The sequence below is a fragment of the Brassica napus genome, unplaced genomic scaffold (genome assembly GCF_020379485.1).
Source record: "Brassica napus cultivar Da-Ae unplaced genomic scaffold, Da-Ae ScsIHWf_1616;HRSCAF=2230, whole genome shotgun sequence".
Lineage (NCBI taxonomy): Eukaryota > Viridiplantae > Streptophyta > Magnoliopsida > Brassicales > Brassicaceae > Brassica > Brassica napus.
The window spans coordinates 10459-145782 of NW_026015033.1; the positions used below are offsets into that span (position 1 = coordinate 10459).

The 135324-nt window shown below is 34.7% G+C and overlaps 23 protein-coding genes, 1 non-coding gene and 4 pseudogenes across 28 annotated transcripts; 14 read left to right on the forward strand and 14 right to left on the reverse strand.

Annotated features, from left to right (window-relative positions):
• Nucleotides 1–2112: 2112 nt before the first annotated feature.
• Nucleotides 2113–5114, reverse strand: LOC125598038 (heavy metal-associated isoprenylated plant protein 7-like). The gene is made up of 5 exons (XM_048772410.1): nt 4944–5114; nt 4555–4843; nt 3764–3966; nt 3340–3430; nt 2113–2727 (listed from the first exon to the last, which is right to left on the reverse strand). Exons 1-5 carry the CDS (start codon nt 4950–4952, stop codon nt 2156–2158), a joined length of 1164 nt encoding a protein of 387 aa, XP_048628367.1. The 5' UTR covers nt 4953–5114; the 3' UTR covers nt 2113–2155.
• A 5351-nt stretch (nt 5115–10465) lies between these two features.
• On the forward strand, nt 10466–13266 carry LOC125575619 (F-box/LRR-repeat protein At5g63520-like). The gene is made up of 10 exons (XM_048772409.1): nt 10466–10695; nt 10797–10901; nt 10980–11072; nt 11319–11432; nt 11592–11693; nt 11791–11830; nt 11968–12123; nt 12224–12411; nt 12480–12601; nt 12813–13266. Exons 1-10 carry the CDS (start codon nt 10498–10500, stop codon nt 13210–13212), a joined length of 1518 nt encoding a protein of 505 aa, XP_048628366.1. The 5' UTR covers nt 10466–10497; the 3' UTR covers nt 13213–13266.
• Nucleotides 13267–23730: 10464 nt separating this feature from the next.
• Nucleotides 23731–24321, reverse strand: LOC125598051 (extensin-1-like). The gene has a single exon (XM_048772421.1). The coding sequence runs from the start codon at nt 24319–24321 to the stop codon at nt 23731–23733; it is 591 nt and encodes a 196-aa protein (XP_048628378.1).
• A 3060-nt stretch (nt 24322–27381) lies between these two features.
• On the reverse strand, nt 27382–29622 carry LOC125598039 (egg cell-secreted protein 1.4-like). The gene has a single exon (XM_048772411.1). The coding sequence runs from the start codon at nt 29240–29242 to the stop codon at nt 28910–28912; it is 333 nt and encodes a 110-aa protein (XP_048628368.1). The 5' UTR covers nt 29243–29622; the 3' UTR covers nt 27382–28909.
• Nucleotides 29623–29816: 194 nt separating this feature from the next.
• On the reverse strand, nt 29817–31782 carry LOC106405292 (gamma carbonic anhydrase-like 1, mitochondrial). The gene is made up of 2 exons (XM_013845864.3): nt 31339–31782; nt 29817–30387 (listed from the first exon to the last, which is right to left on the reverse strand). Exons 1-2 carry the CDS (start codon nt 31718–31720, stop codon nt 30011–30013), a joined length of 759 nt encoding a protein of 252 aa, XP_013701318.2. The 5' UTR covers nt 31721–31782; the 3' UTR covers nt 29817–30010.
• Nucleotides 31783–32396: 614 nt separating this feature from the next.
• On the forward strand, nt 32397–36182 carry LOC106405303 (CBS domain-containing protein CBSCBSPB1). Its single transcript, XM_013845873.3, has 15 exons — nt 32397–32620; nt 32779–32921; nt 33570–33741; nt 33815–33947; nt 34023–34193; nt 34277–34355; nt 34447–34560; nt 34650–34716; nt 34807–34912; nt 34984–35042; nt 35126–35235; nt 35320–35435; nt 35511–35596; nt 35685–35774; nt 35866–36182. The coding sequence occupies exons 2-15, from the start codon at nt 32782–32784 to the stop codon at nt 36049–36051; spliced, it is 1629 nt and encodes a 542-aa protein (XP_013701327.2). The 5' UTR covers nt 32397–32620; nt 32779–32781; the 3' UTR covers nt 36052–36182.
• A 4718-nt stretch (nt 36183–40900) lies between these two features.
• LOC125598047 (cytochrome P450 94B1-like) lies at nt 40901–42664 on the forward strand. Its single transcript, XM_048772417.1, has one exon. The coding sequence runs from the start codon at nt 40983–40985 to the stop codon at nt 42519–42521; it is 1539 nt and encodes a 512-aa protein (XP_048628374.1). The 5' UTR covers nt 40901–40982; the 3' UTR covers nt 42522–42664.
• A 2654-nt stretch (nt 42665–45318) lies between these two features.
• On the forward strand, nt 45319–46635 carry LOC125598048 (heat stress transcription factor A-4a-like). Its single transcript, XM_048772418.1, has 3 exons — nt 45319–45769; nt 45898–46157; nt 46226–46635. Exons 1-3 carry the CDS (start codon nt 45745–45747, stop codon nt 46451–46453), a joined length of 513 nt encoding a protein of 170 aa, XP_048628375.1. The 5' UTR covers nt 45319–45744; the 3' UTR covers nt 46454–46635.
• A 3812-nt stretch (nt 46636–50447) lies between these two features.
• Nucleotides 50448–51785, reverse strand: LOC125598049 (gibberellin-regulated protein 1-like). The gene is made up of 3 exons (XM_048772419.1): nt 50968–51785; nt 50813–50855; nt 50448–50724 (listed from the first exon to the last, which is right to left on the reverse strand). The coding sequence occupies exons 1-3, from the start codon at nt 51040–51042 to the stop codon at nt 50543–50545; spliced, it is 300 nt and encodes a 99-aa protein (XP_048628376.1). The 5' UTR covers nt 51043–51785; the 3' UTR covers nt 50448–50542.
• Nucleotides 51786–52355: 570 nt separating this feature from the next.
• Nucleotides 52356–54101, forward strand: LOC125598050 (heat stress transcription factor A-4a-like). Its single transcript, XM_048772420.1, has 3 exons — nt 52356–53245; nt 53332–53580; nt 53671–54101. Exons 1-3 carry the CDS (start codon nt 53191–53193, stop codon nt 53886–53888), a joined length of 522 nt encoding a protein of 173 aa, XP_048628377.1. The 5' UTR covers nt 52356–53190; the 3' UTR covers nt 53889–54101.
• Nucleotides 54102–57202: 3101 nt separating this feature from the next.
• On the forward strand, nt 57203–59877 carry LOC125598036 (4-coumarate--CoA ligase-like 9). Its single transcript, XM_048772407.1, has 6 exons — nt 57203–58351; nt 58706–58895; nt 58964–59109; nt 59198–59265; nt 59356–59458; nt 59553–59877. The coding sequence occupies exons 1-6, from the start codon at nt 57305–57307 to the stop codon at nt 59676–59678; spliced, it is 1680 nt and encodes a 559-aa protein (XP_048628364.1). The 5' UTR covers nt 57203–57304; the 3' UTR covers nt 59679–59877.
• A 256-nt stretch (nt 59878–60133) lies between these two features.
• Nucleotides 60134–62831, forward strand: LOC106405332 (cyclin-dependent kinase G1). 3 transcript variants are annotated; one of them, XM_048772406.1, is made up of 4 exons: nt 60134–60305; nt 60578–62076; nt 62155–62243; nt 62349–62725. In XM_048772406.1, the coding sequence occupies exons 2-4, from the start codon at nt 60919–60921 to the stop codon at nt 62557–62559; spliced, it is 1458 nt and encodes a 485-aa protein (XP_048628363.1). In that variant the 5' UTR covers nt 60134–60305; nt 60578–60918; the 3' UTR covers nt 62560–62725. The 3 variants fall into 3 exon arrangements, 2 of the variants coding, with proteins under 2 accessions (XP_048628363.1, XP_022562093.2); XR_007332166.1 differs by adding an exon at nt 62777–62831 and having other exon boundaries at nt 60154–62076; nt 62349–62677; XM_022706372.2 differs by having other exon boundaries at nt 60154–62076.
• Nucleotides 62832–73115: 10284 nt separating this feature from the next.
• On the forward strand, nt 73116–73994 carry LOC125598052 (annotated as a pseudogene).
• A 1085-nt stretch (nt 73995–75079) lies between these two features.
• On the reverse strand, nt 75080–75898 carry LOC125598056 (annotated as a pseudogene).
• Nucleotides 75899–77294: 1396 nt separating this feature from the next.
• LOC125598053 lies at nt 77295–78957 on the reverse strand (annotated as a pseudogene).
• Nucleotides 78958–79005: 48 nt separating this feature from the next.
• On the forward strand, nt 79006–80229 carry LOC125598044 (annotated as a pseudogene).
• Nucleotides 80230–80655: 426 nt separating this feature from the next.
• On the reverse strand, nt 80656–81954 carry LOC125598046 (30S ribosomal protein S21, chloroplastic-like). The gene has a single exon (XM_048772416.1). It carries the CDS (start codon nt 81644–81646, stop codon nt 81143–81145), a length of 504 nt encoding a protein of 167 aa, XP_048628373.1. The 5' UTR covers nt 81647–81954; the 3' UTR covers nt 80656–81142.
• A 188-nt stretch (nt 81955–82142) lies between these two features.
• Nucleotides 82143–84566, reverse strand: LOC125598045. Its single transcript, XM_048772415.1, has 9 exons — nt 84426–84566; nt 84308–84333; nt 83730–83799; nt 83445–83654; nt 83246–83371; nt 83103–83160; nt 82926–82999; nt 82577–82665; nt 82143–82486 (listed from the first exon to the last, which is right to left on the reverse strand). Exons 1-9 carry the CDS (start codon nt 84501–84503, stop codon nt 82417–82419), a joined length of 801 nt encoding a protein of 266 aa, XP_048628372.1. The 5' UTR covers nt 84504–84566; the 3' UTR covers nt 82143–82416.
• A 783-nt stretch (nt 84567–85349) lies between these two features.
• On the forward strand, nt 85350–86425 carry LOC106425928. The gene is made up of 3 exons (XM_013866644.3): nt 85350–85564; nt 85642–85842; nt 85941–86425. Exons 1-3 carry the CDS (start codon nt 85382–85384, stop codon nt 85962–85964), a joined length of 408 nt encoding a protein of 135 aa, XP_013722098.2. The 5' UTR covers nt 85350–85381; the 3' UTR covers nt 85965–86425.
• A 4810-nt stretch (nt 86426–91235) lies between these two features.
• LOC125598054 (GDSL esterase/lipase At5g63170-like) lies at nt 91236–93712 on the forward strand. The gene is made up of 7 exons (XM_048772422.1): nt 91236–91344; nt 91572–91706; nt 92229–92435; nt 92653–92783; nt 92870–93106; nt 93180–93426; nt 93549–93712. Exons 1-7 carry the CDS (start codon nt 91236–91238, stop codon nt 93710–93712), a joined length of 1230 nt encoding a protein of 409 aa, XP_048628379.1.
• A 3282-nt stretch (nt 93713–96994) lies between these two features.
• LOC125598037 (BTB/POZ and TAZ domain-containing protein 1-like) lies at nt 96995–99490 on the forward strand. The gene is made up of 5 exons (XM_048772408.1): nt 96995–97225; nt 97310–97455; nt 97783–98086; nt 98502–98839; nt 99144–99490. The coding sequence occupies exons 1-5, from the start codon at nt 97010–97012 to the stop codon at nt 99328–99330; spliced, it is 1191 nt and encodes a 396-aa protein (XP_048628365.1). The 5' UTR covers nt 96995–97009; the 3' UTR covers nt 99331–99490.
• A 667-nt stretch (nt 99491–100157) lies between these two features.
• LOC106415550 lies at nt 100158–106284 on the forward strand. The gene is made up of 3 exons (XM_048772426.1): nt 100158–103385; nt 103474–104093; nt 104222–106284. Exons 1-2 carry the CDS (start codon nt 103041–103043, stop codon nt 103777–103779), a joined length of 651 nt encoding a protein of 216 aa, XP_048628383.1. The 5' UTR covers nt 100158–103040; the 3' UTR covers nt 103780–104093; nt 104222–106284.
• TRNAT-UGU lies at nt 101046–101117 on the reverse strand. Its single transcript has one exon. It is a non-coding gene; the product is annotated as a tRNA-Thr (tRNA).
• Nucleotides 106285–109776: 3492 nt separating the features above from the next.
• LOC106425949 lies at nt 109777–110999 on the forward strand. Of its 2 annotated transcripts, none has more exons than XM_013866663.3 (4): nt 109777–109902; nt 110226–110284; nt 110382–110658; nt 110734–110999. In XM_013866663.3, the coding sequence occupies exons 2-4, from the start codon at nt 110271–110273 to the stop codon at nt 110890–110892; spliced, it is 450 nt and encodes a 149-aa protein (XP_013722117.2). In that variant the 5' UTR covers nt 109777–109902; nt 110226–110270; the 3' UTR covers nt 110893–110999. The 2 variants fall into 2 exon arrangements, with proteins under 2 accessions (XP_013722117.2, XP_013722123.2); XM_013866669.3 differs by having other exon boundaries at nt 109819–109902; nt 110040–110284.
• Nucleotides 111000–113337: 2338 nt separating this feature from the next.
• On the reverse strand, nt 113338–114690 carry LOC125598041. Its single transcript, XM_048772413.1, has 3 exons — nt 114505–114690; nt 114353–114419; nt 113338–114256 (listed from the first exon to the last, which is right to left on the reverse strand). Exons 1-3 carry the CDS (start codon nt 114580–114582, stop codon nt 113562–113564), a joined length of 840 nt encoding a protein of 279 aa, XP_048628370.1. The 5' UTR covers nt 114583–114690; the 3' UTR covers nt 113338–113561.
• Nucleotides 114691–115508: 818 nt separating this feature from the next.
• Nucleotides 115509–118708, reverse strand: LOC125598040 (nucleobase-ascorbate transporter 6-like). The gene is made up of 12 exons (XM_048772412.1): nt 118455–118708; nt 117927–118024; nt 117675–117851; nt 117496–117596; nt 117345–117420; nt 117215–117274; nt 116966–117150; nt 116719–116815; nt 116538–116624; nt 116403–116461; nt 116240–116331; nt 115509–116169 (listed from the first exon to the last, which is right to left on the reverse strand). The coding sequence occupies exons 1-12, from the start codon at nt 118561–118563 to the stop codon at nt 115712–115714; spliced, it is 1599 nt and encodes a 532-aa protein (XP_048628369.1). The 5' UTR covers nt 118564–118708; the 3' UTR covers nt 115509–115711.
• Nucleotides 118709–128523: 9815 nt separating this feature from the next.
• Nucleotides 128524–130327, reverse strand: LOC125574922 (rac-like GTP-binding protein ARAC10). 2 transcript variants are annotated; one of them, XM_048772425.1, is made up of 8 exons: nt 130031–130327; nt 129636–129723; nt 129442–129551; nt 129301–129364; nt 129163–129227; nt 129035–129100; nt 128851–128963; nt 128524–128767 (listed from the first exon to the last, which is right to left on the reverse strand). In XM_048772425.1, the coding sequence occupies exons 1-8, from the start codon at nt 130133–130135 to the stop codon at nt 128734–128736; spliced, it is 645 nt and encodes a 214-aa protein (XP_048628382.1). In that variant the 5' UTR covers nt 130136–130327; the 3' UTR covers nt 128524–128733. The 2 variants fall into 2 exon arrangements, with proteins under 2 accessions (XP_048628382.1, XP_048628381.1); XM_048772424.1 differs by having other exon boundaries at nt 128524–128770; nt 130031–130324.
• A 460-nt stretch (nt 130328–130787) lies between these two features.
• On the reverse strand, nt 130788–132345 carry LOC125598055. Its single transcript, XM_048772423.1, has 4 exons — nt 131991–132345; nt 131815–131945; nt 131469–131737; nt 130788–131421 (listed from the first exon to the last, which is right to left on the reverse strand). Exons 1-4 carry the CDS (start codon nt 132343–132345, stop codon nt 130788–130790), a joined length of 1389 nt encoding a protein of 462 aa, XP_048628380.1.
• Between the last annotated feature and the right edge of the window lie 2979 nt (nt 132346–135324).

Consider the following 135324-nt stretch of genomic DNA (forward strand, 5'->3'; position numbering starts at 1 on the left):
TGTCTACCAAAGTAAGGAGCAACGTACTATATTTTTTTTTAATCTTGTGTGTTTCGAAGAGGAATCGAGTACATTTAATAAGAAAATAAAAACGGTGCGTCCAATAAAAGAAGCGACAAAAGTTGGAGTACGAAAGCACAGGTTTAGAGGAAGTGGTGGCGGTCACGTGGGCTCATACATAAAACTGTACGTCCTCAGAGAGATGGCACGGACCCATCACGTTAGGTCGACTTGTTAACACCGTCACATCATGGCTCGTTGTAGTATTATACCCTCACGATTCACGCGCTACACGGGTGAGAGAGAGAGAGAGACACAGAGAGAGAGAGAGAGATAGAGAGAGAGAGGTTTCTGGAGTCTACTACTTTGGCTGGAATAGAATGTTCTTTGTTCTTTTGCTTACCATGCGAAGACATCACGAGCTGTGTTCACTGTTTGCTTACTATTGAGTTCCGGACCAGAAAAATGATTTGGTTATTTGTTTGGCTGGAATGAAATTAGCTCTATATGAAAAAATTCTCGTATTATATTTGGTGTAGCACTGTAGCAGTATATATGTTGTCCATATTCAAATAAAACTAAACTTGATTGTCCACATTGTATAAAAATAATACTATTTTTCAGGGAATTAATTTTTCTGTTTATTGCTTTAAAATCTCAAAATGAAAAGCATAGGATTCTTGTTAATTTTATTTTATATGATTGATTGATACTACGAGTCACCGTTTAGTTTCTAGCAACACATGATGGACACAAATGATTTCAGAATAAATAATCATAAACTTTTAGGAAAAATAAAGAGTTAATCATAACACAATTCCTTTATCAAAAAATAATAATCATAACACAATTGACAAACGCCGATGGCATGAATAAACTAAGGAAGCATGCATTAAATGGACGAACCTATTTTGAGGGCTGTTCAATATGGTAAAACCGAACCGTACCGAACCGAACCGAACCGAAATAGACAATATGGTTTAGTTTTGGTATATACCATATAAACCGAATGGATATAATTTTATAAAAACCGTAGGATTTGGATATGGTTTGGTATATAACCGATTAAACCGAATAAACCGAACAAAACCGATTAAAAGTAGAAACATGTAAATATGTATCTATTTTATAACAATACATGAAAATCTATTTGTTATATAAGTTAAATTTGTGTTAATAACTATTACCATAATGTTATAGTAATAAAGAACATTATATAATTTGTAAAACACTTGAACTATAATTAAATAACAATACATCGCAATTCAGACATCTTTTTTTCTAAGTCCTTTTTTTTTAATCTTTTTGCTTTATTTTAGTATTCACTAAATTAATATGAAGATGGTAAATTTGATGGAAAATAATTAATGGAAAATTTTCACAACTTTATTCTTATCTATAAACAAACAAACTTTCCTGTTCAATCGAAAAAGCATGACTTTAATGAACACTAAATATGGAAGAGTGGAAAAAGTTTTTTTTCATGTTTCTGTTTTGTTTCATATTTTTATTTTCAAAATTTCAGGTTCTGATTTTAATTATAGATTTGATGATTTTATTTGATGGTAGAAGCATTTTTACGTTTTTGTTCATTTATTTGAACATGTAATATATTTTTTAAAAATGACTGCGTTGACAATATGACTCTAAAATTTATTTTATATGATCTCAAACTAAATAATTATGTTTTTTGGTATAAAACCGAATAAACCGAAAACCGACGGTATATAAACCGAACCGAACCGAAGTAAATATGGATTTAGAATGGTAATTATATTTTACTAACCGAAATACCGAAAACCGAAAAAAACCGAACCGAAACCGAACCGATATCCGGATTGAACACTCCTACATGCGAGATAAAGTGTTTCACCTAAGTGACCTAACTATTACTAATATTCACCGATAATTTCTTTTTACTCTTTTTTTTTGTAAAACGGGGTTTATATATACTTTAAACAATGTGGTAATTTGAACCAGAAAAAAAAAACACAATGTGGTAACAAAAGGGGCATATTTGAAATCTAAAATCTACATGTAGTTTTGAAAAAGGATAGGGCGCAATTGCCCTCTCTTGAGCAATGTGTGGGACTATATCGATATGAACTCTAGAAAATATTTCCCACATATTCTTTTAGCGTTTGCAGTTTCTTTGTTACATTATGGAACATGCGTTTGGATTCTCGTCGCTGAATATCTGAGGGGGATATGCATTAGGAGGATATGCATGAGGAGGATATGCATTAGGAGGATATGCATGGGGAGGATATGCTTGAGGAGGATATGCATGGGGTGGATAGGAATGAGGATAGGCATAAGGCGGCATTGCCACACGCGGCGGCTGATAATGATAGTAGAAATATGGATTCTCTATCTTCTTCACCTCCACAACTTTTGCCTCTTCCTCCCCACCACCGCCATTCTCCCCCGCTTCACCTTTGCTGCCGTCACCTTCTTTCTTCTCTTCATCAGTCTTTGCTTTCTCGTCCTTCCCTTCCTCGCCTTTGGACTCTCCACCGCCATTTTCTCCTTTTCTTTCTTCATTCTTCTCTGCTTCCGCGGCGGCAGCAGCTTCCTCAGGTGGCGGCGGAGGTGGTGGGTCAATTTTCATAACTGCAGCATGTTTTCCAGTACGCTTGTAAACGTATTCTACGAGCTTTTGCGGTTCGAACACTCCTTTCACCGTCACTTGAGAAGCTTTCAAATCGGATTCAGCAGATTCCACTCCTAAAAGTTATTTGTTTCAAACAAAAATGAATAATTAAAAAAGCTACTAAAGTAGGGCTATATACATTTTGACCCTACTACATATAATTTATTAAAAAACGATAACATAACATATGCTTTTTAAAAGTTAGAATGACTATAAATAAATAAATAATACATGTGCATGTGTTTTAAAGTCGAAGCAATATCATCTTTTTTTTTTTTTTTGAACAACTAGCAATATCATCTAGATTTGAAATTGTATGGACCAAATTTGATACGACTAAAGAACTAACGAAAGCTCTGGTAATCAGAAAAAGAACTAACGAAAGACGATATAAAGTTGGTGACAAGTGGATGATTATGCAAGATATTGAAACGTTTTATCTACCGAAGATAGTCAGGACAGACGAGAAAAAGGGCTAAAATCCCCCCCAAAACATATATTTTCATTTTAATTGTTACCTATCACTTTTCAGTAAATTTCCTTTAAGTTTGAAGTGTTGCTTTCACAGATAAAGCTATTGTAAAAAAAACAGATAAAAGCTATTAAATATTGGACTTATTGTATAAAAAGTCCAATATCTTAACCAATATTAGATTATTTAAACAATTTAGTAGAAAAAAACTAACCTTTCATTCTCATGATCCGTTTCTTGATCTCCGTCGCACAAGCTTCGCAATGCATGTGAACCTTGAGGACCACCGTAACTACTACGGGAGGCTGATACAAAAAGATCGTCGGAAATTTAAATAAAACGACTATGTAATCCAGATTCCATATATGTAAATTAAATTATAATAATAAAATCAGAAAAAATCTAGTTCTACAACCATCAATAAAAAGATAAAAATATACTAATCTACCAGTACACCCCCACGTGAATTCACTGGAAAGAGAGAATAATCTTATTTTAACTGAATGATATATTAATTAATCGTTACTCTGAATAAATAGTTATAAACATCCCCAAAAAAGCAACCCTTAAAATTACCTTTATTTATTTTTTTAAAAAATTCATTACTAGACAAAAAAAATTACAATAAAGAAAGTTACCTCCACTTTCTTCTCTTCCACTTTGGGCTTCTCCTCCTCTGCTTTCTTCTCCGGCGGCTGAGATGGCGGAGGAATAGGAGAAAGAAGCACCACTTCACGGTGGGTCTTCCTTTGAACTCTGGCTAAGATTTTCAATGGGTCAGCTTTTTCTCCCTTCACCACCACTTTACCCGCTTTACAGTCAGTCATCACATCTTCCACTCCTAAATCAATTAAACCAAAAATCCAAGATTCAAATCATATTTGTATATAGTCATATATATATATATATATATCATTATATTGCCATGTTTACCAAAAAACAGAATGTTATACTTTGATTGTTTCTTTTATTTATTTGTAATGGTAATACTTAAAAGCATAACCCAAACTTTGTGTGGTCCTACATACAAAATATATGACGAATATTAAAAAAAGACGAATATTAATTATACTTATACACCAAATTAACCAAAAACTGTAATTGGCAGAAACAATATATAGTTACAGTAATTTACTTATCTGATGCTTGTTTTTCTAATATGTAATTTGGTGGAAAAAAATCAAACGGCAATTTTTTGTTTAGAGTGTTTGTTTTATATATTTTTAAATGAACCACAAGATTAATCATCTTAAACAAATAAAATTGTGTTGTAAAAGCAGATGGCAAACGTTTGGATTTTGAGAAATTAGTCTATGAATAAAACGAAAATGTATTATTTCTTTTTAGAAGATTATTACATGTAGATGAAAATGCAGAACTGATATAAAGAAGTATGTACTTTTAGATATAGTATATTCTTAATACATACCTTCGAAGCCTTTGAGGCAACGGCGGACTTTTCTAGCACAGCCTTCACAGTGCATGTAAACTTTAAGGACAATCTCTTGCGGCGGTGGAGGTGGCGCTGGAGCCTCCGGTGCCGCCAGAGGAGAATCCTCTTTGGCATCTTTAGTAGCTTCTCCTTCTTGAGTTTTCTTTTCAGAATCTTCTCCCTTTTTCTCATCAGCCTCCACTTTCTTTCCTTCTTCTTTTTTCTCCTCTTCTGGTTTCTTCTCCTCCATTTTCTTCTCCTCTGGTGCTTCTTGCTTCTTCTCTTCCTGGAACCAAATAAATTATTAAAGTCTTAGTTAGAACAAAATTATTATTATTATTATGAGATTTGAAAAGATGATATAAGAGTTTGGGATTTTCTTGAACCTCTCCCATTTTTGTTTTTGGTTAAGTTTTGAGTGTTTCAATGTTCACAAAAAATTGTAATGCCCAAAGTGAAGCTTATAAATCTCTCTCACGCTCTCTCTCTCTCTCTAAAGAACCACTTGGGTGTTGGTAAGAAGGTGGAACTGTGGACCTCAAGATCTGAAAAGAAATGTAAATTATTTTGTTTTATTCCCTTTTAAACATGACTTATACGTGAATCTGTTTGAAGTTAATTGGTTATTATTTTAGTTCGTAATTTTATATTTCATTCAATAGTTTATCAGTCGAAATACACCTAATAGTCACGCAATATGTGTTTATCTATATGTAGCTGAAACTGTCGATGAAAAAAGTAAAGAAGTTTTTTTTTTTGAAACTGGCTTCAAAAAGAAAAGAAGTTAAAACTGTCAAAACGCAGTTCTAGTTCTTGAGATTGACAGTTAATGGACTCGCTCATGTATTTTTAAAAGTTATATCTTCAAATTTTAAATACAGAATTTTAATTAATGGTTTAAATATTTTATATAGCAATGGTTTTCATTTTTGAAATCTTTCCAAATCGAGCGTTGCCCTTGTGGAAACCAAATTAATTTCAAAATTATTTATTTTTACAAGCATTACAGATTTTATCTTGGTTGATATATAATTACATCAACAATATGTTTTTAAATATAAATTTCCTTGCTATTTTCAATAGAATTAAAATTATAATTACTTCTAAACAATGGATCAAAATACTCTCAGTCATAAATATTTTTAATCAAATTATTCTCAGTCGTAAATATTTTTAATCAAAATCTTCTAAGTCATAAATATTTTAACTTTCATATGAAAATTATATCTTCGTAAGTTGTTTGTTTTGTTACGGATTAGAAATAAGTAAATAACCCATGTATATATACAAGATAAACTTCTATACTGATATCTACCTAGTGAAAAGAAAAATAATTAATTCTTACAATCTCTAGAGAACTTCTTTACTCTCGAATTTTATACTGAATATATACATGAATATATGTTTAGAAAATATATACATAAATATATACACACACAATTGAGTAACGGAATAAAATGCATGTAACATGAGATGTTCATGGTGAAGTGAACAAACACGGCATTCGTGATAACAACTAATACCTGTGGGCGTTCTTGCTAAACATAAAGTTCCAGTGAACTTTTATTTTAAAAATCAATCTACAGAAGGGAGCACAATGGTGACATAGTGGCACATGTTAACCTTTAATCAATACAGCACACGCACATATATGTGATATTTATTATTAAAACCATAATTAATCACCAACTTTTTGAAAAACTGAATATTCTTGTCATATTGACTAACTGAAATCATTATGAAAGTACTCTACTCGGCGTTCATAAATAAACTTAGTAGAAATTTGAAGTAGCCAACGTGAGCTAGTGTTCCTTTTGTGTGGAAAAAACAATATTTTGTTACTGTTGAATATGGTTAATCACTTATATAGATAAGATATGGTATTATGAAACTAATAATTCTACTTATTAGTGGTCTCTGTCTCATTGGTGGTCTCTGTCTTCCAGAGTCGAGCTCTTGACTGTGGCAGCGCGTAAGTCTCTCTCTTTCCTGCAATAAAGGCGTCATCTTTTTGGAGTTGTAGCTTCTGTGAAAGCGGTATGGTCTGTAGAGTGTGGATAGGAGGTAGTTTGGCACTCGGTTCTCTTACTAGTTCGAAGGTTGCTCTTTTCCGGAGGAGGTGTGCCCGATATGTCTCACTGATCCTCTTGTTCGGTGGGTTAAATGGGTGTATACGGTCTTGGGTTTGGAGGGTTGGAGGCAGCAATCTCCAGTTCACCGTCCCGCACGACGGCACCGCCTATCTGTGGACTCCTCCTCGTGCTGCCGGTGGGGCGATGTTGAATGGGTTTGCAGCATCGTGATGTATTTCTTTGTGGTTGTGTTGATGATTGAGTCTCTTGGAAGCTGTAGGTCTTTACCCGTTGTTTCAAGGTTTGAGCCGCCTTTCTCTCTGGGAGCTCGCGGCAACTGAGAGCTTAGTCCCCTCACACTTCTCCTTTGGGTCATCGTCTCTACGTTACCTCCGGTTCATCTCTTAGGCTATTCTTCTTTGTAATAGAAAGTGCATTTTCATTATAGATGCTTTGTTTAGTTTTAATTTCTGCAATTCCGTTTCTAGTCTTCTTCGTATTTCTGTAAAAAAAGAAAATTTGGTATAATAATCTTAACATTTTACCAAAAAAAAAAAAAAAAAAATAATTCTACTTATCGTTCTTGGAGTAAATAGTTAAAATCCAGACTATAGTCTACGAATATAGTTTCCATAAGACAATTTATCTCTGTATTCTAAATTAATCTTGAACTATGCTTTCAAACTGATTTCTTACCTCAACTTATAAGTTCAATTGTCTTTCCTCTCCCAGATAGTGATTGAATAGAATTGATTTCTTACCTCGACTAAAAAGTTTATATGATGTTTTCCTTTTTTTGAAACAAGAAGATAGTGGTCTTTCTCAAAATAAAAAGAAAACATCAAGAAGAAGATAATGGTTGTGTTGTTTGTTGAAACCGAAAAGAAATTAAATCCTTGACAACATAGTCTTTTTATTATTTTATTCTGTGGCAAAATCTTGGTAACTTAGTCTAATTAAGTAATTTGTTGAATTTAGGGTAAGTATAAATGAACCACTTAGGGTGAACTTCCGTTACATCAAAGTAAGCGATGGCTGTTTATTGGTTATCTTTGTCAAAGTTAAAATCAAATGTGTTTTCTTTTTGGTCCATTTATACTGAATGCAGCGTTTTAGAAATTTTGTTTTCCGAGACTAAAAGCATGGGTTATTTAGCGAAATATAAGAAACTTTAAGAACCTTTTGTTAATCATGCTGTAAGTACAATGTCTTAGAAAGAAATACTTATACAGTGTATAGATATCAGCTGCATCCTCTACTTATATAACATTCAGATGAATCACCTGGATAAAAATGGTAGGGTAACAGACGAACAGGCAGATAATAAAAATACGTCGCTGGTTCCACCAGCATATATATATGTTTACCATCATCTACATGTTTCTCAAAATTCGATTTTCTCACTACAGTAGTATTATATAACCAAATATTTTTTGTTGACAAGCTCCAGTTACGAGTTTTAGATGAGTTTGTAAAATTTGTACATATAAATTTAGTTTGTTTTCGTGGAAACTGATTAGTATTAAGTATTAACATTATCACCTCAATTTTCCCATGCATTGAATCCTGACGTGGCGCCAGGTAAGACTTCACACGTTGGTGCAGGAACTTTGGTACGCACTGTGGGACAAAGTTTCGCATTACCGAGGCTTACACATGTGGACTTTGCGGACTTGGATTCTTCTCTTTTTTTTTTTTGACTTAAAAAGAGTATATATCATTCTTAGTTTCTTACGTTTATTTTCCCTTGTTTATTTTGATACTTCAATGATAGTATCGAGCGCGTAAAATAAAATACGTTACAAAACATAGCAAACATAATTTTACAGAACAAAACATGCTAAAATAATGCTAGAAACAAATAAATTGTTTCAGGTGCTAACTTTGTTGGTGTAAAAGGGTGAGAAATCAAGTGATGAAATTAATAACTTACAATATAGAAAAAACTTATAATATAGCTGATCTAGTATAATTACGATTGCCTGTTTGATTCGTTATGTTTTTGGGCACTTAATAAGTACTAGAAACTGAAGCTCATCAGCACTGTTATACCAAAAGAGGCTCTGAATTTCCTTATAACATTTCCTATGTACAACTAATTTATTTTGAAATAATCTTAACTATACACATGCCAGTATAAAAGGTCAATGATTTTCATTTTAGTTTTAAATCAGTTGACGAAAAAAATACCCCAATTGTTATGAGTATAACCGGTATGCTCATATTTTTAATAATCCAGTTTGGTGAAATATGAGATTTTGTCGCTCTTTTATGGCAGTGATATAAATGATGGATATGGTATAATTAAATGCTTTCAGCAGAGAAAACGAATCCAAGAGCTGACGCAGAGTCAGCAATAGTAATGACGTAACGGCCGTTTTTGTTGGCTCTTGTTTTCTTTATTAATCCACATCATTCTTGAGTTGTGCCCACCTCAAACTCAACGGTGGAAGTTGTTGGCCTTGAAAAACTTTCAGTAGTGTTTTTTTTTCGATTAATTCTTTCAGAAGTTTAGTCAAAAGAGCGTGACAATAATTACCTAACTAAATACATGATTACAAAAGTTAACTGTGGTATATAATAAGAAAAGTTCATTCATCTAACGTTAGATTATTTATTTCCAAAGTGGTAATGAATTAATAATACTATTTTCTTGGCATTCTTTAGTAGAAATGGGTGAAAATGTACAATTACATGGTGATTGTGATGCAATGACACTTACGTTATAGTAGAGAATACCACATAACAAACGTTGAACATAATGTCATTTAGATCATTGGTTTATAGATATAATATTCTCCTCATTCATGTGTTTGATATAATCTTCTTTGATATGACCTCCTACCAATGTTTCATGGCCATGGTAGTTTTTCCACGTATTACGTGGTATTAGTACGATACCATCGATCTAAACAAACATTTTTAACCATATGTTAAAGTGTATATATATGTAGATCTTTGAGTGTGTGCAGCGTAAAACAAACATTTTTAACCATATGTTAAAGTGTATATGTGTAGATCTTTGAGTGTGTGCAGCGTAAAACAAACATTAGTAGAATAAACTTCACACGGAATTTTTATACATCTGCATAAGTTAAGTCACCGGATTTGAAGTTGGATTGGTTAAATACAATGAACCATCCAACATGCACACTCACGAGGCTGGTCGCTTTTCGTAACGCCTTTTAGAGAAAAAAACAATAGACATCCTAACAAAAACCAATAACACTTTAATGAAACAAATGTTGAGATTGGAAACAAGATTCTTCGTTTAAAAACTTAAAGATATATTGAACAGAACCAAAGATACTTTGTGTCTGCATCCAAAACAAGTACAATGTGACATATTAAAGATAAGATTTTCTTATCTCAATGTTTTGTGGGTTTTATTCTTTATTTTGTCTTGTCAGTGATATCCGAATATGTTTCCATTAGCTATTCAGTTTATCAACTCTAAATTGAAAGTTGAAAGTATGTAAATTTGTTTCACTGCACTTTGATAAGTGAAGGGAACTATTCAATTAGTTGTTTAGATTGATTTTTATGTTAAACAATATTTTATCATATAAAATGTCGCAACTAAAATTATATCCACAAAGCATCATAAGGTTTTTAAAAACAAATCATTATACTCTTTTTTTTTGTGATCGCATATAGTTTTGAAAATTAAATAAGCTTTTTACAAAAAATTATATCATATCAAATGCATTAGGAACAAATAAAATTAAGATATTGGGCCTGATATCAAAGAAAATAACGCTGGGCCTATTTATAAAAAGCCCAATGTCATTTGTAAAAGAAAAAAAAGCCCAAACACATTCGCCGGAGAAGAACCAAATACATTATCATCTCACGGCGGAAGAAGAAGATGGAGAAATCGAAGAAGACAGATATGGCGTTCATCGCCTCCATGAACGACGATCTTCTCCAGAACATTCTCCAACGATTACCCGCGAAACCGTTTGCTTTCGCCTCCTGCGTTAACCGATCGTGGAACATCGTCTGCAATCGCATCCTCTCTCGCCCCAAAATGGTTTCTGCTTTCTCCAGAAACCCTCATCAATTCGTAAGCTCAGAAACCCTAATTTCATGTAAAGTTTTGATTTTGACATGTGGGCAATTATAAAAGAGGAACCTTTAGTGTAATTGTGTGTGTTTTTATTGCAGGAAGCTGTAGAAGAAGCAATTGATAAGGCTTTGTCTGATCCAATTCGACCAGATTTTGTAATTGCGAATATTACATGTGGGAACATGGAAGATACTTTGAGTCTGGTATATATGCTCGTTAATGCTCTTCCCCCATCTTTGTTTTTTATTGATTTTAATATTAGGTGATGATGTGTAATGTAGATAACTAAAAGAGTGGGAACAAGGGCTCCTGTTATTGTATCCATAGTTGCTGGAGTATTGGGAAAAGAAGTGTGTAACGACAAGGCTGGAGAGGTTTTGATTGTTTTTTTCATTTCCTCAAGAATAATTGAGTTTTGTTTTTGTTTTTCTAAGACTATCTCCAATAGGACTCTATTTTTTCCTCTATAATTTACACTAAAATAGAGTAACTCTATTAAAGTGTAACTTTTGCTCCAATGGTGTTATTCTATAATAGAGTTACTCTATTTTAGTGTAAATTATAAAGGAAAAAATAGAGTCCCCTTGGAGATGCTCTAAGCTTATATATCATGTTTACAGGTCAAACAGAATGATCAGGGCATGCACATTTGTCCAAGTTTTGCTATACTGTTGACCATTGGCTACTTGCCAGGAATCAAAGTTGACGTTATTCCTGTAATTCAATCAAAAGAGGTATTTATCTAACAAACAACCATCTGTGTACTCAACATTATAATTTGCTTTTTTTTTAATTGAATAGATTTGCTTCATTTGCTTATAGAAAAAGAAAACTACTGTGTATCATAATGCTTTTCTTTATAAATAGAGTGGGTATTGTGGATATCTTTGCAGGAGACTGAAGCTATGATTGGAGACAAATTTGTGATGGATATTAGGAACTTCGTGTCAGAGGTTTCAGATCATGCTGCACCAGCCTGTCTCATGCTCTTTGGGGTGAACTATACTTTGGGTTTTACTTGTGATATACGTGTGGATTGTATTCAATTCTATGCTTATGTGTGTGTTTGTGTCTTCATGCTGTATTTTGTAGGAGGATACTCATGCCACAGAACCTATCATTCGAAAATTGGGTATGAGTACTGCCTTGTGGTACATTTTTTTTCAATTTTTTAAAGCCAAAAGTATTTACTTATTTGAGACTGAAGTGCAGAGCACTATTGAAACATTTCATTTTTAATTAGTGTAATGTAATTTTTATGCATTGCAGACTATGCCATGCCTGCAGAAACCATTATTGTGGGTGATCAAAAGGGAGAGTTTTTACATAAACGTGCTAATGAATTAAGAACTGTTGAGTTGCATAAAGACGAGAGCAGAGTTCTTGCAGGTCTAATCTTCGCAAGAGATAGACACAGACCCATTGGTAAGTGTCTGTGCTTTTAATATCATCTACACCATGAGACGTTTGTTGATTACTTTACCCAAGTGTTTCTCAACTCAAGTTGTTGACGTATATGAAGCAGAAGCTGGACGAGTTCAGTTTCACACTGCAATATCAAGAGGATTGTCACCGGTTGATTTGAGGTACAAGGTGGCTAATGCCATTAGTACTCTCCCTAAATGGCCTGCTACACTTATGACAGCAAAAAGAATTGGAGAAGCGGAGGTTCTTGATGGAGAACAAATTCTAGATGACATAGAAGCAAATCTGGTACTCTTCTGAAAACTTTTCTTTATCCATTCTCTAGACTTTTGTAACTAAACTGATATGATATTCAGTTAGGAAACCCGCTCTGGGAGGCTGATCCATACATTGGAGTGATAAAAAGAAGAAAATACTCAGTTGGTTTGGATCAGAAGCCAAAGATCATGGCCTCACTTGTGTTTCATCAAGTTACTGGGTAAGTTTCACAAGTTTTATTACACGAAGTGTTCTAAAAATTGGTTTAGTCGGCAAATCGGGTATGAACGAAATGATTTTTTGAAATCATATTTTTTTTAAAATCGGTTTAGACTCTTAACCACTGCCTAGTGATGTTTGAACATTGAATCTGTTCCTTTTGACCCATTTAAGTTTTTTTTTTTTTTTTAAATACGTTTTGGTTTATGCAGAGCCGATGAGCAGTATCTTACAGTCAATGGCGCTGGAATCAAAACGGGTGACCATTTCCAAGTTTACATCCCTGATCTCAAAGTGGCTGAAGCATCACTAACTGCTGTTTCTTCTCAGCTTAGAAACATCATGTCCAAACCAAACAAACACGAAGTTGTTGGAGGGTTTGTTTTCGCCGGTAGTGGACGTGGCGACTCCTTCTTTGGCCGTCCAAACGCGGACACCTCACCGTTCTTGGAGAACTTCCCGGAGCTACGTTTTGGTGGTGTATTCTGCGACGGTGAAATCGGAAGAAGCTTGTCCGTGGATGAGGGAGAGGAGAAGCAAGTAACTATCAGTCAGAGATGTCTTCACGTTGTTAGTTCTGTTTATCTTATTGTCTCTTATGCATGTTCTTAATCCTAACACATCTGTTTGTTTTATGTTTTGAAGAAAAACTTTTATTTCAAATTATATTAGGTAAAATTTTAATACAAACTATCAATCACATTTGTATATTTTACAAATCAGTGTTCTCTCATTGTTGGTGGTGGCGGTGGAGTAACATAACTAAATGGGGGAGTGTCAGGAGTCACGCCTGGAGGGAATGTTATTGTATATAGAGTCATACTTGTATATTGAGTCCGGTACAGTACATATTGAGTCATACCGAGATTGATTCCGGTTTAGTCCTGTATATAAACTCACCTCTCTGTACATTTTCTTAATTAATGAGAATGAGGTTTATTTACTAATATGGTATCAGAGCAACAGAATCTCATTCCCTAACAAACTCTTCCGCGATTCGATTTCACCGGCGTCTCATCGGCGCTTCACCGGCGTTTCATCGGCGCTTCATCGGCGTTTTCTTCGCCACCGTACTCTGATCTTTCCGTTTCTTGCAACACTCACCGTTCTCCCGTGCAATTTCAGCTCTCGATCTTCACAATCAGCTGCGATTGATATCAATGGGAAAGCGGAACTGCAAGTCACGCTATCGTCGTTCTTCTCCAGATCCTCCTGGATCTAGATCTGGATCTCCATTAACTCCCGGTGCTGGTTCACATGCGCCGCGCGATAGTCAAGGAGCTCCTTCTCGTGTCAGTCCGATGCGATCTTCACCTTCTTCGTCCTCAGATCGTTTTGAGGTATCGAACTCTCCCGATAACATTCATTCGCCTTATCATCTACTTAACTCCGATCATCCTGGCTTAGTACTAGCTGCGGAACAGTTAGATGGTAACAACTACGGTGTTTGGCTTATCGCTATGACGACTAGTCTTGAAGCTAAGAACAAGCTAGGTTTCGTTGATGGATCCATAGTCAAACCTCCTGAGGCTGATCCCTATTATAGAATCTGGTGTCGTTGCAATAGTATGATCAAATCTTGGCTTCTGAATAGCGTTACTAAGCAGCTCTACACTAGCATCTTGTATTTCAAGAATGCTTCTGATATCTGGACTGATCTCCATACGCGCTATCACAAGTCCAATCTTCCTCGTTTGTACAAGCTTCGTCATCAAATTCAGGCTTTTCGTCAAGGCAGTCTATCTCTATCTTCATATCACACAAGGACTCAGTCAATGTGGGAAGAGCTGTCTAACATTCAGACCACTAATCACACAGTTGAAGAGCTATTAGCTGAGCGTGAGACTAATCGCATAATAGACTTCTTGATGGGTTTGAATGACAACTATGAGAGCATCAGAAGCAGGATTCTCATGAAAAAGACTCTACCTTCTTTTTCAGAGATATATAATCTACTTGATCAAGAAGACAGTCAGAAGGAAGCTTGCATTCAGTTAGCTGCTGGTGCTAATACTGCTACAGCTTTTCAAGTCTCTCAGTCTCCTGCCTCGACACACGTCAACTCTGCAATCTCTAATCCGTCTACTGGTTACCAAAGGAAAGATCGTCCCTATTGCTCATTTTGTCACCGTCCTGGACATGTTGTTGACCGGTGCTACAAAAAGCATGGTTATCCTAACAGCATGAAACCATCTCCTAAGGTTGACAGCATTGAGAGGTTTTCTCCTGCGGTTTCAGCAAATATTGCAGTTAATGACAGTGTTCAGTTGGTTGAGACTACGTCCGAGGATCTATCACCACAGCAGATTCAGCAGCTGGTTTCCTTCCTAAGCACCAAGCTTCAGCCTCCTGCGTCTCATCCCATTCCAGAAGTTCACTCTGTCTCAGCTTCCATCCCTTCATCTTCTTCAACCACTTGTCCTATATCCGGTAATTTTCATCCCTCCATTCTTTGTTCTTTCACCGGATTAGATAGGCCTTATGTCTGTTCCACAAACCAAAACATTACAGCTCTTAACGCATGGGTCATTGACTCTGGCGCTACTAATCACATCTGTCACCAAAAATCCTCTTTCTTATCATTTAAATCCCTCCCTGATACTTCTGTTTCGCTTCCTAATGGAGTAATGGTTGACATTGTCGGAATAGGTTCCATAGAGTTGGGTAGTGATCTTCGTCTATCTGATGTCTTGTATATTCCCCAATTTAAGTTCAATCTCCTTAGTGTAAGCTGCCTCACCAAACGTCTTCACTGTCGGCTTTGGTTTGATGAATCTTCTTGTGGTATTCAGGATCCTACACGGGAATTAATGATTGGAATGGGTAGAGAAGTTGCAAACCTTTACTTCCTGGATATAGAGTCTTTATCTTCTCCAGGTATATCGTCTCCAATAATTGTTGCTTCTGTTTCTAGTTTAGATACGTGGCATAAACGTCTAGGGCACCCCTCTATGTCCAAGTTACAAGCTATGCAAAACATTTTAGATTTCCCTAAGCATAGTAAACCTGATATTCATTGTAAAGTTTGCCATTTATCAAAACAGAAACATCTTCCTTTTACATCTAAAACAATTTAAGTGGGAATCCTTTTGATCTTCTTCATATAGATACTTGGGGGCCTTTTTCAGTTCCAACTCATGATGGGTTTAGGTATTTTCTAACCATAGTCGATGACTGTTCTCGGGCAACTTGGGTTTACTTACTTAAGTCTAAGTCTGATGTGCTCACCGTGTTTCCTAACTTCATAGCTATGGTCGAGAATCAATTCAATAGGCGGGTTAAGGCAGTTAGGTCCGACAATGCACCTGAGCTCAAATTCACCTCCTTTTATAATTCCAAAGGGATTATTTCTTATCATTCATGTCCCGAAACCCCACAACAAAATTCTGTAGTGGAACGAAAACATCAGCACATCTTAAATGTTGCTCGATCTCTTCTTTTTCAATCTCACATTCCCCTCTCTTATTGGGGTGACTGCATTCTCACTGCAGTTCACCTCATTAACCGTCTTCCTGCCCCTATTCTTAATGACAAAAGTCCTTTTGAAAAACTCACTAATAAAATCCCTGATTACACTCAGCTTAAATCTTTTGGTTGCTTATGCTACATTTCGACTTCCCCTAAGAACAGACATAAGTTTGATCCCCGAGCTAAAGCATGTGTCCTCATCGGATATCCTGCTGGTGTCAAGGGTTATAAACTCCTTGACATCGCAAACAACTCTATTCACATCTCACGTCATGTTGTTTTTCATGAAGAGCTCTTTCCATTAGTAGGTTCTGATCTCTCTTCTGATTCTTCAAGTTTTTTCCCTGATCAGATTCCTAAGACTCCTGTAACATCACTTCCTGATGATGAGACTTCTTCTCATTCATCTTCTGTAGAGAATCTGCCCACTGCAGTTCCTACTGATGTCACTGAACCTTCTGTTCAAACATCTAACAGGAGATCTAAACAGCCTGCTTACCTAAAAGATTACTATTGTAATGCAATAGGATCTTCAACCCTTCATGAAATATCTCAATTCTTATCGTATGGCAAGGTTTCTCCATTATACTTATCTTTTTTAGTTGCCATCGATAAAATCAAAGAACCCAAAACCTATTCTGAGGCAAAGAAACTTCTGGTTTGGGATGATCCAATGGACGTTGAGATTGATGCTTTGGAAGGAACTGGCACGTGGGAAATCTGCACTCTTCCTCCGGACAAAACTCCTATTGGTTGCAAGTGGGTTTTCAAAGTAAAATTCAATGCTGATGGTACAGTTGAGCGGTATAAAGCACGTTTGGTTGCCAAGGGTTTTACTCAGCAGGAAGGAGTAGATTATCATGAAACCTTCTCCCCTGTGGTCAAGCTTACTACTGTAAAGCTTATTCTTGCCCTCTCAGCCATTCATAATTTCTCCTTGCACCAATTAGACATCTCTAACGCCTTCTTGAATGGGGATCTTGATGAGGAGATTTATATGCAATTACCTCCGGGATATGCATCACGAAAGGGGGACTCATTGCCTCCTAATGCTGTTTGTAAGCTTCACAAATCTCTCTATGGACTCAAACAAGCATCAAGGCAATGGTTCCTCAAGTTCTCAACTACTCTTACCTCTTTGGGTTTCATTCAAACCTACTCTGATCATACGTGCTTTCTCAAGCATGCATCCTCTTTGTTCCTATGTGTTATTGTATATGTGGATGACATTATTATCTGCAGCAACAATGACACGGCAGTTGATCAGCTCAAGACTCAGCTCAAGTCTTTTTTTAAGCTTCGTGATCTTGGTCTCATGAAATATTTCCTTGGTCTTGAGATTGCTCGATCTACTGAGGGTATTCATATATGTCAGCGTAAGTATGCTCTTGATCTTCTTGATGATACGGGCTTACTTGGCTGCAAGCCTTCTTCAATTCCTATGGACCCTGCTGTGAAACTTTCAACCGAAACAGGAGGTGATTTTGTTGATGCTGGTGCTTATCGTCGACTAATTGGTCGCCTTATGTATCTTCAAATCACCAGACCTGATATCACTTTCGCTGTCAACAAGCTCAGTCAATTCTCTTCTGCTCCTCGAAAAAGTCATCATCAGGCTCTGCTTAAAGTTTTGCATTATGTTAAAGGAACAATTGGCCAAGGGCTGTTCTATTCTTCTCACGCTGAAATGCAGATGCAGGCTTTTGCAGATTCGGATTGGGGTTCATGTCAAGATTCTCGTCGCTCAACATCTGGTTTCTGTATCTTCCTTGGTTCTTCATTGATCGCTTGGAAATCAAAGAAACAACAGGTTGTTGCGAAGAGCTCTGCTGAAGCTGAGTATCGCAGTCTCTCGGTTGTCTCGGATGATCTACTTTGGTTTACTAACTTCTTCAATGAGTTACGTTTGCCTCTGTTGAAGCCATCTCTATTATTCTGCGACAACACTGCTGCGATTCATATTGCTCACAATACCGTCTTTCACGAGCGTACTAAGAATGTGGAGATGGATTGTTATAGTGTGCGAGAACGCTTGGTGGCTGGTATCTACAAGCTTCTTCATGTTCGAACTGATCTACAATTGGCAGATCCTTTCACTAAGCCTCTTTATCCAGCACCTTTCCAGAGACTAATGGGCAAGATGGGTCTTCTTAATATCTTCGTCCCATCTTAAGGGGGACTGTTATTGTATATAGAGTCATACTTGTATATTGAGTCCGGTACAGTACATATTGAGTCATACCGAGATTGATTCCGGTTTAGTCCTGTATATAAACTCACCTCTCTGTACATTTTCTTAATTAATGAGAATGAGGTTTATTTACTAATAGGGAACTTAGTTTCTTCATTGGACGGTGGTGGTGGCGGAGGAGTAACATAACTAAATGGAGGAGTGTCTGGAGTCACGCCTGGAGGGAATTTAGTTTCTTCATTGGCCGGTGGTGGTGGCGGAGGAGTAACATAACTAAATGGAGGAGTGTCTGGAGTCACACCTGGAGGGAACTTATCTGGCACTTCTCTCGCATAACCTTCACAAACAACACACACAACCATATCAATAACGTAACAAAATAAATTACCAATAACTCAACTCATTAGAAAGATGATGTTTCAATGATTTCAATATGGTTTGAAAACAATGATGATTTATATATGTTTTCTTGAAAATGTATTAAAAAATATTATCATGCACGAGGTGTGTAAACTTCTGGTTATTAAGAGAAAGGGAAGGAGAGATAGATGCATACAAGATGCAACGACTGTGAGGGCGAGTAAGAAGACGAGCTTCATTTTTTTTTTTTTTTGTTTAGTTTACAAAGTGATTTAGATTGTAAGTGATGATAACAGAGCTGAGGTTCTCTTCTTTATACATACATATACTGGGGAGCGTTACCTTTGTTCTACGTTGAATACATAAAGATAATTAATTTTGATAAATTACTAATTTGTCAAGTTTTGTTTAGATGCTTAGTAAGCATTGCTTACCAATTAAACATTAACTAGATTTTTTAACCGCGCTACGCGCGGATAAGATATTATATGTATTTATCAATTCTAAAAAATAATGTATAATATTGTATTATATTATTTAAAGAATAGAAAATAAGACTACATAACATAAATATATTTTTTATATTTTCTTTGTGGAAATCATTATGTTGTTTGATTGTTGTACTTAATTCACATATTTGCATAGATATTTGTGATAGATGAATAACTATATTTTTATTATCAGTAAATAATATATATTTATTATATAATATAAGAAAAATAGAATTATTTACTTTTTAACAAACTTGTCTCATGTTGGGGACTCGGTTATAGACATATCATATTCGAATGAAACATTTTTACACTTATCAATCTTCTTAACAATCAAGAAACAAATCTGAATATCAAAACAATATCTCATACGATCTCTTTGTGGAATAACTGCTCTGAAAAAATTGAATTTATGCATAAAAAAGGACTGGAAATGGATGTGCATATGTGTTATCTAAGTCAGCTTTACAAAAAACTATTTATAGTTCATATATCATTTATGTCCATCCTATTTTTTTGTCCATCATTTCTTAAACATCTTGAAATAAGTAATGCTAATTAATAATAAATTTTTTGCTCACAAAATAAAAATCAAATTTGTCTAATTATCGCTTAATTTGTCTAACTGATATATGTATTTCTCAATTCTAAAAAAATAATGTATAATATTGTATTACATTATTTAAAAAATATAAAATATGACTACATAACATAAATATATGATGACAAAAAAAAACATAAATATATTTTTTAAATTTTCTATGTGGAAATCATTATGTTGTTTGATTGTTGTACTTGATTCACATATTTGCATAGATATTTGTGATCGATGAATAACTATATTTTTATTATCAGTAAATAATATATATTGATTATATAATATAAGAAAAATAAAATTATTTACTTTTTAAACAAACTTGTCTCATGTTGGAGACTCGGTTATAGACATATCATATACGAAGGAGACATTTTTGCAGTTATCAATCTTCTTAACATTGAAAAAACAAAACTACATATCAAAACAATATCTCATACGATTTATTTGTGGAATAACTACTCTGAAGAAATTGAATTTAGGCATCAAAAAGAACTGAAAATGGATGTGCAGATATGTTATCTAAGTCTGCTTCACAAAGTACTATTCATAGTTCATATATCATTAATGTCCATTCTACTTTTTGTCCACCATTTCTTAAACATCTTGAAATAACTGATGCTAATTAATAATAAACTTTTTGCTGAAAAAAAATCAAATTTATCTAATTATCGCTTAAATATTTTATTAATATGGTCTAAGAAGCTTTTAAGTGATATCATAGTTTAATTTATTAGTTTTTTTGTTAATTTTTAGAGGTTTTTGTATTTAAGATTTTTTTCCATATTAAGCTTCTATTTCTTTCACGGAATTGATATATATATATATATATCATAAAAATTACCATCAAATCAGTTTTACTTATTTATTATTTTGTTTTAACGAAAATACACTTTTTAAATAATTTAATTTAAAATAAAATTATATATTAATTTGCTGTATTTTAACAATTTCATTGATTTAATTAATTTGCTTTGGTGGATAACTTAAAAAGTTTTCATATGAATCAGGGAAAGCAAGCTTATGTTGTTATATTATATTTATTTTGTGTATATAGAATCTATATATAATGCTAGTGTAATAAAGAAAGAACATTATTTTTTTGTAACTTCAAAAAGATACATTATTACAATTTAAAATGAATCAAAATTGAATAAAATGGTAATTAAATATTTGTAAATCTAATTGTTTAGTTGGATTCTCATGAAAAAAAAATCGATTGGTTAAACAAATGTTTCAAAATTTGTTGTGGTATTGTTTTGTCTATAAATTATAAAATTTATTGAATTAATATATTTAATTATTGCATCCTTAAATAACATTTTATTAAGACATTAGAAAAATATGTTTTGAGTTGTTTTGTCAAATTGTACAAAAATCTATGCTTTTTCATATTTGTAACTTCAAAAAGATACATTATGACAATTTAAAATTAATCAAAATTGAATAAAATGGTAATTAAATATTTGTAAATCTAATTATTATTTTTATCTTGTTTAGTTGGATTCTCATGAAAAAAAATCGATAGGTTAAACAAATGTTTCAAAATTTGTTGTGTTATTGTTTTGTCTATAAATTACAAAATTTATTGAATTAATATATTTAATTATTGCACCCTTAAATAATATTTTATTAAGACATTAGAGAAGTATGTTATGAGTTGTTTTGTCAAAATTTTACAAAAATCTATGCTTTTTCATATTTGTCACGAAAATTTATATGTTAAACTTACTTTTACAAAATCTTAACTTTATCACGAAAACAAAAATCTATGCTTTTTCATATTTGTCAACGTTCTCACACTTTCTAAGAATATATTAGCTTAGTCACTTACTTTTTTTTTTTTACAAAACAAAGTATCGGAGTCTTGAAAGTTGAATTCATATTATTGTAAATGTACATAAGAGTTTGTGATTATATACTTAGTGGTTTTTGTATATGTGTTCAAGAAAGTTTCAATGGCTTAGTGGTAACTGTCCTATATATATATCATACTATCCCGGGTTCGATTCTCACCTTCGCATTGTTTTTTTATTTTTTACGAAAAATAAATGAGATGACATGGCAATTTCGGGTTCTCTGATTGGTTGATTTTTCTATCCTATGTGGACACCCTCTCCATGGCTTATATCTCCCTTTTAGTATAGTATAGATTACTGTATCTTTTTATTGCCTTTTCAAATCCGATTCATGCGGATTCTTCCGCCAACTACATTGTTATCATTTGAATAAATAAAATAAACATTTATTTTACCTCTTACTCTATTAATTTAGATTCATATTTTTTATCTACTATAGACAAGTTTTAGTAAGACCATTTGATTAATTACTTAATATGGCATAATGATTATTTTTAGTCAAACAAATCTGTTGAGAAAATATAGATTTAATTTTTATTTTTAACTATAAGAAAATCTGTTGAGAAAAAATCTAACCAAGTCTTATTAAAAGTTTTAAATATTTTTATAAAATAATGCAATAATTACTTTTATAATTAATAATGCAATATTATTATACATTAATATTATCTAAAATTTTATTATAAAACAAAAAATTAAAAATTGTTTGTTATTTTTATAAATTTCATAATATCTATTCTATTAATTTAGAGTCCTACTTTTTTATATAATATAGACAAGTCTTAGTATGACCATTTAATTAATTACTTAGGTCTATATTATTCAATCAACAATTGTTAGAAAATCATTTAGAGAAGCATTTACTAAATGCTAATGCTCTCCAAATGCTCTATGGCCAATGCTATCATATGAAGTTTTTAGAAGAGCATTTGCATTTATAATTTATAAAATTAAGGAAAATATGCCTTAATATGACATAATGATTATTTTTAGTCTAACAAATCTGTTGAGGAAATTTAGATTTAAATTTTATTTTTAATTATAATAAAATATGTTGAGAAAGAATCTAACCAAATCTTATTGAAAATTTAAATTTTTTTAAATAAAGTAATAAGTTCATAATAAAAATATAATTTTATTATACATTAATATTATTTAAAATTTTAATTATAAACAAAAAAATAAAAATTGTTTGCTATTTTTTATAAATTTCATTATATATTATATTAAAATAGAAGTGTTGTATGAATTAATTAAAACAAAACTATATAAAAGTGCTAAATTCCTATTTTATTTTTAAAGTGCTTTCATTTAAATAAATATGTGGATAGGAGGCTGAGGCTGATGATCCCTACATTGGAGTGATAAAAAGAAGATAATACTCGGTTGGTTTGGATCAGAAGCCAAAGATCATGGCCTCAGTTGTATTTCATCAAGTTACTGGGTAAATATTCACATGTTTCATTACATGAAGTGTTCTAAAAATCGGTTTAGTCCGCAAATTTTTTAAAATATAAAAAATTCAGTTTAGACGCCCGCCTAAAATTATTGAACAATGATCAGTTCCTTTCAACCCATTTAAGTTTATTTATTTGTATTGGTTTTGATCAGAGCCAATGAACAGTATCTAACAGTCAAAGGCGCTGGAATCAAAACGGGTGACCATTTCCAAGTTTACATCCCTGACCTCACAGTGGCTGAAGCATCACTGAGTGATGTATCTTCTCAGCTTAGAAACATCATGTCCAAACTGAATAAACAGGAAGTTATTGGAGGTTTTCTTTTCGCTGGTAGGTACGTAGTGACTCCCTTTTTGGTTGTCCTAACGCAGATAGCTCGCCGTTCTTGGAGAACTTCCCGAGTTACGTTTTGGTGGTGTATTCTGCCACGGTGAGATCGGAAGAAGCTTGTTAGTGGAGGAGGGTGAGGAGAAGGAAGAAAATAGCAGTGAAAGATGTCTTCACGTTGTTAGTTCTGTGTATCTTGTTGTCTCGTATGCATGCATGTTCTTAATCCAAACGCATTTGTTTCTTTTATGTTTTCAAGAGAACAAGACACATGAAATTTTTTATTTCAAATTATATAGGTAAAGTTTAAGACAAATTGTCAATCACATTTATATATTTGACGAATCAGTATTCTTGCATTGGTGGCGGTGGAGGAGTCTTATGGGGGGAACATGATTTCTTCTGTGGAGATCTCTCTTGCTTCATCCATCGGTAGTGGCGGTGTAGGAGTCTTATAACAGGGTGGGGGGAACATGATTTCTTCTGTGGACAGCTCTCTTGCTTCATCCATCGGTGGTGGCGGTGGAGGAGTCTTATAACAAGGTGGGGGGAACATGATTTCTTCCGTGGACAGCTCTCTTGCTTCATCCACCGGTGGTGGCGGCGGAGTAGTCTTATAACAAGGTGGGGGGAACATGATTTCTTCCGTGGACAGCTCTCTTGCTTCATCCAGAGGTGATGGAGGTGGAGTAGTCTTATAACAAGGTGGGGGGAACATGATTTCTTCCGTAGACAGCTCTCTTGCTTCATCCACTGGTGGTGGCGGTGGAGTAGTCTTATAACAAGGTGGAGGGAACATGATTTCTTCCGTGGACAGCTCTCTTGCTTCATCCAATGGTGATGGCAGTGGAGGAGTATTATAGCAAGGTGGGGGGATCATAATTTCTTCCGTGGACAGCTCTCTTGCTTCATCCATCGGTGGTGGTGGCGGAGGAGTCTTATAACAAGATTGGGGGAACTTATTCGGCATCTTTCTCGCACAACCTTCACAACCAACACACACAACAGTTTCAATAAAGAAACAAAATAAATTACCAATAACTCAACTCATCAGAAAATGATGTTTCATTATAGTTTGAAAATAATGATCATTTATATATGTTTTCTTGTAAATGTATAGAAAATAGTATCATGCACGAGGTATGTGTAAACTTTTGGTTATTAAAAAAAGGAAAGAGAGAGATGCATACAAGATGCAATGACTCCGAGAGCGACAGAGAAGATAAGCTTCATATTTTCTTTCTCGTTTACAAGTGATTTAGATTGTTAAGTGACGATGACAAAGGCTAAGGTTCTCTTCTTTTTATATAGATGTACATGGAGAGGGTTACGTGCATTGTTCTAAATTGAATAAAGATCATTAGTGTTTTAGTGAAATGCTAAGTTATTGAATAAAGATAATCAATGTTTGAGTGAATTGCTAATTTGCTACATTTTACTTAGATGCTTATCAATTCATTCACATTAATTATTGTTAACTTTTGAATAAATTTAATAAACATTTTTTTGGTAAAAAAATATAATAAACATTTATTATGCCTTTTTATTATTAAAAAGGAGCTCTGGCTAAAACAATTTCTTAGCAATAAAAAGGAGCTCTGGCTAAAACCCTTATCATCTATGACTATATATTTGTTTTTTTAATCTTTGGTTTAGTTTATATATACATTTAATTTTGTTCAAACTATATAGTATATACTTCCATTTTTAACATAATTTCAAATCAGCCTTTTATCTTACCTTTTAGCTTTATTTATTTTTAAATCATCAAACTTTACAAATCATGATGTAACTTTATTTTTAAAATTTAAAGATTACATCAAAATTATACTAATTTTTGCCAGTCATAATTAGTGTTTTCTTTTGTCAGCAGTTTTTTTTATTATCAAAAGTTACAAAAAACTATATATATATATATATATATATATGTTTTAAAACATCATATATATATATATTAAAAATTCCTACATCTTTATTATTTAGGCTGTAGAGTATGTAAAATGAAAAATCATCCATAATATTAAATCAGTTCAAAATTATAGGTAAAACTAATTACTATTTAGATATTAACTTTTATTATAAGTTTTAAAATCTATAGATAATTTTTTTGGAGTAATTTATAAACTATTATTTTTAAATAACATAAACTGTATTTACATATTATATTAAATAATAGTAAATTTTGATCATTTTTATTTTTATTATAATTAAATATTTTAATTAATTATGACTTGGTATGGTTTATAAATTTAAATTTGTTCAGATCATACAGTATAGTTGTATAAATTTCCATTTAATGTAATTTCAAATTCGACTTTATTTCAGAAACTTATAATATCTATATTATTAAAGTTAAAGTACACATTGAGATTGTTTGGCAATATGGATAGTAGTTAAAAAAATAGTAATGTTTGGAAACATGGATAGCAGTAAGTTAGAAAAAAAATAATGGGCTTATACTACTAAAAATATTGGAATTTCATTCCATTATATTAAAAAGTAATGTGTCTATGTTACTTGATATATATATTCAAATCAAAATAATAATTTAAAATTGATTTATATCAAAAATTCATTCAAATTTTGATTTTACTAGCATATTTTCCAATAACTATTATAAAAATGTTTTCAATATATATAAAAAAAATACATTACAAAGCCCAATTTCAAACACTAACTTAAATTATGGTTTTTATATTTCACATTAAATTTTAAAATATAATATATGTGATTATTTATATGAATGTACGTATAAAATATTATTAATTATAAGAAAACTTATTTGATGGTACATATAAAATAAGATTAATTATATGATAACACATATTTTGTAACCTATGATGACACATATAGAATATATATATATAATAGTGATTAGGGATGAGCGTTCGGGTTCGTTTTCGGGTCTTTTTGGGATTTCGTGTTCAGTTCAGATATTTGAGGATTTGGTTCGGATTTGGATAACCAATTTAAATAGGTTTGGTTTAAATATTTGGATAGAGAATTAATAATTATTTAAGTATTTTTGGAGTATTGAGTATTTTTTAAATATTTAAGATATTTACGTTTGATTATTTGTATATATTTTCAAGAATTTATGTGAACTTAAAAGTATCATATATATCATGGATATTTTTATATTTATTAAATCTAAAAATAATTAATATATATAAGTATATAAATCTATTTTGGATACCCAAAATACTTCGATTCGGATCGGATTAGGTTTCAGTTCTTCAAATACCAAAATTTTGAATAATTCAGATATTTAATCAATTCCGGTTCGAATTTAGTACTACTTATTCGGATTGAAATCGGTTTGATTATTCGAATTCGAGTTTTTTGCTCAATCCTAAATAGTGACATAAAAATCAAATAGCATCATATTTTCAAAAAAAATACATCCGCACGGGCGTGCGGGTAGTTCATATTAAGGCATCAAGAATTGTACGAACTCAGTCGCAGTATAAAACGTAAGTCCTTACAGGAAACTTGTTTACGTTGATATTAATTTTGATAGTTACGTTAACGAAGCATCTTTCGATCACATACACTTGTGTGTTTTTTCCCCCACACTTGTGTTCTAACTGGAAGAAAGATAACGATGAGCTTATTTTCAACGTGTCTCATGTGACGCAGCTTCATTTTTTTTTTAACTTGACTTACCTTCTGTTAGTCTTACTGATGAAAGCCTCCACACCGAGACTCTGTCTAACACGTAGATTTTTCTTAGATCACATTCTTCAGTTTTAATCTGTCTCGATTCCTATCTTTGTGTGTTACTGTCACCATAATCCCAATCAAAGTTAAAACTTATGAACGATAATTACTAAGAGATTTGAAATTATTGAGGATATTCATGGTCAAAAGATAGACATAAGTTCGTATTTCGCCAAAAAAAAACAATTAAACATAAAACTTCTTATAGCTAGAGAATACTCTACTACAAATCTAAGGTTTCAATTGTGTGCTGAGAAGTTAGGAATGATGCTAGCACAGTTGTCCTTGAGAAGAGGTGGAAAGAATGGATTCAATGGAAACATATGGGGCCAACAATTTGCGTCTAAGGTTGAGAATGCCTTGCAACATGCGGCTTCAACATTTTCAAATTTTCCTGAGAAAATTGATTTAGAGATTTCAAGTACACATCCTTCAACACTGAAGAGAGACGACCAACATTTTATCAGATCAACAGGTGAACCAGGGGCAAAAAATCCAGGAATCGTCAGTGGCTTCTGGAGTTGAGCTTCACTTTGAGTGACAGAAATAGTAGCACAAAGGATTATGGCTATGATCATAGAGACAATAAATTTTCTTCCCATCTTTCTTTCTATAGTTAGATATTTTTCTTTTTGGTTTGTACTTTAGATGTTTAGATGGTTTTGAATATCGGAAGAAACCTAGAATTTATAGATCAGGAAGTAAGAATTTGTTTAATAAGTAGAAGTGTAACATATAAATAATAAATTTGGTTTCAAACTGTAACTCACGATCCAGGTTCAAATGTATTAAATATTCCCACATTAATTTGAGTTTTAACTGTAAGTCATCAAGTGTGTTCTTGTTGACTTTTGAAACGGGAGATGTGAAAGTTATGAAAAAATTGACCCACTTACATTCTATAACTTCAAATTTGGTTCGTTTATGATACCAACTTGAAAACCCTTATTCCGGTACATTGGTTTTAGCTCGATTCAGTTTTTGAAAGAAATATATTAATATGAGATATATTCATAAAACCCACATTTTGTGAAATATGTTTCCATTTTTGCTTATATATTTCATGGGAATCGAGTTGGTCAGCGACAACAACTTTCTCCTCAAGAAAAGTTACTCTTAAGTTCAACAATGCAATATCTTTTTATGTGATCAGTCACTAAAAACGACAACAGTTCTGTCTTGGTCTTTATGAGTCCTAAATTATGTGATCAGTCACTAAAACATTTATGTACGTTGAGCTTAAAATACTATACACAACCTCTTGGATTCATTTAATCAAATCCTTTCATTATATGCCTAAAAGGATACAACCAAAGACCACATGAGTCTGTCCGTATGACTGTATGACCTTTGATTATAGGATTCAGGCCGTGACAAGAGGGGTTATGTAAGAACAATTACACTAGTTTTTTTTTTAATACTCATCGACATTTACGTGACATGTTTACATGTACCAGAACATAGTTTACCTGGTGATTGATGTGTTAGTTTACATTCTGTTTTCTACGAAATCCAATTTAAAGAGACCAACACAACACTTTCTTGAATTATTATTAAGAATTTAGCTTTTATATTTATATAGTTAACCCACGTTTTGGTTCAAGAGACAAGTACATAGATATGTTAGCAAAAAAAAATGACAAGTAAATAGATACATAAATCGTTCAGTCTTCATATGTAATATTTTTTATATATTCGTGACCAAGAGAAAAAAATAGAGTTACTAATTTAGCACAATCTTCAATGGATTCTACGAAAACAATTATTTTATTTTATTTGACATTCATAAGACTTGGAACATGAATACAAAGTTTTCTAAAGCTAAACGATGTTCTACTTCACTCTAGAACAATGTGTGCACAATTGTCTTTGATAAGAGGTGGAAAGAACGGGTTCAATGGAAACATATGAGGCCAACAGTTAGCATCAATGGTTGAAAATGCTTTGCAACATGCGACTCCAACATTGCCAAATTTTCCGGAGAATACTGATCTGTAGAGCTCGAGTACGCACCCATTGACGTTAAATATAGATGACCAACATTTCTCTATGTTGATAGGAGACTGAGGTGGTTGTTCATGAGCTACTACAACTGGTGGAGTCATCAAACCTGCAACACTTAAGACTACAACTAGGACTAAGGAGGCAATAGCTCTTGATTTGCTTTCCATTTCTCTAATCAGTCTTATCTCTTTCTTTTTCTTTCTTCTTTTCACTTTGATGTTTGTGTGGTTTGGCTGTGTGAAGAAACTTCGTATTTATAGAATGAGAAATGGTTTATTAACGTACGTAACTGATTAGACACAACATGCAACGGAACTGATTTAAAGATTTCTCAAGTAACCCATGTTGAGTAACATATTTACGTAATTTTTGTTTGACAAACTTCATTTTCTGTCCAAGATATGGTAAAACGTTTCAAGTAGTTATTTCCATATTTCATTTGTTTGATAAAAAGTGTCATTTTGACATTTTTTTTATTGTTAGACAAAATATCACTTTAAAATTTTAATACGATTTTATGTCTATTTTAACACTGATATCAATTCTAAAAAAGCCATTGGTTAAACATATCTAACTATTAATAACATAACTGAACTTCAGTTATTTTCTTAATTTGTGTGAAAAAATTGAATATATTTCTTCACAATGTTCTTTGCCATGTCCAACCCAAATTACGAGAAAACCATTTAATTTCATTCATTTGTTTTGTTTATTTATGTTGCAAATCTTAGCTTGTCCATAGACAACAAAACAAGAAGTTCTCGCCATTATCAATCACTCAGGCAATATCCAGCCAACATCAGTTTACAAAGAAACAAAAAAAAAAATAGAGAGAAACATTTGAATGTTTTTGATGTTCTTCAGCTACTTATTGCAATCAATAGGGAAAGGCATAAGCACAAGAAACCCACAAAAGAAAGCTTCTAGAGAGACTTCTAAACAGCGATACCAAGGGACTTCTTGAACTTCTCTACCTCTAAGTAGACAGTGGAGTAAGGCAAGAACTCAGAGAAGTAATCTCCGCTCAAATGGTTGATGGCTACAGCGAGTTTCGAAATCTCCAAGGTTTCTTCGTTAGTTAACGTTCTTATAAACCTTGCTGGATTGCCTCCCCATAGCTCACCTGATGGGATCCTTCTTCCCGGTGGCACAACCGAACCAGCTTCCAGTATTGACCGGGTCTCGACCAATGAACCTTCCATTAGTATCGAGTGTTGCCCTATGATGCACTCTGGTTCGATGGTACATGATCTTAGAAGACTGTATGCACCCACGGTGACGTACCTGTCTATCAACGTCTCTGCTGGTAATCCTGAAAAATTACCGCAACCCCAAAATCAAATTATGAATCATAATTATCAAAAACCAGAACTTCAGAATAAAGGTAAAGACTTTATAGTGTATAACGGTGACACAGAACCAAAACATGCTCTACCCCTTGACAAGTAGACCTTTAGAGACCTAAAACATGATTGAATAGTGTGTGATGAAGTCCAAATACATTTCCACATTGCAGAGAGCCTAACCAAAACAGACTGGTCTGCTTTCACTTAGAGCAAAAAAAAACAAAAATAGACGGTAACCGTAGGATCAAAATATGAATCATCACCATGTCAAAAAGTCAGATCTTCAGGAAAAGACTATAGTGTAAAGGGTGATACACAACCACAACATGCTCTGGCCCTTGACAAGAAGTAGACCTATAGTGACAATAGATACTGCTAGTGTGTCCTCAAGTCCAAATACATTCCTACATAGCAGAGAGCCTAATAAAAAAAAACTAGTCCCTCTATAACACTGACCCATTGCCTCAAAACTTGGAGCAAACAGCCAAGCTCTTGACTTTAATCATCATATAATTCTATTCTAGTCAGAAAGCCAAATCCTTTGCATAATCCTCTCAAAAAGTCATAACCTTTACTTCAACATTGTCCCCAAATAACTACTAGGTATGCTACACAAGATGATCCATCATGTACCTACCGTGTGTTTAGCTACTCTATTCAACTCTCAATACTAAGCTCAAGCATATATAGTCAGTAAAGATTCTTCATTTCCTATCACATATACACACAAGATGATCCATCATGTATCTACCGTGTGTTTAGCTACTCTATTGAACTCTCGAACCTAAGCTCAAGCATATGTAGTCAGTAAAGATTCTTCATTTCCTATCACAAACACAGCCTCAAAGAAGCTAAACACAGAAACGAGACCCTTCAAGCAAAAGACAATGTGTAAGTAACTCAAAGAGAACAACAACCTGTTGGTGAAGACCACGCGGCGTGGACAACACACCGTTCCTGAACATTCGCGCAAAACCCCAAAGTGATCTTGTTGAGATCGCCTCGCAAAACGGCGCCGTTCCACACGGAAGAGCCGTCCCAGACCGTGACCTGACCGGCTAATACCACGTTGGGCGCCACGTAGGCGTCGACGGCTACCTTGGGAAGCCACTGTCCCAGAGGGATGATCTGCCTCTGTCCTCTGTAGTCCCATTTCGCACGATCCGGCGACGGTGATACAGTCAGTTTTGGCTTCGGCGCCTCCGTGTTCGTCGCGAGCGCCGCGGAAGTGGCGAAGAAGCGACGGATCGGGTTGGGAGTTAGAGCTCTTCGAGAGAATCGAGCTATTGAAGTCGCCATTGCTGTGGATTTTGGAATCAACGAGAGAGAGAGAGAGAGAGAGAGAGAGAGAGAGAGAGAGAGAGAGATTCAGGTGAAACTAAACGAGATATAAATTGGGCTTTGATGGGCCTGATTAGAGTAAGCCTAGTTACAAATATGATTTTACTGGCCCTAATTACTGTAAGCCCAATAAAAGAAACGGCGTCGTTTGTTTCAGATGAGGAAGTCTCTGGTTGGTTGCGTTGATCGTTATGAGTGACTAAACTAATTTGACAATTCAACGATGAGGAGCGAGGAAACTAATAAAAACTATGAACATTATATGAAACGGGTAAGTTTATTATTATACATATATGAGACTCTTCAAAACCATGAGGTTGAACATTATTCAGTCTCCTGATTGAAATGGTCTGATGCAAGGAAAAACAGCTATAAATTTCTGTCGTAGACGAAATCTCAAGGAATTGATAAAAAGAGTAAAGACAATCCCAACTACAAAATAAAAATTAAATGAAATCCAGAATGTAATCAACTCGTGCGTAATAATATGACCATAGATACACAAATGACCATAACACCCTTTCCGAAACGGGAAACAAATCACTGCTTCACGCGTCATTAGGTCGCAAATCTCGAGGATAGAATCGTAAATTACCAAAGATAAAAAGTTTCCCAAAATAAAAGGAGAAAGAAAGAGAAGACCCAAACTCGCAAAAAAGGCATCGGAATCAAAGAATCCGATTGCACGTTTTAACAGAACATTTCTTTCCCTTTCTCTCATCACTTTCCCGGGAAAGAATCTCTGTTCCGTCGTCAATCCTTCTCTCGAACAAACGAGAAAGAGAACTAATCTTAACCCCCAACTTCGTGAGCTTCACTTTTCCAACCCGTGATTTGTTGACCCGACCAATTCGGCTGGTAATAGCGTGTTGATTCCACGTGTTTGTTCTTTTCATTTGTTTGCTTTGATTAGTGTCGATCTCACAAGACGGTTAACATCTAACTAAATCGATTTTCATAAGATCGTTGACGATTCTTAAAAGGTTTGGTTTCTTCTATATTCTCCACCACTGTAGAAAATGGCTAACCAAGACCGGTCATCGAGACGGAGCTTAACCGTCACGACTTCGTCATTGCACGGGAAGAACAAATCCATGGACATCAGCGAACGAGGCCTCGACACTGGCCGGAGATCTCTTAATATTTCACGTTCCACTTTGTAAGTCTCTTCCTTCAGTCTCAATCTTATATATAAACCGTAGTAATCAAGAAGCCTTTAGCTCCTCAGGGCCGGTCCGGAGCGTAGACAAGTGAAACATTGGTCTATAGCCCGAACATAACCAGAGGTCAGGCCGGCCCTGAGATTTTGGGGGCCGTGGCCGTGTCTATGTAAGATTGGGGCTTATTTGTATGTAATTTTTTTCAAAAACTTTGGAAGTCTGTTGCGAATATTTCATCTAGCATAACTCAGGACCGGTCTTGCCAGAAGTCATTAGCTCAATTGGAAAGGACCCTGACCATTGTGTCAGAGGTTTCCAGTTCCGTAGGAAGAAACTAATATTTGGTTTCGGACCTCGGGGATTAGGGGTTCGGTAACCTCCTGGTAATTCAAAAAAAAAAATTGCATACATGAAAGTCCATCCAAATTTGTTAAAAAAAATTATCTTTTACTAAATTGCATACAGTCTCTAAAATCTCAGAATTGGCCCGTCTCCTTAGGATTCTTTAGTTTATGTGTTGGCGTTGTAATGTTGATTTATCAGGCATGATTTGGGTTCCTTTGGTAACAAGTAAAGTAAACTAGTCCTAGTTGTTGTTGTTGTTTCTTTTCATTGAAGCTAATGTGATCATTTTGATATGGCTGCAGGGGTTTAACAGGAGGGGAGAGAACTGTCAAACGTTTAAGGCTATCGAAAGCTCTTACAGTACCTGCAACTACAACTATTTACGAAGCCTGTAAAAGAATGGCGTCTCGCAAAGTTGACGCCTTGTTGTTGACTGACTCTAACGAAATGCTCTGTGGGATTCTCACTGACAAGGTAAAGGTTTGAAAACACTACTATACTTGTTGATCCTATGCATCGTTTTTTATTGGGGGTTTTTTTCTTTCAGGACATAGCTACAAGAGTGATCTCACAGGAGATTAATGTCGAGGAAACACCTGTTTCCAAGGTTATGACTAGGAACCCAATGTTTGTTCTTTCGGAAACACTTGCTGTTGAGGCTCTTCAAAAGATGGTCTTAGGTTTGTAGCTGTTTGCCTTTTGAAGTTAAGATGTTTCCTGGCGTTATAGATTCTTGATTTTGCTTAACCGTACAGGTAAATTCAGACATCTGCCTGTTGTTGAAAACGGCGAAGTCATTGCTTTGTTAGATATAGCAAAGTGTCTGTACGATGCGATTGCTCGTATGGAGAGGGCAGCTGAGAAAGGTAAAGCAATAGCTGCTGCCGTTGAAGGTGTTGAAAGAAGTTGGGGAACAAACACTTCAGGTGGGCGAAGGAACTGAACCTTTACTACTCACATCTCATTTTCTCTTTAGATGTTGATTTTTTTTTTTTTTTTTTTCATGTAGTTCCTAACAACTTCATTGAGACGCTACGAGACCGGATGTTTAGACCTTCTTTGTCAACGCTTATACCAGATGATTCAAAGTAGGTAATCTCTTCCTTTTTTTTCTAATTAGATTTCTTATTACAACGTTCTTGAGTGTGTTTAAGTTTTGACAATGGTGTGCTTGTTCAGGGTTTTGAAAGTCTCACCAGACGATACAGTGTTGACTGTAGCAAAGAAGATGGTTGAGTTTCAGTTAAGCTGTGCAGTTGTGATGGTCGAGGACAAGCTTCGAGGGATTTTTACGTGAGTTCTCCCACCTTCCCTTCAGATACTAACTAGATTATGAAGTGACTGAACTCTCTTGTCTTTCCTTTGTTTCTCATTTTATATAGTTCTAAGGATATACTGATGCGAGTTGTGGCTGAGAATCTTCCTCCATCTGAGACTACAGTGGAACAGGTAGGATTAAGATATTTAGTCTCCTTTTTCAAGCTTATCTATTATTCAAGTTTCGAGGTTAATCGTTTGTTCTTATTGGTGAATGCATAGGTTATGACTGAGAATCCAGAATCTACGTCAGTTGACACACCAATCGTTGAAGCTCTGCACATCATGCACGAGGGGAAGTTCTTACACCTTCCTGTTACAGAAAAAGGTAAAGTTTCTGTTACATTTTGGATCACAAGTCTTATGAAGACACTTACAAATATGTTTTCATGATTGCAGAAGGAGATGTAGTTGCAGTTGTTGATGTAATTCATGTAACTCACGCTGCTGTCGCCACAGTAAGTCTTATTTCTTAAAACTTCTCAGGGTTCTCTTGTTTCTAGAGACGTCTTTTTAATAGTGTGTTTTGATGTGTGATCAGGCTGGAACTACTGCGGGAATAGGTAATGAGGAGACGAACACGATGATGCAGAAGTTTTGGGATTCGGCAATGGAGTTATCTCCTAATGAGGAAGATGAGGACACGAGAAGGTCATTTACACTCACTCGCTTTAACCGCTAAAAGTGTTTTTATTTCGAATTGAGCTGACTTTTGTTGGGAACAATTGGTTTCAGTGAGAGCTCCTTGAAAGTTGCTTCTGAAGCTGAGACAGGGAGATCACTCCCTTTGGCAAATACATTTTCTTTCAAGATCGAAGACAAGAACCACAGAATGCACAGATTCATTAGTGGTAAGCAAGCAAGCAAGCAAGTAAACAGTTTTGCTATTGTGTGAATACTCACATGGATTGGTTCTTAAATTGCAGACACTCGTAGTTTGACAGAAGTAGTAACCGCTATCCTTCAGAGAGTAGGGAGTGATATCGATCCAGACAACTTACCTCAAATTTTGGTATGTATATAAACTTATTCCAGAAGACAATGATGCAATTCTGTTTTTGTCTCCGTTGAAGTGTTATGATGATGGTTATAATCTGCAGTATGAAGACGAAGACCATGATAAAGTGTTGTTGGCTTCAGATAGTGATCTTCAAGCAGCCATAGACCATGCCAAATCAATTGGCTGGAAGGTAAAGTAGTTACAAATGAAGATATTAAAAAATGAGACCCTTGTGAGTTTTTTTGCAATCTGAATTGATTGGGTCATTATATAAATTGCAGAGTCTGAGATTATATTTGGATGATTCAAAAGGAGGTAAAGGAAGAAGAAGAGCAAAAGTATCAGGAGAATCAATGGAGTTTGTACATACAGACGCTTGGGCTGCTGCTTACAGTGGAGTTGCAGCTGGTGCAGCATTAGTAGCTGGTCTTGGTTTTATGGCTTATCTCAAGAGAGCCGGACAGTGACTTCTCAATATAGGACAATCAAAGTCCTCTTACAGATCGATACAAACAAAAAAGTGTGATGCAATACAGTATAGACAGAGGTTATGAAGATTTTGTCTGGAATATTTATATACAAATTCATGTTTGAGATTTTTTTCTGAGCTTTCATTTTTTTGATAGAGCACTATCTCATCAAATGAGGAACTGAAGAACAAAAGCTTAGAATCTTTTGTCTAAACTGATCACACAATTGCAAGAAAAAAAAACACTCAAATAGAAAAAGGGCTTTGCCATGTTGAGACATCAGCTATAAGTTCTCCAAACTTGTTGATAAGTTCTTTGACATGAACATTCTTGTTTGTAATCTCCTGCATTCACGAACGTTGAACACTTTAAACCACACTAGATGACTGAAACTATTAACCATATTTTCATGGTTCTGAAGCAAGTACTAGAACACTTGTAAAGCTGCAAATTGTGAATCATATCTTCTTGTCCTACTCAATCTTTGAAATGTTATCAGTTTTATAAATAATCTACTGAATCCTATATTTTTGAAATCGGAAATCTAAAATTGAGCTGGAACCAAATGAACCAAAACTCAATGAATACAAAAATTTCTAAAATACAAGTTATATATTTTAAAATATTAGTTGTATTAAATTTATAGACAACCAGATATATGTTTATGTTGCTGGACAAAAAAAGAAGATAACCAGATATTTAAAAACTGTTTATAAATCGAATTGTTTGAAAAATCGAATTATCCAAATATTTATCTAAAATATTAAAAATTATCTGAAATATATTATATGATATTTTATGTTAATAGCATGAATTATCTGATATTTAAACTGAAAAACTTGAATTATCTGAAGTGGTTTACTTAAATTGTCCAAAAAATAGCTGGACCAATTTTTTTTTGGATATTTACCACACAAACCAGCAAAACATACTAATCAGATCTCTCTCGTTAAAGAAGCAAAAGGGAGATTCTAGTTCTAAAAAGAGGTAACAACCGCACTCCACTTATGCTTAAACTTCTCCTCTGTTAAAGAGTATTGTTCATTCGCTCCTATTAGCTACAAAAATGGTTAGTTCATCTAAAACTTTCTCTTAATCCTAGGTCTGCAAATAAGGCTCTGGACGACAGCAGCTCAGCTAAAAGACCTGCTAATGTATCTAGACAAGGTTAGATCATCACTATCTGATTCCAGTTTTGAAGAATTCACAGCTCACTTTATTATTATGTTTTATTTTTTTCCTCACAGAAGGGTCAAGCAGTGGTACAGGAGAAAAAGACTTTCAGTCTTTGATTGTGGAGAAGCTCCGTGCCCTTCTCAAGGAGAAAGGCCTTCCAACAAAAGGAAGAAAGGCAAGTCAAAAAACATTTTTCACTATATAATATCTTAAAGAATATAGTTTTCCACTATATGATGTTGCTTCCGGTATGTTTAGCTTCTCTCTTGTTTCGCTGATCGGTTGAGAAACTTGACTGGTCTCTCGCAGGATGAGCTCATTGCGCGTCTGAAGGATGCCAACTGAAGATTGAGCAAACGCTCTTGTTAATGAATATATATATATATATATATCTTCAGAGGTTTTCTGTTAGGCAAAAAAAGTGATGAAAATTATTGTTGTTCTCTGGTTTTGGCTTTGAGACTGTAGTGGTATAAACCAAATGTGTAATGGTTGATAGTTTAATTCCCATAAAATAATTAATACTACATTACATATATAAGTATTGTATGAATTTTGTATGTAATTTGGACTACGAACATAATATAATATCGAGCAAAGGAGAATAAGGCAAAACAAGATTTGACCCGCAACTGAGAAGTATATAATTTCTCCAAAAAAATTTAAGAATAACGTCTACTTCTAGCATCATCATAAGCAAAAGGTTTGATTAGTTTAAAAAATCGTGTAACTCAAAAGCTATGAATATCTTTAGACGGTGAAAATGACAAAATGAAATTGTGAGATCGAAGTATACAGAGATAACACGTTCAATATTCTTATAATGGCACTTCTTTTTGGTATTTGTCCTTCATAAAGACAAATAATAGTCTGTCAAATCAAAGGAAGAAGAGAGTGATCTTGAGCGATACATCTGATCAATTTTTTTAATAAGTGGAGACTTGTCGTAATGGTTATGAAATTATTGGATCCAATCCTCTAGCTGGCGCCGTTTTTATGTCACTATGTGAGCAGGTGGCTCACATCAATCTCCCATATTTTGCATATGAGTTAATTATTAATGTAGTTTTTTTTCATATTTCATATACAAATTTACCAATAGTTTTGATGCATCGCTCTTTTTAACCTATGCATGCACTTGTGACTCGATCTTATTATATAATACAAAAGTTCTTTGTATTTTCATGCCATATACTTTAAAATATTAATTGTGTCAAAGAACATATATATATTCCTATTCAATAAAATGTTTCAATTTTGATCTGCCAAAACAAAAAAAAAGTTTCAGCTTTAATTTGGAAAAAAAAATACTATGTTTTGCTGCTTTTTCTTGCTTTATGGTTAGAGTTAATTTCTATCATTACGAATTATGTTCATGAAATAATAGTAAATATTGTGTTTTAAATGAATAATAAAATACGTATATCAAAACCTTAAGATGAATTTTAGATGAAAGAGAGTGTTGACGAAAAACAGTGAAGGAGAGAGTAAGATTTTATTAACACGCGGATGATTTTGGGAAACACGAGCTTGAAAAGAAGTCAGTGGAACTAGTCTAGTTCTGACTTTTTCTTGATGAGGTAAAACTCAACTTTCAACACGAGAACCACGTGCACAATAATGATGCTAATCAGTTCGATAACTAGTAGTCGGTAGTCATACAAAAAGTGTATATTTATTGTTTTTCTTCTGAGTTCAATAATATCTTGCAATTATTCGCTTTTTAATATTTCGGCTGAGGAATTTCATCTATGTGCTTGATCTTATCCGACACATCCATGTTTATATTGGCGTATACTCGAACAGTGAAACCTACAATCTTGTCCAAATTATTTCGTTGTACGTAAATGTAAAATCCAAATTTAAGAACTATTAGTTAAAGAGATAATTCGAAAACTTATCAAGATTGTGTTCAATTCTGGATCCGAATTTAAAAGAACCTCTTCTCATTAAACAAACTACACACTGCACAGACCAGTTCCACTATGTACTAAACAAATGTTTCTTGCATAGAATATAGCTATATATTTGATATTTCCTTCATTCAACAAATCTACAGGATCTCCTAAGAATCAAAGTTCACTATTTGACAAAGCTGACAGATCATTCATTTATATCATCACGTACTGGACTTAATTAATGATTACTAGGGGGTTTGAATTAAACTAGCTTATGAAGCTAACGAGATTCTAAAAGAATAGTATCTATAGTGCTAATCCAGTGTGGCGAATTGATTTTATATCATTATTCATTTTATAATTACAGGTTGCTTGTAAATACGTGCAACCAATAACCTTACCACCGAAAATAAATTATTCTATTGGCATCAAATATATACTAGACTATAACTTGAGATTTGAGAGACACTGCTAAGAGCATCTCTAATATAAAATTTCATTTTTTTCTCCAAAATTAAGTAAAAGTAAATACTGAATAAAAATACTACAATTCTATTCTATTTTTCAGAATGATGAACAAACAAAAAATGGATTACTCCATTTATGAAGCAAACTTCATTATGAAATAAGATATTGAATTGAGTTAGAACATTTATTACTCAAAATTCATTTTTACTCAATTTTAAAAGAAAAAATAGAGTGAGAATGAAAAAGTCCTAAGTGTTTCACAGAATCAAAAACCACTAAATTCAACGATGTAACATATATTTATCATTTTTTCATTAAGTTATAAATTTAGAAAGCTGAAAAAACAAATTAAACGTTTTGTAGTTTCAGTGTCTGAGGCGTGTCTACTTTTTCTGATGAAAATTCGGCTGGAGATTTGGCCACCAGTGCTAATGGTACTGGCTTGTCCTTGTCCTTCACATCTATGTATTATTTATTTCTTTTTGGGTCAATGAGTGATTGTATTGCTGCGTCGACGTCTAATATAAATGTGGTTCAATATTTTCTTTATCAGCTTAATTATGCGTTTGACAACAAAATAAACGACCATGCACATTTTCCAGTTTTGTTGTATTCTTTTGGAAGTGGCATATATAAGATAAAGAAAATCAGCGTAAAAATGGTAAAGAAAAATAATCTAGCGGGTTCTACTTCTGCTTATTATACAACTTGTTTATGTCGATCGATACGAGGGTTAGGGACGGATCCACTTTGTGAGGCGTTGTGTACTTGCACTCAATCAATTTTTTTAAAGATATACTAATTCACTGTTGTAAAGCATATTTTATCAGCTCAATTAGTAACTTTTGCATCATGAATCACGTGTTTGTGTCAGTTCAAGTGCATATATCTTGCACCATGTCTTTTTTCTATTGTTGTCGATATTTAATGATTTATTCTGTTGGATATGTGATTAGTTATATGATTTGTTTCCTTTATTTCGTTTTCTCTTTTTATGTAAGTGATTTGATAAATATTTGATGAAAAAACGTTTTTATATGTCAATTTATTTATATGATTAGTTAATAGTTTATTATTTATTCTGAGTTATTTTATTCTGTCTCAGTAAAATGTGTTCGTAAGGATTGATCAGACTATACCAGATAAACCTAATTTAAAAGGTCACAAATATATGTATGGCTAAAACAGATCTAAATCTATAAAGACAGAATATAAAAATGTAATAATCATTTTTATTATGTCGTTTTCTGGACTAATATGGTCGGAGCCACAACTTGTATGATTAATCCTTACCATATATATATAGTTCCTATACATATCAGGAACACACATCAAAAAAAAAAACATAATACAAATTACCAGAAGAAGAAACAAAGAACTCCAAATATGGAAATTCTCACCGCAGTTCTCGTCCTATTTCTAATATTAGGGTTTATACTAATCTGCTCCTTTTCAACAAAAGCCCTAAGACCACAAACCGAGTCCTCCACAAGGCTAAAGTCGTATCCACTCATTGGCTCGATCCTCTCCTTCAAAAAGAATCGCCACCGTCTCCTCCAATGGTACACCGACCTCCTCCGCCTCTCTCCATCTCAAACCATCACCGTAGAACTGCTCCTCAACCGCCGAACCATTGTCACGGCCAACCCCGAAAACGTTGAGCATATTCTCAAAACAAACTTTTGTAACTTCCCTAAAGGAAAACCTTTCACCGACCTCCTCGGAGACCTACTTGGTGGTGGAATCTTTAACTCTGACGGTGAGTTATGGAGCTCCCAGCGAAAACTCGCGAGCCACGAGTTTACAATGCGTTCCCTAAGGGAGTTCACTTTCGAGATCCTCCGTGAAGAAGTCGAGACCCGCCTTGTTCCCGTGCTTTCCTCCGCTGCCGCGGAGTGCGACGGAGGAAGGACGGTGGACTTTCAGGAGATCTTGAAACGTTTTGCTTTCGACGTAGTTTGCAAAGTTTCATTAGGTTGGGATCCGGATTGTCTTGATTTGACCCGACCCGTTCCGGTTCTTGTCGAGGCTTTTGATGTAGCGGCGGCGATCAGCGCTCGCCGTGCGACGGAGCCGGTTTACGCCGTGTGGAAGCTGAAGCGTTTGTTGAACGTAGGGAGCGAAAGGAAGCTCAGAGAAGCGATCAAGACCGTACACATGTCCGTCTCCGAGATCATCAGGGCCAAGAAGAAAAGTCTCAAAATTAATGGTAACGTATCTGACAAGCTAGACCTCTTGTCTAGGTTTCTCGCGGCCGGACATGACGAGGAATCAGTGAGAGATTCAGTGATCAGCTTTATCATGGCGGGAAGGGATACTACCTCGGCGGCGATGACGTGGCTTTTCTGGCTGTTGAGTGAGAACCCTACCATGGAGAAGAAGATTCTTGAAGAAGTAACAAACAAGGGACCGATAGGGTTAGGAGTTGAGGATTTGAGAGAAATGAGTTACATGAAAGCTTGTCTCTGCGAAGCAATGAGACTATATCCACCAGTGGCTTGGGACTCAAAGCATGCAGCAAACGACGACGTTTTACCGGACGGGACACACGTGAAAAAAGGAGATAAAGTTACTTATTTCCCTTACGGTATGGGAAGGATGGAGAACGTGTGGGGTCAAGATTGGGACGAGTTTAAACCGAACCGGTGGTTTGAGGAAGAACTAAATTACGGTACAAAACCGGTGTTGAAAAGTGTGAGCTCGTTCAAGTTTCCAGTATTCCAAGCCGGACCAAGGGTTTGTATAGGCAAAGAAATGGCGTTTATGCAGATGAAATACGTGGTTGGTTCGGTTTTGAGTCGGTTTGAGATCATAACGGTTTGCAAAAACCGGCCGGTATTTGTTCCTCTTCTAACGGCTCATATGGCTGGTGGGCTAAAGGTGAAGATCAAGAGGAGAGAAAGCATTAGTGATGTCCCGATTTAATTAATCAAGTCATCATGTCCTTATAGAATATACGACGAATATGTAAAATGTGTGGTTTATACATTAAATCAAATTAATATATGTGTGTGTGATTCACAGTTTTACACAGCTCTTGCTTGTGAATAGATTTGTTTATAAATCAACATTGTCGTCTTATCAAAGTGGATATATACTTTATATTAATCAGTTATACATAAACAATTTGTGGGTGTATTTTTTCTATCATCTAGATTTTTATAGAAATTGAAATGTATAATTTGTTAAAGTATATATATGAATGAATTATAATAAGAAGATATTTTAAATTGATAAGACTCCAGCAAATAGTAGGACATAATGGGGCAGATTACAGCAACGATTGGTTCATACAGCGAAGAGATGGAACTGAAGCACATCACAATATTGTCCTTTGTCCAATAAAACACGTACACACAAATCTCAATACTGTCATCTTTAGGCTACATTCAAATCCATGTTATTAAATTATTGGCTTCAATGGTCATCTTTTTTCTGCAAGTGACAAGTGGGAGAAATAAACTAATTTGATAGCAAATGCTCTTTTCAGAGTTCGTAATTTTGAAATTTTATTTTCTCTGTTGTTATTTCTGTTTGAATTTCTTAAGTTATTTCAGCTTTAGTTTTCCAAGTAATTGTATTTGAGTTCTTGATTTGTCTTTCCCTTGTAGATAAGAATTATATTTAATAGTTCCATTTTATAAACAGTGAATGCGATATTGCAACAGACGAGATATGAAACGATTTGGATTGGTTAGCCAAAAGAAGATAGAAATTAATTGGATTGAAAATTAGATACATAACAATGTAGGTCCTATACAAGTTTTGTTAAAATAATCAAGGTACACAAGTCTTTGTTTGTCCGAAATTAATTTATTTAAATGTGCTAAGTGACAACTGTAAATGTGATTTTTCAATTTTAGGTTCAAAAGATGAAATACTTTTGAAAGCAACAAAAAGATTTTAGTAAACTATTATAAAAATAGGGTATTGTATAAAGAGTAGTGGCGTGGGAAGATAAATGATAAAGTGAAAACATTCTTATTTTTTCGGAATCTAATTTATAGAGAGAGAAAAGAGAGAAAAGAGAGATCTTGTTTGGGGTTCGGCGCGCGGCCGGCGCGTGAGCGTCTGTGCCGGCGCCGGAGCCTCTGTTTGTCCTTCGTAGTGTTCTCCCTTCGCTCTTCTTCGCCAACCTGTCAACGACTGCCTTGTCCGAGCTCTGGATTCGACCTCACCGCTTACGGTGGTTTCGGTCTTGGAGTAACGACGCTCTCGTCGGGAGGGTCCTGGTGGAGGAAATTCCTATTAAGCATTTGAGCAAAGACTTCCATGGCAAGGACAAATAGATAAGGCGAGAGAGGATCCCCTTGCCTTAACCCTCGAGCGCCTTTGAAATAACCACCAAGCTCACCATTTACCGCGACCGAGAACCTCGTGGTAGTGATACATTGTGCGATGAGGCTGACAAAGGATTCAGGGAAACCCAAGACACGAAGGATGAGTAGGATGAAGCTCCAATTTAATGAATCAAAAGCTTTCTTTAGGTCGACTTTGAGCAAGGATCGCTTGGTGATGTTCTTCCAGTTATACCCATTCACCAACTCCGTAGCCATAAGAACATTCTCGACTAGTAGCCTTCCTGGGATAAACGCTGACTGAGTGTTGGAGATCACCGCAGGGAGCACTTTCTTCAGTCTGTTTGCAAGCAGTTTTGAGATGACTTTGTAAGTGGTATTGCAGCAAGAGATGGGCCGGAAGTCGGAGATCAAAACTGCATTCTGCTTCTTCGGGATGAGGGTAATAATAGTAGAGTTCCATTGCTGCAAGAGCCTTCCTGAGACAAAGAATTCCTGAACCGCCTTGATCATATCGTCTCCAACAGTCTTCCAGTGCGCGGTGAAAAACTCTGCAGGGTAGCCATCTGGTCCTGGCGCTTTGTTCTTTGGAAGGGAGAAGAAAGTGCCCTGAATATCCAATGCAGTGACGGGCGCTTGGAGGGAAGTCACAATATTCTCTGAGCAGCAAAACTGAAGAAGACTAGAGAGGTCAGCTGTAGTGGATGGAGTTAAAGAAGGGGTTCCTCCAAGCAACGTCTCATAATAGGCAACAACATGGCTCATGATATCCTCTCTGGTACTTAAAACATTTGCTTGATCATCGTTGAGGAATATAATTTGGTTTTGAGATGTCCTTGTTCTTAGTTGCCGATGGTAGAAGGTGGTATTGGAGTCTCCTTTATCAATCCAAGTAACACGAGATTTCTGGAAGAAGAAAGACTCCTCAGCCTTAGCAAGAACAGACCATTTTTCAAAAGCTAACCTCTCATCAATACCCGCCTGAGGAGTCGGGGAAGAGAGTAGAATCCTCTGACATTCAGTAAGAGTCGCAAAAGCTTCCACTACTCTCTTCTCTATCCCTGAGTAATTTTCCTTGCTAAACGATCTAATGATACTCTTCAATTCCTTTAGCTTCCTGGAGACCTTGAACATCATTGTTCCCTCAAAATTCAGAGAGTTCCAGCACTCGGAGATAATGATTCCAAACTCTGGATTATCATTTAGCATAGTAAAGAACTTAAAAGGGAGCTTCTTTTTTGGAACAGTGGTATCAAGATAGACGCAACACGGGCTGTGATCAGATATTCCAGGGTCTCCAAAGACACCAAGTGAATTTGGAAACTGACGGAGCCACTCATCATTGACGAGGATTCTATCAAGTTTCTTAGATATCACCGAAGCTCCTTGGTTGTTTGACAACTTGCCATCTAGAAATCAAGCTTATTCAGAAATAGGAACAAGAAAGTGGAAAACATAAACACGCACGAGAGGGGAGTATCAATCTCTGACTCAATTCAAAATCATTAATACTAGAGAACTTGAACCTGAAAAGTAAACCGAAATGCTCAAAAACGTAAGGATAGGATTGAGAAAAATACCTGAACCGGCCAGACAACACTAAACAAGAGGGTGATCATCCCCAACACTAAAACCGAACCGGACCGGACCGAGTAAAATTTGCACTGAACCGAGCAAATTAAGATTTAAAAATTCTCTAGTGGTTAACCTTAAACCGAGGAACAAAAGTTGATTTGATCCGGCCCATGGCATCGTAGCCCAACAGTAAAATCCCAAGATAAATGAACCTTCACATGTGGTGGGTGATAGACTGATCGATAGGTTAACGCAAGAAGATCATCATCAACGTCATGGACTCCTCATCATCATCACAAGGTGAGATCTCAGATCTTTACGATGTGTACACTGCTTCAAACGTTTCTCTCTTTCTGTTATTTCGACTTTTAGTTTTGGATGAATATCATATAATTTATTTGTGCGATTTTGAATTTTTTTTTTCCTAGGGCTTCCAGTGGCTGGGAGGGTTAAAGAGTACTACCGTTATCCAGCCATGGAAGCTTTTCACAAAGGATGTGTCCGCCGTTATTTTGCGGACGTGTTGTATGAGATGGTGGATGATCCTTCGACGGATTCTATCGTGTCGTGGAGCCAAGACGGTAAGAGTTTCATCTTTTGGGATCAGGACAAGTTTTGCAGCGATGTTCTTCCCAAGTTTGGGCTTAGCACGTCTCCAACGTTCTTTGTTCGCCTTACAAACATCTATGTAAGTAACTTACTTTTGTTGAGTCCTTCTGTTTGGATCTTTATTTCCCTTTGTTCCTTGTGTTGTAGTGTTTTCGTAAGGTTGAGGAGTCTGAGCACTGCGAATACGCACACGATTACTTTGTGAGAGGCAAACCTGAGCTTACGGTGGAGATTGAGAGGCAGTTCAAGGAAAGGGGTGCTCCGATTAAGCTTGCCATCAAGCCACATGAACCGGCTTACAAGGAGAGTAGGGAGAGAATTAGGGCTTTCATGCTGGCCAAGAAAGCCGCCAGGAGTCTATCTCTTAAGGAATAGACCAACCAACCATCTGTCGTTACTTAAACTTTGTTACAACGAGTTCGCCCTAGAAGCTCCCAGGCCCGCGTCCCTAGGCGCCTCCGTTTGATGGCCCTCCTCCGATCCAAATCCGGCGCTCAGTCTTCCTCCTCCTGAAGAAGCTCGGTCTCCTCTTCTATGGCTTCAAAGGGTAAAGCTCCTCCTCCGCTGCGGTCACGACCTCCACCAGATCCACCACCATTCACGATTTCTCCGATACCGTTTGAATCTCTCACTCTCACAGAGCCACCAGAGCCGCCAGACCCTCCAGATGCGACCTTCACCTTCGTTCTTCAAGTCTTAGATCTGGAATCAGGGGCGTCCTTGAGCCGAGCGTAGTGAAACCTAGGCCTAGGGCCCCCATTTTGTTTAATTATATTTGAAGCATTATTGTACATAAGATATAGTATTTCATACCTGAAAATCCAAAAAGATAATAATAAAAACTCATAACTGTTATTGGACTCACTATTTAGTTAATAATTAGTCTTTTCTTTTGTTCCTACCTCTTGTGTGACTTAAATTTTTTCTATTTCTTCAAATTTATCATTCATTATGAGGGCCCCCATTTTATTTTTTGCTTATGGCCTCCGCTAGTTAAGGACCGCCCCTGTCTGGAATCCCCTGCCTCAACCATGGTGTTGGGTACCACGAGTGGTGTTGCTCCTGGTGTATCCACGAGTAGAGAACTCTCTTCCACTTCCACCGTACGTTCAACTCTTCCTTTATGTACCTCCTTCTCCGACCTCTCTCTCCAGTCGTCTTGTGTAGAGGTTTCAATCTTCTCAGCCTTTGAACTTGTGAGCTTGGGTCATGTTTCATGTTCTGATTTGGAAAATTTAGTGTTGTTCATGGCCATCCAAGTTCAAGGATTAGAATATCAACTAGAGCTTTATTTGTCAAACTCAACCATAAGGGCCTTGTTGGTTTCTCTGCAAGATATTCGTGTGGACATGAGTGTATTGGTACTGTTGCTAGCTGTTCTCAAGCCTCCCTCTCTCCAGTACGCAGCATTGCGAAGTCTTGAGGACTGGACTTTGGATGTTGATATATTGGTAGTGGTTTGTTTTGTGGATACAGCCGTGCTCAATGTTTACATCTCAGATGCATTCCACCGTCTAGCTTCAGAGTTCAGGGTTCACCTAGCCCAAAACTTACTTTCAGTGTCAGTTTACGGGGTTCACCTAGCCCATAGATGGTCTCAATCGCAAGGAAAAGCCAAGGAAGCAAACAAAGTACCTTTTCTCCATCAAGATTGGGTCAGACAAGCACCAAGGAGCCATCCCGACGCGGCCTGGAACAAAGACAAATCGACATCAGGATTGGGATGGGTCTTCTCGGGTTCAGGTCAGGAAACTCCAACACATGGATCTACGGTCGAAAGCTTCATCAGCTCATCCCTTATTGCAGAGGCCATCACGATTCGATCGACACTTAGCATGGCGCTAACCTTGGAGTTCTCTACACTCAAGGTTCTCTCCGACAGTTTAACGCTCGCAAGAGCTATCTCCGGCAACATCCAGTCAAAAGAAATCATCGGAATTGTGAAAGGCATCCGAGCGATCTCCTCTGGTTTTGCAACAATTTTTTCTATCATGTTTCTAAATCGGACAACTTTGTTGCCGATGGTTTAGCAAAAAGGCTCTCCAAACCTTTTTCTCTTTGTAACGAACATCATGATTTGGGCCATCGTTTTGGGCTCATCTCTTCTTCTTAGTTTTCTAATGAATTATTCAGTGACAAAAAAAAAAAAAAAAAAAAACCAACCAACCATCTCTCTCTATGTCTATTATCTTATTATTAATAAAATACTCTAGAATGGGGAGATTCGGCCTCCCTATCCTGTGACAAAGAAGACATTAGCTCATAAATAAAGGAGAGCTCTTGCCTCACACCAATATATCTTCAGCTAATGGCAGCTATGGCTACATTGTGTCACTTAATTAGCAGTGATGATGTTATTCCTTCCTATAAATATAAATATATATCAAAGCTTTGTAGGTAAAACACGTGTACAGATTATAAATATGGAAACTACATAAACATACACAGAGAGTTTTTAATGACTGGACAGATGGCCAGACAGTTAGAAACAAATAAACAAGAGTCTGAACCTGCATGGTTATCTCCCTGGCAGTCCCATCGTCTCTAGCATTTCTCCAGTGGCAGTGCCTGTTTGGTCAAAACCTCCAGCTCTCGCCCTGAAGTGTAACATTGGTGCTACGTGGTCTGCAACATCACCGGTCAGTGGGGCAGGTTGGATCATTAGAGATTCTGTAGGTAAGGTGCTGGAGCATCCCTCTTCTTATCACCTATGTCATGAAGTAGTCAATAACGTTTACTCACTGTCTAAGAGCGGTTTGTTTCTAGTTTCTGATAACTGTAACGTTGCAGCCTCTGCAATAGCGGACAGTGTTACAAAGGACCAACGTCTGCAATCATATGTTGCTTTTGGTGGGCCTCATTGGCTGTCTGCTGTTCTGTTGCAGGAGGCAACTTAAGGCTACTCTGTTGCTGATTAATATTAGCAGGATAAGGCTCGGTTCTGAGTTTTGGAAGCCTGCTCTATGTTTCTTATCTCTCCCAACGGTTTGGGTTTTTCTTTTGGGGCCTACTGGCTTCCACTTTGTTTTTGGCTTTATTTCACTTATTATCACATCCCTTTGGATGCAACACTTCTGATTTTTTCAATGACAAAAACAAAAAAAAACTAACGAGGGTTAATCACTAATCTTCTAAAAGTTAAAGAAATATCGATAAAACATAGACTTATATGTTTTGATGATATTTTTTTCTTTTTCTTACAACTATGTTTATCTATATTATTATTTGAATAGTGAATTTGGTTAATTCATTAGTTTAATTAATATTATTATTAAAAAAATTATTTTATTATATATATTTTTTTATCATGATATTTAAAATAATTAATAAATATTAACCTATTCTACTGATATAATATAGAGAAATTTTCTAGGATGGTCATTTTTAAATTATTTTCACAAAAATAGAACTCAAAGAGGAAAATGACCAAAAATAGTTTTATTAAAGGGTAAAAATACATCTACATCCTATGGTTAACTAATCTAGACTTAGTTCTAGAGTTAAGGGGTGAGGTTTTGACGATAGAATTTCAAATTTAAAAAAAAAAAAAAAATTTAAAATAAAAAGTGCAATTTTGGTTTTTTTTTCCTTGAGTGCTACTTTTGTGACAAAAACTTTAAAATGACTATTTGAGAGAATTGCCCTATAATATATACGATTATTTATAAAATAAATATTTTAAAAATATAATTATCATGATATTTAGAAAATTTAATTAAGGATATTAACAGTTGGTATTAACAATATCTATCGATAATATCATAATTACGTTTATCTTATATTTTATTTTTGATTTAAGCACTAATATTATAGCCAGTTTCTTTGATTCTTAGAAATATTGATCCAAATACAAATTATTATAAAATGTATATATAAGTATACAAATATATTTTAATTAATTGACTTCTTCGGTTTATTCGGTTGGATTGGTTAATATACTAAACCATATTCATATACTGCAGTTTATTTATAATAACATCCATTCGGTTTATTCGGTACTACCAAATCCTAGCTATTTTCTTTATTTTGGTTTGGTTTGGTTTTAAATGGTCTGGCTTTACCGGATTGAATACCCTAGGCTATTGATATTTTCTTGATGTTTTATGGGTTGTGATTGTTTATATTCCTTTTATTGCCGTTGGATTTTTTTAATTCCAAATACAATAAGTGTTTAATTTAAATCCAATTTTTTTAATTTGATTATTAATATAGAATATTTTTGATCCAATCTACATTCCATAAATAAAATTGTGAAACAACATAACATAATTTAATACATTGATTATCAATATCAATATCAATTTTTTATAACTTATAATATTAGTTTTAAATTGGTATCTAATTAAATAGTTTTTAAATAAAATAAACATTAGAGTTAAAATTGTTTTATATATATATATATATTAGAACCACACATAATATGATGTAATGCCGACAATTACTGACAAACAAAACGAAATAGTCTTAAGGGCACTTGTGGCGACCACCGTGGGTGGTGAGGCCGGCGTAGCACTTGCACTTGTCGTAGTTTCCGTGCGTGCCTGGTGGCACACAGTTGCACGTGGTGCAGCAAGTCCCGCACGCTCTGTGGCAAAGGTTCGGTCTACTTGAGAGCCTGCACCGTGCTATACACGCAGTTCCACAATCTACAAAAATAACCGTTAGTCTTAATATAAAAGTTACATGTATACTATGTATGTAAGTATGTATGAACATATAAGCTATAATAATTACCAATCATAGGGCCGTAAGGCCCATTCTTTCTGTCTGAGACTTCCTGAGTGAATATACGGAAAAAAGATAAATATAAAAAGTATGTTTGGTCAAATAAATAGATATATATATATATATGTTGTGTTACTTGTGTATTTTCTATGAGAAATATGTACCACGTCTGCCTCGACGAGTTGGAGAACAAGAAGAGATATGAGAAGAGAAGCAATAAAAGCTTTTGAAATTGCCATAACTCTCTTAAGGAGATAATTATAATATGATCAGAGATAACTCAAGGAAGATAACATGTGTTTTGAGTTGTGTCTAATGAGAACTTGGAGGCCTTCAATTTATAGAACGAGAATCCATTAGAATAAAAAGGAATGAAGTTAGAAGAATATAATATGAAGAAAAATTGAATAAATTTCATTCCATTTATTCATAATCAAAATTGTAATGAAATAATCTTCTTTGAATTTTGTTGACTTTTATGTGGAATTGATTGAATGAGCATTACATATTATTTCATTTCAAAATATCATTTAAGTATATCTATTTATCAAGATATTTAAGGTTTTTAATTAAATATATAAATTAATAGATATTAACATATTGTACTGATAATATCATAATTAAGTTAATCTTATATTTAGTTTATGACTTTAATGGTTAATATTATAGTCATGTGTTCTTATTCTTAATTATAATCATGATATTTGGGATTATTAATTAAAAATTATATTCTAAAAATAGATATTAACAAATTCTAATGATTTTTATTATCATAATTAGGTTTACTTTATGATTTTAATTGCTAATATTATAGTAAGTTTTTCTGGTTCTCATTAAAAATACTGAAATAAATACAGATTATTACAATATTAAATGTAAAGCATCATTAAAATATATGTCGTAGACTATAAATTGTATTAAATAACCATATTTCGACAGTAAATTAATTTGTATTTATACATGAAAAACTAAAATTATTTTAATCCATAAAATCATGAATATTCAGAATAATACATTTAAAACAAAATAGTAAATAATATATAAACGAAAAATTAAAATTAACTAAAAATATTTAAAAGAATATGGAAACATGAAAAACTAGGATAAAATAATAAATAACATAAAAATAAATTGACAAGTAATAAACATAATATAAGTATAATCTAGAAAATACAAAGGCAAATTTTTTCAATTTACTTTTATTTTATTTTTTCTCACGGTTTTAAAAATCAAAATTGTTGATAATATATGATGTTTATTCGCTTTTGTTATTTGTTGATGTTTTATGAGTTTAACTGTTTATAATTATTTCAATGTCACTAAAGTTTTTTTCGATTCACCAGTACAACAAGTGTTTAATTAAAAATCAAATTATAAAAAGATTTGAATCCAAAATTTACATCGTAAAAATAAAATGTTAAATAAAAAACTTAATTTAATATATTGATAACCAATAATATTAAATTTATAATTTGTATAAAATAAATATTAAAATGAAAATTTGTTAGATATATATATTAGTCCGCATAAGGTACGAGACATCAACTAGTTTATTAATATAAAACAATAGTACATAAAATTACAAACAAAGAATACATAATTACATAGATAAAATGACATGACAACACCGCAAAGAAAGTAATATCTGAAGATTTTTTTTTGAAGAGTATTAGCTTGTTCTCTGAGCCTTAACCAGAATATCAAAATTCTGTTCGTTTTTTTTATACATATGCTAACTCTCGGTCTCATGTGAATATCATATTTGGCTAACATCCAAAGATGATACTCCAAATCTTACATCGCAAAATAATTCCTAATTAAACACCAATTCACTTTATTTTATAATATTGACCAGCTGATAATTTGGATCCATAAAGAATCCAATATACTTATTTTTTTAGTAAGAAATATAAATTGAAATTGCCAATTTTCAACGATTATACAAACATTGCCAAAAGAAATGCATCTCTATTTCCGAATCATTATCTCCTCCATAGCAGTTTCCATGGTTCATTCAGTGATGCAGATTTGCTCATAATCGTATACCACACACATTGTATCCAACTATTAGCATAAACATGTTTTTCTTTCAGTGTTGCAAGTCTTTTTTGGCCATTAAACTTTCCACATCAAATTCACTAACCAAATAGAACAAGTCGCCTTCAATCTTTCAGATGGATTATCCTCTATTAATAGAATGAAGATGAAAACCCTATTGAGATAGCGTCTCACAAGTGTTGGAATAGAATTTGCCAAAACTTCCATAGGACTCCATTGTGTCTGGCCATCGATCATGGACGAATTGATAAACTATGCAGAGTGAATAATAATCTAATTCCTATAGAAATTGCTTTGTGTGATTTGAATTTTTTTTTATAAGGTTTCCGATGGCTGGGAAGATTAACCTAAGGGAATTATCATCATCATCATCACCACCGAAAGGTGAGATCTTAGATCTTTACGATTTATACTATAGAATTGGTTGGTTTGTGTGATTTTTGATTTTTTTTTTAATATTTTTCTTCTAGCTGGGAGGGTTAAAGAGTACTACCGTTATCCGGCCTTGGAAGCTTTTAACAAAGGACGTGTCCGACGTTATTTTGCGGACGTGTTGTATGAGATGGTGAATGATCCTTCAACGGATTCGATCGTGTCGTGGAGCCAAGACGGTAAGAGTTTCATCTTCTGGGATCAGGACAAGTTTTGCAATGATGTTCTTCCCAAGTATGGGCTTAGCACGTCTCCAACGTTCATTGGTCGCCTTCACAAGATCTATATAAGTAAATTTCGTATTCTGAATATGTATTTTGGACTCCTTATTTTGTTTGAAAGAAATTTAAATGTTTTGGATCTTTTATTTTTGTAGCGTTTCCGTAAAGTTGAGGAGTCTGAGCACTGCGAATACGCGAACGATTACTTTGTGAGAGGCAAACCTGAGCTTACGGTGGAGATTGAGAAGCAGTTCAAGGAACGGTGTGCTCCGGTTAAGCTTGACATCAAACCACCAGAACCGGGTTACAAGGAGAAAATGGAGAGGATGAGGGCTCTCATGCTGGCCCAGAAAGCCGCCAGGAGACTCTCTTAAGTCTTAAGGAATAGACCAAACACCAATCTCTTATGTCTTTATCTTATTATTAATAAAAAAAATACTCTGATGCTTGCTTGTTTGTGTCTTCCTGTTTTAAACATCTATCTTTATGTTTTTTCGTGTTTTTCTTTTCTAGAATGTGCAGATTCGGCCTCCCAATCTTGTGATCATTACTCTGTTGATTATAATCTGATATTTTGTTTATCTTTATTTCCTTGCAAACGCTTTTCTTCGTTCACTAATCTGGTGACATTTAGCTCTTGCCTTGCACATAAAGATCTTCATCTTTGGTAGCTATTGACTACTTTGTTACACTTATCAGCGATGTTTTTATTACTTCCCATAGCATAAAGTATTTGATCATTCATGGAAACAGGCCTTATGTAGGGGACACAGAAAGTTTATAATGCATAAGAGAGAGATGCTTCCTCTAATGGATGATTCTTCGGTTTCGGAATCTGAACTCATTCGTGTGACTCGGAAAAGCTTCAGGGTAAGTCTTAAGGCCATCCTGAGTCACGGAGAGTGCGGAGAGATCGTGACCTGGTGGCTTATCCCGTCCCTGAGTGTATGTGCCGTCATGGGAAACACATATCTATATGTTTCTTCTAGCTCATGTTTGTTGCTCCTCAAGGCAAATATTTGAAACAAAACTCAGGACTTAAGGGTTCTTGTAGCTCAGGTTCCTTGCTCCTGAAGGCAACACCTGCCAGAGACATGTCCAGCTGCAACCAGACACGTGTACTGTGAAAAATGAACATTCATTCGTCACCGTTTGTAAAGATAATAAGAGAGTTAGTTAGAACTTACTAGTCATGACAAAGATGATATTGTTCTTCTATAACCAATTCTAAAGCGACAAGTGTAACCTGGTTTCATGGCATAAAGATTGTTTTTGTGTTTCTTTTTAGTTTCTTTTAGACAAACAGAAAATACAACTAGAAACTTAAAATCGTTATTTCACATAAATTTTTATTTTATAATAAAAGATTGTTATTCTATTTAAACTTTTTAAAAAAATCTTATATATACTAGAGATTTTTTCCGCACTTCGCGCGGATTATGTCTTATAAATTTATTTTATTTATAATATTATTTGTTAATTTTTTTCTTTTATATTAACTTCTTGTTTTTCCAATGTTAGTTTTTCTTAATTTAAATTTATATGTTAATAATTTTTCATTTTTTTTGTTGTAGATGGAGAATTATATTTTTTATTGATGGTTTTTTGTATGTGATAGTGACATAAACTTTTTGAAATTTTAAAATAATATTATATATAGTACGATTAACACATTAAAGAACAGAAACATATTCAGACACATTTTACACAGGTTTTATATGCATAATTTTAAACATTATATATGTATATATTATAAGTTTGAAACATGTAAATGCTTTCTAAAGCTAAATACTTGTTCTGAGTTTACATAACTTATCGAAAGTTTTATCTCTTTTTAAATTCAAATCACAGAAAAAATATAAAAAAGTCAGTATAGATAGGTTTTTTGGGCTTTTAAATCAACACTGAAAAATTACATGAATCAGATAACAACAGTTTTGTAAACAACTGGATAAAATTTGACCGAGCCAAAGATTTTCACACAATATGTTCTTTCTTCTTCAAATTGCGAAGAGCCTATAGGCACAAGAAAAAAATCATAATTTTTGTTTTCACTTATATAACATTTTTTCTCCTTTACACACGGAGTTTATTACACTGCTATAAACAATGTAGAACTCTATTCATATAAGATTCACATCTATGCATTTTGACAAAGAAGAATTTCAGCCATCTTTAGTTTCGGAATGTACCAACTTCAGTCATATACACTATATTTTCTCTATGATTCAAAACTTATAATTTTAATATATGTGCAGATTTCCATGTGAAAAGGCACGCACGCCATCTATCATTCAACCTATTACTTTTTCCAAAGTAAACACTATAATCCTCGTTTGGTTAGCTCCACAAACTAATCTCTTTGGATCAGTTTATCAAAAAATATGGATACTAATGTCAGAAAAGAATATAAACACTATCAACAATACATATTGGCACAAGAATATTTGGTTCAAGGAACATATTCCACGTAATGCGTTTATATCATGCACGGCTGGCTTTGCGGAGAAGACTGCCAACCAAGGATCGCTTGAGGCGTTGGAGATTAAATGTCTCAGGAACGTGCGCCCTTTGTAATTGGGAAATAGAGACTCACCATCATCTCTTCTTTGAGTGCTCTTTCTCTCGCTTGATATGGCAGCCTTTTGCTGCTGAAGTTTGGATTTCTCCTCCGGCTGATCTACACTCTGTTGCAGCCTAGATCAATCAACCTCGTGTCAACGTAGATGCACATGCTACTCCAGTCATCAAGCTCTACTTTCAGTCATGTCTCCTCACCTTCATCAGTCATCCTTGCCTCTTTCGACCGTATGATGCGTGACCGTCTCCTCTCTTACCCGGTAAGTTCTTCTTTCTCATCTTCTCTACTTCTTTTTATATTTCTTGTATAAGACTTCCTTAAGGCTTTTTTTACCTTGAGTTGTTGTTGGTTGTTTTTGTTTCCTTGCTGTAATAAGTTGTTTAAAAACAACAGTGTAACCTTTTAGAAAATAATAATCTTAACATCTTACCAAAAAAAAAAACAACAAATATTGACTTATTTATGTGAATATATATTTTATTTTAAATCATTATAGTGGACGAATAAAACACCATAATTTGTACAACAAATTTTCTTAGATTCACCTCATCATACTCACCATTTTACCATTTTAATTACATAATTTTACATGAGCTTCTTCATCCTTCCCGGTTATTTTCTCTTTATTTATAACTACAATATAATGTTATAAATTATATATATTATAAATTAATAATTTATTTACCCTTAAAGTCTAACTATTAAAATATAACATAATTCAATATAGATATATGATTCTATTAATAAATTAGCTGTTACAAATTTGAAATTTCTAGAAATATCAAAAGTTGTATGTTAGTTAATTATTTTCTAAATGATATTTATTTTTAATTCTTTTTAGATGAGAATATTTTGGATGAGGTGGATAGTCTCAAAAGCCTTGAATTTAGTCCCTTTTATATAGTAGGATTTTTATATAAGTTAGTTTTTTTTACTAGGTAGTAAATGTGTAAAATGGCAGTAAGAGACGTGTAAACTGACTAAACTCATTTCCAGACAGACATAAAGACTGTTGTACGTTTCTTTGTCTTTCTTCTAGAAAAAAAACAATAACACACCTAAAAAACTTTGATTGGTTTAAATCGTTACCACGTAATATATTAAATTTAATCGACGTGATCATTAATTGAAAAAACATCGCTTCTGTCAAAACACTATCCGCCAAACAAAAAAGACCATCCCATCATCATCTCTAACCGCCGCCAAACAATGGAGAAGACGAAGAAGAGCAACCACAGCCGTACGATCGACCTTCTCTCCGGCTACGATCAACGGACAGGAATCTACCACAGCCTTCGCTCCTCTCTCTCCTTACCTCCCATCGACCAACCTCTCTCCACATCCGAGTACGTCCTCTCCCTCCTCCGCACCTCCTCGCCGCCCGCCACCGCCGGAAAAGACGTCGAGTCCCTTACTTACCTCGTCGACGCGAGCTCCGGCGAGAGTCTCACTTACGGAGAGCTTCTCCGTAAGGTTCGCTCCCTCGCTGCGACTCTCCGGGAGCGGTTTACCTCCGGAGACGTCGCGTTCATCCTCTCCTCGGCTTCGCTGCACGTCCCGGTGCTTTACTTGGCTTTAATGTCGATCGGAGTTGTGATCTCTCCGGCGAATCCGATCGGATCTGAGCTGGAGGTGAGTCACCAAGTCGAAGTCAGCAAACCGGTGATCGCCTTCGCCACGTCGGAGACCGTTAATAAACTCCGTTTATCTTCTTTCCCTCTCGGAGTCGTTTTAATTGACTCTCCCGAGTTTCTCTCCTGGTTAACTAAACCGGAATTGGATAATCCGGTTCCGGTTCGGGTTAACCAAACCGACACTGCAGCGATTCTCTTCTCGTCCGGGACCACGGGGAAAGTCAAAGGAGTTCTCCTCACACACCGCAACGTAATCGCGTCAACGGCTGTCTCTCACCAACGAGCGGTCAACGATCCCGTTGACTACGACCGCGTTGGACTCTTCCCTCTGCCGTTATTCCACGTGTTCGGCTTCGCGATGATGATCAGAGCCATCTCGCTCGGAGAGAAGCTTGTGCTTCTTGGGAGGTTTGAGCTCGAGGCGATGATGAAGGCCGTGGAGAAGTATAAGGTCACTGGTATGCCTGTATCTCCGCCGTTGATTGTGGCGTTGGTGAAGTCGGAGCTGACGAGGAAGTACGATCTTAGTTCGTTGCGTTCGTTAGGATGCGGCGGTGCTCCGCTTGGGAGAGATATCGCCGAGAGGTTTAAGCTTAAATTCCCAGGCGTTGACATTGTTCAGGTGATGCCGTGATGATAAGACTATAGAGGTTTTGACTTTACATATAAGAATCTTGAACCGGATCCCTCCAGTTCAAGATTCTTGGAATCTAGTTTGTCTATAATGATGGTTTGCTTTTTCAATAAACAGATAAATAATAAATTCAGAAAAGATGCTTGTAGATACTCAATTTAAAAGTGAGTAAACAGAATTGCATACTCGATTTCATAGATACATATAGAATTATGTGGAAAGCCGTATTAAAATCGATAGGTGGTGATTAGGTGTTTTATAGAGGATTAATGTTTAGGCGGGCATCTAAACCGATTTTTTTGAACGGTTAGACTGATTTTTAAAACACTGTTGTTTCGACAGGGCTACGGCTTGACGGAGAGTACTGGGCCAGCAGCGGCGACGTCTGGACCAGAAGAGATGGTTAGATACGGATCGGTTGGTCGTATCTCTGAGAATATGGAAGCGAAAATCGTCGATCCGTCCACCGGAGAAGCTTTACCACCGGGGAAGAACGGTGAGCTTTGGCTCCGAGGACCAGTCATCATGAAAGGTATGTAATGGAATAGTTGAGAGCTTTAACATTCTCTTTGTATGTGCTGAGCTTGTTGTGGTGATCAGGTTATGTGGAGAATGAGAAAGCAACTGCTGAGACATTAGATCAAGAAGGGTGGTTAAAGACTGGTGATCTTTGTTACATTGATCCTGAAGGGTTTTTATATATTGTTGATCGGCTAAAAGAACTTATTAAATATAAGGCTTACCAGGTAAATAATATTAATGAATTTTTCTCAAGAAAAGAATATAATCAGTTCTTTGGAGTTTTTATATAAATCAATAATCATGTCATTATAGGTCCCACCGGTAGAACTGGAGCAGATTCTTCAGTCCAACCCGGACGTGGTTGATGCTGCAGTTGTTCCGTGAGTATACTAACCAAACATATGTTCACTGCACTCAACAGTTTATATTACTTGTTTGTTTCTGACACGGACATTAATAAAATTCTCAAGGTTCCCGGACGAGGATGCCGGAGAGATTCCAATGGCTTTCATAGTGAGAAAACCAGGAAGCAATCTCAACGAAGCACAAGTCATTGACTTTGTAGCTAAACAAGTAATGTTGTTTTAATTCTCTGTGTGGTTTTGGTGAAGACATAACAATTTAGTTTAGTCTTAAGATTTGTTGATGTTATGTTTTGCTTATGTAGGTTGCTCCGTATAAGAAAGTAAGAAGAGTTGCTTTCATAAACGCAATCCCCAAAAACCCTGCTGGCAAGATCCTGCGTCGGGAGCTAACTAAAATCGCCGTAAATGGCAACGCCTCTAAGCTTTGAGATAACCGGCCGGTTTAGATATGATTCCATCGGTTCTCAGTGAAATATGGAAGAAATTCTCCATTTACCGCTTCAATTTTATCCCATACATATCTGTAATCTCTTGCATTTTATTTCTTGGTCTGTTGAATAAGCAAGTAGAACAGTGAGCGGTTTGTATTCTCGTTAATATGATTTAAATCAAGTATAGATCAACCAATAAAAGCGTAGTTAGCGTGTACACCTACCAAAATCCAACGGCTCTACACCGCCTTTGACTAACTAATGCGATCTAACGGTCATAAACTAATATTTACACCACTCGCACACAACTCATAAATTAAAGAAAAAGGCATTGAATCCAACGGTTATAAACCGTCTTGGATTAACTGATTTGAAGTAACGGTACACCATCACACACAGGATCAATAAAAAAAAGGAAATTATTGGATGCCGCCGACCATATCATCGGGGGGTATAAACAAACAAAAGGAAAGTTAATAGAAACGCGACGTTTGAATTGAAAACGCGTCGAAGAATTATTTAGAGAGAGAGAGAGAGAGAGAGAGAGAGAGGGCTTCACGAGGTAGCTCGTAGATCGCGTCGGCTCGTAGATCGATCGTCCTCCGTTCTCTTACCTTCCGTCCGGTAAGACCTTCCGGAACTTGTGTGTATCGGAGGAGATCAAAGGGAAACAAATAATCGCGTTTCCCCTGGGAAATTGAATTTCTAGGGTTTCGTTTTTTTCTTTGATTCTTTGATTTTTGAGTCTTTTCTTGAATTGGTTGATTGATTGATCGATCGAATCTGCTTATCGTGATTTGATTGATTCTCCCTAGGGTTTCGTTGATTTCTCTCTCTGTTATCTCTTTGATTTTTCTTGTATACGATTCTTATTGAGAAGAATACGATGGCGGCAGGGGGAGGAGTTGATGTCTCTAGAAGTTCTCTTTCCGTCAAAAAAGACTACGACTTTTACAGGAACGGTGATGGTGAGAGGCGTCATCACGCCAAACGTCCTAACGAGCAAGATCTCAGGAGGACTGATGTTCGTAGTAGCCGATCACGGTTCGCTTCTGAGAAAGGGGAGGAGGTGCAGAGACCCCCTGAGAAAAGGAGGAAGTTTTCACCGATCTTGTGGGGGGTAGAGGATGAAGTGGCTAAAGCTCCGTCTAGGGAGAAGACAAGGACTACAAATAAGCAGGGTGTTGATGTAACTCTTACTAGGAAGACTTCTCCGAAGGAGCAGGTCAACGTTGTGATGTCACCAGAAGCTGTTGAAGCTCAGGGGCCTGGGGTACTTAATCAGGATGTTGATGTAACTTTTGCTAGGAAGACTTCTCCGGAGGGTCAGGTCAATGTTGTGATGTCACAAGAACCGGTTGATGAATTGGAGGAGGGTCAGTTGGAGGAAGAACAGGAGGTGAAGCAGGAGGCATCACCTGTTAAGAAATCTAGATGGGAGACGGGTTTAACTTCCCACAAAGAGGAGTTACCGTCTCATGCGGATGATGTAGTTCCCAAGACTAGTAGATGGAACAGGAGCAGTTTGAGTCCGGAGTGCGGTGAGTTAGTTGTGTCTGAAGAACGGCAATGCAATTCATCTGGATCTGGCAGTGGACGTCAGAGCGTAGAGAAGCTTAGCGGTAATGAATATTCTGATAATGAGTATTTTAGTTCTGATCATGATGAGTTGGAAGCTGAAGAACCAGCTTCTCCAGCTCAGGGAGGGATGAACATGCTACTCGGTAGCAGGTCTGTGAATGGGTTTCAGAAGCTAAACAAGATTAACGAAGGTACATACGGTATTGTTTATAGAGCGAGGGATGAGAAAACAAAAGAGATCGTGGCACTCAAAAAGATCAAGATGAAGGAAGACAAGTACGAAGAAGAGTACGGATTCCCTTTGACGTCTCTGAGGGAAATCAACATACTTTTGTCATGCAATCACCCTTCAATAGTGAACGTGAAGGAAGTCGTGGTTGGAGGGAAAAACGACAGCGATGTTTACATGGTCATGGAACACTTGGAGCACGACTTGAAGGGCTTGATGGAAAGGAAGAAACAGCCTTTCAGCACCAGCGAGGTCAAGTGCTTAATGCTGCAGCTGCTGGAGGGTGTGCACTACCTTCACACGAACTGGATTATCCACAGGGATCTGAAGCCATCTAATCTCCTGATGAACAACAGTGGGGAGTTGAAGATTTGTGATTTTGGTATGGCGCGACAGTACGGTAGCCCTATCAAGCCTTACACCCAGATGGTTATCACTCAGTGGTACAGACCACCAGAACTTCTTCTAGGAGCGAAGCAGTACTCTACGGCTGTTGATATGTGGTCAATAGGTTGCATCATGGCGGAACTCTTGTCTCAAAAGCCTTTGTTCCCGGGCAAGACTGAACTTGACCAGCTTCAAAAGGTAATACTTTTTTTTGCAAGTTTTGTTAATCTTTGTTTTTCCTGTGATCAAGTATCTAATCTTTTGTGTTTTGTATAGATCTTTGCGGTCCTTGGAACCCCAAACGAGTCAATCTGGCCTGGATTCTCATCGTTACCCAATGCAAAAGCCAAGTTTCCCACACAATCGTGAGTACTAACTTATCTAGTTGTTGTGTTGTTAATCGTGAGTACTAACTTATCTAGTTGTTATGATTGTGGATCTTAATGTTATTGATCTTTTGTGTTGTACAGGTACAATTTGTTGCGGAAGAAGTTTCCAGCTATATCATTTGTGGGCGGTCAAATACTTTCAGAACGTGGATTTGATTTACTGAATGGTTTACTGACGTTGGATCCTGAGAAGCGTCTAACAGTGGAGGAAGCTCTCAACCATAGTTGGTTTCATGAAGTCCCTCTCCCAAAAGCCCAAGATTTCATGCCCACATTTCCTCCAAGGCGCTAGATTTAGATTGTTTTCTTTTAATCAAAAGTTTGACGGAACGTTTATTAGAAAGTGGAAAAAAATGTATAATTTGTTGAGTATCACTTTTGGTGTCTCAAATCAAACGTGTATCGATGACATTGACGAGAAATGTATAACAATGCTATGACTGATCTTTTAATATAAACGGAACTTAGTCGAAAAAAAAAAAAAAAAAAATCAAACGTGTATCGATGACATTGACGAGAAATGTGAAACGGGTCCAGGTTTCAAAAGACCAAGCCCATTATTTATTTTATGAACTTACATATAATGCAACTTCACAAGCTATTGCAACTTTTTCACATTATAATTATTAATTCATGTACTTAGGAAGAAAAAGAATTATTACTTGATGTTACAAATTGTTTAACTCCCACATTTTTATCCTCTGTACTTAATGTGGGATATAATAGGTTTTGCCTGTAAAAATAAACTTTATGTTTGTCTTCCAAGTAAGAAACATCAGTTTAGGTTCGTTTGATATACAAACAAAACATATTTATAATTGGGATAGAATAGATCAAATTCAAAGAGTAAACTTGTATTTAGATTAAAACTAATTCCACTAAAATCATACTTTGAGATTAAATTGTGGTATCTAAAATGTGTTTGCATATATACATGTAGTATCATCATTGGTAAATTGTGTATATCATAATATACATACAAACCTAAACATAAATGATAAATCATTCAATTTAGGTTTCGTCTCCTTCCAGGTTTAACTATCAACAGCCTTATGCACTATATTTGTAATGAGAATCAATCTCAATTATTTTATCAATTAACAACAACCATACATAATTGAATGACAATCATAATTCATAAAAACCTCAATTTCTTGAGTATTATTTTTATTCCATTAAAAACATGATTTATTGGTTTGATTATATACATTATGTATTATTTTTCCATCTCCATCTTATGCATATGTACCATTCGGATGAATGTACGCCCCCATTCCTTCTATCCGCTAGACGTTAGCTGAGAAATCAGAGAGTGTCTCGAGTGATATACTTGAACGCATATAAATGATAAGAGCGTTAGATTTTCAACAGAGTATATCATGTTTCATCTGTATTGTATTTCTAAACATCGATTTTTAAGTTTGTGTTACCAATTAAAAGTTTGAGAGAACATTAATTTGACAAAGTCTTTTTGAGTATCACTTTTGTGTTTCAATGTAAATGTGCATCTCTTCATCATCAACCACATAATCACATTGATGGGAGCAAGTTTTTTTAACACAAGAAAGGGGCCCAAATTTGAAAAGATTCAACTTTATCTGATATAATAGAACATAAGTATAATTTGGATAAAATAGTTAAAATTTTAAGAGTAACTTTTTATTTAACTAACAATATAAAAGAAAATTTATGCTTACTCATAATTTATTTTTAACATAATTTAATAAGTTTTAGTCGGTATACATATTTGTATAATTAAATGTGTTTATGAGCCTATATAAAATGCTTTACGAAACATATGATTATATGAATGATGAGGAAACAAACACATTATCAATAAATTGATTTCACTTTCTTGTTATAAATTGTAAGTGAACTCCCTCCCTTTCGCAAAAGTATTATTTTAAGATTTTATTTTTGTTTCATAAAGAGTATCGTTTTGTATTTTTCATGCAAACTTTTAAATAAAAGTTTAGTCTTATCCATATTATTTTAATATATTAATTAGAAAGAAAAATTTATTTAGTGTGTAAATAAATAATAAAATAGTTTTTAAATAATTTTTTAATATGTGCACAAAGCTTTCAAGTGACAATGTTTATGAAACAGAGAGAATATTATTATTATCAAAACGCAGCTTAAATATTTTTTATTTGTGACCATCACATAATTAGTATTTAAATGTACAATTTTCTTAACTTTTTCCTTTTGATTTATATTACATATAGATATAGCTATAGATATAACTGTCACTGAAAAGGTAAAACAATGACAAAGTAGTTTTAAGTGGCAATCGTTCATTTGAAGTTTTGTTTTTTTGCTGAGGTAATTAGTGCTCAAAATCTTAAAGATTATACATTTCAAGTATAACATATACAGTACGCTGAATTACACATTGATTCTGTCGCTCGACACAGAATTTAACATAACATATAATTTTGAAAATTGTTCATAGAGTAAGCTACGTTTTTTGGGTTAAGTTTAGGATAATAAGCTAAGGTAAGAGATGAAAAAAATTCTTCTTTTTTTTGAAGAAAGAATTAAACTAAAGAGTGCTCTAGTCATGGCTCCTCCTTTCCATAAATGTACATGTGTCACAGACAAAATGACCAGATTCAACGCCTTATTGAGACATTACGCATTAGCTATTTTTACTTTACTGACTCCGACACAAACAATACGTGGCTCAAACCCATTCAGCCAGTTTCCCCAATTAGGATTCTTGGGCATGGTTTTGTGGCGATTTGGTCCAACCTTTCTCTCTGTGTCTTCGAGCTCTTATATGTTCATATCTTGCGCTGTTGAATTATGGTTGGTGGAACATGCTTTATTTTGTGATGGTTCCCTGCAATCGGTAAAAAATGTCCTCCAAATTCTCCAGCGGTTTGCGGAGGTCTCGGGCTTATCCGTTAGTATCTCAAAGACCTGCTTCTTCTCCTGCGGCCTCACTGACCCTGAAGTAAACATCATTACATCAGAAACAGGGTTAGTCCATGGTATATTACCGGTCAGATATCTGGGCGTTCCTCTAGTAACAAAAAAACTCTCCCTAGCAAACTGTGAACCTCTAATCCAGCAAGTGAAAAAGAAAGTCAATAGTTGGAGCGCTCGCTCCCTTTCCTTCGCTGGCCGACTACTTCTTATTAATACAGTTATAGCAGGGATATCTAACTTTTGGTGTTCCACTTTCACAATCCCAAAGAAATGTATCAAAATGATAAATTCATTGTGTGGAGCTTACTTGTGGAGAGGAACAACTGAGGGACATCATTCTGCTCGAGTATCATGGGAAACCGTTACTCTGTCGAAAGAAGAAGGGGGCCTGGGTATAAGAGACCTCAATGAGTGGAACAAGGCATGCAATTTAAAGCTCGTGTGGCTCCTTTTTTTCAGATCAGGTTCCATTTGGGTCGCCTGGCTCACAAAGACAATTCTCAGTGACTGCAAAAGCAACTTTTGGACTATGAAGGAGAAACAAAGCCACTCATTTGCGATCAAAAAATTGTTGAGAGTTAGAGATATTGCTTACCCTTGGATTAAGGTAAAAATTGGTGATGGGCGATCAACTAGATTCTGGTCTGACAACTGGAGCAGCTTTGGAAACATCAGGAAGTTCCTATGCCTTCCCCATTCATCTACTCTTGGCATCAGACCAACAGCAACGCTCTCTGACATTCATCGAAATGGTATATGGCTTATTCCTCCCCCACGTTCTGATTTGCAGGTTGCTGTTTGTGCTCACCTCACAACTGTCACGCTAATAGCAGAGGAGGATAGGTTTGAATGGTGCCCGAATGGCTCAGCTATCTCCACCTACTCCACTGGTGAAATCTACCGCCTCATAAAGAAGCATCAGCCCCTTGCCCCTTGGAATGCAGTCGTCTGGACCTCTAGAGGAATCCCAAAACACAGTTTTCTCACTTGGCTGGTAGTCTTGAACAGATGTCCCACAAAAGACAGAATCATATCTTGGGGACTTCAAACTACACCAACTTGTATCCTCTGCAATCAGGCGGCTGAATCAAGGGATCACCTGTTCTTTGAATGCTCATTCTCTTTGGCGATCTGGGAAACACTCGCACGCAAGGCTCGCTGCTCTCCGATCAGCTCCTGGCCTCAGCTCCTTGACTACATGCAACGCCGATCCTGCCCCAAACCAGAGAGGATATTGGGGATTATTGCTTGGCAGGCATCGATCTACTTCACCTGGAATGAAAGGAATAACCGCTTACATAGGCACTGCTTTCGAACATCGAACTCGATCACGGCATCAGCGGCTTCCCTCATCAAAAACAAACTCTCAAGCTTCAGGGACTCCAATCCAGCTCTCTCCTCCACGATGCTCCAACTCTGGTTTACTAACTAACGTCAGGGCTCCATCATCGGAACCTACCACTCTCCACTCTGTCCCATCGACCCATCCGCCACCTTATTTTCATTTTGGGCTAATGCCACTTTTAAACTTTGTACTGGGCTGTGCCCATAAAACTGCCCGATGGGCTTAGTTCACATATATATATATATAAGAAGCCCTTTTTCAAAAAAAAAAAACATGCTTTATTTATTCTTGCTTTGTTGATAGGATGAATAGTACTTGTCCTATTTTTATAAAATAATGCTCGTCAGGTTATAGATGTAGGTCCTCAGCACTTAAACTCGACGTTTGAGACCAAACACATTAAAATTAGGGTTAATCATTCTTTTCATGGTATTTAATGTTTAATTTTGAAATATATCAACGAACGACGATTCACTGGTTAGTTAAAAAACAGACAATATGACCAAATGCCTTCTCTCGGCCGAATTTTACAAGTGTTGGTTTTTCATTTATTAAGAAATGTTTCATTAAATAGATATACTCATTTACATAAGGGCTTCTATACACAAACGAGAATATATACATGTATATATGAATTTATATAAAAGAAATATTTGCAATGAAAAGTATAATTTTATGTACTTATATATTTTATTATTTAAAATTAATTATACATCGATAGTTTGTGACTGTCAGATTAAGCTTTTGAGATTCTTTGCTTAAATATTAGTTATAATGTAGATTTAGATTTATTATGTATATGTGAGATACAATACAACTATTAAGAAAAGGAGATGTAGAGTAGTTAACGGATAAGAATACTCTGTCTAATCCCATCTGCTTATTAAATCATTGGACAATACGTCTATAATAATTTGTTCAAAAATGTTATAATACTCGAAATTTCTAATTCTGTGTGCACGGCACGGCATTAGCTAATGCCTAGTGTTTACTACGATTCCGTAAACTAATAGTCTTATTAAATATCTATATATATTATCAAAATTTGAGATATACAGAATGCCACAAGACTAACCAAACTTGTAAAATGGTTAACGACAACGAAATCTGAATTTCTTAAATAAAAAAATGGTACAAAAGACATTGCAACATGTTTATATGGTGGTTTATAGGGGTGGACATTTTATCCGATATCCGAATCCGTATCCAAACCCGATCCAAAAAACCCGAACCAAATTCAAACCGAAGTAGCAAAATATTCGAAGGGTATTGAATTAGGAGATATTAAATATTCAAACCCGAACGGGTAATATCCGAATCCAAATAGATATCTGAAGATAACCAAACATATGTATTACTAACTTTATATTTCTAGTTTATATCTCTCATTTTATTTAAATATTTATATTGGTACTACACATACTTTAAGTTCATATAATCTACATATAATTACGGAAAAATGATTTGCTACTCACTTAAAATGCATGTCAAGTTTTTTGTTTCAAGAATTAACAAAAGTTACATCCGTAATTTAAAAACAATAACCAAATTAGTGTCTTTTTAGTTTTAAAATGTTTTGTCCAAATCTATTAAAAATAAAAAAATCAGTTAAGTAAAAGTTATATTTTAAATACAAGAAACTTGAAAAATAAAATTTTAATTTTTTTTCAGAATCTAAATATCTGAATCTGAACCGAAATAACTGAATCCGAACTAAAAATATCCAAACCCGACCCGAAGTACAGAAATACCCGAACGGGTTCTACAACTCTATACTGAAACACCCGAAAATCTAAAATATCCAATTCGAACCCGAACAGGTACCCGAACGCCCATCCCTAGTGGTTTATGCTGAAACTGTTGGCTAGTTTATGCGAGATTGTAATAATATAATTATTAGGTATAAATATTGTAGGTGAGAGCAAGGGCAAATGTGATCAATAAATTTAATACTTATTAGATTTTGTGAGTACGTATTAATCAATGTCTTTAAGCCATATATAATTGATCTGATCCAACCCAAAAGATTATACGTTTGCAGGCTTCTTCTTTTTAGAAAGTATTGCATTTCTATATATTGCGCATACTATCTATAGGGACGTCTGTAAAGGGAAACCACTAGAACTCTTTTGTATTCAATATATAGTATATACCAGTTAAGAACTGCATACACTAGTTTATTAGAAGACAATCACCTCTTTTCACGTTTAGGGTATATTAAACAAAATAATGTCATTATTTGAAGGATCGGGTCGTTGTACTAAATGACCATGCCATTTATTAACGAGGTAAACAACGTACTGCGGATATAATTTTATTTCCTAAACATTTTGAGAAATAAGTTTATACGATCGCGCGAGTGTGTTGTGTTTTATTGTTTAAGATGAGATCGAATGATAATTATAAGAATCAAACCTAACTCTCAAGTCTCAACATCACTCATCAATTTCGTCCCATTTTCCATTTGAACAAATCCTAGGGGTGGGCGTTCGGGTACCCGTTCGGGTTCGGGTCGGTTATTTCGGATTTCGGGTATTTCGATATAGAGGTGTAGAACCCGTTCGGGTATTTCTATACTTCGGGTCGGGTTCGGGTATTTTAGTTCGGATTCGGTTATTTCGGATCGGGTTCGGATATTTAGATTTTGAAGAAAAAAAATTAAAATTTCATTTTTCAAATTTCTTGTATTTAAAAATATAACTTTCACTTAACTAATTATTTATTTTTTAATAGATTGAATGGTTAATAAATTTGGACACAACATTTAAAAACTAAAAAAACATTATTTTTTTTTTTTAAAAAATTTTGGATGTAACTTTTTATTAATTTTTGAAATAAAAACTTGACAAGCATTTTAAGTGAGTAGCAAATCATATTACGTAATTGTATGTATATCATATGAACTTAAAGTATGTATAGTATCAATATAAATATTTTATATAAAATGAGAGATGTAAACTAGAATATAAGGTTAATTATACATATGTTCGGTTATCTTCGGATATCTATTCGGGTTCGGGTATTATCCGTTCGGATTCGGGTATCCAATCTCTCATAATTCAATACCCGTTCGGGTATTTTTGCTACTTCGGTTCGGATTTCGGTTCGGGTTTTTTCGGATCGGGTTCGGGTGCCACTTCGGATATCGGGTAAAGTGCCCACCCCTAACAAATCCTATGTAGGATAGACTAATTATTAAGCCAGATTAATTATTTTAATAAGATGTTAAAGTAATACCGTGGCTAATTATGTCACTACGTGTCTCCTTGCGTGTTCCCATGCAAAGTACAACGCAACACAAACCCATCATATTTTTCTAGATGCCATCTCCTTGGAACCCCCTCCGAATCTACTTTAATTTTATGGTTGCCTTTTATTTTATATTAGTATAAAGATCTGTATATGAATGTCTATAATTTTTTCCGAATGGGGATAGGACCACGATGTATTATGTCTGTTTGCTTCCCTTTTAATACTATTATTACACGTTTGTTAAAATATATACGCCGTTCAATTTGAGTATGACAAGAATACAAAAAAACCAGTTATATTTTGCTACTTGTTGATAAGTTATTGGTTAGCTAAGGAAGGCCTGTGTGAAAGTTTTTAATTGAAAGCATAGACAAAAAAAAACTTAACTTATTATACAAATGTTTCACAGGAACAAACACTTATCTTATACAACATATTATTTACTGTAACTTTTTTTTGTTTAAATTGTAAATTTCATATTAATGAAAGAAGACTGTACAAAAGTTCAATCTAAAAACTGTTCTACCATGGCAAAAAGAAAGGAAAAAAACAAGGTAGAACAAAATTATGGGTTGGCACCCCTGTGACTAAGTTATCCAAAGCGACATCTGAGATTTGAATTTCTTCTTGTCTCTCCTAGCTGTATGATGTTCGAACCTCCCTGTGGATTGTTCTTGACACTGCTTCAGCTGAAAGGTTGATTACAGTAATCTTATACCAATGTTAAATTAATGTTGTTCGTCCTTCTTTTCTAGAAAGAGGTACACCTAACTCCATTGGCACAAATTCGTCACAAATTCGTCTTTAGACATGAGATCATCGATCTTGTCCCCTCAATTAAGATTTTCAGATCTAGAGTCACGATCACCTTTAGTTAATTAAGATTCCACTAAATTAAAATCAGAATTGGTCATGATAATATATGAACCCTTCATCTCTTGGACCATGCCTAACATTGCCTTTTTTTCTTTCATTATGTGATATATATACTATATTTAGCACTTATTCATGATTGAAAGTTTGAAACCACAACTAAATTTGGGTTTTACCCAAAAAAAGAATAGGGATAAAAGAACAACTCCCTGGTTTGTACTTTGTAGTATAGTGGTAAGTATTTTCTTAACATTTACACCAACAATAATAATTTGGTGTAATACTTCTCCTTTGTACAAGTAGTAATACAAGAACACGTTTTTTAGCAAAATGCATCTAGGCTGAAAGGTTATATAGCAAATGATTCTTAACATATGAACATGTTCCTCGGAAAGAAGTTTTTCAAACACTACTATCCACTGGTTACTGCGCTGGACCAAAATATCAACACCTAATTGTTCGAAAATTCCTTACTTACGTATGAAATTAAACTCAAGATTTTTAAATTTTACAATGGGAATCCGTAACTGCTCATATGCAAATGCAAATACTTTACGTGATCTTCTTTTTGATTAAAAATAATAATGAACAAAATATCTGCTATTTAGGCCAAACAAAATCAGTTCAAGTACTAAAGTAGTAAACACACGGGTCAAAGTGATTATTAACTAACTACTAATTAATTATAGAAAATCAAATTATATGTTCAATTACTAAAGTAGTAAACCACGGGTCAAAGTGATTATTAACTAATCAACTGCTAATTAATTATAGAAAACCAAATTCTATGTTCAATTACCATTCCTCTTATATAGGCTTAAACCATATAAAGTTTCGAATATATATCCCGTTTTGTGCTAAGACCGAAATCAGAAGCATTACATTATAACTGATAAACCAAAATATAACTCCATGATAAATAAATATTGCTCAGTATTGTTCTATATTGTGGTATTACTGTATATAATAACTAAGAACGTCTAGAATTTCAAATTAATTAAAAACAATGATATTTTAACTAAAACTAGGTGTTTTGTCCGCGATGTGGGCTTAAACATTTTTATAAATTCTTGAAAAAGTTCTTTGTACACTATCTTCATTATACTAAAATAAATATTAAAATAACTCAATATTAAATTTTTAACTATATAATTAAAAAAAATTATTTGATAATATTTAGTTATATAATTTATGTTTTTAACTTTTTACTAAAATACTCTTTCAGATTACAATACAATATATATAAAAATTATCTTTTTAAGTATATTTTTAGATTTTTGATAATTCAATATTCTATTTTTAATTATATAATTAAGAATTTTATTTGATTAATATTTAGTTATATAATTTATATTTTTAACTTTTTACTAAAAGACTTTTTCAGATAACAATACAATATATACATAAATTATCTATGTTTAAATTATATTTTCAGATTTTTGATAATTCTTACTATTATTAATTTTAATCTATTATCTAATCAAATAAATTAAAATTCGTTTTTATTTTTGATTTATTTATACATTTTATTCATTAAGGGTATAACGATATTAACCACTCTAACTTTTAACGTGAGAGCTCGATTCTAAAAATTTACTTTAAAATAACTCAATATTATTTTTTAATTATAAATTAAAAATATTTGATTAATATTTAATTATATAATTTTATGTTAACTTTTTACTAAAATACTTTGTCAGATAACAATACAATATATATAAAAGTTATCTTTTTTAATTATATTTTTAGATTTTGGATAATTTAATACTCTATTTTAATTATATAACTAAGAATTTTATTTGATAATATTTTGTTATATCTTTATGTTTTTAACTTTTTACTAAAAGACTTTTTCAGATAACAATACGATATATACATAAATTATCACTGTTTTAATTATATTTTCATATTTTGGATAACTCTTACTATTATTAATTTTAATCAATTATCTAATCAAATAATTAAAATTTCGTTTTTATTTTTTAATTTATTTATACATTTATTCATTAAGGGTATAAACAATATTAACCACTCTAACTTTTAACGTGAAATCTCGATTCATAAAATTTACTTCACAAATAATAGTATAGATTACAACATTTCTTACAACACCCTTGTTACAAGAGAATTAAAATATTGCTTACTTTATATATAATAAAGTTTTATTATTTTTTATAATTATTAAAATATCTACTCGTGTTAGAATTTAAGATGCTTTGAAATTTTTATTTTGAAGTGATCATAAACTCTTAGATAGCTTAACAGTAATGTGAATAATACAGCATAATGAATTTTTTTTTTCAAGCATTTCATAGGAACAAAAACCCATGTGCGACGGTAGACAAACATAGCGTATCAACCAAACACTTGTCATCATCAAACTCCTATATAAAACCCTTCACACTTCTTCTTCATTTAACCAGCTCCATTAAAGTTTTATCAACATTCTATAGATACCACAAGAACCAGAGAGAGAGATGGACGTTAGAGGGGGATGTTGCATAGCAAGATATGGTGGTTACGGTGGTCGCTACGGTCTCTCCAAGGCCGACCGAATCATGCTTCGGTTCCGACCAATTGCTCCCAAACCATCCAGCGACGGCGGCGGTGGATCTCCCGGCGCCGGAAAGTATTGCTCCTCTACAACAAGCGGTGGCAGCTCCGATGTATCCAGTAACACAAAGAGAGGAAAGAGGAAGTATCATAAGGAGAGTTCTGGCGTTAACTCCCGGAGGTGCAAACAAGAGGAAGAGACCGAACACTAGAACGGCTGTTACCTTGTCTCTTTTACCAGATCTGAATGTATCTCCGGTGGAGAAGCAGAGGCAAAACGGTCCATTATGGCTAAGCTTCAGCGGCGGAGACCATGAGATGCTAACACCGTACAAGACGGCGGAGATCTCGCAAGAACGGTGGTGGTCTCGTCGTGTGTGACGGTTGAGCGTGTGACCGACGCGTGGACTAACGGTTATGGTTTAGGGAAGACCGACGACGAGAAGAAGTTGAATCTAGCGAGAGAGGCTTGTCCAGGGTTATATCGGACGGTGTTGGGAGAGTCACGTGGACCAACAAGGCGTATAGGAAGATGGCGAAGGAAGATATTAATATTCCGGTGGAGGACGGTGCACCGGGGATGAGTTATGATAATTTTCACGTGATCGTACGGTTGGTGATGAAGGAGAGGCCCATGCTCACGTACCCGGCGTTCACATGCAGCGTGAGGCTACAGTATACGTGTCAAGATCGTGAGAGAGGTTCAGTCACTGTGCCTTGTGATGTGTGGAGGATGGACGATGGAGGTTGCGTGGAAGCTTGACGTTTAAGACCGCTTTGTGCCTGTAACGTGTATGAGACAATGATTCATCCGAATATATATACCTACCGGCACAGTGTTTGATTCATCCGATGTGCTTTGAACCGGCCATGTGTTGGATTCAGTGGTGATTGATGAATGGTCCCAATAATATACAGATGGCCAACGTATAACACAAAGTAGCTAGTACTAAACTCTGGTTATTTATATTTGCACCTTGAACATATGTTCTTAGTCTGGTTGTTTATTTCGTTAGGATCTTGTTGTTGCTCTTATGCTTATTATATCTCTCTTGACCTTTGATGCTTTAATTGAAAATCTCAAGTTTATGCTTTTAAGTTTTAAAGAAAGTTGTATATGTATATGTCTTTGAATCATAAAGTTCTCTTCACCACATTATTTACTTAATAGTAGTGTGCCATAGCAAATATAACATTCTTCACGATCACAAGCCATACCAAAAATCACGTAGCTACTACTAATGGACTACCTCATGATATTCATGAATGGGTCTGGGTTTTCATAGGGACCTCAAAATCAAAAGTAAGTACCACAAGATCTATTCAACACTTTGTATCAGCCCGAAGTTCAAGTAAGTTTTCTAGTATCAGCTCTCAAGTAAACAATTCATATAATAACTTTTGTTGTATCCCAAAGACAGAAAACATAAAAACATAGATGAGACCACTTATTCAGAAGATTTTAATGTCTAGTGGACTCTATAATATGTCTTCATAACACCCTTCCAACAGCTTTAAACTCTTGTACCCCATAACAAAATTAACATTCAAGTTCATTCGAGGTTTAAAAAAAGATGCTGAAACCTCAAGAATCTGCAGTAAAGAAAAGATGCTGGAAAACAAGTGGGTAAACTGCACCAGACAATCACAGCAGGAACATGTAGAAGTTGGCAAAGTTATAGATTATGTACATATATATAGTCCATTCTCTGGTTCACAAGCATCCATTGGCTTGCAAGATTTACATAGTTAGGAGACTATATATACTTCCACCTAAATAGACACCAAAACCAGAAGTAGAGTTTGATCCTAAGAACTGAAATGCCTCTGATTTCAGTTTACAAAAAAAAAAAAAAAAAAAAAACAGAAAAGCCTTTGATTATATAAAGACAGAAACTAGGCTTCATCCTTGTAGGTTCAACATTGTTGTCCTCTACACTGAGCAATGCAAATTTCTCTAACTTAGTTTGTTGGGTGAGGAGAGTTAAGCTACAAACATCTCAAGAGACATACAAAAAAAAGTGGATTATATATTCACTTAATTAAACCGGAATCTAAATCCCGGTTAATCTCTAGAACCGGTCGGTATACGGAATCTCAATTTCCTCGGGAGGAAGCTCCCAGTTATCATCCTCTTCAACTTCTCTTCTGCTCTTAGTGACTTCTGAGGGAGCTGAATGCTGTTTAGGTTTAGGGTTTGGCCTCCGTTTACGATACTTCTTAGCAGCTTCTTTGGTCTTACGCTTCCTCTTCTCCTGGGCGCTCTCGAAGAACCGCCTCCTCCTCGTCTCCTGCAGCACGCCCGCTCTGAACACCGATCTCTTGAAATCGTTCACCAGCTGCTCCTCCGTCTCGCCGTCTTTCGGCACCACCTCCACGTTGTAGTTCCCCGACTTGAAGAAGACGAGGTTCGCGTTCGCCAGCGAAGGGTACGCCACGCGGTTGGTGACGTCATCGTGATCAGACTTGAAGGAGAGCTGGGGAGATGGTCTAGTGAAAGTAGGTTTCAGACTCGGTGGGGACGGCGAGAGAGACGGCGAGAGAGGAGACGAGAAAAGACATCGGAGAGGGAAGCCATCGATTTTTAAGCGCAAAACGACGACGTTCTGATGGTAAATACTTTGTATCTGACCTAAACGAAGTCGTTTTAGTTTCGAAATATTTGTTTATCTGCCGAACGACGCCGTTTAACCGTTGATGAAGTGAAGATTGAGGATCTTCTGAGATAAATGTTTTATTCTCCAACTATTTTTATAATCGGCACATTTCCATTAAATTACGTTTTGCCTAAAAATAGTTTTTAAACTAATTGTTAAGTATACAAAATTGGATATGGAAATAATTAACTATTAACAAATAAATAGAGACCCAACAATTTTTTTTGTCAATTTTTCAATATTAACTATTTTAATCTCAATTTTACAAATAATTTTACACATGTAATAGTTACATATACTTATTAAATAGGCTGATTACTAATCGCGGGGGAAAAAACTATATTTTACTGTCATGATACATATAAAATTTCAAGTCAATCTATTTCTATAAATTCGAGTTAGGAAAAATTATGAAGTTGGATGAAATACATGTCTGCTTACTTATAAAGCTTGTTTTATGTTCCAAACTTGATGTTATCATTGATATGTATGACGATTCATAGAGAAATCACTATTCCTATCCTGTGAAATGATGAATCATCTGTTTCTACAAAGCTTACATTAAGTATCATATTCATCTTTGGAAACCCAGCTGATATCCATAGTAACTGAGCTTCCCTCATAACCACCAAAAGTGACACTCTCGTTTGCGCATGTGCAATAAGCCAATGTTTGAGAAGATGTCCATCTTACGACGGCTTTGTTTTCTTCCAGTTTTAACAATCCGACGCAACACTTGCGTCCCAGTTTCTTTTCTCTGTAAGAACAACACAAACAAAGTGACCAAAGACTCTTAAATAACAAAGCAATGAGGGGAAGAAAAACGCAGAGAACATCATAAAGGTACCTTTGGTGTAAGAAGACCAGCAGATAAAAGAGTGGGAAGCATCAAGGTTAGTATTGAAACAGCGAGGTAGAAGACACCCGATTTCTTCTGCAGGAATTAGCATAGACTCATATGTTAAAGAAAAAAACTGATGATATTTTATTTTTTGATTGGTTTCAATGTGCTTTAACATATAAAGCATGGTAGAAGATGCAAATAAAAACATATTTTCACTAAGAAGCTCAAAAAAAAAAAACTGATAATATAATGTCTTTTAATGGTTTCAATGTGCTTAAACATAATTATTAATAACTAACAGCCTCGTTGGCACACATTAGTAACACTAGGGTGACTTGACAGATCTTACCTTGCCTCCTTTAGGAAACGGTTTGTTTTTCCAGTACAGGATGAGCATCACAGAACTGTCTTAAGAAGTGTTCTTCAATCATATAAAAATCAAAAATCAAAAAACAAAGAGGATAATTTAGAGAGACATTGTAGTAGTTTAATGAGTAAAGGCTTCTCAGTAAGGAGAGTCATACCATGAAGACGGCTAGCTGCAGGACCTTGACTCACTGGGAGGAAAAAGTATTCGCAAGACTCTGACCAAACAAATAAACACACTCAAAGTAAGCTTTTCTCCTTGGAGAAAATTACTAATAGAAGCAATAAAGAAGGTAATAACCTCGCAGAGATGACGGTTTTTAGCAGCAGCTGCAGGGTTACACTTACTCTTCCCCTTCTTGGAACTCATCAACACAAAATCACAATGCAACGCACCACACAGATCCGCCAAACACTTTGTACCAGTCTAAAAAACAATCAATTAAGTTATAATCAGCTCAGAGCATTCAAAACAGAGAGCATAGAACCCACCGCATACCGTATTCAGAAGGTTATAGTGTCTAGTGGCGAAGTGCTGGTCAAGAAACTTCTCTCGTTGAAACTCTTCCTGCAGTAACCGCATTTCCACTCGTATATATCCACGTGGACCTTGTGCTGTTCTTGGTCTCTGTAGAGGTCGTTGTCGGGATGGAGCCTGCACTTGTTTGGGATCTGGTATCTTCCCTTTCAACAAACGGCGTCAAGTACTGTAAAGAAGAAACACTAAATCTTCACAAACGGCGTCAAATAAGATAGTAACAAGAGAAGAATCTCTAACTTACATCTTGTATAATCTGCCAAGCTGCTCTACTTCTATGTCGGGAACAGTGTATCTCTGGAGCATTACCTTCTCTAAGTTCCACGACAAGAGAGAATCAGTACACAAACAGAAGCTTAAGAGCTAAATCTAAAACTGGAACTAATCTACACAAAGGCTTATCACTACAACTAGTAAACAACAAATCTTCAGTTTATGTTTTGTTTTTGTTTTTGTCTGTATAGAGACAAAGAGTTAAAATCAATGTATCTCTGTAGCATTACCTTCTTCCTTACCAGATCTAAGTTAGTTCCACGACAAAAAGAATCAAAAACAAAACAGAAGCTTAAGAGCTTAAAGTTTAATCTAAAACTGGAAATAATCTACACAAAGGCTTATCACTACAGTTAGTCAACAACAAATCTCAGTTTATGTTGTGTTTTTTTTGTCTGTATAGAGACAATGAGTTAGAATCTAAGTTCAACGACAAGGAAGAATCAATACAAAACAGAAGCTTAAGGCTTATCACTAAAACTAGTCAACATCAAAAGTTCCAGTTATGTTTGGTCTGTAGAGAGACAAGGAGTTGCCGGAGCTTTACCTGGTAGATTCAGATTCTCCCAACACCTACAGAGAGAAGATTCACTGGATTATAGATCAGAAAATTGCAAAATCAGATGAACGGTGGTGGAACACGTGATTTTTCGTTTTTACATTTACCTTAGGGAATAAGAAGGGTAAACAGTAAACTCTAAAGGTGAAATCTCGATTCATAAAATTTACTTCACAAATAATAGTATAGATTACAAACACGACACAAAGCTTGTTACAAGAGATCTTCATATGCTATTTATTGTTTTATTATATAATTATTTAAAATATCTACTTGTTAGAATTTAAGATGCTTTGAAATTTTTAATTTTGAAGTGATCATAAACTCTTAGATAGCTTAACAGTAATGTGATAATACAGCATAATGAATTTTTTTTTTCAAGCATTTCATAGGAACAAAAACCCATGTGCGACGGTAGACAAACATAGCGTATCAACCAAACACTTGTCATCATCAAACTCCTATATAAAACACGTTTTTCATTTACCAGCTCCATTAAAGCTTTTTATCAACATTCTATAGATACCACAAGAACTAGAGAGAGATGGACGTTAGAGGGGGATGTTGCATAGCAAGATATGGTGGTTACGGTGGTCGCTACGGTCTCTCCAAGGCCGACCGAATCATGCTTCGGTTCCGACCAATTGCTCCAAACCATCCAGCGACGGCGGCTGGATCTCCCGGCGCCGGAAAGTATTGCTCCTCTACAACAAGCGGTGGCAGCTCCGATGTATCCAGTAACACAAAGAGAGGAAAGATTTAGTTTCGTTATAGCGTTCTGCCGTAAAGGTGCAACAAAGGAGAGACCGAACACTAGAACGGCTGTTACCTTGTCTCTTTTACCAGATCTGAATGTATCTCCGGTGGAGAAGCAGAGGCAAAACGGTCCATTATGGCTAAGCTTCAGCGGCGGAGACCATGAGATGCTAACACCGTACAAGACGGCGGAGATCTCGCAAAGAACGGTGGTGGTCTCGTCGTGTGTGACGGTTGAGCGTGTGACCGACGCGTGGACTAACGGTTATGGTTTAGGGAAGACCGACGACGAGAAGAAGTTGAATCTAGCGAGAGAGGCTTGTCCAGGGTTTATCGGACGGTGTTGGGAGAGTCACGTGGACCAACAAGGCGTATAGGAAGATGGCGAAGGAAGATATTAATATTCCGGTGGAGGACGGTGCACCGGGGATGAGTTATGATAATTTTCACGTGATCGTACGGTTGGTGATGAAGGAGAGGCCCATGCTCACGTACCCGGCGTTCACATGCAGCGTGAGGCTACAGTATACGTGTCAAGATCGTGAGAGAGGTTCAGTCACTGTGCCTTGTGATGTGTGGAGGATGGACGATGGAGGTTTTGCGTGGAAGCTTGACGTTAAGACCGCTTTGTGCCTGTAACGTTGTATGAGACAATGATTCATCCGAATATATATACCTACCGGCACAGTGTTTGATTCATCCGATGTGCTTTGAACCGGCCATGTGTTGGATTCAGTGGTGATTGATGAATGGTCCCAATAATATACAGATGGCCAACGTATAACACAAAGTAGCTAGTACTAAACTCTGGTTATTTATATTTGCACCTTGAACATATGTTCTTAGTCTGGTTGTTTATTTCGTTAGGATCTTGTTGTTGCTCTTATGCTTATTATATCTCTCTTGACCTTTGATGCTTTAATTGAAAATCTCAAGTTTATGCTTTTAAGTTTTAAAAGAAAGTTGTATATGTATATGTCTTTTGAATCATAAAGTTCTCTTCACCACATTATTTACTTAATAGTAGTGTGCCATAGCAAATATAACATTCTTCACGATCACAAGCCCATACCAAAAATCACGTAGCTACTACTAATGGACTACCTCATGATATTCATGAATGGGTCTTGGGTTTTCATAGGGACCTCAAAATCAAAAGTAAGTACCACAAGATCTATTCAACACTTTGTATCAGCCCGAAGTTCAAGTAAGTTTTCTAGTATCAGCTCTCAAGTAAACATTCATATAATAACTTTTGTTGTATCCCAAAGACAGAAAACATAAAAACATAGATGAGACCACTTTATTCAGAAGATTTTAATGTCTAGTGGACTCTATAATATGTCTTCATAACACCCTTCCAACAGCTTTAAACTCTTGTACCCCATAACAAAATTAACATTCAAGTTCATTCGAGGTTTAAAAAAAGATGCTGAAACCTCAAGAATCTGCAGTAAAGAAAAGATGCTGGAAACAAGTGGGTAAACTGCACCAGACAATCACAGCAGGAACATGTAGAAGTTGGCAAAGTTATAGATTATGTACATATATATAGTCCATTCTCTGGTTCACAAAGCATCCATTGGCTTGCAAGATTTACATAGTTAGGAGACTATATATACTTCCACCTAAATAGACACCAAAACCAGAAGTAGAGTTTGATCCTAAGAACTGAAATGCCTCTGATTTCAGTTTACAAAAAAAAAAAAAAAAAAAACAGAAAAGCCTTTGATTATATAAAGACAGAAACTAGGCTTCATCCTTGTAGGTTCAACATTGTTGTCCTCTACACTGAGCAATGCAAATTTCTCTAACTTAGTTTGTTGGGTGAGGAGAGTTAAGCTACAAACATCTCAAGAGACATACAAAAAAAAGTGGATTATATATTCACTTAATTAAACCGGAATCTAAATCCCGGTTAATCTCTAGAACCGGTCGGTATACGGAATCTCAATTTCCTCGGGAGGAAGCTCCCAGTTATCATCCTCTTCAACTTCTCTTCTGCTCTTAGTGACTTCTGAGGGAGCTGAATGCTGTTTAGGTTTAGGGTTTGGCCTCCGTTTACGATACTTCTTAGCAGCTTCTTTGGTCTTACGCTTCCTCTTCTCCTGGGCGCTCTCGAAGAACCGCCTCCTCCTCGTCTCCTGCAGCACGCCCGCTCTGAACACCGATCTCTTGAAATCGTTCACCAGCTGCTCCTCCGTCTCGCCGTCTTTCGGCACCACCTCCACGTTGTAGTTCCCCGACTTGAAGAAGACGAGGTTCGCGTTCGCCAGCGAAGGGTACGCCACGCGGTTGGTGACGTCATCGTGATCAGACTTGAAGGAGAGCTGGGGAGATGGTCTAGTGAAAGTAGGTTTCAGACTCGGTGGGGACGGCGAGAGAGACGGCGAGAGGAGACGAGAAAAGACATCGGAGAGGGAAGCCATCGATTTTTAAGCGCAAAACGACGACGTTCTGATGGTAAATACTTTGTATCTGACCTAAACGAAGTCGTTTTAGTTTCGAAATATTTGTTTATCTGCCGAACGACGCCGTTTTAACCGTTGATGAAGTGAAGATTGAGGATCTTCTGAGATAAATGTTTTATTCTCCAACTATTTTTATAATCGGCACATTTCCATTAAATTACGTTTTGCCTAAAAATAGTTTTTAAACTAATTGTTAAGTATACAAAATTGGATATGGAAATAATTAACTATTAACAAATAAATAGAGACCCAACAATTTTTTTTTGTCAATTTTTCAATATTAACTATTTTAATCTCAATTTTACAAATAATTTTACACATGTAATAGTTACATATACTTATTAAATAGGCTGATTACTAATCGCGGGGAAAAAACTATATTTTACTGTCATGATACATATAAAATTTCAAGTCAATCTATTTCTATAAATTCGAGTTAGGAAAAATTATGAAGTTGGATGAAATACATGTCTGCTTACTTATAAAGCTTGTTTTATGTTCCAAACTTGATGTTATCATTGATATGTATGACGATTCATAGAGAAATCACTATTCCTATTCCTGTGAAATGATGAATCATCTGTTTCTACAAAGCTTACATTAAGTATCATATTCATCTTTGGAAACCCAGCTGATATCCATAGTAACTGAGCTTCCCTCATAACCACCAAAAGTGACACTCTCGTTTGCGCATGTGCAATAAGCCAATGTTTGAGAAGATGTCCATCTTACGACGGCTTTGTTTTCTTCCCAGTTTTAACAATCCGACGCAACACTTGCGTCCCAGTTCTCTTTTCTCTGTAAGAACAACACAAACAAAGTGACCAAAGACTCTTAAATAACAAAGCAATGAGGGGAAGAAAAACGCAGAGAACATCATAAAGGTACCTTTGGTGTAAGAAGACCAGCAGATAAAAGAGTGGGAGAAGCATCAAGGTTAGTATTGAAACAGCGAGGTAGAAGACACCCGATTTCTTCTGCAGGAATTAGCATAGACTCATATGTTAAAGAAAAAAACTGATGATATTTTATTTTTTGATTGGTTTCAATGTGCTTTAACATATAAAGCATGGTAGAAGATGCAAATAAAAACATATTTTCACTAAGAAGCTCAAAAAAAAAAACTGATAATATAATGTCTTTTTAATGGTTTCAATGTGCTTAAACATAATTATTAATAACTAACAGCCTCGTTTGGCACACATTAGTAACACTAGGGTGACTTGACAGATCTTACCTTGCCTCCTTTAGGAAACGGTTTGTTTTTTCCAGTACAGGTATGAGCATCACAGAACTGTCTTAAGAAGTGTTCTTCAATCATATAAAAATCAAAAATCAAAAAACAAAGAGGATAATTTAGAGAGACATTGTAGTAGTTTAATGAGTAAAGGCTTCTCAGTAAGGAGAGTCATACCATGAAGACGGCTAGCTGCAGGACCTTGACTCACTGGGAAACAAGTATTCGCAAGACTCTGACCAAACAAATAAACACACTCAAAGTAAGCTTTTCTCCTTGGAGAAAATTACTAAAATAGAAGCAATAAAGAAGGTAATAACCTCGCAGAGATGACGGTTTTTAGCAGCAGCTGCAGGGTTACACTTACTCTTCCCCTTCTTGGAACTCATCAACACAAAATCACAATGCAACGCACCACACAGATCCGCCAAACACTTTGTACCAGTCTAAAAAACAATCAATTAAGTTATAATCAGCTCAGAGCATTCAAAACAGAGAGCATAGACCACCACCGCATACCGTATTCAGAAGGTTATAGTGTCTAGTGGCGAAGTGCTGGTCAAGAAACTTCTCCTCGTTGAAACTCTTCCTGCAGTAACCGCATTTCCACTCGTATATATCCACGTGGACCTTGTGCTGTTCTTGGTCTCTGTAGAGGTCGTTGTCGGGATGGAGCCTGCACTTGTTTGGGATCTGGTATCTTTCCCTTTCAACAAACGGCGTCAAGTACTGTAAAGAAGAAACACTAAATCTTCACAAACGGCGTCAAATAAGATAGTAACAAGAGAAGAATCTCTAACTTACATCTTGTATAATCTGCCAAGCTGCTCTACTTCTATGTCGGGAACAGTGTATCTCTGGAGCATTACCTTCTCTAAGTTCCACGACAAGAGAGAATCAGTACAAAACAGAAGCTTAAGAGCTAAATCTAAAACTGGAACTAATCTACACAAAGGCTTATCACTACAACTAGTAAACAACAAATCTTCAGTTTATGTTTTGTTTTTGTTTTTGTCTGTATAGAGACAAAGAGTTAAAATCAATGTATCTCTGTAGCATTACCTTCTTCCTTACCAGATCTAAGTTAGTTCCACGACAAGAAAGAATCAAAAACAAAACAGAAGCTTAAGAGCTTAAAGTTTAATCTAAAACTGGAAATAATCTACACAAAGGCTTATCACTACAGTTAGTCAACAACAAATCTTCAGTTTATGTTTTGTTTTTTTTTGTCTGTATAGAGACAATGAGTTAGAATCTAAGTTCAACGACAAGGAAGAATCAATACAAAACAGAAGCTTAAGGCTTATCACTAAAACTAGTCAACATCAAAAGTTCCAGTTATGTTTTGTCTGTAGAGAGACAAGGAGTTGCCGGAGCTTTACCTGGTAGATTCAGATTCTCCCAACACCTACAGAGAGAAGATTCACTGGATTATAGATCAGAAAATTGCAAAATCAGATGAACGGTGGTGGAACACGTGAGCTTCGTTCGTTACAGTACCTGAGAGAGAAGAAGAAGAGGAAAGAGTAAGAGGAGGAGGAGGGGAATCACGGGACTTGACTCCTTTAGTCTTCCCATCGAAGAGAAGAGACGCAAGTGACGACGACGACGAAAGCTTCCTTACGAGAGATCTTCATTGCTATTTGTTGTTTCGGTATATAATTTTGTAGGCCCAATGGGCTTTTACTAATTCAAACGATGTTGGGCTGTTTTTTTTGTTGTTGTCTCTCTCAATTTTCTACATGTTTTTTGTTTTTTTGTTGTCTCTCTCAATTTTCTACATTTTTAAATAACTTGGTTCATTAAAAAAAAAATATTCTTAAGTTTTATTTAAAATCATAAATATACCGTTTTAATAGAGTTGAAAAAGCGGTGTTTGCATCTGACTGCTCTCAACTAGTGAAGATGGTGTATACACCAACAGAATGGCCGACGTTCACTACAGTTTCTACGAGGTAAGGAATTTTTTCATCCCTTCACTATTCAGCATATTCCGAGAGCACAAAATACAATGGCGGACAAGCTGGTACGGGGTGCTAGAAATCAGCCTGCTGCTATGGTTTATGTTGATTTGATTCTTCCAAAGTGGCTCTTAGATCAGGAATCTATTTAGTTTCGTTATAGCCTTTTGCCGTAAAAAAATAGAGTTGAAAAAGCTACAACCCATTTTAAAATAAACCATTTTAGTTATTAACCTTTAAACTAGAACCAAAAAATTCATTATTTGTGTTTAAAAATCAATTTTAATACTGTAAAAAATCAACCATTAAACATAATTAGCGAAATTAAATAATTATCTATTAACAGAGCTAAAATAGTTAAAATCAGAGTTTTTTCTTATCAAATCTGAAAGTGGAGAATTAGAATGGTTAATTTTCTTTAATGATTTTATCAATTTGTACTTTTTTAAAAAAATTTAAAAAAATTTCTTTTCAGTTGGGGGAAATACGCGGGAAATGAGTTTGATTTGGTTAAAGCTGTTGTCAACGACCAACGACGTGTTTCCCTCTAAATGTTTTTCTCGTCTCTCTCTCTCTCTCTCTCTCTCGCCTATATTACAACTTCATTCTCTTCTCTCTCCTCCCACCTCTCTCTTTCTCTGTCTCTACATCTTGATATTGAAAGAAACAATGGCTACGGTAAGAACAAACACACACACCTCATCTCTTTTGATCATCATCATCATCTTCATCTCTCTCTGTTTGATTTGGTGCAGGAGAACAAAGGAAGGCCATTGCCGAAGTTTGGTGAATGGGACGTGAACAATCCTGCATCGGCAGAAGGATTCACTGTCATTTTCAGCAAAGCTAGCGACGAGAAGAAGACCAAGAAAGCATCTGGTGCAGTCCCTAATAGTCAGAGAAATCAAAACTCCGATCAAAACAACCACCATGATTCTCAAAATTCAAAACCTAAGGTAGTTTTACTTTTCTTTCTCATCACATTCAACTTCTTAGTGTACGTTCGTTCCTGAATAGCACAGATTGCTAACCTGATCTTATGTTCTCTGAGCAGAAGAAATGGCTTTGCTTCCGTTGATTCCTGCCTTCTTCTGAAGAATCCGAGGATCATGAAGCTGAACAAGTTAGCAGAAGATACACACAACACAGCTTTCTTCTCCTCTGCTGATATTATACATTTTTGTTTCTTAATTTTATTTTGCCCACATTTTGGCCACAATGGATATAAAGATTTGTCTCCTGGCTCCTCCTAAGAACTTGTTTTTGATGGAAATATAATTGAGGACAACAGTCCTTTTCAGACATAATTAATGCTATTGTTTCCTATCAATGTAACAAGACTATATAAAATGGTTTCTCAATAGCCTTCCAATAGCTTTAAACTCCTCTACCCCATAACAAATTAACATTCAAGTTCACATATATGTTGTGAGCTTCGAAAAAGATTGATGACACCACCTGAAGAATCTGCAGTAAAAGGATGCTGGAAACAAGTGAGTGGAAACTACACCAGACAATAACAGCAGGTAACATGTGTCCTGAACATTCATTTAACAATGGTAAACCGGTTTTAAACCGTATTATTTAATGATCCGATTTACATTTACTGTCTGTTACTGAAATCTTTTTTTCTTTTTAATGGTGGGAAAACTAAATTTCAAATTTTGAGCAATTTGTATTGTAATAATTAGGGTTAATCCGCAAGAGGCGACGCATCTCTCTCGATTAGATCCGATTCACCTTCAAACCGAAGCTCCGATCAATGTCGAGAGAGAGGATCAAACGTGAGTTCATATGCTTTGAACTAGACCACTGCCTGGTCTGTTCACTTTGCTTCTTTTCTTGTTATTACATATCTATCTATTCATATAGGCTCTTCTTTAAGATCATCTTTTAGTTTTGTGATTGTGATTTCTTATCAGAACAATTAATCTTCAGGTGAGTTGTTGGGGGCAGACCTTGCTCTTTTTTTTTTTGTTGACACACTAGTTAAAGCTAAGGCACCTTGCATTGATGAAACTCTTGGTTAGTCTTTTGTCCATGTATATTAGTCACAACACATCAATTTACTTACTGATGAGTTTGCGTCAGATCGTATCAGGTGTATCTTCAAGTTGTTTCCTAGGGTTCCTGTTCCACCTCATTTGGTAGATGTCAGTGACGATGAAGATGTCTAAAACCTTCAAGAATCTCTTGGGGAAGCTTAGATCACAGGCTGAAAACTTGACTTCCTTCTTGAGAGCTGACATAAAGTAAAACCCAAAACACTTAGTCTTGAGTTCTCTCTTTTGTGTTTAGAGTAATCTTCTGGAAACGTTAGTTACCTTCTCTTAGATCTTAGTCTTCTTTTTAGTCTTTTTGTTGTTACCTAAAGAACTATGATGGCCGATCCAGGTTGTAGAGGGATGCATTGCCTCTTTTCAATATGTTAAAGAGTGAAATTCAAGTCTTGCTTAGAGAGAGAACCGCTGCTTAACGAGGTACATATACAAGATTGGTCTCTATGTGTCTTGATTGTTGTCTACTGAGTAAATACTCTGTGATATTGTGAAGTTGCTGGACGAGATTGCTGAGAGATTTTACGGAGTGCAGCGTAGGAATCCTATGCAAGGAATGTTTGGAGATATCTTCAAGGTAAATATATAGATGATCTGCACTTATCTCATGTTTTTGAAGTTGCAATGCTTGAACCATTGAAATTCTCTCTTCTCTGTGTAGATGAGGGTTAAGGAAGGAGACAGAAGAGTCAAGAATACTCGTTTCTTCTTCCCCCATTTTGATTTTTTTTCTTTTTGTATTTGGCAATGGTCTAATAATGGATAGTTCTGGAGGATTCTCCAGGTTATGTAATTTGTTTTTTTCTTATTTTCAAGTGGGTAAGAGTTTTGTTTTTCTTCTTTAATATATCTTCATGATAACTGAAAAAGAAAAGCTTCATGATAACCTAAAAGCTATTAGGGTCACTCCGGCTAACCTAAACCGTAGCTTTTCTAAACAAAAAGAAACCAAACCAATAATGGGTTCAAAGTCTTAACACAACAGCAAAGTTACCTTTGACAAGACCAAGTGATTTGACCTCTCATGGAGAAGCCAAGGACATAGACCTTGGATCATAGTCCTAACCCATCATAAAGCTCTTCTACATCAAATGCTATGCATCTTGGTACTATATGTGTACCTTTGCTATGTTGCACGTACGGATGAATCTCTTAGCGCAGAAAAATAAACATACTGGCTACTTGTTTATTCCAAAGCAAGTATTGTTGATCTGAACAATGAACTGCATATATTTCAATAATTGTCATTATATGTTTTGCTTTCAAATTGGCTGTGTAAAGACATCCAAGTGAGCATATTTAACTAAGAATGCTAGAAATTTTTAATCATCAATTATTTTTTGGTTATTTTTTTTCGGTTTCAGATCACTTCAAGTTTAAACAATAAATTAATATTTTGATGTAAAAGCCACATACATACAAGTGGTCGAACTTCTTTGTTGATTTTTTGTTTGTTTTAATTCTTATGCTATGTAATTTTTTGTTAGTATTTAGTACTATAGTTATGACTTATGATGAGCGCACTTAAAGACGTTAAGAACAACATGTTAATATTGATGATGTTTATTTATTTATTTTTAACATGCATGATTGGCTTTGTTTATACGGTAGGAAAATAGATGAAAATGAGTCTATATCAAGAAGGGACTTAGGGTACTTCTTGTGTGAGACGGTGATGGTGTGTCGATCATTGCTCGCTCTCGAATTGTAACTATTGATTGATTGATGCGATCCGTGGATCAACGGCTATAACGATCTCTAATAATTATTTGACGCATCACAATAAGGCCTCGTCCAACAAATGCCAAGGTATTCATATGATTTAGTTTAATTATTCATATAAATATATTGTTTTTAGTGAACCTATAATTGTGGATATATGTAAGCACAAACTAAAAAGGTCAAGCATGTTGTCGGTGGACATTCTCTCAAAAGAAAATAGCAAAGCTAAAACATAACAACTGCATTAAACTCTGATTCGTCGTTCTTCTCCAACATATAAAATGGATCAACAGAATAATATGATGTCTAAACATTGGGTTAGTTGAGTTAACATTATGCTAATCCCTTATATATTAAAGGAGAAGCATTGTAATAAATGCATTCACACTATAATAGACACGTGGCATCCTCAGAATGATTTGAAAATAAATATGCTAATGCGTTCACACTATATTCATAAATGTGTTCACACTATATATTTTGTATTTTTTTAATATAAAACTCATATGCATGGTTCCAATAAAACTTTGGATTTTTCGGTTCGAATCAAAACAAATAACGAATCAAAAGCTAACTATATATATATTATTTTTATTGTTTACCGATAAAGTTGGGCAGAATATTTATAAGTTTTGATTCAATTCGTTATCCATTTTGAATTGAACCAAAAAATATGGATATCCGTAACTTTACGAAACAAATCAATTATTAAAATACAATTAAAGAAAAACAAATCACAAATACCAATATTTTTAGGAGCGATTATCAAATTCGATCTATTATATGCATATATATACATATATGTACAGAATTATATGTATATATATATATATGTTATATATATTATAGTTTATATAAGTTTTACAATATTTTTATAAATTAAATTTATTATATTAGGTATTAAAATTTAAAAAGTAAATAATATTTTATTTTTGTAATAAAACGTTATTATTAAATTTTCAATTAATTTTTAAATTTTATTTACAGATCAAGGATATTCTTTAAAATTCTAAATCATTTCGGATATCATAATCACCGACTATCCAAATGGCTAAAGATTGAATCGACATGAATGTCTCCAAGTACTCGGATATTCGATCTGTGGCCACCTCTATTTACGAATACAGTTGATTTTTTTACATAAAAAAAATTCACTAATGTCAAGGCTTTTTTACTTTTTAATTAATTTTAATTTTATCTTTTATGTATTATTTAGAACAAAAATGTCATTAATATTAATTAACAATATCTTTATATATTTGTCATTTATTTTTATATACTTTTACATACACATATATGTGCACCTTGATGTGAACACTAAGTATTTACCACTACTGAAGTATATTTTTTTTTCTGGAAGTTGAATTTTTTTTTCATAACGCTTCTTTCACTACCGACCAAATTATAATGAAATGATTAGTCTTAATAATTTTCTTTTTTTTTCTTGAACTATTATCCGTTTACAAACTATAATTATGAAACCATTGGTTCGACATGACGATTATCTAAAATTTATAACATAAAAATAAACAAATAATATTAATTTTTGGTTTTTACCGAAAAAACTAAAAAATCAAACATTCTAACAGAATAAACCAAAAAATAATTTAAAACCGAACTAATATCCAGATTAAACAGATTTAATGTGTTTTTATTAAAAATAACAAAACTAATAATCACATCCCGCGCAAGGCGCGGGTTATTACCTAGTATTTTAGTATTAGGTGTAGTTCTTCCGAGAGAGTTAAAATTGTTCTATGAGTCGAGCATATAAATTTGTTTTTATAGAGTAACTAATGAAATTTATGTTAATAATCTAGAGACAATGTGTGGAATATCTCCAATTAAGGTCCAAATTTGCTGAATGCCCATAATTATGGATAACCCAAAAAGGAGTAACTTTTTGACACTGTGCAGACGAAAATGCTCTTATGCTTTGTCGAAAACAAGTAACTCTAGATCTATCAGCTAAATATTTACATAGCAGGTAACAATCTACATATCAACTAATATATCCGTTAATAATTTCAGTATCATCTAACAATCTATGTATCAAACAAATGTATCGACTAACAAATCATATATCAGTTAATGAAACTATTAACAATTAATTAGTTATCTATTAAATAGCTCTAAATCTATTTGTAACAGCTAACACTTCATGTATCGATTAAGAATCCATTAAAATCTAAATAATAGCAGTTAAGTAATAAAATACCTACTAACGTATATATTATATAAAAGTTGATTGTGATTTTAAATTAGAAACATTAGAATTAGAGTGAGATAATAAGATTAGCATTATGGGTGTCAAATGAATCAGAATAAAAAAATAAAGATTTGTGTTGAATTAGAAGATGATTTGAAGAATTTGTACGAGAGATAAAGAAATTAGAACACATAAAAGGGAGAAGAGAGAGAGATAGAGATAATGGTATTATAGTCACTAAAAATATTAAAAAGAAACAAGGTTATATGACAAATTACATGGGTTTCTGGGTGCATCTTCGCTAATTACTCAATAATCTATGTATATATAGGTCGGCATGGAATTTTCCATGTGGTGAACAATGACTATACACATTGGAACTATACACATTGGTCCAATGGAAATGTATGCAATTGGAGGAAGTGCTAATCTTACTATCAACTCTCAAGGCAACCGTTTTCTTGCTCCTGGTGGCTCTTTAAACAAAGATGTACTCCAATTTTAACATTTCTATTCAACTTTAAATACAATATCAATGTGATTTGATTTCATTAAAAAAGATATTATGATAAACTTATGTTAGGGGTGGGGGGAGTAGGTAAAAAAGGATGAGGATGCGCCTGAAAGCGAATAGAGTCACTGGATTGGAGATCCAAAGGAGATCTAATGTTTATGGTGCACACACTTTCTGGCGCAGGGCCAACGGAATCGTCAAGCTATTCTAAAGCCTCTACCCTAGCTGCTAGACCGTCCTCTCGCGTTGGTGATATAACTATAGCATTGGGTGCACTCAGCTGCAAAAAGGGTACCCATGCTGATCATAGCCCTACCAGTCTGTATGTGTGTGTGTATAATATATAATATGATGAAACCAGCACTTGAAAGCTAGTTATGTAATAATCTTGATGGAAAAGTGAGCCAATTTTATGTTTAGACGCATTATGTTTAGTTGCATGATATATCTTAAGAACAAGTTGTTTGTAGTACATCTTTCACATATATAACTGTTACACATTTCTCAATATATTATACATATCCAATTAAGCCATGGCCATTAAGGGAGTTATCAACAGTCTGAACCGACTTAGTTACGTATGTATGAAACAATATAACAGAATAATAGAAGATGGACCAAGCCTCATGGATAAAATGGATTCGGGGGGAACTGTTAATTAAATATAGCTCTTTGGTAACAAAAATACTGATCATAACAGTTTATGTTCCGTTAATAGGTTTTTAAGATGTATACATAAGCAATGTTAATCCCATTCCATCATCTCAATCAAATATTGAATTGAGAGGAAAAGAAAGTTGCATTTTGAAATGAGTACTATACTTTTTCAAACCGTAACAGTATTAGTCTCGATTATATCGAGTTCTGTAGTTCAAGCAGGAAATATTCCAGCGGTTATAGCATTTGGAGATTCAATACTCGATACCGGCAACAACAATGACCTTAGCACTTTAACTAAAGTCAATTTCTATCCGTATGGAAGAGATTTTGTAACTCGACAAGCCACTGGAAGATTTGGCAATGGAAGAATTCCTACAGATATGATCGGTATATAACATATCATTTTCATTATAATATTTTTTGAATAACTAGGAGATTCTAAACCCGTAAAACATGTACATCCCTATCGAACGAGGATCCATACCATATTAAATTAATAATCACTAGGAGAACAGACTCACGCAACTGGACATCAATTTTTAGTTTGTTATTAAAAGTGAATTCAGAATTTAATTCTTTTTGGGGTGGAATAATATGCATGCAGCCGAAGGTTTGGGAGTAAAGAACATTGTACCAGCTTATCGTAGTTCAGATCTTCAACCCAATGATATCTTAACCGGTGTTAGTTTTGCTTCTGGTGGTTCTGGTTTAGATCCAATGACCGCACAAGTTCAGGTAACTTACACTTAAGGAAATGTAATTTAAATTTTTATGTAACATATAAAAATTCATCATTTAATTAAAATACAAATTAATCACAGGGAGTTATATGGATACCAGACCAATTGAACGATTTCAAAGCTTACATAGCAAAGCTAAACAGCATCACTGGAGATGAAGAGAAGACGAGATCAATCATCTCTAATGCAGTTTATGTGATTTCCGCTGGAAATAACGATCTTGGCATCACATTTGTTTCCAATCCAGCAAGAAACACTCGATATACTGTCTTCTCCTACACCAACATGATGATTTCATGGACTCAATCATTCATGCAGGTACGTTAATTTTTAAAACTCAATTCCAAATTTTAAATATCTCAACTTATATTTGATTTAAATATACATATAGGAGTTATATAATTTGGGAGCAAGAAAATTTGCGATTATGGGAACGTTGCCTTTGGGTTGCTTACCAGGAGCAAGCAACGCTATTGGAGGGATATGTCTAGAACCCGCAAACGCAGTCGCTAGACTCTTTAACCAGAAGCTAGCAAACGAAGTCAACAATCTGAACTCAGTGCTCCCAGGCTCTCGTTCCATCTACATCGACATGTATAATCCTCTTCTTGAACTCGTCATCAACCCACTAAGATCAGGTTATTGTTCTTTTCTTTTGGATATTTTTTTTTCCATTGAAACTGTGACTGCATTAATCATTTCTTTTTTTTTAATAAGTTTTTTTCATGGCCATGCATAATATAGTTTGGGTTCCTTTTAGGATTTACGTGGTCAACTTGGCCTTGCTGTTGTTCTCCTGCGGCTCCGGTACCGTGCTTGGATACATCTCGACATGTGTTTTGGGACATTGCTCACCCAACGGAGAAAGCTTATCAAACTATTATCCCTCCGATTATTCAACAAATCCAACAAAGCTTCGCTTGATGTGGGTGTCTTCGTCTCAGCAATTAATCTATTTTACGTGCTTGTACCGTATTTGTTCTTCTTATGACTGTTAATGTTGCGTATCTTATCTATGAATATATCTAACTGTTTACATTTTTAAAAAAAGTCAATACTGTATTGATCCTAGCTATTCAGAAATTCCCTGGATAGACACCGAAAAAAAATCCATCCTCTTCTACTATATGGATGATATATATATTTTTGTCAGCCATGGGTGAAATATTATGATTGTTTGTGTGAACATATTAACAAGAGCAAACAACTTGCACCTCTCTTATACTTCATTGGCCTTCTTTTGCCAAGTATCCTGCTCTTTTATAAGCTTTCTGTTAACCTGAAACCCAATGTTAATAGCTTTGTAGCGTAGATAGTACGCACAATGAAACATGTCACGCATGGAACAATGATCAAAAGATAACAAGGCAGAGAGTCTCTTACTTTTACTTAAGATAAGGTCGTTATTATGGTTTTTTTCTTGTAGTTAATGGGATTCAAAAATAATTTCTTTGTGCCATTAAATACTCTCTTCGATTTTTGGGGACTTTTAAAAGGTTAAGACAAAAAAAAAAAAGGCGAGAGTTTCTTAAAACATTACACCGAGCTTTTATAAAATTTAGTCATCTTATTATTTTTGTCGGAAATATGATATGTAGTCGTGAAGTCCACATGTTAATTTGTTCTCATTTTGACCTAGTTCGAAGACTATTAAAAAGGCTAGCACCAAACTACCCGCCACATTGCAAGTTTGTGAGCAGCACAAAGTTTGTGAAGACATTTCTACTTGTTTTGTGGAGTTCAAATAAAAATTTATAGAGTTATCCAATTATCTTAAAAAGTTTATAGGAAAAAAAATAAAAATCAAAGTCTATATCAACACAAAGAAGAAGATTTATCAAAATATTAAGGATTCAGTGGCGTGGTTGCCTCCGAAGATCAAGAGAGGGTGATCAGGTCCACTGACATCCTGGTTTATAAGTTGGTCAATATTTAAATTTAATGTGATGCTCATGTTTCTTTCTTTTTCTTGTTAAACTTTAAGGTCAAACAAAAAAACTTGGGAAAATATAGAAATACACATATGCATCATGTCCAATAAAGAATCTCGAAAGCCGGTACACTTTTTATGGACTTTTGTCAAAGCACATACATTTTGTGGATATCTACCGACTACCGTTTATTATAAGTACAGTGCTGATTCATGATACTTTGCAAAATACAAATCTACTCAAAAGTCCAAACTCTAAGGATAAGATCGGAGTATAACATGCACATCAGTCTCCAGTGCTTCTTATAAGGCTTTAAATGGTGATTCTCGTCCCGTCCCGCCCTACAGTTAACAGTAACAAAAATCTTTACCTATACTATATATCTAAACATTTTTATAATTGTTAGAACCGCACTGCAGTTGAACCGCTTGTCCCACACCGTTCGAACCGCAATCACTATTCGGAGCCTAAGTTCAAGTGGAGTATAAACAGTTTAGAATATAAACTGTTATATATTTAAAATTCAAAATAATTAAATATTGGAAGAATCTTGCATGAAATCATCAAATCCATTAGTTTATGTTACACTTTTCACTTTTATCTTTCGTGTAAACTTATCCACAAGTTTTGGATTTTGTTGTTTAGTCTTCTTAAAGAGCCATTTGTGAATACTCAAAGCCGCATCATGATTAATTTATCGAATATACATACAAACATTATGTACTCAACTATGTAAATATTATTCAACTAAAAAGTGCATATAAACTATGTATACAACCCCTTGGTTAAGCTTCAAAACATCAAGTTGTAATGTGGTTAGAATGGTTATGGCCTTATGAGATGTCTACATTACTAGTTAGCATGGATATCTATATTTTTGAAAACATGTATAGTTTTGGATCCGAGTTCGTTTAGTAATGGGTTAATTTGCTATTTAAACGTTGATAAAAAAGAGAGTCCTATTTAAACTTGATTGGATTAGATTTGACTGCCATATGCGGCGAGCTTTCTTTGCTTCTCCGATTTAAATTAACATTTCTTTAAACTCATTTGATAATTTTATAAACAATGGCCAAAAACGTATGAATCAGATAACTACAAGTGGCCAAACAAGAGGGCTTGAGAGTGGATGAGGATAAGCAGCCACGTAGAGGAGGAGGTGGCTCTTGGGAAGAGTCAAGGGTCGGTTTAATTCCAATAACCGGCCTTTTTCAAGTTTAAAATAATAGTATTTCAACTCTTTTTCTCTTCATACTCTGGGACCGGATTTATCACTTTTTCCACGTAGGATCAATAAAAACATAAACATTCGTGACCTCATGGGGACAACATCCTACATGGTACCCAAAATAATATTGTTTTGGTGTCATCGATGCCAAAAGCTATACTATTAAAGGTCACTTTTAGTGGAAATGTAAAAGTAACAATGGAATATAATAGAGTTGGTGTGTCGAAGGTCCAGTTTCAGCACATAAAATATTGCTGATGATCTCTTGGTTAGATCCTGTTGGTATTGCTAAAACAAAAGAGTTTCTTAAACAATTAATGCGTTCTTTGTGGTTGTGTTAGAAGGCAATGCGGCTATTTGAAAATGTTTGAGGCATATTAACGCCACGTTGTTTTATAATAAGAGTGTTACATGCATTACACTTTTTAATACACATAACATACCTAAGGGTGGTCAGAATGCAGGTAATTATTTTAAGATATGCAGACTAAAATTTCAAACTTCTGCGGACTGAGTAAAGACAAAATGAATACCTTACATTTCTAATGCATGTTTCTTTAAATCTTTTACTACATATATATTATATATTGAATGAACAAACCTATATGACAAGATCAACATAGACTTTTTGTTGTAAGAGTTGTAACATTTATCAGTTTACACTAATCTATATATATATATTGTTGAGTTTTCATTCCATTTATAAATCTGTAACAACATAACCATATCAGTTCCAATTTTTATATGATTTAAGAAATGATTTGATATGGTTTGAACTCCGAAGAAAAAAAGTGACTGTTTGATATATTTTTGATTTATCAAACGAAAAACCACATTCTATTATTCGAATCTTGGTTGGTGTTAAAGATGCCTAAACACCTCAAATACAGTTCACTATACAGTTAATTTTTGGGGTATTGTAGTTTACACAAATACAAAGAGTCAAATACGCTCATAGCATGGGGTATAAGACAGAGACAAAGAAAAAGATATTTATTAAATAAAATGCCACGTGGCATTAAAAATCGTAAAAGAGCAAGGCTCCGCTGAGCTGTCTATAAAATGCCAGAGATGCATCCCTTCAAGACATCCCACACAAAACTTACCCAAATCCTTTGTCTGAAACCAAGAGCTGTCCTAGTTACGATGGCCATAACTGCTACTCAAAACGACGCTGTTTCGTTCTCAGCCGATAAGATTTCATATGATCTTGTGGAAACTGATGTTGACATCATCACTTCCGGTCGCCGTCGTATTCCGGCACACTCCGGCGTACTGGTAAGACTCTTTTTGTTGCATGTCCGATCAGTTTCCTACGTTCTCCATCTTATTTCTTCTTTCGATATCAAACTTTCAATGCAGGCTTCTGCATCGCCGGTACTTACCAACATCATCGAGAAGCCGAGGAAAAGCCACGGCGGACGCGGATCATCGAAGAGAGTGGTTAAGATTCTCGGCGTTCCATGTGACGCCGTTTCAGTCTTCGTTAGATTCCTCTACTCTCCCAGGTTAGTCTCATATTTTTTCAAATATTACGAATGATTAGGGTTTTGATAAACTTTTAGATGAATTGAATGAATTTATTTACTAATATTATTTCCTACTAAAATCGTGGGAAGATCATTGCTAAATGGTTGATTTATTTATATATATATACACAAATTTTGACTTTTCCAATATAAACCGTATCACGATTGATTTGGACTTTGATTTAATATTCAAAACGTGTGAAACACAAGGAAGGCAAAACTTATTATGAATCAAATTTGAAACATTCAACTGCAATTGTTTTTTCTCTATAATGTCTAAAATACCATTTCGTGTCGTTCGTTTAGTTTGACGGAGAAGGAAATGGAGAATTATGGAATCCATCTACTTGCTCTATCACACGTGTACATGGTGCCTCAGCTTAAGCAAAGGTGCACGAAAGGCGTCGGCGAGAGAGTGACGGCAGAGAACGTGGTCGATGTTCTCCAACTAGCTCGGCTTTGCGACGCACCTGGCCTCTGTCTCAAGTGTATGCGTTTGATCCACTCAAAGTTCAAGACCGTTGAGCAAACCGAAGGATGGAAGTTTCTTCAAGAACACGATCCTTTGCTTGAACTCGACATTCTCCAGTTCATCGATGAGGCTGAATCGGTAACAGATCTTTAAACCCATAACGTTTTTCATTTTTACATTTTTTTCTCTGTTTGTTTCCTCCTGGTTTATATATATATAATATATAAACCAAAAGTCTGGACTGATATTATTACTAAAATTACTCTTATAATTTATCTGTATTAGCAAAGCCTTAATATAAGATTTAAAAGGCCGATAATGCCAAACTAGTGACTAGTTAAGAACTTGAGAGTAGTATAGTTATTGTTGGAAAAAGGTCAAGAACATTTTAAGTCATTTTAATATAAAAATCGAAAATTTTGGGCCATTCGACTAAGTATAATAGCTTTATAAATTTAGGGACCAGTGTGAATGTTTCATCCTGGACGTGTTCAGAACTGGCTATGAGTATCAGTTTCTGACCATATTTAGGTTTTTGGGTGATTTCTTGCAGAGGAAGAAAAGAAGACGGAGACACAGACGAGAACAGAATCTTTATATGCAATTGAGTGAAGCCATGGAATGTATCGAGCACATATGCACTGAAGGTTGCACGTTGGTACGACCATCGTCCAACTTAGACAACAAGAAGTCAACATCTCAAGTAAAAAGCGGTCCATGCAGTGCTTTCTCGACTTGTTACGGACTCCAACTTTTAATACGTCACTTTGCAATCTGCAAGAAACGAGTCGATGGCAAAGGTTGTCTTCGTTGTAAGAGAATGATTCAACTCCTTAGACTCCATTCTTCAATCTGCGACCAATCTGAGTCTTGTCGTGTCCCACTTTGCAGGTAAAACAGCCAACATATTGAGAATAATTAAGTAAAACCCACGTTTTTTTTTCTTTTTGATTCTAGTGATAAAAGTATTCACTTCTCTATAGTAAAATCTTGTTTGATATTCACTTTCGGTGACAATAATAATGATAATATGTTTGTGGTGGTGACCTACTTATTAGATGATGAGTCATGATCAGAAGGCTGGAAATAACTTTTGTTTTCGTAAAGCTATTTTACAAAAATCTTTTGTTTTTGTAAAGATATTTTAGAAGTTGGAATCTAATTTCATTGTCACTTTTTTTTGTGATTGGAGTAGGCAATTTAAGAATAGAGGAGAAATGGACAATAAAATGGCCGAGGACACAAAGTGGAAGGTTCTAGTGAGAAGAGTTGCGTCTGCGAAAGCCATGTCTTCATTGTCTCAATCAAAGAAGCAGAAATCTGAAGTGTTATTCAAAGAAGAAGCTGAATTTTTCATCAGAATCAGGAAGAAGTTATTTTGATTTGTTATTGTGTTTCTTGTAGACTTGTAGATTATGTATTTAATGAGCGATTGTTAGTAATTTGTCTCTCGGAATGGTTGATTGGGTTAAATTTGTCGATGAGTAACCCTTTTAATTTGTTGTTTGTTTGATCCTATTTATAAATAAATGTATTTACATATGTTCTTTTATCAAACGTATTCAGCTATGTGATTCATAAGTAAAATTATATGTAATCTTTTTAACAATGTAGTTTGCTTAAAAAACAATTTTATTTGCAAGACTAAAAGTAACAATGTGGAAAATCATTTTACCACAAAGTTTTAATCTGTGATCCATTTTTGAAAAGTCTCATCCAATTTTTTTTGTCTACTTATACAAATATTCAATCTTATACGTTTCTGATACAAGATTTTTAACATATATTTCATAGAAATATTCGGTTAGGACTATACAATTCGAAATTATCAAAATAATTTTAGATGTATGTATCTGATATGATCAGATCTCGTTGTGTTTTTGCGATAACAAAACATACATATTGTATATGAATCCTTACAAGTAGATATTATATCTGAGCCCTGAGGTACTTTTTTTAATCTAAACTCCAAGTTGTATCGTCCAATCAATTACAATCATTGTAACTACGAATGAGAAAAGAAAAATTGCAAGGAAGAAACATAAATTCAATATAAGGAGATGAAGATTGACCAACTGGTCTTAGTCATTGGTATAGTGGAAGTCGATCATGATTTGAGGATTCAAAAGCAAACAAAGAAAATTATTAGAAAAACGTGTACTTTATTACCACAACAGATATTTATATTTATTTTTATTGTGTAGTTGAAAACGCTAAGACGTGTGGGAAACATACGAACCACGCCATGTGGTGGTTTCATGTCTGTCTAATGTCTCACATTTCAATTCATACTGATTAACTACCATATGAAAATGCAATAACTATAAATAGTATAAATAAACCAACAAAAGGACCTACTTAAGAGTTTATTCTTTTCGAAATGGTATAAGAATATATTCATGATATGACAAAATAATTTGGCTAAGAAAATTAAGACGGCGACGAGAATGTAAGACATATCTTTAAAAATAAAGTTCAGAAATGGAGCCATGCAGCCACAAATGTTTTGATACTACTAGACCGATAGAGAGTTTCTACTAGAGACCACAACTTGATTCTTATGATGTAAACATGAGTGGCTACAGTTTTAACCACATAATAGTTTTTATTAAAATAAAATGTTGTGTTTCAACCATCTGATTTTTAGTGATTGTGTTTGTGTATGACATTTGAGTTGTAAATAAAATGTTGTAATGAAATATGAAATACTTATCAATGTGTTCCAATTCAGGTCCTTGAACCGTGAATCCTAATAGCTATTCAACGGCAGTGAATTCACCAATAACAATGTTGAAAAGCGTTTACTATCATTCATCCGCTTCTGACAAAGTAGAGACAAGTTCTTATTGTTAGCCACAAGGGCGACATGTCGAGTATTTACTTTAGCTCATGGCTTTATATGTTGCTATCAAAGACAACACCGAGACTTGTGTTCCTAACAAACGGTATATGCATCAACGGGTTACGGTTCTATGGGACCAAATACGGATAGAGGAGCTATGCCAAAAAGAGTTTTTTTTAAAAAAAATCTGATAGAATTTCTCGTTGATAAGAAATACATATAAAGAAATCTGACAAAAAGGGAAAATTTTAAAAGTGCCCACACGCAGGATCGAACTACGGACCTTCAGTTTACAAGACTGACGCTCTACCACTGAGCTATACGGGCATTTTATACAATGTTTTACTTAAAATTATAAATTCGGTTCAAAGAACCAATTGTTTATTTTTTGCTAAAATTTGGTGAAAGAACCAATAGTTCCACAGGCAATCAATAAATGTGAAATCCGTTCGATAATCTGGAACCAGAGTGCACGATAATGATTTAGCCTATAATGAACCATGTCTCAGTATCTAACAAGGAAGTCTTTGACAAACCATTATGTTTTAGCCTATAAAAGTCAATGCACGATAAGTATCTACCTTCCTAGAGTAATGAGAGATTCGTGAGCCTCATACTAAGTAAGTAGTACCATGTTCTGTAAATGCTCAAATGACAATTTTGCTTCAGTTGTAGCAGGTCTCTTAATAATCAACCGTTGGTCCATGTCGGAGAACTCCAAGGAAACAAGATATGCGAACCCTTCATGAGATCTGTAAAGAAGTGTTAATATGGAGAAAGATGATAATACTAAGAGAGACATTTGTTAGTAGACTTTATCATAACACAGATGGACGAAAAACACACTGAACTATGGACTTATAAGATTGCATAGTTGAAAAACCGGGTCATTGTCTCCAGCTAACAGTGAATCATTTACAGAATGGCCAAGTCTGTCCATCGTTACACACAAAGTCAATTTTAGTTCCTGTCCGTCATCGCACACAAAACCACTTTAAGTTACTCCAATAACCGCAAAGTATGCAGAAGTGCAGAACATGGAATGAATGGCATCTTAGTTTTTCTCCCCCAGGTATAAAAATAAACATAAGCGAATATATCCATCACCATGCAGTAAAGCTCTCTCTTGCACTAAACACTAGTCTATGCAACTAACGAAAGATAAGACATGAGTTTGCAAATTAAATCGATAATTCTAAATTCTAAATGTTTTTATACAATACAAAATAATTTTATTACGTGAGCTTTGAATGTAATATTTCGGGCATATCAAATTTTACTATTTACTATGTAAATTCTTTTTTATTTTTTAAAAAAAATTATGTAAGTACTTAAAAATAGAAAATCAACTTAAAATTTATACTTAAAGAAAAATAGACATTCAAGCGTTAGCTGATCCATATAATACCAAGACAGAAAATTGACTAATCAACCGATTACGTAAAAAACATTTTTTTTTAAAACGTAGCATGCATGTGCGGTGATAAAAAAAATTTGGTTGAACATTTTGATAATTTGAAATCTGAAAAGTGTGCTGTGGTGTGTAATTTGATAATTTATAAATATGAATTTTCATTTTTTACGATGACAATCTTTTTCCTCTTTTTGTTCGTTTTATAATCCCTTTTAAAGATATAAATATCTTCGTCTTTTTAAAAGAAAATATCTTATATTAAAAAGGTGCTTTTGTAAATGAGAATTTATAAATATGACTACTTTTCCTTTCTTAATATATTACAATTTTTTCCTTCCTTTTTTTGTTCTTTTCCATAATCTGTCTTTAGATTTAGCCCCAGTAGTTTGAACGTAAAAGAAAAAAATAACAAACTTAAAAAGAAACCCTAGTACGGGTGGTAGAGGACTTGTGTCTGAAATTTGTTAACCTTTAGAGAAGATGAGTGGGAAGAACGATGCGGCGAAGACAGGCAAAATAGCGGTGTGGTGGGACATGAAGGACTGTCCGGTTCCAGAGGGTATTGATGATCATCGTGTCCGTCCGAGTATAGAAGGTGCCTTCAAGGAACAAGGCTACTCTGGTCCTGTCTCCATCACAGCCTATGGCGACCAAAAACAAACCCCTGAACACGTGCTACGAGCTCTATCTTCCACTGGAGTCGCGGTGGTACATATCGGATCTGGTTAGTCCAATTAGTTGTTATATCATAAATATAAAAAATGTTATAGTTAGATCTTGTGTATCTATAGTGAGTATGTTTCCTTTGTAATGAAACAGAAAGCACGTGCGCAGTCATGTACCTTGATATGGTGAAATGGCGAGAGGATAATCCTCCTCCGGCTACAATGATGATCATAACCAATCAGATGCTAGATGTCTTCAACTGGGATCTGGCCCGGCTACAACAACGCACGAGTTACAACATTTTTCTGGCTTATTCAATTAGGCCTGTCGCAGCATTGTTCGTGTACACTCGCAAAGAGTGGCTCTGGGAAAAATTACTACATGGGACGACGTCGACAAGCGTAGACACGGCGGGTGAATTATCTACCGTGTTTCATTGCGAATTTTGCTCTTTGGATTGCCAAAGCGTGAAGAGTTTCAAAAAGCATCTCTCCACTAAAAAGCATGCAATAGAAGTAACCATCCTTTCGCTCTCTCTCTCTGCTTAATTATTAAAAAAAAAAAATCAGTTTAATTAAGAGTTAAAACATATTGGTTTTACAGGAGGTGTTAAACCCTCAGCCTACACAACTTATATCTGTAACGAAGAGGTGGGGGAAGAACTATGCTGCGACGCCTGAATATGCGACAGCTAAAATCCATGTGAGTTGGGACATGTCTGAGTGTCCTATTCCCGACGGTTATGATGCTCGTCGGGTCCGTCCCAGTTTGGAAGGAGCTTTCAAGGAACTAGGCTACTCTGGTCCTGTCTCCATCACTGCCTTTGGTGACCATAAACAAACCCCTGAACGCCACCTTCATGCCCTCTCTTCCACTGGAATCGATGTTGCACATGCCCTTCCGGGTTAGTCCATTTGGAATTTAAAAAAATAAAAATAAATTAGCAACTATCCCTTGCATGCAATTTACCTTTTGTTTTGTTGAAACAACAGAATTCATATACAGTCGCATGTTTGATGATTTGAAGCAATGGCGAGATAACAATCCTACTCCGACTACAATGATGATCATATCGGATGGGGCTGAAATTTTGTTAGGAGGTTGTCTTGCCAGGCTAAAACAACTAAAGAAATACAACCTGTTTTGGGCTTATTCTTTTAGGCCTTGGAAAATGTCAGTCATGCTCACTTCTGCCGAGTGGCTCTGGGATAGCTTACTTGCAGGTGTTTTGTTTTATTACCTCTTCTATCCACTTCCACATATATATATATATATATATATATAACCACCAAACTAATCTCTTAAAGCTATTAGTTTCAGAGACCAAAAGACATGTTCTTCGGAAGTGCAGTGGAAGTAGTGAAAGCGTTGTTGAGTCTACCGGAATGTTTTATTGCAAAATGTGCTTCTCTAAGCGCAAACGCCTGGATAAATTCGTGAAGCATCTCTCGAGTAAAAAACATATCTCCGAAGTAAGCATCCTCTCTCTCTCTCTCTCTCTCTCTTTGTGATCTATACATTTTTGTCTAACCATTTTAGCAAGCAGGAGGAGGGTATTACTGAGCATGTTGAAGCTTCCGAGAAGCGGCGACTGTACTGTCTAAAGGCAAGTTTTTTTTTCCTCAATGATTAATTTAATAAGATTTTACCAGAAAGACAAAATTGTATGCATGCCATTTCTCACAACTCTGTGTTTTTTTTTCATATTGTAGAAAGAATGTTTTCCAGAGAGCAAGCGGTTGAGGAAAGCTGCCTAGTCGAGGTCGAAAAGTTGTGACTCAAGTGATCAGAGTCTAATCCTATCCTATCTTTATTTTTCGTTTCCTAGTCTATGTTTCGTTTTGAAGTATTTAAAACAATGGCTATATATATATATTGTAGCAATGGATCTTGATAGCTGCGTCTAGACTCCAGAACTAGGCCCAAAATGTATTTTTGGTACTCTTAAGAGTTTCTGTCTTTTTTTGGATCTCTGTTTCTAACTTTGTTCACTTCCCAAAGGCTCGTCAAACATAGGTGATTGAGTACACAACAGTGTTAACAATTTCTTGAATAACTTCTGAATAGCAGATTGTCCTGTGATTGAATCCTCTGTTTTGGAGGAATATGAAACCGAAATAACATGAACTAAATGTATTCTTTCTTATTGAAGAGAAGAGTTTCCATGCACAGTACACCATGTCTCAGTTTTTAACAAGGAACTCTTTGACTAACCAACCATTATGTATCAGCCTATAAAAATTCATCAATCCACAATATGTTCCTATAGAAATGAGAGATTCGTTAGCCTCATACTAAGTAGTTACCAAACTTTGGACTTGTAAGATTGCATAGTTGGGTTAGCAACACCATTATCTCCAGCTGAGTAGTGAACCATTTACAAAAAAAGTCACACCCATTACACACAAACCACTTTTAGTTACTCAATAACCGCAAGTATGAAGAAGATGGACCTTACTCTTTTTCTCTCAAATACAAAAATAATCATAAGAGAGTATATACATTACCCTGTAGTAAAGCTCTCTCTTGCAGTTGCACTGAACAGTACTCCATGCAACTAACACCTAGTAACGGTATTAGAGATATGTGGGCCGTAAGATGTGTATCTTACGGACCAAGATTGTGAAGCCCATGAAACCCATGAAGACCATCAAGACTAAAAGGAAAGACTTGAAGAACAAGTTACTCTCAAGATATTCTAGCATATTTACATTAAGTGTTTAGGAAAGTTAGCATTATCTAGTGTTAACATTATGTTAATGTTACCACTATATATATGCATATTGTATTCTCTTATTAAACACAACACAATAATATATCTATTCTATTATATTTTACATGGTATCAGAGCAGACGATTCTTTGGGATCGAAATTAAAACTTCCGCATTATAAGTTTAGAGCTTTGATGGCGTTCATCGTTGGTGTTGGCGATGTTGAAGAAGATGGTGACGGTAATGACGATGAAGACGTGGTAATATGAGTCGCTGGGGTTTTGTGTTATTAGGGTTTTGTTTTCTTTTTATATTTAGTTAAGTGCAATAGGTTTTGTTCTACCTGCTTTGTTTTTGTTTAGATTTTTTTTTTCTTATGGTTTGGTCTAGGGGTTATTGAGAGATGTTTGAAAAGGTCCTTAGGTTAAAAGATCGGGTTTTCACAGTTGTTTATTTTTTTGAGATCTATTCTATAGTTTAGAATTTCTCAGAGTGTTTTGTTTCCCATAGTTTGGGATTTATTGGTTATAGTTTAACCATTACGGGGGAGTTCTAGTAGAACGCTCAATTTTTTTTTTAGGTCAAGTTGTTTAGTCCGAGTTATGGACTGTCCGAGTTAAGGACGATTATTTGTGGAGTTGTAGTTGCGCCCACGGGATGTATTCCCATTGTCAAGACCAAAGAAAAGCTGAAGTTTTCATCCCTCCTTGTCTAAAGTTGAAGTTTATTCTCGGAGAAACCTACTGATTTGTTTTTCTCGACATAGTGTCCACGACATACGTGGTCTGCTTTGTGATTGCAGATTTGCGTGTTGCATCCCACGTTTGTCGTGCGGGGGAGTATTAGAGATATGTGGGCCGTAAGATGTGTATCTTACGGACCAAGATTGTGAAGCCCATGAAACCCATGAAGACCATGAAGACTAAAAGGAAAGACTTGAAGAACAAGTTACTCTCAAGATATTCTAGCATATTTACATTAAGTGTTTAGGAAAGTTAGCATTATCTAGTGTTAACATTATGTTAATGTTACCACTATATATATGCATATTGTATTCTCTTATTAAACACAACACAATAATATATCTATTCTATTATATTTTACAAACGGAGAGATATAACAAAATGTAAATCGATAATCCTAGGTACTAAATGCCTTGCTCTAAGCCTAACTCGAAGACTATTGCACACATGTAGAAACGATATGCAAACCGGCTTTGACAAAACTGCTTAGAGGGAAGAAGAATAAGAGAATGATTACTGTCAGCTACTGAGACCACAATCCTACAGTCACGTTCGGCTGCTTCCATTTCAAATACTTCATCGGGCAATATTTCTAGTTTTAAGGGCTTGGCCCATTTTAAGCCCAAATAAAATTATGGTCCAATTTTGTATTTAAAAGAGCAAAAATTAAAGAAAATTTCACTAAATTTTAACCAGTTGAATATCAACTTAAGAAGTGAATTCAATAAAGAGTTAGGATGTGATTTCCATTAAAATGAGAAATTAACTATTATTCAAACATGAATTTTAAAAACTAATTTAAAATTTATATTATCAAACTTGACATTTAATTAACTTATTTTGAAATCCACGATTATTGAAAATAATTAAACTCGTGAAAATATAGACAAGCAAAGGGGTGTTGTGGAGTTAGAAAAACAGAGGAGTCTCTTGATTGGGTAAGTAGTAAATGTTATGACTGAATTATTATGATAATTTAGTATTTGATTTTTTAATTATTACACAATAAGCAAAAGGAGAAGGTGAAATTCATAGCTGAGGAGGAGGAAAATTTTGACGAATTCACGAGGTCGCATCAAAAGAATATAGAAAACTGAAATTCTATAATAATTTAACAAAAATCATATTAAATTCTATAATTCATCTAAAATCATCTAAAACTCATAAAGATCAAATTACTTTAGACATTACATTGAATACACTCAGTGAAATTAAGCATTCTTCTAAATTTGTTTAACACTAAAGTAAAAATAGAATTCAAATAGTTCCACCAAAAAAACTACATGAATAAATTTTTAAGGAAAACATTATCACCTACTTTTTCAACATTTGTTTTGATTAGTTTTTTTCTTCTAAATAAATAGATAAATAAATATTTCATTCCAACCTTTTAATATTCTTCTACTTGTTTAAATTTTCATATTTCTCAAGCGAACTTATCAATGATTAATGATTGCATCTTACACTCGTGTTATTACATTCATTATCACTAATGAGTAGCAAGCTACATGAACTTTGGTATCAACTGGTTTCTATCGCAGTCTCTCAAATCTCATTTTCCTTAGATTTTAGTGAAAAATGATGAAACTTTAGCTCAGTTAAGGGTTTTATCTTGTATTTTTGTTAGATCTGAAGGTGAAAACTTTTAGTATATCTTATTCTAACATTGAAGCTGGAAACTTTTTAGTAGATCTTTGCTAGAGCTGAAATTTTTTAGTAGATCTTATGTTTTTCTTTGTTTTTATAATCTCAAACTATATTTTTGTTTATACTCTCCGGTTTTTCTTTGTCTTTATAATCTCAAACTTGAAACCTAGTAAAAATCAAATCACCTATTTTTTCAACATTCGTTTTTATTAGTTTTCTTCTCCTAGATAAATATATGAATAAATACTTCATTCCAACCTTTTAATATTCTTTTAGTTGTCAAAATTTTCATATTTCTCAAGCGAACTTATAAATGATTGCATCTTATACTTGTGTTAATACCATCACTCTTAATGTAAATGTTAGCCATAATTACATCTACTATTTTATTTTTAAAAATCTGGTTTTGGCTTTTATAAGTAATGTGAATCTTTTGTGCACATGACCAATAAACTTTACAATGTAAATAATGTTATTGCAAATGTTAAACGTAAACATAAAATTATCTATCTAGATGTGCTTAGTGCTGAATTTACATTTTGTAAGAACATTTTTACATAAAAATGATTTTCTTTGTTACGAACAATTACTAATGCTTCTTAAAATGAAAAAAATGGTTTATCTAGTTTCTCAAGTTTGTTCTTTATTTTCTATTAAAATCATAATATTAGATATGACAATGATTGTTTCAGAATGAGATAATTTGGGTATTAAGGCATATAGACTCATAATAAGAAATAAATGTCTTGGGATTATGTACAATTGTTTCATATTAACTGTTTGTGTGCAATTACATACAAGAAATATCATCATTTGGTGGGATTTGGAAAATTTCCGAGTTTCAAATGATTTATATGCTAAGACAGTCTATAGACGCATGAAGAAAAAACTAAGAGAACAAGATTTTGGTGGAAAAATAAAAATTAAGATCGTGGTGATGTTTCAAAACTGTGAAGTACCAAATGATCTCAACAAGAGGATTAAAGTTCATCAAACTCAAAGATTTGTCCAATGCTATATCAAAATTGAGCATTTTTTTTATTGGAAAATACATTTATCCCAATAATCTTAAGCTCGTGTCAGTAGTTCAAATCTTTGTAATGAATAAGTCTTCTTATATCTTTTATATTCTACGATAGGAACCACATGTATAAAACTCTAAACATGTAATATTCTAATCACTACAAGCTTTTACATTTTCGAAGAAAAAAAATTAGATTTCTTTTCTTACATTACATATCAATAGAGAAAAATCTAAATTCTTCAAAATCTTTGCCAGAGATACAATATGTATTATTTTAGTGTTATATAGTTGCGCGTAATGGATCACACTAAAGATGAACCTTAAAGAAAGAGAGCAATATTATGAAAATACACATATTAATCATTAAAATTGTATGAAATGTTACCACATGTGGACTAATGAGTGGAGAGTCTCATTGGAAGATAAAATAAGCCATTGTTCAGGAGAAAAAAGTAAGCAATTCTGAAGCATGAAAAGCTCTGCAATAATTAAAACTCAAAAATCAAATAATAATCAATTAAAGAGTACTCTATATTTAATTTGTCAGAATCTAAGATATGCCAAAGAATTCAAAGCAGCATCACCAAGTAAGAAAACAGTATTAAGAGAGTGCATGCATCTATTAGGACATATTCTTGGGTTTGAAAAATTCACAGAACTGAAGATTTGGGCCGTAGAAGAAAAAGCAAAAGGCATATCGTTCTGGGCTTATTACCGTGGGCCTAATGGGCCCTTCTAAGTTTTACCTTTCGTTTATTTGGAAACGTTGTCGTTTGACTTAGGGTAAGATTACCAGTTTCAAACATATTCTTTCGCCGGCGAACAAACACGACCAAACGATTTCCCGACGAGCTTTGTCCGATCTTCAGAAGAAGAGAAACTACAAAATCTCCTGAAGAACATAACGTAAGTCTTCTGCTCTGTTAGTATCTAGATGACTTCGTTTTCATTGTACTCCTGAGAAGATTAGAACTGATTAGTTTAAGAACCTGTGTACTCTTCCTGTCTGAATTTGAATTTTGATGCTCCAATTGATGTTTCAGGAGCGAAAGTTGTAATCTTTCCTGTCTGAATTTGAATTTTGATGCTCTAATTGATGTTTCAGGAGCAAAAGTTGTAATCTTTCCTGTCTGAATTTGAATTTTGATGCTCTAATTGATGTTCCAGGAGCGAAAGTTGTAATCTTTCCTGTCTGAATTTGAATTTTGATGCTGTAATTGATGTTTCAGGAGCGAAAGTTGTGATCTTTCCTGTCTGAATTTGAAGCCTCAGAGATGAAGAACATAATGTAACTATTTTCATTTATGTATTTTTTTTTTTTAACTCTAAGTCCTTCCCTTTTTTTTGTTTTATGAATCAAAACATCGATGTGAATATGTTTGCAGAGTGAAGGCAAACGCAGGTGCGCTTACAAACTTCGAGGTGCTTGATTTGCTTAACTCAAGAGGTGCATCAAAGGATACTACAAGAGTTATAGCTTCAGAAACAGTTTCTAGATCAGAGTACAAGGTCTATGATTATTTGATGGAGACTGCTGCTTCCACTCAAACGCGAGATAGCGTTACCAAGTTCTCAGACAAGTGCAAAGGTTTCAAACTCGCCAAAGCTGAGATTCTCAACATCATCAACCTCAGACCGTCTTCTGATGTCGAATTGACGCCGGTTTGTGTTCTTCTTTTTACCAAGTCTCACTTATCATTGCGTTTAGAGTTTGATGATTGTTGCGACTTTTTGTAGATCTTAGAGAAGCCTGATGAACGAGAAATCGACATAGAGGGGATACTAGCGCTAGTGCAGGAGTTGCTACCGCCTCTTCCTACTGTGGAAGCTCATAAAGAAAACGAGCAAGAGGAAACAGAGGACGGTGAACAACCTAACATGGAAACTTCAGTTTGACTTTTGAGTTTATATCCTTACTTAAGAATATATATTTTCAGTTTTGTAAAAGTATTACTTTCAGGAACTATATGGAGTCTTCAAAATACATCCTTTATTCCCACTCATTCATGTTTTGAATAGCATATGGCAGACACAAATATAGAGGAATATGTTCTTGACATCTTATTTAAAAACAAAGTGTACTTGAATGTATCAAATTTGTTAAGCGTAGGGTTTGACAACTTAACATTAATGAAATAAACAAAGTGGTTGCATTTAGAGCACATTTGTTATAGCACTGACTCTCAATCTCCACTACCATCTACGAGAGTATATTTTGGGTTCTACGTAGGATTTATCCAAATTATTGTTTGAAACCGCATCACAAGTTTGATAATATGATTGTTTCTGTGTAGATAGATACAAATAGACTTATGGTGGGATTTGGAAAACCGTAGAGTTCCAAATAATATAGATCATATCTATAAATACATGAAGAGAAAGTTGAGAGAAGATGGTTTTAGTGGGAAAATAAAAATTAAGCATGTGGTGCCGTTTCAAGATTGTGTAGTGCCAAATGATCTCATCTAGCTGGAGCTGCTTAAGCACCTAAGAAAAGAAAAGTAAGAAGACATAACATTTACTTACGCAACATCTTGTTTTCATCACAATCTTCCTCCTTTTCAGCTATGGATTTCATCTTCCTCTTTTGCTTGTTGTGTAACAAGTAAAAATTAAATCAAAATACTGAATTATCATTGATAAATCAGTCATAACATTTACTTACCCCAACTTTCTCATCTCAGACTCTTCAACCTCAACTGCCGCTTTCATCTTTTCCTTTAAGCCATTTTTCGATCTCAGTCTTGATGTACTTATCAGCGATCTGATTGTTTCTTCGTTCTTTCATTTTTTGGGGTATGCGTTTGCTTCTTCTAGTGTCGGTCCTGAAATAATAACAAAATGAAAATCAACTAATTAATAACATAAAAATAAAATTTAGAAGTGTGAAAAATATATTTTTACTGTTATACTCTTTGACACGGTGAACAGTGATTTCAGAGTTCAGTTCAAGCTCAACTGACACTTTACAATCCTGAAAGGGACTACAATGTTACCCGCCAATGCAAAGATACATTATTGGCTTGAAAGAAATCCCAAGCCTCACAATGTTATGATTCCTACTAGCGATGGTTTCAAAGCTATTTTCATAGAGTTGCTAATAGCGGAACACACAACTTTGCTAGCGTATGATGAGAATGTAGTCAAGATGAACCAACTTCATAAGATCTTGTCTAGCGTGTAGACAACATAATCAAATGATGAGCCAAAATTGTGCATTATCTTTAATGGAAAAGACATTTACCATAAATCCGAACCTAAATATTATACATTTTAGGGTCCATTGTACTATAGTTTGTCATCTTAAGCTCGTATTTGTTGTTAATTTTCTTATACTGAATATTTTTCAAGTCTTATTATATCTTTTATATTATGGGAGAAGAACCACATATATAAAACACTAATCCATGTAATATTCTAATTCACTACCAATGTTTTACATTTTCCAAGACAAAACAGAAATTAAATTTCTTTTCTTACACTACAAATCAATAGTTTTCAAAGAAAAACTAAGTTCTTCAAAATCCTTGACATGTATGTTATAGGATTTTGGATAAAAATGAGATATGATATGTATTCTTCTAGGTATTGATTGTTTTAATAGTTTTTAGCTTTAGTTTTTGGTTTTTAGATTTTAGTTCTTTGATCTTTAGATTTTGGTTTTTAGTTTTTAGATTTTAGTTTTTTTTTTAGAATTTCAGATTATGATTTTAGTTTTTAGATTTTAGATGTTGATTTTCTGTTTTCTGTATCTTTTTAGTTTTTTTTAAATAGTAGTAATTTATTTTAAAAAAACATTAAAAAAAATATCAATAAATGTTTATTTGATATGAGCAAAGAATTAATCATATCTATAATTAAGCATGATTTTGTTGCTTCATACTTTCTTTGGTTTCCTTTTGTATCTTTCAAACAAAAACCCTCTTTCTACTTAAATTACTCTTCAAATCAAACGGTATTGCTTTCTTTGCAAGCTACTGCCGAGGACTCTGATAAGACTCAGGGAACCATCTCTGAAGAAGCCTATATATGTTTTAGCTTCACCAACAAGGCAAAGGCCCCATAGCATGACAATTGCATTACTGCAACTGAGAAATACATGTTAAAAAAATGCCGCATCATTTGAATGAATCAGCCCTAAATTTCCAAACAAACACTTATAAAGCTTTTGATTTACCATAGTGGAGCATAGTAGTCCAGGAATGGTTACGGCCACCTAAAACAACATGGAGTGATTATTGTCAAAGTTAAGAATGGCTACAGTAAACAAAAATTATCAGTAACTGTGTGAAATATCAACCATATGTGGTTCAGACAAAAAATAATTGCAGACCAATAGCATTACTTACTGAAACTATTTTTATATATTGGAATATTTTGTTAACACTTTTTTTTTATGTATTCACACACCACATTACATCACCATCACCACAATGTTTCAGAGTCAGACTTCACAGCAAACAAACTTCTCTGAGTCCCAAAAGACAAACACTATACCCACATTACCTAATGCTAAAAAAGAACCAGAGAGTCCCAAGAGTGATGGGAAAGGAAACAACAACATCTCAAGACCTGCAAAACATGCTAGAGGAACGAGTCAACCGAACTGTTACACAGCCACCTTGAAAACTAGTCTCAGTTGTCATCGCATTCCGCTCATACGCCTTCCTGCATCCAGGACACCGCCCGTCTCCGTCGTAAATCGTCTTGTGGCAGAAGAGACAGAGTTTAAACCCGCAAGGGCATGGGAAGAAACTCGCATCCGTCGAGTCCAAGTCTTCGTAGCAGATGGGACACGAAGAGGGTGTCGAAGCAGCGCTGAAACGCTTGTCCAGCTCCGGAAAACTAATCTGCTTGGCAAGATTGGGTAAAGCCTGAGGACGATGGTCATCATCTCGCCTCCAAGCTCGGTTACTAGAAGCTGAATGTGCAACATTCTCTTGCTTCTTGACTGACTCATGGATGAGTCTCTCCTCCTCCTCCTCTGATGCATCAGCAAGAGCTTCCCAATCATCTACACACCCGTCATCATCATCTACATTGTCCTCTTCTGTTATGTCAACAGAGCTTCTGCTACTACTAGTACTACTACTACTAGTCCTGCTGCTTCTCCCACTGAAGTTAGTGCTTATATCTGTCCCTCCCATGGAGCTGCTTGAAGGTGACTCCATAAACCTCTCATGACGAAGATTCTCATCTACATTCTCCACAGGGTTATTAACTCTATGATCACTCCTCTCCTCCTTATTGGTCACAGCGACTAATAAAAAAACCAAAACCAAGAATCAATACATTAAACCAAAGGCAACAACTTTAATTTAATAAAAGGATAAAGATTCAAGCTTTATTAACATACCTTGAGAAAGCCATTGCTCACGGCGGAGACCGAGCTTGCTCTGCTTCATCTTCGCCGTCTTATTGTTCTGCAAAAACACAATGCAATCACAAAATCAAAACGGCGAATCGAAACCTAATCGATTTCTGAGAAAAGAGATGAGCAAATCTTACCTTCTTCTTCTTCTTAGCGAAATCTCTCGCGTTAGAGGATGCATTAGCAGAAGCGTTGGTGATCGAATCTGAAATCATGATGATCCTCGCGAGAAGATTGGAAGAATTGAAAATTGAAGAATGGAGATTCTGATTCTGATTCTCAAAAACCCTAATTTCAATTTGAGAGTCGAGGGAGAGAGACGAGAGGTTAATTAAATCAAAGAGAGAGAGAGATTATATAGGGGATATTGAAAGTCTTTAAATGACTATATTGCCCCTAATTTTGATGTTAACAGATGTGGGCTTTCTTCTGTAAGTCGGTGACTGTGCTCGTGTGAGATAAGTTGTCTTATTATGCTAATTAATAAAAGTTTTAGATAATGAAAGAGACTGATGAAGGAGTTTATGGAAAAAGAATAAATTTAGATTAATGATTTCTTTTGAATATTTTACGTTAGTATATTTCAAGCTTAATTTTGGCTTTAAATTTATTGCAGATTTATTGGAAATTTATTAGTTTTCTTTGACGTCAATGAAATTTAATTTATTACTAAAATGTTTGGAAAATGTTATTCTTCTCATTAATATACAGTAATTAATTTAACTGATTATGCATTTTGGTTTGTCGGTTTGGTTCCGTTTGCAATAAATCGCTCGGGATAAGAAAATTTACTTCAATATAATGTTTTGGAGATTTTGGTTTGGCTTAAGTTGGTTTAGGTTTGGTTGGTTCAATTTGACTCAGTTATTTACATTCTCCACTAATTTTACCCTTTTGCTCCATCGAAAATTCGATTAATGTATTAAATTTAGTGTAAAAATATATTGAAATTTAATTAAATATTTGAAAAATATTATTATAAAAACACTGGTTTATCGGTTTGGTTCAGATTTTAATCAAACCGAAATAAACCGTTCGAGTTTAGAAAATCTTCAACCGAATGTCTTGGACCTAGTTTGGCTTAAGTTGGTTTAAGTTATTTAGAAACTAATCAAGACTTTCTGAGTAAGAAACAGATGAATGCAGATCAAACTAAAGACTTATTTAGAAACTAATCAAAATCACAAAGTTGTGTACCATTGGATTTACAAAGACAAGAGTATTAGACAGAGAGAGAAAGAGTAAACAACAATACGTTTTAAGACTCAATGATCATTCTTGTAAACAAGACAATAGAATGTGAGAGATATCTTGAGTTTTTCACTATCTTTTCTCTTCCCTTTTTTACACAGAAGGAAAATACTTGTTGAGATTAAAAGGAAGAGAGTAGAACTCTTCACTCCTTGTATCACCTCTGAAAGATCTAAACTTATCCCACCAATGCTTCCCTCTATCTTTCCTTATCGAAGAATCTTTCTTATGCAACGTGTTGTCCAAGAAGAAGGCTACCGCGCCAGCAACAAAAGGCTCTGAAGAGAACGGCACATTCACCATATCATTGAACCAGCGAGCGCCTGTGTGGACCGGACCATAGCCTTTGATAGCAGTGTACTCATTGAAGTACTGAGGGATTGACAAACCGAGAAAGACAGAGAAGCCTAAGATGAACTTGGTCCTGAAGCTGTTCAAGTTGCAGAACTGAAGAAAACTCAAACCTCCAGCTCCTACGTAGGCAAAGAAGAGACAGTACAAAGCAGCAATGATTGGTGCAGGGATTGACGCAAACACAGCTCCAAATTTTCCTGCATTAACATCAAACATCATCAGTGCATAATAAATCTTGAAAATAGATTTTAAACTTATTAAACTTACCGAGAATAGAGAAGAAGATCATGAAGCCTGCAGCTATCTGTACAACCCTTCTACTACCAACTCTTGTCAGAGCCAATAGTCCAGCATTTTCTCTGCAAGAACCAACTTTCACAGTAAGATAGCCGGAGAATATAATAAAGTAATCATCTAAGAAGATGCTTACATAGAGACAGAGGAGCCAGCACCAGTACCAAACAACCCTGATATAAGAATAGCAACTCCCTGATCCACAAAACAAAACACAATCAGCTTCAGGAGCTAATGAATATAGTCTCTTAAGTGTGCCCCAAGTTACTACCTGCCAGCCAATACCACGGCTGAGAATAGAAGGTGGCAACATTGTTGCACTTGCATATCTTGAGACAGCTATGAACCCACCCGTTGACTTTAAAGAACGAAGAAAGAAAAAAAAATGAATAAATAGAATAAACATAGCAAAAGAAAGATTAAAATGTGAAGCATATAGTGAGTGACATTACCTCAACAAGAGCAACAAAAGAAGCCATCATCATTGCAAAAGCTTCTCCAGCATCAAACGAAGGTGCACCCCACTGGAATGGCCATGGAACTCTTATCCTGAAAGGTTCAAAATATAAACTAATTTAACAACAAATCCAATGAAGATCACTTTTTAAATCACATTTTATCTTTGTGTTCTGCTTAAAATGTAAATGCTACTTTTGGGAGCTGCAGCCATATAAGTATAGCTGAGTTGTAACCACTTACCATGGTGCAGCACCTATGATGCCAGCACGGTCAGTTCGGCAGCTTGTTTGCGTAGTTGGTGCAGCGCCATTGTAGGCTCCACCAACCGTAAGAAGGTGAGCATAGATCCATACAATCACCACAGCGAATATCACAGCAAACCGGTCAAACACATTCTTCCCTGACTTGATCACATGAGGCAGATACTGCAACAGGAAAATGAAATCAAATAAAGACAGATTAATTGTGTCAGTAAAGTTAAAGTAGTACCTGTGAAACAAAGACTAGAATAAGAAGCTCAGGCAGACCAATCTCTATGCACTTAGCAACCTGAAATGTAAAAAGGAAAGTTAACAACTGAAACCAAAATTTTTTTTAGTGGCATCTAGAGAAGACATACCCCTGGGAAACCAAACTCATACAGCCCAAATCCAACTAGACCCACCAGTGGAACAGCTGAGATAGGACTTAAGAACCTGAAAATGAATTACAAAACTGAAATTAACAAAAGGAAGAAGAACGTTTGAGATTATTTACTCCTTTAGACTAACCTAACAACATTGCGCCAGAGACCACTGAAACCAAGAATCATCTGCAGGGTTGAAGCAACAATCAATGCGCCTTGTGTTGCTCTCATAATACTCTCAAACCGCTGCCAAACAATTCAAAAATGACTATAAATAGCACCAAGAAAGAGTCATAATAAAAGAAGCAGAGACCACATCATTACATCTACAGGGTTTGAGGTATCACTGAATCTGCCGGAGAGGATGATGGATATGGTGGTCGGCACAAAAGTGTAAGAAGCTCCAATAACAGCAGGCAATCTTGTCCCAAAAGTTGTCTGGAGCAGTGTGTTGATGCCGGCGACAAAGAGAATGGTCTGAATCATCTTTGCCTTCTCTTCCTGTAAAACAGATCAAGATAACCATTTTATTATGTCTCCCTATTTAAGTTTAAAACTCATGGAAGTAAGACTTACATAACCACCACTCATCTGAGGAACAAGAGCAGTAGGAATGAGAACTGTAGTCCCAAGCATTACAAGGTAGTGTTGGAACCCAAGTAGAATAGCTTCAGCTGAAAGGCACACAAAACCATGAAGACATGTGTTATAAGAAGTCAAAACCCAACTCACTGAGACTAATGAAGCTAAGACAGTAACATCAAGAAACACATCAAGAGACAGCAACGGACAAAAAAGCACAAAACTTTGACATTAGACTTCAACAAATAAGGCAAGAACACACAAGTGAAGAAAACTAAACCTTTAAAGCAATGAGCTTTTTTAGAACTTAGAATCTATAAGAGGAAGGTAATGAAGCTAAGACAGTAACACACATCCAGAGACAGCATTCGGACAAAAAAAAGCACAAAACTTTGAACAAATCAGGCAAGAACATGAACAATAGCAAAAACTAAACTTTACGAGAGTCAAAGAGCTTTAAAGGAAGCTAAGAGAGAGAGAGAGAGAGAGAGAGAGAGAAAGGAAAGAGGTTTAGGAGCTTACGCCAAGGAGGAGGACTGGTGATGCAGTAAGAGATGTTGGGGAGCTGATCTTTTGGAGGATGTGGTTGTGGTTCGTCTGCTTTCGCTGCTGGAGCTCCACCACCTGCCATGGCCTTTCTCTCTCTCTCTCTCTGCAAACAACAACAGTGAAGAAGAAGAACAATGTTTCCACCCAGATCGGAGAATCTACCAGGAAAGAGGTGCAATGTGTAAACCAGAAGCACAAACCAGTGGAAGCTTGTGGAGAGAAAGTGGAAGAAGAAGAAGAAGAAGAAGTAGTGTGTGTGTGTGTGTGTGTTCAGGGACAAAAAGGTAAATAACCACTCTCACCAAAGAGAAAAGCAGCTTTATTTTCTGCAAAGCTCGAGGTGAAAAAGGTAAAAAGTTAAAATTGAGGTCAAACTATTAATGAATCATGGCAATGTGGACAACAGATTAGTGTTGTTGTTAGCAATTTAATCATCTTTGTAGTAATAATAGTAGTAGTATCTTTTAGTTACTTTTAACGCAATGAATGAGCAGTTTGTGGAATTATTATTCTGATTGGATTATTATTCATCTTGAAATGAAGCTACACTAGTAGTTACATTTCCTTATGAGAGCGGAACTTTTAAATGACAATTAAGAGCATTTCCAAGAAAGAATCTCATTTTAAATTTTTAAGGGTGGAAAATCCTCAAAATAAAAGTTTGAAGATAGAGTGCTCCAAGAAGAAATCTTAAATTTATCTTTGAAATTTTATGTAATTTGCATCTTAGTCCTAAATTTTAATATAAATGATTTATAACCACTAAAATTTATATAAATAAATTATACATACCCATTAAAAATATGAAACACAATATTTATAAATACAATTTATCATAACACAGAAATACATAACATAATAATATAAAACTCACATTTTGTGAGAAATAATTATTCTATGTTGAGCAATGTAATATAATTTGTAAAATATTGAGCAATGTAATATAACTTATGTGAACACAAATTATTTTTATTTGTAATATATTGAGCAATGTAAAAATACAAAACTCACTTTAATTTGTAATATATTGAGCAATGTAATATAATTTATGTGAGAAATAATTATTCTATGTTAAATAATATTATTTTATTAGTTTTTATTTTATTTATATATTTATAATTTTATGTATTAATAATATATATATATATATATAAGATTTATTTGAATACTTAAGTGAAATATTATAAGGACTAAAGTAATAAAAAAATTAGTATTAATACAATTATATAAGTTATAAGGACTAAACTGAAATGTAAATAGTATTTTGAAGTTTCACTATTTATACTCTCGAAATTTGAGGGTTTGAAGTTTTGTTGAAGAACCAAAAACTTCAAAATTTAAGGGTTTAAAGGTCTCTTGGAGATGCTCTAATAAACGTAATTAAAACACACTTATTTTTACTTATCTTTTTACTCCTGGAAACAGATAGAATAATATTCTGAGAGGTCAACGGTGATCATAAATATTGAACAGAAACAGTGTATCAATCAGAGAGAGCGGTGCTGAAAATTGCACCGTCTGAATAAATTAATCAAGTGTGGGCTTGAGAGAAAGGGGGTAATAAATTGATTAACTAATTTTGACCAACAAAAAAATGATTAATTAATAATTAAATGGGAAAAGATGAAAGGCATGTGAACAAAGAAAGGACGTGAGGAATCTCTTTTTTCCATTAAAGTTTGCATTTTTCGAAAAGTCATAATCTTTTTCTTACTATTAATTAAAGTTGCTAAAGTTTAAAGTTAAACCCCATCTCTACAGGCTTGGAATTTTTGTAAAAATTGTAGCTAAAACTTTTCATAATTCAAGTTGTTGAAATCTGCCAAACAATAATTCATTCTTGCATTACTTTCTATAAACAAATTTCTAGAAGTGTCGGGTTGGTTAGAGGAACAAGAAAACAAAAGAAAAATACTCAAATACGGTAATCTTTGGGACTAGTCGTATACTTAAAGCACAAAAGTAAAAGACTAGAGATAGCGAGCAACACATGAAAGATAAACGTTACGTCCACCTTTTTCATTGCAATCCAACAAAACAATTATAAAGATACTTTTAACGTAAAAACACCAATATTTGTAGGGACACCGGACATGATATGTATACTTAGTGGCTGATGGGAATCAAAAATTTAATTTGGCCAGCAAACTTCTTGAGTACAGCTTTATAACATAAGCAAGGTTACTATAAACATGAAATATGTGTTTACTTTGATTTTCTATACTACAACTTACTCCTGTATACATAATGATCAAACTCAACGTTTTGTCATAACCACTGATGCATAGTTTTCGAATTAATTTATGGTAATAGCTAGCTAGCACAACTGTTTTTGACCTATTTTCACCTTATTGACAACATTATTAACATAAACATGGTTACTAGAGATAATGTGGTGTTTACTTTGATGTTCTGTTCTACACTTACTCTTGTTCAGTGACGGCCATGGGCACAAGCGGCAGAAGCACATGCTTCCGGCCCTGTTTAAATTATTTAAAATTTCAGCCTTAAATAACAAAAATCTTCAGTAGTTCAGTTGGTTTATAATATGTTTTAGTATGTATTAGGTGGGGTGTTCGGATCTTTCCAGCCATAATAGGCCCGAATTTTTAGTTTTGCTTTCAGCCCTTAAATTTTACCGGCCGGGTCTGCTCTTGTTTATTCTAATTATAAGTTCTAACTCAACGTTTTGTCATAACCACCGATGCCATCTTTTTTCGAATAAATTTATGGTAATAACTAGCTAGCACAACTGTTTTGCCCTGATTTCAACTTATAGTACATTACATTGTAATGTTTTCGTTAGAAATATGAACTGTAAAAACAAAAATCAGTCATGATTAGACCAATACTTTCCACATATGCATGTAGCATTTTCAACTGTTGCATCGATCAGTTACATGTTTCTACACAAAATATTAACATCTAAAATCTCATGAATGTTTCGTTGAATGGATCTCTTCAAATTTTATTCAAGGTCTCACACACATTATCCATGCGGGCCTTAATTAATGCAAACTAAACCTTGAAATTTTGAATGTTCATATTTTGAAATGAGATATGCATTCAATTATTTCTTAACGTGATTAATTGATGACTAACCAGCTATAATATTGTCGAAAGGAATTTTTCCCGTGATTGAGAATCTGGTCTGAAACATTATACAAGTGTAGTAATTAAACCACTAATTAGCGAACAAAGTATTTTAGGACAAACTTTTAAAAGATATTTGAGCGTATACGTCGAGAGCTAGTGTTCATAGTATTTTATAAAATTATTATGGGGAATGGACCATATAATCATTGAGATTGGAGACTCGCAAGCTGTTGTGAAAGTTGATATCGACGCAATATTCTGAATTTCTATTATTATATTCTTCTTATTATACTTTATTATCATTTATAGTTTTTTATGACAATTTGTATCAGTTATAGCTTTTCTTTGTTAATGGAATTAATTGTAAAATTATTTACGATATACTTTATATAAATAATAATTACAAGATTAGAAAAAGGAAAAATTGGGGACTGAGAAAGACGGGAGCACATGGGATGGGAGTGAAGCTTTCTGGCGTACACAACACAACACTCTCATGTGCCTTTCTCTCTACCTGGTGATGGGTTTGACTGATATATTAAAAGCTTCGTTCAATTAATCACATAATTCAATTTCCATACACATATGAAGTATATTGAGTCAAATGTTAGAAATGCGCAGCCAAATGGGTTGCTATATAGAGTATACGTACGTATTCACAATTTTACCTATATATTCAACTGGAATACACATGACTTCTAAACCTAAAGAAACAAAAGAGATATATATATGGGGAGCATGGGGAATTTGGTGATCCTGACTGTAATACTTACGGTGCTCATGATGGTTCTAAGTCTGCTTGCCTTTACCGTGCTAGCATCCATGTGTCCGGTCCAAGAATGCAAAAATCCACCTGAAAAAGTGATGTTTTCTGACTATGCGAACCCATATTTACTCATGATTGCGTCTATGTGTATATGTAGGTGTATGGGGAAATTGACAAAGTTTATAATTATTAAATACAAGTTGCTTGGGGTTGCAGAACTAGAAGGGAACAAAGGAAAATGAAGGTCTAATCAAACTTGTCATTGTGTAAATTATTTTCTAAAATAAAATAAGACTGATATATCAAAAGCCTATAGCCAAATGCTTTCAAAATTTTAGGCAAAAAGATAACAAGACGAACAAACATTACATATGCCATATAACATTGGGTCCGAATGGTAACCGCGGTTTTGATAATATAAGCGGTGCGGAATTATAGTGCGGTACGGTTCAAGTGCGGTTCATGCGGTTTGCGGGACAAGTGCGGATTTGATAAAAAAAATAGTGCGAATTTGATAAAAAGTAGTGCGGTTTTGATATAAAAATATTAATTTTGAAAATATTTTAAAAATAAAAATTCTACTTTGTATAAAATATATTTAAAAATAAAATATTAAATAAAAATACAATACAAGAAAAAGACTACCAAATAATTTAATTTTCCCAAAAATACAATATAATAAAAACTTAACTATATTTATGTTTTGTATTTTGTTTTTGACTAGAACTAATTAAAATAATGCTATTTTTTCTCTCTAAAATCAAACTTAAATTTTTCTTTGCGAGAACTGTTAGCAAATTTAAATTAAATTAAATATTTGTCATACAATTATTTTAAATATATATTTATGCTGTTTCCATTAGTAAATAAATAAAAAAGAAAAGGAATCTCTTGTATCACCCATGCATGCTCTCCAGAAACTAAGCAACCACTATATCATATTTTGCATCGTTCATGATAATTGTTAGTGTAAAGTCAAATAATTTTTATATTCAAAAAGAGAAAAACGCACATATTATGCAAAACCGCTGCGTATGTGGAGCGGGACAAATAGAAGTGCGGTCCGCTTGAGAACATGTTGTTCTGAATAACGCACTCAACTTATTTTTATTTTTTTTTGAAAAACGCAAAATGTAGATTGTAAATGTGATTGGTGACACTTAGCGGTTTTCAAAAAAAAAAGTTGAATTCCGCGAATTTGTATGTCACCATTCATTACCATTGTTTTATTTTACTTCTTTTTGATTAAAAGCGCAGGAATTTTGAATTTATAAAAGTTATAGATGTTCGTTAGAAATGCGGAGTTTTAAAACAAAATTCTTATCGAGTTTAAATAAAAGCGCGGGAATTTGAAACCATAAAATTTAGACATTTTAATTAAAAATGGCAAAGTGTATAAAAGGCATATTTATTTTCTCTTCTTTACATTAAACCGTTATTTTTTGTAACTAAAAACAACTTTACCGGTAAAACAAAAATACTGCATGATGAATGGATTGTCTGTTTCTGCATCTTTTGATCTGCGAAAATATCATGGTTTTCTTACTACATGTTAATTATTTTGAGATTGTTTGTTTGTATTTGAGTTTTGATTTCATGCGTAACAGAAGATAGAATGGGAGCTTGCGATCTTCTTTTTTTTTTGGTGAAAAATGTTAAGAAAACAAATAAAAAAATGAGAGAGACATGGAGCATATGGAATTCGGTGATCATGACAATGATACTTATGGTGGTGATGGTTTTAAGACTGCTTACCGTTACAATGGTAGCATCCATGTATCTGGGAGCTTGCGGTCTTCTTCGTGAATCATTGCATATGTTCTTCCCATGTCTCTTCAGAATCTGAAAAACTTTGGATCCGCCAGTGTTTCTCCCAAGTGCAGATACACATCTTTGAATTGGTCTTATACGTTTTTGTTTTGTAAATGAAGGTGAAAGTGTTAGAAATATTACATGTATGAAAGTATATGAATGAATATTTCTTACCATGATGTAGTCTTATGTTAATCTATTTTTTATTGAGATTGTTAAACCCTAATGACATTTGGTAACCAATAAAATTGGTAAATAAAGGAGTTTATTTCCTAATGTTTTAACTAAAGCATAAGTGGCAAATGTTCTAGAAGAGAAGAGTGACTTGAAGGAAAAGTCTAATGGAAGATGCTTAAGAGAACAACTCAATGTATGAACCTAATGTTCTAGAACAATTCACACTTGTCTTCTCCTAATGAAATGAGTCACCTTAAGTAAAACATTTGTCACTTACTCAACTTTGATGGATGGTTGAGATTAAAGGATAAAACTTGCCAAAGGAGAAAGAAAGTCTTGGTGAGAAAGTAATCAAAACTTGATGAGGAAGCTATGTCCCTCTCTCCACCTATAAATATATGTTTTTACTCCATCCTAAAGCATCATGAAGAAAATCTAAAGAGAAACACATAAAGAAAGATTGTAGGCAAGGGGAGAGAAGATCTAACTCCAACTTAAAGGTCAAAAGATCATCTTATGGAGAGAAGGTACAAACAAAGGGGAAGTTATATGTAGTCACTTTATAATATCACAAGGTTTAAGTTAGATATGTTTGTAGCTTTGTTCAGTTCAGTTTCTATAAACATATGAATTATAGCGAGTCAGATGTGAGAAATATACAAACAAATGGGTTGCCATAAACAGTGTACATTCATTCACCTATATAACTTTCTTTGGAATACACATGACTTCCAAGCCCAAAAAAATGAGAGGGACATGGAGAGCATATGGAATTCGGTGATCATGACAATGATACCATTGGTGATGGTTTTAAGACTGCTAACCGTTACAATGGTAGCATCCATGTATCTGGAACTGGTCAAAGAAGACAACTATCTACTTAAAACCTTCAAACTGATGCTCTCTAACTATGTGTATACCAACATTTACTCTTGATTGGGTCTTGTATATTTATGTTTATGGCTCTGTAAATAGGGAAATTGATAAAGTTTGTAATTTTTAAATACAAATTGCTTGGGGTTACTGAGCCAGAGGGATTAAAGGCAATGAAGATGTATCAAGGCCTCTTATCATGTAAACTCTTTTCTAGAAAAATAAATTAAGATCAAAAGCCTATAGCCAAATGCTTACCAAAGTTTACGCAAAAAGATAATCAGATAAACAAATATTATATATGCCATATATCATTGTCTTATTTTACTTGTTTTTGGTTAAAAACACAGGAATTATGAAGTTATAAAAGTTATAAATGCTAACTAGAAATGCGAGAATTTTGAAACCATAAAATTTATAGAGTTAAAAAAAATGTGAAAAAATTGAAACCATAAAACAAATTTATAGTTTAAATAAACGGGATAATTTTTGAAATTATAAACTTTATACATTTTAATTAAATATGACACAGTGCGAAGCTATAAAAGTTATATTTGTTTCCTTCTTAAAAATTAAACAATTATTTCACATAATGAAAACTACTCTTTATTTATTTCTTGTTGTTAGAACTATTTACTAAATCCATATATGTAACTACATTTTTTAATTTCTTTTACAGCTACCCTTAAATGATTATTTTTATTGTTAAAATGTATAAAATAAAATAAAAGAAAAAAACATAGGAAAAATAAATATAAAAATATTTTTTTTTTAATTTTGAATATGAAATTACCCCAGAAATATCTTTACAACTTGCATAGTTTTCTTTATTCAATTAATTACACAAAATTCTGTTTCCATAAAGATATAATTATATTGAGTCAAATGTGATAAATGGACAGACAAATCGGTTTCCATAAACAATATACGGGTGTAACTGGATTAGCATTTTTTGGAATAAAACTGTTTGGAATAGCCTATTCCTTTAGATTCCAAATTTTAACTACCAGTTATATGGAAAAGAAAATAAACTGCATTCCATAAATTATTTTGGAATAAGTGGAAACATATGGAATCTAGTTGTAATACATTCAGGATAAAAATTGTACGTGAATGAGATGGAATCATTGGAATGGAACACAATTAAATTTTAAAATTAATTAATTTAAACATTAGCTAACTTATTAATGCAGTCAAATAGGAGAATTGTTAAGATTTTAAAATTTAAAATTCTGGTAGATTTTTATTATTTGTAACTAATTCAACAAAGTTATAGCAACATCTTCTTCCCGATTTAAGCATTTTTACGTTTGATTATCTTCTTCTTTTTTTTGAAACACACGTTTGATTATCAAACCATCAAATGAAAAATTGCTTCTCTCCTAGCATTCTATCTCCTTCATCATTTTTATATTATATATTAATTTTGTATTTTGATAAATGAATGAAACACTTCCTCCACGCTTATTTATCTTTTCTTTCTTGATGAACTATGATTTATACCCACATAATTATATAATTTTTCTTTCGTTGGTTAAATATAAGATTCTTTTAGCATTCATTTTGATTCACTCTAATCTAGAATATTATAGTAATTAAGTTAAGTAGTGCATTTGTATGTTCGACATATTTTATTAGCATACTGCAAATATTCTTAGTAATTTGATTTAAATTATAGTTACTTTCATTCCAATCTATTCCGCTAAAAGGTTACCATTTACTTCACCAAAATGTTATCCTGCGATTACTCATTCCATTTTGTTTTATTCCATAACCTCATTAACAAAAATTTTTGTTACCAGTTACAATTTCACCTATATAACTTCTATTGGAATACACACAACTTCCAAAAAACCCAAAGAAAAGAGAGAAAGAGACATGGAGAGCATATGGAGTTTGGTGATCATGATGATGATAATTATGGTGATGGTGGTTTTAACACTAGTGCTTACCATTACAATGGATGTATCCATGTATCTGGAACTGGGCAAAGAAAGCAAATATCTAATTGAAACCTTCAAAGTGACGTTCTCTAACTATGTGTACCCACATCTACTCTTGATTGGGTCTATGTGTATATTTATGTTTATGGCTCTGTATATAGGGAAATTGATAAAGTTTGTAATTTTTAAATATAAATTGCTTGGGGTTACGGAGGAGCCGGAGGGATTAAAGGCAAATGAAGGTGTATCAGAGCCTCTCCTCATGTAATCCTTTTCTAGAAAAAAAAATAAAAAAAATAAAACTGATATATCAAAAGTCTATAACAAAATGCTTTCAAAATTTTATGAAGAAAGATAATCAGATGTACAAACATTATCTGCCATACATCATTGTTTTATTTTACTTTTTCGGTTAAAACGCGGAAATTTTGAAGTTATGAAAGTTATAAATATTGGTTAGAAACACATGAATTTGTAAACTATAAGATTTATAAAATTTAAATAAAACATGGGAAATTTTGAAACCATAAGATTTATAGAGCTTAAATAAAACACGGGAAACTTTGAAACCATAAAATTTATATATTTTATGTACAAATGACAAAGTGTCTAAGGTATAAAAGTAAAATTTTTCTTTCAAATTAAACAATTATTTCAAATAATAAAAAACAATTTAACCGATAGAAAATAATACTGCATGAAACAATTTTACAGGTATATTGAGCTAATTCACCCTTATTATAAAGCGCTTATGAAAAATATGAGTTTTACATATATTACAAACCAACAAATAAAACCTCCTGAAAGATCTTACTAGGACGTGACATGAGAGAGTATCAACAAGGTTCTTTTTGGTGAACAAATCTGCAAAAGTATCATGGGGTTTCTTGCTACATTTAATTTATTTTGAGGAAGGGAATGTTTGTTTGTATGTGAGTTTTGATTTACACGCGCATTTGTTCGTCAAGTTACTAACAGAAGACACAACGGGAGTTTGTGGACTTCATTGTGAATCATTTGCATATGTTCTTCCCATGTCTCTTCAAAATCTGAGAAACTTGGGATCCTCCAGTGTTTCTCTCAAGTCCAAAGAGAACCGTGACATGAAGAAGTCAATCCAAATTCATTCTCGTGGAATAGAGAAGAGAATTAATTAAATGCTTACTATTTAATTGCTATATATTTTTTTGTCAATAATTGCAATACATTTAATATATTAAAAGTTTAGAAGACTGAATTTCACTTGACTTTAAATTTAATGTAGAAATATAGTGGAATTTAGTTAACTGTTTGAAAATGTTACTATCATTAATATAATTAAATAAGTACATTAGTTTATTGGGTTGGTCACATTTGCAACCTTGTACTCTTCGTCACAAGAAAATGACTAATATATTGCAATAACAGGATTGAAACAAATAAACATAATTGAGTTAATAATAGTAAGCTCTCTGACTCTTTCTCTCTTCAATGTAAACTATTTGATTGATTAGAGGCTAATAATCTTTCTTCTATTACCTCATCTATATATATATGTCTCTCATTTATCACACAAACTCAAAAGTGAAATGTAAGATCATCATCATCAATGCCGAGTCACCATCCTCCCACAGAGAATGCTTCTGTCCAAAAAGAAAGGTAACAATCACTATCTTCCAAATCAAATGAAGCAGAGTTTGTTAAGGTCTATCTATACACTTACGATAAACACCCATGTGTTGACTTTTGCTTCTTCTTTTTCTTAGTCTTCTCCTTTTGTTTAACCACAGGTTTGATCACTTCCTTGATTGCAGAATCAAAAACTGCTTTCACGTTCTGCAAAATGTAAAACTTTCAGTTTCTCTGTCCATCTGAATGAGAAGAGTTGTATAGTATATAGAACATACCTGTTGAGTTTTTGAGCTGCATTCAATGTAATATGTAGCGCCAATTAGCTTACGCAGTTCCTCTCCCTGTTACATTGGAATGCTTATTCATACATAAAGCTTTTACAAAATGACTAGTGAGATCAAACCTGTGCAGTGGTTACAGGAGATAGTCCAGGATGGTCAGCCAAATAGTGCCTATCTTCGCGGAGATCTAAGTAAAATGTTGTAAGAATCATATGTAAATATATCTGAATGTTTGGTAAAATGTTACTCAGTTTCTTTACCTAATTTGGTACCAACAAGGACTAATGGAACACCTGGGGCAAAGTGCTGGAGTTCAGGGATCCACTGACTCAACAAGAACAGTCACATAACATTAGAAATGACTCAGATACTAAAGTATGAATCAGTTTTCGCAATCAAACCTTTTTAAAGACATTCTCGTAGCTAGCTCGGCTGACCAATGAGAAAGACAAGACGAAAACATCTGCTCCTCTGTAACTTAAAGGCCTTAATCTATTATAGTCTTCTTGCCCTGCAAAACAAAAACACACACACTCAGATGCAACAATCTTCAAATCAATCAATAGCAAAGAAGTTTACAGATAGTGTTCATTACCAGCAGTGTCCCATAGTCCTAGATTAACAGTGGTGCCTTCAACTACAACGTTTGCACTAAAGTTGTCGAAAACTGTTGGTATGTAGTCCTGTTACAACAAGCTCCATCAAAATCAAATCCACAATTTGAAATAGATCAAATCAAACGAGATAACACAAATCTTATGTCATACACAATCCCTAGAAAAAAGGAGCTAACTTTGAATACCAATATCGATTCTAAGAACCTTATAAGACAAGGGGAAGCTAAAATTGGAGAAACCCAGATAGATTTACAGTGAATTGGAGATACCCATGAGATAAAAATTGAAACTTTGAAGTAAATCTGAGAAACCCAGATGAGGTTCCTGATCAAAGTTTCAGACAGAGACAACAAGAGAGGTGTAGTAAACTCACAGTAGGGAATTTGTTGCTGGTGTAGCAGATGAGCATACATGTTTTACCAACGGCGCCATCTCCAACAGTCACGCATTTTATGAACTTTGAAGCACTTGAAGCCATCGATTGAATCTCAACACATACAAAAAGCAAAACAACAAAGAGCAGAAGGAGAAGAAGAAAGTAGAGAGATAAATGAAGTGATTTACTTTAAAAGAGGAGTAGAAAAAACAAACACCACAATACAACATAGGAGGTAGGGTTCGTTGCAAAACTTTATGGCTTCTTTTTCATTTTCATTTTTTTTCTTTCTGTTTGCTCTTTCACAATATTTCCAAATTTTTATGTTAAAATATTATTAAAATTTTGTTAAATGGTGTTTGTTGGCTTTTGTTTTGGATGTGAAGTTGGATAGAGGAAGGAGCGGGGGGTGAGGTGACTCACATGATCCGTCTTCCTTGCTTCTCCGTTTCCTAAATTCTTGCTTCATTTATTACTCTTAACCAGCAACAGTGACAAGTGAACGATGGCTGATCTCATATATGTATGGTTCATTAACATGTACTGTCGAATATATGTTTTGCTATTTTTTTCTTTTTAAATATAATATAGAGCATAACCTACTATGGGTTTTACATACAATTTTTTTTTTTTTTCTCTGAATATTTACCATTTCATATATCATAAGAGCGTTTTTACAACAGCAAAAAAACATAACATACCAACAAAGGACCAGATCTACATCAATCATAAGAGCGTCCAAAAAGAAACACCACTAGACAGAAACCGAGCAAAAAAACCCAGATAACCAAGAGGGAAAGCTAGTGGCCACGTACGATTGAAATAGATCCCACAACACAACACTCTGCGCTATACAATAAGCCCCCAAAATCATCATTCTATCAACCTTCTCCAATTTCCAATCAGGAATGTACTGGAGATAAGATAGAATTTTTCTAGAAATCCACCTGAAAGAAGGCCAAGCTGGTGGTCTAGTTACTGCTCCAACCAACTCCTTGGATTCTGCTGCAAAGACAATTTTTGAAAAATGGAGGCTACTCATGCTTTCTATTGCCCACAACCAAACTCTTTCCTGAGCCTCCATCACAGATAGAACATTAGTAAAGGAGTTACGGCTATGCATAAGAACAACCCCTTTATCATCTCTAAGCAACCACGCTGCTCCACATATATGATTCTTTTTGTCCCATTCAACTCCTATATCACATTTCTTCCAATCTATCGGAGGAGGAATCCATTCCGATCGATTTACTGTGGTATCAGCAACTAAATTCTTGACAGAAAGGTCTCCTCTCTGCTGAACTTGAGACCATTCATTCATATCATTAAAAGCTTTATTCACCACTGATATAGCATCAAACTCCAAACCCTCAAAAATAAAAGCATTCCTATTTTTCCATATTCTCCAAAGCAACCAAGGGAAAACTTTTCTTACCAAATGGGAATATTGAGGTTTGCCTGCAGTTCCAGAAGATAGTTAAAATTCTGATAGATCGAAGAAGAGCTAAAGCCCGATCTTGGAACTGGAATTTCAGCCACTGCCCAAATAAGCCTAGCCAGAGGACAGGTGAAGAACAGATGGACCTCTGATTCACCAACATGACCACAAAATTGGCATCTATCATCAACCAATATGCCTCTAGCCATTAAACCATTAGCCACCGGGAGAGCCGCAGACAAAATTTTCCATAAGAAAATTCTAAGCTTTGGAGGAATACAAAGATCCCAAATGATTTTTTTAACGGATTAAGAGAAGGAAGTAATGCAGCCTGACTTCTAACCTCAGATTTTGCTAGATTCGCTGCCAACCAATAACCCGATTTAGTAGTATAAGCACCACTCACATTGAACTTCCAAACTTTGAAATCTTTTGAATCTTGAGTAATCTTCATTTTCAAAATGAGCTCCACATCTTGAGGGTAAAATAGTTGATTCAGCAACAATAAATTCCACGCACCTGAATGTTGCTCAATCAAAGCTGAAACCTTCAAGTCCAGGTCTACAAATATATTTTTCATAAGAGGACTTCTCATTCTGATACCATCATCCAACCAAGGAGACACCCACACTAAAGTATCTTCACCATTACCTATCATCCATTTAAGCCCCTTATCCAAGAGTTCTTTGCCAAATAAGAGACTTCTCCAGCCAAAGGAAGGTCTAGTACCAAGAGTAGCACTATTAAAATCCCTTTCTTCAAAGTATCTACTTCTCATGAATCTTGCATATAGGCTATCAGGCTCATTAAGAAGGCGCCAGGCTTGTTTTGCGAGTAAGGCCTGATTAAACAAATGCAAGTCTTTAAACCCCATACCTCCAAGATTTTTGGGAAGGCAAAGTTTTTCCCAACTTATCCAATGAATCTTCTTTTTATCTTCTACTGAACTCCACCAGAAAGAAGCCATAGCACTGGACAGGTTTCACAAGTAGATTTGGGAAGTTTAAAACAGCTCATCGCAAAAACTGGAGCAGCCATTGCAACAGACTTAATCATTACTTCTTTTCCTCCCTGAGATAGAGTTCTTGCATACCATCCGGAAAAATTTAATCTTGGTCTTATCTTTGATGAAGTTTAACAAGTCTATCTTGGATCCACTGAAACACTCAGGTAATCCCAAATAGGAGCTAGCTCCTTCCTCTTTAAAGATCCCCAAGCTGTCCCTGATTCTGCCTTTAACTTCCTCTGCAACATTCTTACCAAAGGTGATCGAAGACTTTTCCAGGTTGATTACTTGTCCTGTCAACCTGCCGTACTGGTTCAAAATTAATTGCAACTGCTCGCCTTGAACATCTGTAGCTTTAAACATGAACAGGCTATCATCTGCGAACAACAGGTGATGAATAGCAGGGCCATTGACCGAAAAGCGAATACCTTCAATAAGATTTCTTTCCTCAGCTTTATTCATCAAATGAGTGAGACCTTCAGCACACAACACAAACAGAAAGGGCGAAAGAGGGTCGCCCTGCCTTAGTCCTCTCTCCGGAGTGACCACACCAAACGGCTGACCATTGATAAGAACCGAGTATGTGACGGAAGAAATACAAAACATAACCCATCCTATCCATTTGGAGTCAAAACCCAAAGCCTTCAATAAAGCTTCAACATAACCCCACTCAACCCTGTCATATGCCTTAGACATATCAGTTTTAACAACCAAGAAATCTTTGGACACAGAAGGGTGCGTTCTGAGAGCATGAACCGCCTCATGAGCGATCAAAATATTATCTGAAATGAGTCTATTCTCTACAAACGCAGACTGATTGGGGGCCACTAAAACAGATAGAAAGGGCTGAAGTCTCAATACCAGAATCTTGGAAACCACTTTGTACAGCACCGAACATAAACTAATGGGCCGAAGATCAGTCATAAAAGGAGAATTCAACTTCTTAGGCAGCAGACAAATCTGAGTGAAGTTCCACTGCTTCGGAAATGACCCCTTAATGAAAAAACTCTGTACTTCCAGAACTACTCTTGGACCCACAATATCCCAATACCGCTGGAAGAACAACCCCGTCATCCCATCATTACCTGGAGCACTAGAAGCTTTGATTGAGAAAACAGCCCTGCGTACTTCCTCTTTAGAAACAGCTCGTGTTAGATCTTCATTCATTCTTGATGTAACTCTTGGGGTGAACCCCGAAAACAGAGAGTCTAGGTCTTGCGGGTGCGAAGATCTAAATAATTCTGAGAAATATTTGATAGCGACCTCAGCCTTTGACGCTTCTGATCTAACCAAGTTGCCAGAAGAGTCTTGAAGTTTCTCAAGGAAGTTTCTATTCCTTTCAGTCTTAACAGAAGCATGAAAAAATTTGGTATTCCTGTCCCCAAGCTCATTCCATTGATCTCTACTTTTTTGTTCCAAAAGCTTGCTTCATCATGGTACGCATTTATAAGCTGAAACTTAATGGTCTTTAACAAAACCGGATCAGGATTGAGACTAGACATCGCTGCATCAAATTGATACTGAAGACGGGAAATTCTAAGCTTTGAATTTGCCTGCCTCCGAAGATCTTTTCCATTTACTCAACTCTTTTCTGCAATCTCTGATCCTATCTGCCACAGAAGCTCCAAGACCATTTTTACTAATAGTCCATGCTTGCAAAATAGCATTCCTAACTTCAGGTTTATTCAGCATACGACTATCAAATCGAAACGAGCCTCTGTACTTCTCACGAGAATCCATAAGAGTAAGCAACACCGGCCTGTGATCAGATCCTCTCATCTCCAAGAAGAGTGTTGAGAACCCGCAGGAAACAACACCGACCATGCTTTGTTAACAAAAGCTCTGTCCAATCTACTTTGAATCCATAGATTACTTCTTCTTCCTGCCCAAGTGAAACCATTACCTGAGCCAAACAGTTCCGACACTCCACAAGCCTCCAACATTTCACCAAAGGGTTTAAAAGAATTATCGCTTCTCCTCGGGCCTCCAATTTTTTCTTCATTGCTCAAAATCTCATTAAAATCTCCAATCATTGCCCAAGGTTGCTTCCTCTGAACTCCTATACGCGAAACCTCTCCCAAACCACATGCCTTCTACTATACATTGGATCACCATATACACACGAGAGGAAAAATCCAAAATTTCCATATTGAACATGGAAGTCCATCAAGTTTTATCCACATAGTTAAACACCAACTCAGAACTTCTCTTCCAAAAGATGCCAGCCCGCCTCTATATCCAACAGGATCAACTGTATAAACAAAGTCTTCCTAACCACACCTGGATATCTACAAGAGCGTTCCTACTATGCATCGTCTCCATAAGAAAAAGAATCTCAGGGAAATACTTCTGGCGTATCTCCATGAGTCTAGGAACTGTCAAGTCTTCAAAATCTCCCAAACCTTGACAGTTCCAACTGAGGATGCTCTTCAGGAAGAAGACGGTCCCTCAGAAGGGACCGTCTCAAAAGTCTTCTTCTTGCCACCTTTCCTCCATTGTAGTAACCTCAAATTCTTTTCTTTTCTCTGCATTCACCGAAGGCTTCACAATAACCTCACCAGTCGACCATTTCTTCGCCGAATCCTCAACTGCTCTGAGATTTCTTTTGTAACATAAGGTCTTCTCCTCGGCTTCCCACTTTTCTTAACAGTTTCGGAAGGACCACCCTCAAAGAGACCAGTCACATTAGCCGTTGAACTATTACCAGAAAAGGAGAATCCCGAGAGGAAGAAGTGGAAGCAGCTCCGCTCCATACTTGATTAAGCGAGGATTAGTTAAAGAACTAAAACCTCCAGCAGCAAGCAATTGGCAGCTCCCATGAGTTTCTGACCACCAGGAATCGAATGA

What these genes read in the sequence shown, in the direction of transcription:
- LOC106405332 (XM_022706372.2), top strand. Translation starts at nt 60,568, where the DNA reads ATGGCGGCAGGGGGAGGAGTTGATGTCTCTAGAAGTTCTCTTTCCGTC. An exon ending in AACTTGACCAGCTTCAAAAG is followed by an intron (nt 62,077 to 62,154) that starts GTAATACTTTTT and finishes TGTTTTGTATAG; the next exon opens with ATCTTTGCGGTCCTTGGAAC. An exon ending in GCCAAGTTTCCCACACAATC is followed by an intron (nt 62,244 to 62,348) that starts GTGAGTACTAAC and finishes TGTGTTGTACAG; the next exon opens with GTACAATTTGTTGCGGAAGA.
- LOC125598036 (XM_048772407.1), top strand. Translation starts at nt 57,305, where the DNA reads ATGGAGAAGACGAAGAAGAGCAACCACAGCCGTACGATCGACCTTCTC. An exon ending in AGGACCAGTCATCATGAAAG is followed by an intron (nt 58,896 to 58,963) that starts GTATGTAATGGA and finishes TGTGGTGATCAG; the next exon opens with GTTATGTGGAGAATGAGAAA. An exon ending in GTTGATGCTGCAGTTGTTCC is followed by an intron (nt 59,266 to 59,355) that starts GTGAGTATACTA and finishes AAAATTCTCAAG; the next exon opens with GTTCCCGGACGAGGATGCCG.
- LOC125598054 (XM_048772422.1), top strand. Translation starts at nt 91,236, where the DNA reads ATGACTATACACATTGGAACTATACACATTGGTCCAATGGAAATGTAT. An exon ending in CAACCGTTTTCTTGCTCCTG is followed by an intron (nt 91,345 to 91,571) that starts GTGGCTCTTTAA and finishes TTTCTGGCGCAG; the next exon opens with GGCCAACGGAATCGTCAAGC. An exon ending in CAATGACCGCACAAGTTCAG is followed by an intron (nt 92,784 to 92,869) that starts GTAACTTACACT and finishes AATTAATCACAG; the next exon opens with GGAGTTATATGGATACCAGA.
- LOC125598045 (XM_048772415.1), bottom strand. Translation starts at nt 84,503, where the DNA reads ATGGGAAGACTAAAGGAGTCAAGTCCCGTGATTCCCCTCCTCCTCCTC. An exon ending in AAAACCGTCATCTCTGCGAG is followed by an intron (nt 83,161 to 83,245) that starts GTTATTACCTTC and finishes TTGTTTGGTCAG; the next exon opens with AGTCTTGCGAATACTTGTTT. An exon ending in CGTTTCCTAAAGGAGGCAAG is followed by an intron (nt 82,666 to 82,925) that starts GTAAGATCTGTC and finishes TAATTCCTGCAG; the next exon opens with AAGAAATCGGGTGTCTTCTA.
- LOC125598039 (XM_048772411.1), bottom strand. Translation starts at nt 29,242, where the DNA reads ATGGAAAGCAAATCAAGAGCTATTGCCTCCTTAGTCCTAGTTGTAGTC.
- LOC125575619 (XM_048772409.1), top strand. Translation starts at nt 10,498, where the DNA reads ATGGAGAAATCGAAGAAGACAGATATGGCGTTCATCGCCTCCATGAAC. An exon ending in GTAACGACAAGGCTGGAGAG is followed by an intron (nt 11,073 to 11,318) that starts GTTTTGATTGTT and finishes TCATGTTTACAG; the next exon opens with GTCAAACAGAATGATCAGGG. An exon ending in CTGTAATTCAATCAAAAGAG is followed by an intron (nt 11,433 to 11,591) that starts GTATTTATCTAA and finishes ATATCTTTGCAG; the next exon opens with GAGACTGAAGCTATGATTGG.
- LOC125598037 (XM_048772408.1), top strand. Translation starts at nt 97,010, where the DNA reads ATGCCAGAGATGCATCCCTTCAAGACATCCCACACAAAACTTACCCAA. An exon ending in AGATTCCTCTACTCTCCCAG is followed by an intron (nt 97,456 to 97,782) that starts GTTAGTCTCATA and finishes TCGTTCGTTTAG; the next exon opens with TTTGACGGAGAAGGAAATGG. An exon ending in TGTCGTGTCCCACTTTGCAG is followed by an intron (nt 98,840 to 99,143) that starts GTAAAACAGCCA and finishes TGATTGGAGTAG; the next exon opens with GCAATTTAAGAATAGAGGAG.
- LOC106405303 (XM_013845873.3), top strand. Translation starts at nt 32,782, where the DNA reads ATGGCTAACCAAGACCGGTCATCGAGACGGAGCTTAACCGTCACGACT. An exon ending in GTGGGATTCTCACTGACAAG is followed by an intron (nt 33,742 to 33,814) that starts GTAAAGGTTTGA and finishes TTTTTCTTTCAG; the next exon opens with GACATAGCTACAAGAGTGAT. An exon ending in AATGCACAGATTCATTAGTG is followed by an intron (nt 35,436 to 35,510) that starts GTAAGCAAGCAA and finishes CTTAAATTGCAG; the next exon opens with ACACTCGTAGTTTGACAGAA.
- LOC106425928 (XM_013866644.3), top strand. Translation starts at nt 85,382, where the DNA reads ATGAGTTTGATTTGGTTAAAGCTGTTGTCAACGACCAACGACGTGTTT. An exon ending in TGAAAGAAACAATGGCTACG is followed by an intron (nt 85,565 to 85,641) that starts GTAAGAACAAAC and finishes GATTTGGTGCAG; the next exon opens with GAGAACAAAGGAAGGCCATT. An exon ending in CTCAAAATTCAAAACCTAAG is followed by an intron (nt 85,843 to 85,940) that starts GTAGTTTTACTT and finishes TTCTCTGAGCAG; the next exon opens with AAGAAATGGCTTTGCTTCCG.
- LOC125598049 (XM_048772419.1), bottom strand. Translation starts at nt 51,042, where the DNA reads ATGGCAATTTCAAAAGCTTTTATTGCTTCTCTTCTCATATCTCTTCTT. An exon ending in AACTCGTCGAGGCAGACGTG is followed by an intron (nt 50,856 to 50,967) that starts GTACATATTTCT and finishes ATATTCACTCAG; the next exon opens with GAAGTCTCAGACAGAAAGAA. An exon ending in GCCTTACGGCCCTATGATTG is followed by an intron (nt 50,725 to 50,812) that starts GTAATTATTATA and finishes TTATTTTTGTAG; the next exon opens with ATTGTGGAACTGCGTGTATA.
- LOC125598041 (XM_048772413.1), bottom strand. Translation starts at nt 114,582, where the DNA reads ATGATTTCAGATTCGATCACCAACGCTTCTGCTAATGCATCCTCTAAC. An exon ending in TCGCTAAGAAGAAGAAGAAG is followed by an intron (nt 114,420 to 114,504) that starts GTAAGATTTGCT and finishes GTGTTTTTGCAG; the next exon opens with AACAATAAGACGGCGAAGAT. An exon ending in TGAGCAATGGCTTTCTCAAG is followed by an intron (nt 114,257 to 114,352) that starts GTATGTTAATAA and finishes TTTTTTTATTAG; the next exon opens with TCGCTGTGACCAATAAGGAG.
- LOC106425949 (XM_013866663.3), top strand. An exon ending in CTGATGTCGAATTGACGCCG is followed by an intron (nt 110,659 to 110,733) that starts GTTTGTGTTCTT and finishes GACTTTTTGTAG; the next exon opens with ATCTTAGAGAAGCCTGATGA.
- LOC125598050 (XM_048772420.1), top strand. Translation starts at nt 53,191, where the DNA reads ATGGCTGGGAAGATTAACCTAAGGGAATTATCATCATCATCATCACCA. An exon ending in ATCATCATCACCACCGAAAG is followed by an intron (nt 53,246 to 53,331) that starts GTGAGATCTTAG and finishes TTTTTCTTCTAG; the next exon opens with CTGGGAGGGTTAAAGAGTAC. An exon ending in TCGCCTTCACAAGATCTATA is followed by an intron (nt 53,581 to 53,670) that starts TAAGTAAATTTC and finishes TATTTTTGTAGC; the next exon opens with GTTTCCGTAAAGTTGAGGAG.
- LOC125598048 (XM_048772418.1), top strand. Translation starts at nt 45,745, where the DNA reads ATGGACTCCTCATCATCATCACAAG. An exon ending in CTCCTCATCATCATCACAAG is followed by an intron (nt 45,770 to 45,897) that starts GTGAGATCTCAG and finishes TTTTTTTCCTAG; the next exon opens with GGCTTCCAGTGGCTGGGAGG. An exon ending in TTCGCCTTACAAACATCTAT is followed by an intron (nt 46,158 to 46,225) that starts GTAAGTAACTTA and finishes CTTGTGTTGTAG; the next exon opens with TGTTTTCGTAAGGTTGAGGA.
- LOC106415550 (XM_048772426.1), top strand. Translation starts at nt 103,041, where the DNA reads ATGTACCTTGATATGGTGAAATGGCGAGAGGATAATCCTCCTCCGGCT. An exon ending in CTAAAAAGCATGCAATAGAA is followed by an intron (nt 103,386 to 103,473) that starts GTAACCATCCTT and finishes TTGGTTTTACAG; the next exon opens with GAGGTGTTAAACCCTCAGCC.
- LOC125598051 (XM_048772421.1), bottom strand. Translation starts at nt 24,321, where the DNA reads ATGCCGAATAAGTTCCCCCAATCTTGTTATAAGACTCCTCCGCCACCA.
- LOC125598038 (XM_048772410.1), bottom strand. An exon ending in TTGCCTCAAAGGCTTCGAAG is followed by an intron (nt 3,967 to 4,554) that starts GTATGTATTAAG and finishes TAATTGATTTAG; the next exon opens with GAGTGGAAGATGTGATGACT. An exon ending in ACGGATCATGAGAATGAAAG is followed by an intron (nt 2,728 to 3,339) that starts GTTAGTTTTTTT and finishes AATAACTTTTAG; the next exon opens with GAGTGGAATCTGCTGAATCC.
- LOC125598047 (XM_048772417.1), top strand. Translation starts at nt 40,983, where the DNA reads ATGGAAATTCTCACCGCAGTTCTCGTCCTATTTCTAATATTAGGGTTT.
- LOC125598046 (XM_048772416.1), bottom strand. Translation starts at nt 81,646, where the DNA reads ATGGCTTCCCTCTCCGATGTCTTTTCTCGTCTCCTCTCGCCGTCTCTC.
- LOC106405292 (XM_013845864.3), bottom strand. Translation starts at nt 31,720, where the DNA reads ATGGCGACTTCAATAGCTCGATTCTCTCGAAGAGCTCTAACTCCCAAC. An exon ending in CGCGTGGTCTTCACCAACAG is followed by an intron (nt 30,388 to 31,338) that starts GTTGTTGTTCTC and finishes GTAATTTTTCAG; the next exon opens with GATTACCAGCAGAGACGTTG.
- LOC125598040 (XM_048772412.1), bottom strand. Translation starts at nt 118,563, where the DNA reads ATGGCAGGTGGTGGAGCTCCAGCAGCGAAAGCAGACGAACCACAACCA. An exon ending in CACCAGTCCTCCTCCTTGGC is followed by an intron (nt 118,025 to 118,454) that starts GTAAGCTCCTAA and finishes TGTGCCTTTCAG; the next exon opens with CTGAAGCTATTCTACTTGGG. An exon ending in ATGAGTTTGGTTTCCCAGGG is followed by an intron (nt 117,275 to 117,344) that starts GTATGTCTTCTC and finishes TTTACATTTCAG; the next exon opens with GTTGCTAAGTGCATAGAGAT.
- LOC125598055 (XM_048772423.1), bottom strand. Translation starts at nt 132,345, where the DNA reads ATGGGGTTTAAAGACTTGCATTTGTTTAATCAGGCCTTACTCGCAAAA. An exon ending in TTTGATTGAGCAACATTCAG is followed by an intron (nt 131,946 to 131,990) that starts GTGCGTGGAATT and finishes TTTACCCTCAAG; the next exon opens with ATGTGGAGCTCATTTTGAAA. An exon ending in CGAATCTAGCAAAATCTGAG is followed by an intron (nt 131,738 to 131,814) that starts GTTAGAAGTCAG and finishes ATTCCTCCAAAG; the next exon opens with CTTAGAATTTTCTTATGGAA.
- LOC125574922 (XM_048772424.1), bottom strand. Translation starts at nt 130,135, where the DNA reads ATGGCTTCAAGTGCTTCAAAGTTCATAAAATGCGTGACTGTTGGAGAT. An exon ending in CCTTGTTGGTACCAAATTAG is followed by an intron (nt 129,228 to 129,300) that starts GTAAAGAAACTG and finishes CATTTTACTTAG; the next exon opens with ATCTCCGCGAAGATAGGCAC. An exon ending in TCAACACATGGGTGTTTATC is followed by an intron (nt 128,771 to 128,850) that starts GTAAGTGTATAG and finishes CTTTTTGGACAG; the next exon opens with AAGCATTCTCTGTGGGAGGA.